This window comes from Antedon mediterranea, chromosome 7 (genome assembly GCF_964355755.1).
Source record: "Antedon mediterranea chromosome 7, ecAntMedi1.1, whole genome shotgun sequence".
NCBI lineage: Eukaryota > Metazoa > Echinodermata > Crinoidea > Comatulida > Antedonidae > Antedon > Antedon mediterranea.
Genome location: NC_092676.1, coordinates 16,874,755 through 17,018,933, shown reverse-complemented (window position 1 = coordinate 17,018,933; position 144,179 = coordinate 16,874,755). Strand labels below are relative to the sequence as shown.

Here is a 144,179-nt window from a genome sequence, read left to right as displayed (position 1 = left end):
TGATCTAAACAATTGGTACGCAGTTGTCTGACGGTGTCCTTTCCTTTGTACGAATCGTTCGTCCCCCAGCTCGCTGTGAGACGCGTCAATATCATGTTGAATGCAGGGTCCAAACATTTATTTTTCAGGTTAAAATCGGCAATTCATTTGCAACTCTTAGAAATTTACAGACTATATCGCTCGAAGTACGCTCATACAGGGAAGAAGGTACTGTATGAGTTATTCCGAACGAGTTTACGAATTTTTTAATTTACGAACAACTTTTTGTACTGTGGGGCACGTATTTGGACGATTTTCGGAGATGAGAGTGAGGTATTGGGCATGTCGGGGATGGGGGTTCGAAGTCGGTTAAGGGGGTTCGCTGTAAAGGGGGTTCGCCCGAACCATAAAAACCCCCCCTGGCTACGGGCCTGGATTTGTACACAATAAATGGTATGGTAACGGCAATCAACAATTTGTTGTCTTTCTGTTGGTCTTGATATTGCATTCATTTGAGCCAATCCTCGCACGCTTGATACCCGGGAAGAAAACTTCCAAATTAATCCGGGCATGGTCTCACGTACCACGACAAATTGGCGTCACGGACAGGATCGCAATTCAAGAATGACGTTTAGCGGCAGATGATGGTGATTAGCGAGTATATTCTTTGGAGTGACCAGTGATTGGAAAGCCCTGGATCAACTGTCGGTGAATCCGAGATACAGATAAGATGTATACATATTGAACTATCATTAATTGATGTATTTTCTTTATGTTAATTATATAGATTTCTATATACTGTATTGGATTTATTGATCACTGTAGATTGATGTATTGTATTTACGCAATTATTGATTTATAATAATAATTTACATTGATATAACGTAAGTGGTATTGTACTTTGAATGCAGTAGCCGATTATTTAGAGGATTTGCCTAGTGATGTTATGGTGAACTTGTGTTATAAATAACGTGTAATAATATTGTTAAACGATAGTCTGTTTAAACCACATTGCGATAATTAAATGTTGATATATGCTACTTTACTATTGTAATTATAATTACAGAACGTTAGTGAGATTGTTATATGCTGTTTAAAATCCATAGAGAAATATTGATATCCAATATATTATATGCTACCTTCGTAAATAATTCATTAGTGAAAGTCACATTTTCTCGTTATGGCGACTGGTGGTGGTCAAAGCGCGGCCCCGCCTAAAAAACAGACTGCGCAAGGGGGTGGTAGTGCTGCGAAGACAACTGATGTTAGTGAAATGATATCCGCTCTTACCAATGCTTTCAAGGGTTTGTCCACTCAAAAATCTCCTCCACCTGTTAAATTATCCAAGTTTTTTGGTACACCTAAACTTCCTGGGCAGAGTTCTTTAAGGCTTATTGATTTCGAAGCTTATTGTGACCATTATTCTTTAACATATTGGAAAAAATATGATACTTTGATAAGTCATCTTGGTGGCAAGGCAAAGGATGAAGTCCGGTGTCAGATGATGGTGTCCGGTAACGGTAAAGATGCTAAGCGTGCTATTGGTATATTACAATTTATGTTTGGTCCAGAAGAAACTGTTTCAGGATATAGTTTTTTTTATTCTAGGCGTCAGTTAGAGGGAGAATCAATAGCTGATTATAGTCTAGAGTTACTCAAACTATACACACAGTTGGTTGAGGCATCAGATAGGAGTGAGCAGGCAGCCTTAAAACACCTCCAGGATACTACTTTGAAGCAGAGATTAGTAGAAGGGGTCAGAGACCATGGGGTTAAAAGAGAATTAAAGCGAATTGAGTTGGCGTTCAGAGGGAAGACCTTTCTTGGAATGAGGGAGGAGGTTGTAGAATTGTTTAAAGGGGAACGAGTAAATACTAAACCAAAAATTCACGGGGTAGAGTGTGTAGATTACGGTCTGACTGAGATGAAACAAGAATTGCAATCTTTTCTTAAGCAGCAAATCAATGAGACCATTGATAACAAATTCGGTGCATTATTGCAATCTCAACGTCCTGAATTCCGTTCAGATGTTCGTTCTAATATTTCTCGTAGATGGTTCAATTGTGGTAACGAAGGTCATAGTAGAAACCAATGTAGTGTCCCTCCTGGTTTGTGTTGGACTTGTAAAAATCCAGGTCATTTTGCGTATGCTTGTCCAAATAAGTATAGTAGAAACCAAAATGTCAATTATAACTCATCTATTAATCCTTCTCAACAGAGTGTTGTTCCGCAATCGTCATCAGGTATCCAGAGTAAGGATACACAGATATGTCACGACGTCCGTGCCCCTGTTGCAAGTGCAGATACAAATATTTCTAATGCTATACCTAATTCACATGTTCAAAATACCGTGTTATTCGAGAAATTAGTTGCTAGAAGTCCTTGTACTACTATGAGCGTTGGTTCCGCTGAACTTGGTTGTATTTTAGACACCGGAGCTGAGGCATCAATTATTCCATCATCCATATACCATAACATACTAAAGCCTGAATGTGGTGAACTGGGTAGTGTTGGTGGGTTGTTCATGAATGTTATTGGGGTCTGTGGGGTTGAGGTACCCATAGAAGGGTACATTGAAATTCCCGTTGTGATTGCTGATCAGCAACTTAATTAAGGGTAGTTTCCTGGTTGTCTCCGACATCGCCGTTAAGAATAAGCAAGTAAATTATCCGATTCTTATTGGATGTAATATTTTACGCCAGTTGCATGGTTTCAGTGGTCTACATGAGTTGAGACAACTGGTAGATGAGCATCCTTCTGCGCCCGAAATAAGTAGATCTGAAGGAATGTTGAGAATCGATGAAGACGAGTCCAACGTTCTTGTCTCATTAAAACACATAAATATAGTTGTTCCTTTCCAATCTTTAAATGAATCTATTAAACCTAATGTAAATGTTGGTTCTCATGCTAACTGTGACTCTTTTACTACTTTGAACAGGGAATCGTCGGATGTTGGAGCAGATAGAAGTATCAACTCTGAACCAGATATTGCTTTGGATTTACCTCCTGGGATAATGTTGAATGGTTTGAATCTTCGTGTGGAAAAGTTTGATTGTGATTTGGACGATGTTTTGCAACATGGTGTGGTTTCTCTGGACTGGATATATATGGTGAAGGGTCTGAGAGTGGTTTTAGTTCTGAATCGGATGATGATATACCCGGTGTTATTGTTAGTTGTGACCTGCCTCCAGTATTGAGCGATAGTGAGCCAATAGTTCCTCTTAGAAGGTCTACTCGTAGTACCCGAGGAACTCATAGTAACCCTTTTCGTTTACCTAAATCTGTTTTGGAACAATACCTGGTGTTATGTGCCTTGTTACATTTGCTGGTTAACTTCTCCTCTTGTCTATTTTCGTTTGTTTCTCCTTTTGGGGACAAAAGGATCTCAAGCGGGGAAGGTGTAGTGAATCTATATTTTTTTGTATTTGTTATGTTTCTTCTCTTTTATAGGTTCTCCTTTTGGGGACAAAATGATTTTAAGCGGGGAACATGTCATGGATCAGTTGTTGTTCGTGTGCGTTCTGCGTATTTGCATATAAGTGTCTTGCTGCTAGTTGTTTTGCGAGCATTGTGTTTGGCGCATTTGCATATAGGTGATGTTTTGGTTAACTACCTGGTTTTTCTGTCTGCGCGTCAGAAAAGCTTTTGTTGCAAACACAGGAAGATGTGATTTTTGGGGTGTCACGAAAGCTAAGACCACGAAAGCTAAGACCCCCTAAGACCTAAGATCACGAAAGCTAAGACCTAAGATTACAAATATTTATCTTTCGCACCTGCCTTGTATTTTAACTCCCAACATTTATTCTGAATACCACACCTTAGAATTGGCACTTTTATGAAAAAGAATCACATAAAAAGTAACGAATACAATTTTAAATTGATGATTTTACAGACGTTTTTCTCGCACACAAACTGTTTGCGAATTTCGCATGACTAGCCTACAGAGTACAGTAGGCCTATCCTTCTGTTCAATGTTTTTGTTTCTATGGAACGTCAAAAGAGCAAAAATTATATAGAGGGCTGAAAACTCTGTGGAGTCCATCTACAGTGTGGATGGAACAATGTAAAATTACAATTGTAATAATAATAGTATATCATGCAAGTACGAAGAAAGAAATACTGGCAAATAAATTTTAATTTAAAAATCATGATAATAAGTTTTTTTGTTTCGTTTTCTTTCTGTTTTTATACTTGTACTATATGTTGCTCTTTTGGCGCTTCATAGAAACAAAAACATTGAGCATGGGGGGAGCTCGAGGAGTTATCTCTATGAGTATACAAAGAAACATGTCTGTTAAAAATCATCAATTTAAAGGATTTATTTATTTGTTTTTATGTGTTTCTCCTTCTGAAAGTACTTATAAATCCTAATTTTAAAGTGTGGTATTCAGGATAAAGTTAGTCAACAAATTTGGAGTCAAAATACAAGAAAGGCAGGTGCGTAAGAAAAACATTCTCTGAACCAACACAATGGAGTAAATATATACCAACAAACAACCCGTCAAGTTTGTTTGTTGTAAAGAAAAACTATACATTTACTCAACGGGCGAAAATAATGTGAGTTTATCTATGTTTTGCGGTAGTATTTAATTATATTTATGGTAATAAATGAAACCTACTGTGTTTAAAATTATGTATGGATAAACAAGTATTGTTTTTAAGCTGTAGTATATTTTAGAATTTGTAATCTTAGGTCTTGGGTCTTAGCTTTCGTGATCTTAGGTCTTAGGGGTCTTAGCTTTCGTGGTCTTGGGTTTCGTGACACCCGTGATTTTTGTTACCGTGTTGTATATATATATTATTAAGCCGTTGTTGAAGTTACCATTTGTAAGTAGTAAAAAGAATTATATTACATGATAGACGGATCATTGCCTGTTAATTTATTATACTAAATTGCATGCATACAACTTAAATAAAGCAAATAATGTTCTCAAATCTTTACTTCAATTTATAGAGAAATGGTTGATTGCTGTACGATCTTTCGTTCTTAGTTAGTAAATACATCATTCAAGTTGATTCAGGTATTAATCATTTGTAATGACGTTTAATTGATTGTATTGTTCTTAATGATAACCAGTTTGTACACAGTGTGTTTGTTTAAGTACAGTGGTAATACAGTGGTAAAGTGAAGTTATAAACTGACTGTTATTGAAATTATGTAACGCTTGTTTGTATATTTGCAGGGTTTTCCTTTCTTCGTTCTCTTTATTTTCTGAGTGACGTTGATTTGTACACAATAAATGGTATGGTAACGGCAATCAACAATTTGTTGTCTTTCTGTTGGTCTTGATATTGCATTCATTTGAGCCAAGCCTCGCACGCTTGATACCCGGGGAGAAAACTTCCAAATTAATCCGGGCATGGTCTCACGTACCACGACAATATCAAGTTTCATCCAGGGACCAAAATGTGTAATGTAGTTATTTTCCAGGCGAAGTTTACCGACGGTTACCGAAGGAAACACGGGTACTTTTTGTCGGGGAATATAATATAATATACAGTAAAAAGCGTTCGCGTTCACTTCGTAGCTAGCTTCAGCGCCTAGAAAACCGCGACGTTTCATTGACCGTGAGAGTACGTCAGAGTGATATTATGCACTTTATATGCATTCATTATTGCCAGCGATCTAACTTACAACTAAACAATAGCTAGGTACGCACTTGTCTGGCGGTATCCCTTTGTACGAATCGTTCAACGTTGGGTCGAGACGCGTGATATAATGTTCCATCCAGGGACCAAAATGTGTACTGTAGTTATTTTCCAGGCGAAGTTTACCGACGGTTACGTCGTGTACTGCGTCGACGTACGCTACACTACAGCAAAAACGAATTATGTTAATTGTTCGTATGTTCACCAATTTTTTAATTTACAAGTAACCTTCTGTACCGTGGGGCACCTAAAATAAATTTTTCATCCATTACTAAACAAAAAAACATGCCATTTTCGCTTAGCCAACATCTTATTATAGCTACTGTAAGTTATTACATTTTCAATATCCTGTATGTCATGAATTTCTCACCACTCGGAAGTCCAGATGGTACGCACGCATACACCTGGGAAAGTTATTTCCCCGACTGAAAAAGGTCTACGCTTGCGTTTTTTAAGCCTCTAGGCCTGATGTTTCCAAAATATAAAATGCAATTTTTTGAAGGCCTGCAGCTCTAGTTTTAAACATTTTCTTAGCTCAGCCCCAACAATAAAGCTGGTCATATTTCGAAGAACAAGAAGTACATTTTCCGGGATCCTAACATCTCTATTTTTCAAACATTTCTTAGCTCAGTCACAACCATGATATGGACTTATATATTTTGTTTCATGTTTTGAAGTATAATAAGTCCAATTTCCGGGACCTCCAACTCTATTTTTCTAAATTTTCTTTGAACTTTTATTTTTTAAATTGAAAAATATGGATTGAAACAGTCATCGCGCATCGTTTTTTTGCACGCAGTATTTTATTTATGCATTATAAAAAATGGAAAAATGGCTACCCTAAATCTGATTAAAAAGACCTCAAATGACGCTAGAACGCGTTGCTTCCGGGGGCTTCGCCGGAAGCAACCAGGGGCCTCGCCGGGGGCCCTTGGCGGCCCCCTGGCCTCCAGCCTAGTGATGCTCGCATAGCCCCCTCGTCGGGGAATGTAGCCCCCGCGTCGGGAAGATCTTGGCGCCACCCCTGTTTAACTGCTGCATAATTTTGGAGAGTGCTGATAACCAAATTATTATTTGTGACACGTATCTGCAGATAATTGCTAGCGTTAATATACGAAATAATGATACTATCTCTGCTTTGCACTGAATTTTCATCTTTTAAACCATAAACCAATAGTGAAATTTATTAGGAAATCGCATGGCAAACTCATTGCTGTGTAGACTACGCTCTCGCCATCAAATCGGAGTGCATTTCCAACAACTCCTTTTGAGTAGGAGGTAGTGCCTTCATGGCCACTTATACTTAAACTAGCATTTCTGAGATGTATATTATTTCCGGACGTATCATTTAAATTATTTTCAAATCCATAGTGCACTATTAGGCCTAGGTGTTCCTTATTGAAACGAAAAACCGTCTTCTGTTTTTTAATTTTATTATAATTGACGTACTTTTTGACAAATTTTCCGCATGACTGCAGAGAAGAAGTCGCTTCTGTATCTTGAATACGACACAAATTACAATGGCCAACGTTAATAAAGTTGACCATTAACACAACCAACAATATACATTGGAACTTCATATTTTCCTATAAGATAAAAGTAGACTTAATACGTTAACATATACCAGTTGAGGCAATGTGAAAGAAACACCTACACTATATACTAGTAAAATGTAAAATAAAACGTTAAAAATGTTGCTATGAAGAACAAGCCAATACAGATTCAGTAATTTTAAATAATTAATAAGAATACACCATACCTCACCTGGTTGGGGCTGAGGTAAGAACATTTTATGAATATATGGACCTCAGGTCTTCGGAAATTGCATTGTAATTTAGTTTTTTAAAGGTATATCTTGTGCTAATGATCCTTCATTTATAACGAACACGAAATACTGTATGTCAGAATTTTACATCATTGCGGCAATCTAAACTTTAGCCACACATACCAGTCTGCTCCAGCCCCATCCACCATGGTTGGAGCTGAGATAAGGACATTTTTTTAGGAATATCAACCTGGCAATTGCAATTTATTTTTTGGGAGTACAAATTCCGCTGATCCACCGAAAATACACACACGACACAATTGTCGCGTCGTCAGAGTTTATTCAGTCATTCATATATCATTTATTTCCGGATAAAATTTTTTTTTACCAAACACAAACTTGATTTAGATGCGTTGAGATAATTTTTAAGTTTAAATCAATTACAGACGCTAATAAGTTTACAATTGAGAATGTTAAATAATGAATTAGTATTGCTATAAGAATAAACGATGTTGGTATCATCGGCAAAGAGGATGAAGTTTAAGATGTTGGAGGAGTAATGGGTGATTATTGACGTAAATCAAAAATAAAAAGAAGGCTAAGAATGGATCCTTGGGGAACACCACAGAGCATGCAAGACATTGTTGAATTAATTGTTAACGGTTCGATAAATAACTTGATATTAAAGAGGAAGTACATTAGTACATTAGTTCGATCGAATCGCACACATTTTCAACAACAATAAGCCATGTTAAAAAGCGCTTACGACGCTAAATTAGGTCTATAGTTTTTTTTTTCAATTTCTTAAGCCACTCCGCGGCCCTTAAAAATTTGGCCCGCGGCCAATAGTTTGCGGAACGTCGCACTAAATCATATTCACCAATTGTGTTACTTGATGAAAATGTATACAAATAAATTTCTGTATCAACTGGTATAGGCATATTTAGTTTCCCGTTTGATCATTGAAGAACATTTTCATCCAAACCTCGAATGGAAAAATGTGTGATTTTGAATTTACGTAATTGTCTGAACTTATAATGTCGTTACTCAGTTACCAATAACAATGATTTCTTAAGGAAACACGTCTTTAAATAAATACTTCTTTTAAGTAGAACTTCTTTTACACATTATACGTAATTAGTGTGTAATATCTGGTACCAAAGATAAAAACAACATTCTTTTTTTTACTACTGTCTATGAACATCCTGATAAATATTATTTAATATTTTCTTCTTACCTTTTTGATGTATAATTATATGAAAGTTATGACAAGAAAATCAAACTATTATTATGAATTATCACAACAACAACAACAACAACTGTGTAGTAACTTACTTCTTTCAAATCGACATGTATGTGTTTCGGAATATATTACTTTACTGATCACATACGTCTGTATTAAATGTATTCGGGAAATATATACCTCTACATCGTTCTGCCCATAGCAGTGATAAATTGATTTTAGAAAATTATTGTGATAAAGCAAAATGCTGATAAAGGTAAATTGATTATACAGAAACATCATCATCATCGTCATTAGTTTACGTTGAAATTAATTTAATAAAAAATAAGTTCTTCAATAAAGAATTGCTCATTAAATTTCTAAATTAAATAATAAAATTGTATTCTTCACAATCTCAACTAAAATTTAGGATGAAATTTTGTCCTATTAAAAGGCGTCGTGAAAGTAAAATCGACCCTTGAAACATCATCATCATCTTCATCGTCGTCATTATCACCATAATAATCATTATTATAACCGCCTTCGTCATCATCATCGTCGTCGTTTTCATCATCATCCTAATCATCGTTATCATCATCTTCATCGTCATTGTCATCGTCATCATCATAATCATCATCATCATAATCATCGTCATCATCATCACCATCATCATCGTCATTGCCATCATCATCATCAACATCAACATCATCGGCCTTATCGTCATCATCATCATCATTATCATCATAATCACCGTCGTCATCATCATCATCATCATCGTCATTATCGTTATCATAATTATCCTTATCATTACCGCCGTTATCATCTTCATAATCGTCACAGTCATTATTATTAGTAGTAGTAGTGTCCCTGTTCTGGAAGAAATATTTATTAAACCATATTGGATGACCGGCTCATTTTCCAGTAAAAGTGAGTGGATGTAGTCACTGTGCCTTGGAAACGTATTGTCAATGTTTCCAATAGACGAATTTGTTCGAATATATATATGTGAACTTTATTCAATCAATCGTACATTTGTTATAATGGTAACCACAATAAGGTATAATATTACAGTAGATTTTTACAAACAAAAAAAACAAGACCAATATAAATATAAATTATAAAATATATACAATGATTATTTACAGTAATGATAAAAATAAAAATTAATTGTTTATATTGACTATTATTGGAAACAGAAGTTGAATAATAAAATACTGGAAAGTTTAGTTAGAGGTTTACAATCAATGGAAAAGATGAAAACATATAATATTGTAAGTATTAAAAGTAGCATTGTTTAGGGAGATTACTGTATATTGGCAACGGCCTAAAGTTGAACATGGTTTTAAGCAAAAGTTATATATTGATTGATTGAATCGGGCATCACTATAAGCAAAGCTTTAAAATGTGATGTCCTATGTAAGAATTAAAAATTCGAAAAATTAAATAAATAAATAAATTACAATAAAAACAATAACAATTAGTAAATATAAATGTAAACAATAGAGACAATAAGCAATAATCATAAATGACAGTTGAATAAAAAAAATATATATATATATTATTATACATGTAATAACAATTTCAAAAATATGACCAGAACAGATCATTCATAAAAAAAAGAAAAAAAGAAATCGATAATGAAAAATATTTTGTTCATAATACGTTGTGATTTTAGGTATTAGAATATTTTTTGAGGAGATTAGTATGAATTGTTTTTTTAAATAGTCCTATACTCTTGATTTCTCTTACTGAGTTTTCAAGGCTATTCCATGTCTTGGCACCCCTATAGCATAAACTTTGTTGTCCTATTTTGGTTCTTTTTAGTACAGTGGTATAGTTTTTTTTATTCCTGGTATCATAATTATGTGTTGATTCAATTGTTTGAAAGTAAGTGTCAAACGTAATTGGGAGCTGTTTATTATAATATTGGAAGAGTAGTATTGCCATATGTTTTTCATAAAGATCGAATATATTTAATGTGTTGGTTTGTATAAATAGCGGTTGGGAAGGATGTTGATAGTGGACTTTGCATATAATTCGTAGTGCTTTTTTCTGGAGGATGTGAAGTCGGTTTAATTTACTTGGTCCGAAGGAGCCCCATACTACTATTGCATACGTTAAATGGGGAAGGATTATAGATTTATAAATTTGCAATAGAGTCATATATGGTAAAAAATACTTTAATTTATTCAGAATTCCTATTATCTTTGAAACTTTGTTTGCAATGCCATCAATATGGGTACAGAAGGACAAAAATTTGTCTAAGGTAACTCCTAAGAATTTGATATGGGTTACCTCTTCGAGTGTGGTGTTATTTACGTATAGTTGCATGTCTGTGAAGTCGGTTAAATTCTGGCGCCCTCTAAAGATTATATATTTAGTTTTATTTGTATTAATTGAGAGTTTGTTAGCTCTAAACCAAGTGGTTAGTCGTTGTAATTCGCAGTTTAGTATATTACATGCAACTATGGGGTCATTATGTTTGAGGAATATGTTTGTATCGTCCGCGAATATGATAAGTTTGACAACTTTGCTTACACAAAATACGTCATTTATAAATAACAAAAATAGCAATGGGCCAATGATAGATCCCTGTGGAACACCAACTTTTACTTCTCTTTTTATTGATTTGTGTGATTCAATAGTAACATACTGAGTTCTGTGGTTTAGGTAACTCCTGAACCAGTCTAACACAATACCACGTATGCCATAGCATTCCATTTTATTGATTAGAATTCTATGATCGATCGTATCGAAAGCTTTCGACAGATCTAGGAAAACACCTATAATGAATGAGTTGTTATCAATTGCTGATGTTATTTTTTCTAGTGTGTGTAGTAGAGCATGTGCAGTTGAATGTTTTTGTCGGAATCCATATTGAGATTGATTTATCATGTTGTATTTATTAAGGTATGAAATGGTTTGGTCGTAGACAACTCTTTCATATATTTTAGAAAGACATGGTAAGATTGATATGGGTCGATAATTATTAAGGTTTTGCCTATCGCCACTTTTAAAAACAGGTATAGTTTTGGCACATTTTAGTTCATCAGGGAATCGGCCAGTGGCGAGTGAAACGTTTATTAAGTGTGAAATAGGTTTTGTAAGGTAGACGGAATTGTACTTGATATAGTGAGCACTGATATCATCGTGACCTGGTGTTTTATCTGTTTCTAATTTATTAATGTATGTCATTATTTCGTATTCTGTTGTGGGTCTGAAATACATAGAATTAAGGTAGTTACCAGTCAAATATGACGTTGGATCAATGGCAGGGTTGTTATCATGGTTAATTTTGTCAGCTAATTGTTTCCCAATATTAATAAAGTAAGAATTGAATGCATCGGATTTTGTTTCTGGGTTAGTGTATGTCTCTGTCACATGTTTTAGGTTTGATGGCAGTTTGGATTTTTTCTTCCTACCTAAAAGTTGATTAATGGCATTCCACGTTTCTTTCATATTATTTTTATTTTTTTCAAATTTATTAAAATAGTATTCCTTTTTTCGTTTTCTAATAATATTGGTAAGTACGTTTCTATAGTTTGTATATTTAGATTTATTTATGTTTGTCGGTCTACGTTTGTATTTGCTATATAATTTGTTTCTAGTAACAATTGACTTAGCAATTGATTCCGTTATCCAAGGAGATTGAAGTTTATTAGCTTTGAGTTTTATCTTTTTTATTGGAAAGCATATATTAACTAATGATTGCAGAGTTGTGGAAAAATGTTGATATGCTTTGTTTGCGTCATTTGATTCTAGGACATCCTGCCATTGTTGATTTGCAAGTTCATGCTTAAAATGATCAATGTTGTACTGTTTGTTTTCGCGTTTATAACAGTATACGTTGTTATGATAATGGTGAGTTTCGGATGTGTTTATGCAGAATATTGGAAGGTGGTCGGATATATCCGAATATATGATACCAGTGTTTATGTTATTTGTTAGATGGGAATTGTAGAGAATATTATCTATTATGGAAGCAGAGTTTTCTGTTATTCTTGTGGGCTTATTAATAAGAAAAGTGAAGGACTGGGACTGGATATTGTCAAGGTGGGATTCGATGTTTTTGTCTCTCATGTGTTGGCTAATGTCTAAGTTCATATCACCAGTAATGTATGCTAGCTTATTTTCTTTGTTAATCATCTGCATGACTATTGACAACTGATTGTTGAAAGTTTGTACATTTGTATCAGGGGGCCTATATATTACTCCGCAAGATATTGTTTTATTTTCTATTTTAACATCAATAAATATAGATTCTCCTTCGGTCAGTATTGAAGCGAGGTCATTTCGCATCTCGTAACTAAGGGTTTCTGATAGATAGAGAGCAACTCCTCCTCCTCTTCGTCCTATCCTATCTTTATGAATAAATGTATATTTTGGTATTTCGTACAGTGATGTTGTAGAATTTGGAGAAATCCATGTTTCTTCTAGGGCAATAATTGAAAAGGAGTGATTTATTGAATTAATCAGATTCAAAATATCATCGAATTTGTTGACCATGCTACGGCAGTTCAGGCTTAGAATGGAGAAGTGATTGGCATGTATCGAGTTCTTAAAACTTAGATTAAAATCGTTTATCTGGTAATATTTAGTTTCTTCAATATTGATATCATCATTAGGGTTAATGTCATTTAAGTTAAATATCATAATGCAATTTTTAAGTTTAAAAAAGAATGGTCAGAGAAAAGATTTAAAAAAAACAACAACAAAAAACAGTATAATTAAGATAAATAATTTATCTATAATCAGGTCAACCGAACAATGTGGTTGCTCCGTCATATTATTAGTATACATATATTTCGCTAAGTAAAACAATTGAGTGCGAAATGTGTAAACACAGTGATAAATCTTAATTACAGCACTAATCCTATTTTCACCCACCTTCAACTCCACCATCCCCCAAAGACCCACCATCCCCCAACCCCTCCATCCCCCAACCCCTCCATCCCCAACCCCTCCATCCCCCAACCCCTCCCCACCCACCCACATCGTTCCAATTTTATCCCATTCTTAATCCAAATCATAATACTTAATAGTGTGTGAATGAAAGCAATAGGGAGTCGTGTGTTGTGTTAAGCAATTGAGTTTTTCACTACTTGATTCAAAAACAATAGGCAAAGTATGTGACACGCAACACAGCAACAGATTACGTAACATGGTATTTAAGTCAGTGTGCCAATTCTTTCACCTGTTAATGTTTAGGTTATGTAAACACATAATCGCGATCGTGTTGATGTTTCAATTCCGTACAGTTTGAATTCTCCTAGTGGATACAATAAGTGGTACCCATTTTCTGCATATGGTTTAATGCAGGCAGGATATAGTCACAAATTGAATTCAATTAAAAACAAACGAACGAAAATAAAGAAGTTATGTATACATTTTACCGTTAATGTAAAGGTTGCCATTTCTGAAGACAGTCATTTTACCTTCTTCATACGCTTTCTTCATAACTTCTCGCAGGCCTCGCTTTTTGATAATATCTGCTACTGGCATATCTTCTAGTACAAACATCTCGGAATTTTTCATTATCGACTTAGCTCTTCTGAGTACTTCAAATCTCTGTGGTTGATATATAAATTTAACAATGATATGTCTTGGCTTACCACTTATTGTTGATGGTTTTCCTGTGCGATGAGCCGTTTCAATGACGATGTCGTTTAGGTTGAGTGTTTTATTTAGTAATTCCTTAATCTTTTTTGTTGCATCTTCGTTTGGTTCCTCAGTTATCCCACCAAATCTCAGGTTAAAACTCCTTGAATACCGTTCAAGATTCAGAATATCATTTTGTATACTGGTAATTTTTTTCTTTTCTGTTTCAAGTGTTGTTGAAATATCTTTCATTTCGCTATCATACGTTGTTACTTTCTTTTCAAGATCGTTGATTGAATCGGAGGTAAAAGTAATGGATTTCTCCATATCTAATTGTTTTGCCTCCATTGAGTCAATTCTATTCATAATTGAGGTTTGATTTTTAAGTACGGAGTCTAGTTTTGTTTGCATTTCAGTTGTTAGCGTTTTAATCTCCCGCCTTAATAACTGGATTTCGCTGGTTTCTTCGGTGGGTGTCGCCTGGGTCGTTGAGGTGTCCGGAGGGGTACGTTCAGTTTGGTCCTTTTTTCTGACCATTTTCTTAGTTTTAGATCAAAAGACGATGACAGCATTAACCAAATTGTAATACTCACTTATTTAGCACAGTTGTCTTATGGCTATTTTTGTCAAAACCTTACTTTATTTTTAATGAAGACGGAGCACTGTTTATACGGTTGCTAACTCATGATGCGCCCTCAAACATAGAATACATTCTAAATAGGCTTCTGTAAGTCAGCAAACACTGTGAAGCATTTTCTGAGAACATTGTTGATGAAGTCTAACACTTGAAAATAATATTACAAAATCATACAAGTTATTTATTATTATGATAATGAAATTAAACATCCACTACAACATTTCTTTACTACCGTAGGCCTACTGTTGTTCACAATACAAACATGCATTGTTTATATACCTATTTACATGGCTATACTATATTTAACATTTAGAAAAGGTCTTTTACAATTTGTTCTCATATTTTAACAATAACAACAGTTTAATATATTTAAACAATGCAAACCTACAAAAACACATACAAGCAGCAACTGATCCCACTCTCAGCTACTTATATCTGCCACAGTCGGTATTATGCGGTAACATAGAAATACTTATTGGCCTTTTTAAAGTACAGCCGCTTAGTATAGTACCTGTACAAAGCTATATCAAAATATGGGTATAAATATTACTTAAGCTAGCTTGATAAAACAAAGTTTGATGTGCCCAAATATGGTAGTAAACATCATCATGTCCATAGACATCACATGATTTGACACATAACATGTTTTTGCTATTTTTAGACAGAGATTTAGTCAGTTATTTATTTATTATTTAATTATTTTCAATCTTTCGACAATCACAAACAAAAACTTTGGTTAATTACGACATATCATACTACGGATTAAATATTTAATATAAATCGGAACAATTCATATTGATATTACTACAGCTAATTTATTTTATTTTTGGACGCTTTTGTTTTTGCTCGTTGAAAGATACAATAATCTCGAGTGAGTTCACTTGATTCACTCGCTTACATAATATACTTATACGCATGGTTGTCAAAACTTTAGTAATGCCTTGGCCGTTAGTTACACTATGTCAAAGTACTAAGCAGTTATTTATATAGATTACAATCAATGTAATAGCTTTTACCTTCCTTTCTTATTTGGTAGTTTTTTTGTGGCACTTTTGCTACTCTTGGGTTGGCCTTTCTGAACATTAATTTTAAAAGGAGACCCCTTTAATTGCTTTTTACCGAAACAAACTTTCACACCGAACGTTCCGGTAACTTTTGGTATCCACGAATATTGATACGTTCCATTCTTGTGAGATTCTAGCGTTGGTGTTGCAACGGTTTTCTTTTCACTGCTAATGATCTCAACAGTAGGTACTGGGTCCGCGACAGTAGGCTCATCATCTTCGTTCCTTGTGGTCACTGTAAATGTCTTTATCTCACCCGTTTTGGCGTCAGTTATTCGACTGAATGATGAGTTCTCTACAGAAACATCACTGAGTTTGAAGGAACACAGGTTATTAGACACGATGCCATCAACTTTCTTTTGATCGACAACGACAGCCAATACATCTGTGACGTTTATAACTTTACTTGCTTGTCGAGTTTGCTTTAAAGTTTTTTCAAACGAGTTTGTGTGACTAGAGTTAACGTGTCGAAAAAGTTCACAGTTACGACTCCCTAGCAGACAGTCTATGTATCCAATTATTGATTTTGCCTGAAGTGAATTGCCATTCGTTTGCTTAAGAACAGCTTCCATACTTTCCGATTTTTGCTTGAACCTTTCGTTCAATTCTTCGGTTAATTCTTGCTCGCATTTATCAATTATTTCTCTTAAATCAGAACACAGTTTGCTGATATCATCCGAAGCTTGTTCTTTTTTAGGCTGCAAACTTTCCATCGCATTCTTAATTTTACTGACTGCTTCGTCACTGGCCTCATTTTGTTTCAGCAAATCATCAGAAATTTTCTTCAACTTAGGTGTCAGACGGTCTATGTAACCATCAACCGCTTCCATATAATGCTTTGTCCTTTGCTGGTCTACCACACTGCATGCCATACACATAAATACATCGCAGGATTTGCAGTATACTTCAGCTGCCCTATCTGCGTGTTCAGAACAATTAACTCTTTGTAACGCCATTCGGTCGTTAATGCTGAGATTTTTATACTCACTGATCTCGATACATTCGTGGTCTTTTGTGGCAGGAATGACTTTGTGTTGTTCGGCGTCTCTTGTGCAGAGGAAATGCTCACAAATGGTACATCTTTGTGTGGCATCAGAAGAGCACAAATTGCATTTTTCTTCACCATCGTTCAATTGACACTTGAGAACTATTTCAATAAGCGGGTCCAATGGAAGATCTTCCACGTTGCCGTCGGGTATACTCGACGAGCAAACAGGGCAGACAGGACTTTCTTCTTCTTCCTTTGCTTCCATGTGATCTTTCAGACATGCTATACAGAATGAGTGAACGCATGGTAGCGTTTTGGGATCATTTAACTGTTTCTTGCAAACGAAACAATCTTGGATGTCATTTACATCACTGCTGCCCGTATTGCTAGTGTCTTTCTGTTGATTGCTTTCTGAATCTGTTCTGTCATCGGAATGTTCTTTAACTCTGTCTTCGGTGTCTTCTTGTGTTTCAACTTCTCCATTGGCGTCTTCATTGGTTATTTTCTTAGATGGTTCTTCTGCCTCTTTCTCTTTGGACTGCTCTTGATCCATTTCATTTGTTGTCTCTTTTTCATCTGCCATTTTCTGTTAAGCAAGAATATCATGGAACTTAATAAGATTTAATAATTAATTAATTTAATAGGAAAGCATAATAAAATTCTAAATGAATGATACTGTATGTTATTTAAACATAATCAAGGACATCTATTAGTTATATACTGTATAGATTTATGAAATAATGATAGGAATGTTTTAGACTAAATGTTGGCCTCATTATATATCATCATATTTTAAAGAGTAAGGTAAGTCATATCTTTGATGTAAATACATTTATATTAGTTGTTATTATACTGCTAAATGTTATAGTATTACACATTAAATAACGTAGTCTGACAATATAAAACGAAATATCTAATGAATCTCAGGCCTATTCCAGTAAATCCAATCCAAATTACAGTATACGTTTTCCTATTTTGCTCTTAGTTAAGCAATTTCTATTACATAATCAGCGTATAAAATTAACATGTAATTAGCATCTTATAGTCAATGTTGATACTGTATGAAGACATGGCACACCTATTTTGAATGAAATTTCCTCTATCATAAAATCTCATGGCATTACATAGGCCTACTTACTCTATATGACAAAACAATGAAATTAGTACACAACAACTATGAAAATAATACAATTTATGTTTACCATTAAATACTGCTACAAATCCAACGTAGTATACGAACCGTACTCAAAAATACTATGTGAATGTATTGTACTGTAGTTGTATGGTTTCCTAGTCTACGGATCACCACGGTAACATATACAAAAAATTAATTATGATGAAAACCGATTCGATTACCATTGTTAGTACGTATCGATAGACGCGTGGATTCGTGCACTTCAAACAACAGAATATGTAGCTATGTGAAGTGTGTGATGGATTCAAAAACTACAACAAAACACGTGTTTCTTTTGTCAATAATACTCTAATATTATGATCAATACCAATATACACATCATTTGACATGTTGTTGAAAGGAATCTGTTTCCTAAATAAGATCAAAACGTTAAAGATATTGTCTTCCTGCAAAAAATAATTTTTTTTTTTATGTTTTTGTTGAATATGCAATTTTAATGTCACAATAGTTATTCACTTATCAGAATATTATTTACCTGAACAATCTGTAATTTAAAGCAAAAAATAACCGAATGGGTTTTTGGTTCAATTTAACCATTTATTTTGTTTAAATGAAAACGGTATTTATTTTATTTATATTTTCTACAGAAGTGAATAACTTGATTAAAACTGCGAAGCCAATTCTTCATTTTTTCATGTTTTAGGGAGACAATACATATTTAAGGATCACAAAAAAAGGAAAATAATCAGGCCTGTTACAACCGCTAATGTAAAAAACGCCAGCTAATGTCGAAACAAGACGGTAATGTAGAACAATCCACCTCTAATGTAGTAAAACCTCCAGCTAATGTAGCTTCTCTAGTAAATAAAAATCAACACCAGCTGATGTAGAACGGTCAACAGCTAATGTGGTAACATAAATTGCCTCACAGCTAAAGTAGTTACTATCGCCAGCTAATGTAGAAAATATTATATATTTTACAAACCTGTTTAAATGTGCAAATGAATCTCTACTTTCAAAACGATCACCTCCCTAAAACGACCACCTCCCTAAAAACGACCATACATCATAAGCAACCACCCTCGTTAGCGACCATCCATTTTAAAGGAACCCTCTATTGAACGACCACGTCTCTGTTATATATTAAGGGACCGCTTTTTATAATCTATACCACCTATCGTAAGGGATCATCTCCTCTCCTAAGACCACGCCCCTAGAAAGGTGGTCGGTAATGAGAATTGGTCCCTTATGAGAGGAGGTACTCACTTTCGAGAGGTATTTAACTATGAGAAGCGTTCCCTTGTGAGAGACGATGGTCGTTTAATAGTCACTTACGGGAGGAGGTTTGCTAAGGGAGTTATTTGGTTATGAAAGGCTGTCCCTTAAGACAGGCAGTGGATGGTCCTTAAAGAGGTCGTCACTTACGATATGGTCGTTATGAGAGGTGATCACTTACGAGAGGTGGATAATATGAAAGCGGTCCCTTACGAGAGGTGGTGGTCCTATAAAAAAAGTGTGGTCGATAAGAGAGGTGGGCTATTTTTAAATAGTTTGTAACAGCATGCCTATAGACCTATAGTGCCCTCTATAGTGTCCACTGCTTTGAAAGTAGCAAAAGTAATACCTCTATTTAAGAAAGGTAATACAGATAACTAATAATCTTAATCTTATTAATAATTTTCTTTATCAAGTTGATAATAATAAGTCTTCACTAGGTATATTTATTGATTTTTCTAAAGCCTTCGATATAATTAATCACCAAATTTTGTTATCCAAATTATATTATTATGGTATTAGAGGGCAACCGTTACTTTTGTTTACTGATTATTTAAAAAATAGAACCCAATTTGTTTTTTCGAACGGTCAAAGCTCCGATCAGTTATCAATTCAATGCGGTGTTCCACAAGGCTCGGTTCTTGGACCCACTCTTTTCTAATCTATATTAATGATTTACCAAATTCTTCCAGTTTTTTTGAATATCGTTTATTTGCTGACGACACTTCCTTATATCACAATTTTGCAGGCAGTAATATTGATTTGTCTATGGTAAATCATCATTTAAAAAAAATATCAAACTGGTGTGACGCTAATAAATTAACTGTTAATTTAGTTAAAACTAATTATATTATTTTTTGTAACCGATATAAAACTATTAATAAATCAAACAATACTTATTACAAACATGTTATGATTAAAGAAGTCAATGAAATTCAGTTTTTAGGTGTTAAATTAGATAAACACATCACATGGAAGAGCCATATAAACTTTATTAAAAATAGGATAAAAAAGAAATCTGAAATTCTGTTTAGTTTACGCCATATTGTACCCCGTAATATTTTACTTATGCTTTATAAATCATTTATTCAATCAAATATTACTTATGGTTTAGAAGTCTAGGGTAGCACGTATAAGTTGCATCTTTATTCTATTTTACTTGTCCAAAAAATGTGTCTTAGATGTATAACTTTCTCTGATTTTATGGCTCCATCTTCTCCATTATTTAAAGATCTGGGTATTTTAGACGTTTTTAAGTTGTTCGAGTATAAGTTAAGTATAGTTAAGTTTGTTCATGACCAAATTAACGGCAAAACACCATATCAAACAATGGAATACTTTTATTTAATTACACATAATGCTAGTACCAGATTTAGTAAAAGATATAATTTTGCAATTCCGAAAGCTCGCACAGATGCTGGTAAATTTAGAATTTCTTTTAATAGAGCTCAACTTTGGAATAACTTACCCTTAGTTATAAAATGTACCTCTTCTAGATTTAAATTCATAAATGAAGTTAAATGTTTAGTTTTACAAAAATATTAATGTTAGCCCTTGTTTACGTTATTTCTTTCATATAGTTGCTGTTTCTTTCTTATTGAATTATTGTTGATAGATGAAAATGTATGCATTATGACTAATTTATTTTTTTGTGACAGGAGTCAAACCTTGATTAGCGAAAGCTATTTTTTGACTCCTTTTCACACACACATACATATTTTATTGTATTGTACTATTGATGTATGATGATGTGAATAAAGTTCTATCTATCTATCTATCTATCATATTACGTCATAATTCTAATGAATTATTCATGATTTCTCCCTTAGTCTCATTGACTAAAAATGATACAGCCCGGAATGATTTAAAGTAACCAAAACAAAGTAAATGTACCGATAATAGATAAGTAGGCCTATAAATTTCCATTTCTATTCCTAACCTATCCTAGGATATTAGAAATACGCCGAGTAATAGATATTGCCAGTGGTAAGAGATACATATTGCTATCATTATATAAAAAAAAACAAAAAAAAAACTATGGTGAATATTTTCATCATCATGTTAATCTTACATATTTACATACACGGGTGCGCCCTCTCTACATTCTTAAGAATAAATAACGAGAAGAGAAAGAATTGTTCTTTTAAATATAAAAGATATGATTATTTTGTTTCCTTAACTTGATTTTAATAACAAAAAATGCATTATTTTTCCCCCGAGCACAATAGTAAATATTGATAATACCTGACTATAGCGAATATTACATTTAATTGGATAATTTCTTAGAGATGAATTCATAATTAAGGTTACAAACTACTCTTATAATTAACTTTTATTAGGACTAATTAATACTAATTATGTAGCACTTGCCATAGTCTTGCGTTAAAAATTACATTAAACTAAAACTCGGTATCAATATAATTTAAAATTACTATTCATCTCATTTATTAAAAAAATCAACTGCTAAAAACGCTAAAAACTGAGATTAATATAATAAAAATGTATGATATTAAAAACAAGGTATAGCACAATAATTATATAAATTAGGTAGCTACTGTAATGTTAAAATTTAAAACGGTATCAAAATGAACGTATCATCTCAAACCCTATTGACGCCGCTTATAGCAGATCAGGGAAGAGTTGTATTTAGACATTGTTTTTACACTTCAATTAATGGGTCTTCCTGGGCTAAATTTGGATCGGTATTCGTAAACCGGACTCGAATTTGTACTACCACAAGAATAGAGGTGTTCTGTTTTTCTTTACAGAGAGGACGTGTACAGCTTGTGCTATTATTGATCATCAATCAACGTGTGTTAAATATAAACCTTCAGGAACCGATTAAAGAATGGTTTGTGAACTTTAATTGCGACCATAATGGGTATGTGTGTTGAAGTGGGTGTTGAACGTGTTATTATACCACAACAGACACATTACTTCTTTTTTTTTTATAAACAACTAATACCAGAATCTAAGGCCAAGGACAGGATGGGTAATTAGCAGGTGAATGCCCTAGGGGTCATACATTTGACAGGCGAGTCATCCGCAACCATTTATAATTCAGTCAATTTTCAACATCTGTTTTCCTTGTTTAGCATAGAATAAGTTTGTTTTTTGTTGTTTTTTTTGTAAAGGGATAAAGATTATGATTGCTAATTAGGCCTAATATGATTTAAAATGGTTCGCCGTAGTCTCACCACACAGTTTACCCCTAAAGTTGCTGCTATAGGGCCTACGATTTAACGATTTATTTAAGCCAACTGATGCTGACGTATTGAAATGCGCTTGCGTTGGTAGGCATACGTACATAATATAGCCTTGTATAAGTTCATATCATACGCTGGTATACGTCGATATTTGACTCGTAATGATTGTTCTTGTATGAATTCAAGATATTGTCTATCGTACCCAAACAACGTCCTTTAAACGTAATATGCGCAGTTGCTGCCCGACTTGACGGTATAGCCTACCAGCTTGTTTCAGCATGCGCTGAACTTATACAAAACTTTTTGTTGTCTTTTGTGGCGTGAACCACCACCTTTATTCTTTCATATCATAATTAAATACATTACAAATAAATCAGTAATATCTGTCTTCATATGTTCTTTCTTTAATTATATTGTTTTCCGTTAATATTCTACATTTTTCTTTATATTTTTCTGCTCAAAAAAAAATATCAGTAATTTTTGTAAATTTTAGTTTTTCACATATTTTTTCCAATATTATCCTCCTGTTTTCATATTTTTTTATATTTATTCACATTGTACACAGAGACACCCACAAATACATTAAATATATACATACACATACCGTATTGTTTCATACCCTGTTAATTCATACCATTTATATGCATCTTATAGACATTAGGCCTATATACAAAGACATAAAACAACGTTTAAAAAAAAAATAAAAAAAAAAATACATCAATCAAGATATATATAATTTTCATAAAAAAATTATTAGGTACCGGTAACTCTTTTAACATTATATGAGCGTTAGTTTGTTCAGATCCTTAACAATAGACTTAAATACAATCCAAGAGTTTTTACACACTAGTTTGTTTAATTCAGTTAAAATCTTAATGTTATATATTGAGAAGACAGCAATTGAATATAAGTCATTTTTTTATTCACAATCAGACCCTAAAAGAAGCTCTCTAAAAGAGCTTCTGCCATTTTCAATATTTTCAAAAATGTTATCTATATTTTTCCATAAAGTTTTATTTCGTATGCATTAAAAAAACATGTGTTTTTCGTCTTCAATTACCCCACATAAGTCACATACATTATTCATTTTCACATTCCACTTATGAAGCCTTTAATTAGTCGGAACAATTTTGTTCAACAGCTTGTAATTTAGTTGTGCATATTTTTTGTTTTTTCTTATACTTATACTTATTCTTATACAAAACTTACCCGTAACTTATTCGATACACCAGCGTATTTTGATACACTTCGGCACTCGACATACGTTTTTTCCACGTGAACAAAATAAGTCTTAACCGCACTTATGTTGGTCTCTCAACTAGACCTACTTACTTTGAACCGGTAAGGAGGAGTATATAGTTTATCAAGCGGCATCGACTGTTTAATGTTTTATAACATTATTACCTGCCATTAGATTTTATTGCTGTTCATTTAATTTGTTAGGAAATACTCTTAATTAATATAAAGATCAAGGAAAGACGAACGAATAAAATAAAATAAATAAAATATAAGGTCCTACATAAATGATGGATTGGCTTTGTCTGTGAATTAGCATTCATATAAAATACATGTAATACTTTTGGTTTATTTCCCCACGCGATTGTATGGCATTTTTCAAGAAAAAAAAAATAATGTATTATACCTTTGTACAGAATGTCGTGACTACACATAATGCTCCTCGAATTTATCTGTAATAAAAAATGCACTTTATTTCGAACACATTGTTTATTTTACATTCAAAATACTTTAAGCAGACTTAAGTATTTCTGGCTGGCGTGGAATGAATGTCAAATAGAAACTAGTAATTTATGTTAAACCACATTCTTGTTAAATGTTCAAGATAAGTCACATCGCGTCATTTTGAATAGTAACTCTGTATTCGCACTGACCCTGTTTAGCCATGCGGTTGACCTAAATCATAAACAAAAAGAATATAAGTAGTAAACCATTATATCGTCATCCGTTGGTCCCGACAATGACAGAAGGATCGCCATAAAGATTGTCTGTGCAGATAGACGGTCAAGTCTAATTGCAATATTCTTATTCATACGGCGGCTACCAAAGTGTTCACACATGGAATTACAGTCTTTTAATCAAAACTGATTTTGCGTTTTTTCCATCATCCGATTTATGGTGTGATGTACCTGGGGTTGTTTTCAATATACTATTACAGCAGGGTAAGTTGTTTTTTAAACACAAATAATGTTAATAATAGGCTAGTATACCCTAGGAGTTGATTACATTATATAATACAGTAATCTTCCTGAGTGCTGAACAAAGAAAGATTGGATCATCACAGTTGAGTATTATTTCGAATTACCTTGGACTTGTTTAAAACATGACCACAAAATCAATGGATATTATGGAATATAATTGTTGATTTGTTCTAGTGATGTCACATAGGCCTACGCATCATAAATCATTGTTTAAATTTGTTTTAACTTAGTTGTAAGCCTAACAATACCAGTATGAAACTTATTTCTAACTAAATATTAGTTACATAGCTAGGTAGCCTATATGTTCGGTATAAAAAAAAATAAAATTTTGTAATAAAATGCGAATTATTCAAAGATCATGTTAATGGATGATCAATAATTTTTTGACGGAAACTTATGTAAATCATATAATATGCGTAATGCTTTAAAATCGGTTTAAAAAAGGAAATTTGTGGGGGTGCAAAAGAAGCCGGTTTTCACAACTCCTTGAATCTTTGTTCTTAATCGTGGTTCCCACTAGCGACGCAACGCAAGGACGTAACGCAACGCAAGTGAATTGACCAATCACAAGCGATGGCTTATTCGCATGTGATTGTTAACTGCTGTCTATAACTTCGTTTGTCATTGGTAAAACGCTTGCGTTGCGTTTACGTCCTTGCGTTACGTTCTTGTGCGAACCAAGCTTAACTAGGACGCAACGCAACGACGTTTAGAGCAACGCAGGTGCTTTGACCAATCTATGGATTATTCCAACTGTCGTTTGTCATTGGTTAAGCTTGGTTTTCACTAGGACGCAACGCAGGGACGTAAACTCAACGCAAGCGGTGTTGACCAATGACAAGCGACAGTTCGAATAATCCATCGCTTGTGATTGGTCAACTCACTTACGTTGCGTTACATCCTTGTTGCTTCTCTAGTAGGAACCAAGCATTAATTAGTCGCTTGCGTTGCGTCTACGTCTATGCGTTGCATCCTAGTCGGAACCAAGCTTGCGAATATTCTACAATTTCATTCATGCAACCATTTATTTTTGTTTCATTGCTTTTTAAAAGATTTTTAGAGAGACAATTTAGAGATAGGAGGAACGAGGAAGACGGGCGACATTGCTTAATTTTATTTCTTCAGTCTTCAAAAAAGAATATCTGCTTTCCGCATCATGTAATCCTCATTGAACGTCAATTTTAAACATGTTACGCCAAGTACCAATTGAAACTAACACGATTTATTATACAAAATAAACAAAACCATTAAATGCTTTGTGTAAATCTAGTTGTATGATGTTTTTAGCTGTTATGGTTTTTGGTTTAGATTCACACTATATAGTGATGAAATTATATAAACTTTTAAAATATTTATTAAAGATGTATTGTCTCCCTGAAAAAAATGATTCTTACAATTTTTTTTTAATATGCCATTTTACTGTCATATGTATTCACTTTGACCAAAAATTGGATCGAAAAAATTATGTACATGACCGAAAAAGTAATTTAAAGCAAAAAATTTAAATAAATAAATTGTTTTTATTTATTTTGTCATTTTTAAGCGAAAACATTTTTTTGTTTTGTTTATTTAAGAAAGTGATTTACTTTATTAAAACTACAACATTTAATTAATTAAATTAATTAATTAATCTTCATATTTTTTAAATGTTTTTGGGGGACAATACAAATTTATAAAAGAAAATAAAACGAAGGATAGCAAACAGAAAGTAATGAAAGATGAAGAAGAAAACTAAATGATTGCAAGAACACTAGTGTTGAATTTGAACGTTTGTTTGCCCTATACTTTGTATTTATTTGTTTTATAGCATAGAATACAACACATAAAAAGAAACATTTTAGAAAAAAATACAAAACCACTGCATTCAAATTATTCCTTAACATAAAAAGGATGATAACAATTTAATATAACAAAGTTAAACTGTGTACATAATGCTAGCAGCATGGCCTAATTGTTTCATAAGCACGATTTTAAATTATAATCAAATATTTATGTCAACTAAGTCAAAAACACTAAGTATACGCCGGTGTATTAGTAGGCCTTATGTTAAATTCAAATCCGTTCTAATAATGATTGTAGTTATCAGGCATGTTATTATTAATGATATTGAAAAACGTAAAATTAGACAAATCCTGATAGAATTCGATTATGTTCCAACCAGAAATAATTACATTACGTTTGATTGGTATATATTCAAAACAATGTTAAATATTATAGATTTTAAAAATTGATTTATAATTGTGTAGGCCTATTATTAATTAATTATCGTTTGTTAGTAAATTATGACACGCAAATGTTGGCATAGTGCTTACATTCTCACTACAATAATTCACAACATCTTTCTTTTTTTGTTTCAAGTCTATCACACACATAATCAGTGAACATAAATAGTTTATTTGTGACGTAAGGCGTCTCAAAGAAGTGCTGAGATCAAAAGAGACACGACGGTCTCGACTATAACATTTATCATTCGTTTAGGTTACTTGTTAAACGGAATGCATTGACAATTAATGATAATGAGTTGCATTGAAAAAAAGAAGAAATTCAGATTGTATCTGTACCGTATGGTACCTATCAACTAAACCTAGCCCAGTGCAACGAACCGCAAGAGGCATAATTAGACAAAACGTGGTATAAATCGAAACTATGAATAACAGACGATGTGTATCTGGGTAATGACAAACCACAGTCGTTTTAAACCATCAAAATCATTGATGAGTACGACAAAACAGAAACTGAATAGTTGAATCAAATTAAATAAAGTTTGATTGGAAGAGCATGACGTTTAATTATTCCCAAGATGCAGGTGGTGTGGAACCGTAAAGACTAATGATGATAAATATCTCCATGTTCTCTCCCCATACTCAATAGAGCTCGAGCTAGGCCTAGATCTAGGTAGATCTTAACTGACTATTGAAAGTCAACTAGATACAAGTCTAGGTGTTATAATTAACTTAGTACTTTTATCCATGTTGTCGATCCGTTAGGACTATAGTTGTTTTAGGCCTAATACCCTAGTTTATATTTATAGACATCATCATATCACCATAGTAATACTAGTTATTTCATCAGCTGCGGGATGTAACCAATCTTGAGCATTTTCCATTTACTCTTAAGTCTTATCTGAACCTTGGACAGTCAGTTAGTACTGGATATCTTTTGATGTCATCTTTCAACCTTTTCTGTCTTCTTCCTGTTATTGATTGCCAGTCTACATTATATGTTATTCTTGTTATGTGTCCTGACCATCTACTTATCATTTCTTTATTATTTTTACTTGAATTATTTAAAAATTTTTTTGTATGTTTGATTTGGTTGCATTTCTTTTTATTTGCTCGTTAGGTTGTAAAATAAATAAAGTAAATTCTTATCTGGCGCGTTCTATAGATTCTCTGTATCAATCAATTCCAATTTCCCTTCTGTCTCATATCTGATCTCAAATATAAACATATGAATATATATGTATAAACATCACAGGCACAGAATAAATTTTAAATCACCCGGTGATAAATACATTTATAACATTCTCTGTAAATGATTATCTCCAAAAATGTATTCTATTGTCATATATTAATAATAGTTAATGGGTGATGACGTCATCATAAATGTGTAAAGTTCTGATTGGATGAAAGTGTCATCATAATTTTTGTCAGTGAAACTTAATAATTGAAACGATCGACGTAATCGATATGTCATCGATTAAATGATACAATTTTTACGTGTTTTAAATAAAAAACACATCAAATTTAACTACTATTTTCACAAAAGGTATAATGAAAATTAAAAATATCAATATTTATAATAAAATCGAATGGAATGGAATTGTAGTAGAACGTGAATAAAATTAAAATACGTTTAAATATTACGGTCATTTTTGGTGGATGCAGATTAAAAAATGTTGGTAAAAGTACAATTTGATTAAGTCAATTGCTTAAAGTTTATAAAAATAAACTAAACAAAAATAATAATGGTAACAATTCAGACAATAATGACCAGTGACGTAAATCGGTATGATGTACTTTAATGTCTCTTTAGGGTATTTACTGAGCCTACATGTATATCTTCACTTATTGGTTGAATTAAAACACTTTCGAATTTCATATTATCTTTTTAATAATACATGTTATTTTAATTTCATTCATGTTGATGTTTTTAAGCAACATCAATAAGCAATTACGATGCAAATAACGATTTGTGGTTTCAAACCGTTACAAGGACGGGAATCAGAAGCAAAAAACAAACATAAATAATTCTAGACCAAGTAATCGAGGCAACATGATTATTATTAGATTTCACAAATCAAAATTAAGTTTATTACTTCTCCATCTTACCTTCCATTTTTCCATGGAAACTATACGACCATTCAGCAAATGGATGGTTCATGCTATAATACAAGGATTATTGTTAATGTACCTCACAATATCTATTGAAGGTGAAGTTTCTATCCAATCTTAGGCCTAATAATTAATTTCAATATACAAATAACGTAAAATAAATGTATTAATAGTAATGTAAATTTTCATTCCAGGCAATGCTGCCTGCCTTTATTTTATCCATAGGTTCACAATAATTCACATTAACACGGAATATCTCTTATTTAACGATAAAATTAAATACAAACAAATACAAATAAATTAGACTGGTTAACGTACATGTACATTCTTGAAGAAATAATTATTCTGAATCGAAATTGATAGATATTTTAATTAATAAAAATGATTGTACTCATATTTATTTTTGTTATTTTTAGAAATGTTTTCGATTATATTTTCGTAATTTCGGTTTCTCTTGTAATTGCGATGAATCTTCCTATGCATTTCGGTTAGAGTGTGCCTGTAGGCCTATTGATGATTAATAACTTATGAGAGTGTACTCTACAATAATATTTTCATCTTCTACTTTCACAATTGGAATAATGTTATTTAGAATTGTAAACTGTTATTGTGGTATGTTCATTTCATTGCAGTGCATAACACTATTCTGAACGCATTTGCATTCGAATACGAAGTGACGGTCCACATGGTTAAAACATCTTTCCTTATTTTTTCATGTTGTTGTCCACCAGTCAACATTCGAGACTTTTAAGTTGGTATTTTTAATTAAAAATATTATACGTATGAAACGCCATGTGTGCCAAAATATTGATATTTTTATCAATACTAAGTTCCAAATGCCATCTAGAACTGTTAGTAACGGTTTAGTTAACGTAAATTGTTTTTTTTTTCGGCACAATATGTAGATGAACGCTATATCTAGGCCTATAGGCATATGCTACTGGGTGTTATACGCACTTTTTTTTTTAAATTGTGTATACTCTTCACACAGTAGGCCTTAGCCTAGCAATAGGCCTAACAATGCGCAAGTCAGCCTATACTTATCACCATCTTTAAATTGTACGTTGGTTACATAGTTATGCTAATAATTCCGAAATAATCGCTTTATCGAATATAAGTTACGGTATGTATAAAAAAAAAGATAACATTTTGAAATTTAAATATCCGCAGTAGTGAAAATAAGTCTCTTTTTATTTCACTCTCACAAATTGTCTTATCTTCACCGCCTCGTAAAGTAATTAAAGTATAGTATCGATAATTTGGCCGTTATTATTCAATTTAAGCATTATGGTATTCTTCATATTATATGATTATAAGCCTGTTCACGAACACTATAGACGTACTGTAAATGTAATTATAGTTCTCTAGAGTCACTTTAATAAATTTAGGAAATTATCCGTCATCTAAAGTTCCACCATCTCCACACACACCGTAATCTGTGATTGGGACTGGTCGAGAACCAGGGCGATGTACTTTAAAAACATAAATATAAACATTCATTCATCATAAGAAATATTAATGCAATACCGGAGATTAGAGAACTGAACTAATGTTGATATACAACATTCATTCTTTCATATGTTTGTTCAATATCAGAATACAATCAGTTCCGATTGAATTATTTACATCTGCTGTCTTGACTTGCCCCAAGTATTTTCTTTTTATATTGTCCACCGAGTCGCCGTTTCTATTTATGAAACGCTATGTGTGCCAACATATTTATCGTTTTACCAATACACAACTAAGTCGAATCACGGTCTAAAACCTAGAATATGGTCTGCCCTTTTTTAGTCGCGTGAAACTCGACTGTACAGCTTACTATGTCGGTCGGTTGGTCGATCGGTCGGTCGGTAAACACTAACTTGAGCACGCGACTGCAGCCATATATATGGCCTTATTTTTTCACTTTCCATCAATCATCACTGCGGACAAAATACGAACAATAAGATATTAATAAATGTAGGCCTGCATATGGTTTTTAAATTAAGTCATTTAAATTTGTATTTTTTTATAATCTAATTTATAATTCTGTAAATAATTCATCGTCATATAAAGTTAAAGAAATTCGTTCTGTGCTGCACGTACGCAATCTCTTTATCATTCGTTGTAAACTAAATCTAAACTATTAATTTCAAGTTGACACGTCTTAAAGTTTTGTACCATACAATTACTTTTTTAGAGTATTATTGTTGTTAATTAGCATTCAACATAAACAATCGGTTTGGACAAAATGAATATTATATTGAATAATACTACGTTAATAATACGTTAAGCTATGAATGTGAAATGAACGTTAAGATATGAATGTGAAATGAACGCTAAGATATGAATAATAATGTTAAGATATGAATGTGAAATGAACGTTAAGGTAGAAGGTATGAACACGTTAAGACATGAACATGAAATTAATATGTTAAGATATGAATACGTTAAGATATGAATGATGTTAAGATATGAATAAAAAAAAAATTATCATTAAGTTTTATTGTTTCAAGATAAATGTTAATATTTATTTTTTTATTGAATTTGTTTCAAGTAGATAACATTCTGTAAAGCATCTGTTATTATCCTACCGGAAAACCTCATTTTTTTAGTACTCTTGTTTGGGTCGGCTTCTTTTCGAAGTTTTACGTTATCTGTATGTCTGCATATCAAATTAACCTGTGTAATAATAAAATTGTTCGTTGCATAAATTTTGCAGTAGAGTGTTTTATACACGAGGAAAAAAATTGAAAAGGAGAAAAAAGGTATATCAATTTATATTGTATTAATACAATTAAAGTGAGTAAATATAAATTTTAAAAATGCCAACAATTATAAAAACTCTCCTTATAACAAAAAGGGTTAAATAATTAGTAAAAAGAAATTAATATTTTGAAATTGTTTAGGGAAACAGCAATGTAGACGCGTGCAGAGCGACTCTTACAGCTTACTATGTCGGTCGGTTAGCTTAGTCGGTCGGTTGGTCGGTAAACACTAACTCAAATTTGAGCACGCGACTAAAGCAGCCATGTATAATTATGGCCTTGTTTATTTAAATTTCGTTTTTATATTCTGTATTTGACTTTACTATACACGTCGTTTTAAAAGATATTATATGCCTAATCATAATATGAGGATTTCCTTTGAGTAAATTTATTTGATAGATAGGTTGAGGTTAAGTCCTTTAATACCTTTTCATGTCGTTCAATCAGATTAAAAGATTAGTTTTGTGTTATTGTTATTGTATGAAATAAATGATCTTCTTGATTTGTATTATTTCATGAAATAAAACCAACATTTATACTATTTTTTTTTAGTCAACGGTGAAGCAAATAAGCATCGAGACCCTTTATATTTAGTAATGTTTTATAATATTTTGATGAATTCCCTACCCATAAACATAAATAATGAAATCATGGACGTAGGAAAAATATAAAGTAGTTTGTAATAAGGTAAATCATTTTTAACCACGTTTTGGTTTCGCAACTGACGTGAAATAAATATATTATTTTGGTTGTTCCAGTAATTAATCTTCATTATCTCAATGAAAGAGTATCTTATACAAATATTGTATTATACTCTACTGTACTAATAATGATAATACATCATGCCATAATTAGTAAATATTAATCTGTACTTTTTAATAATGATCACCAAGCCATGTCAATCATATAGTACTACAAGAATAAGATACTATTTACAAAATCATTTTAATCTAAACGCATTCGAGCGCAAGATTATCGTTGTTATTTTATCGATCTCAGTCCAGCCCAAAGAAGCGGCAAATAAACAGCTAATAATATATATGGGTTAAAGCTTGTACGACAAACATTACTATCTGTACATGGTTAGAAAATTGACCGCTGATTCCATGGCCTATCGATTATGGTTGTTCGCCTGGAAATTTGATCAAGGAAGCATGAACAAAAGCGGTCGGTCAATAAAATCAAATCTAACACTTTGGCCAATTTCTATCTACCGGAAGAAAGTAACAGCCAGTGTGTGTTACAGTCGTGTAATAACTTAATTAAAGGTGTACTAACTTAATTTAAAGTATAATGAGGTCCTCGACATTAGTCGATGTATATTTTATGTACACACTGATGTCCAAACTATACATGAATGAAAGCAACAATAAATGTCTCATTATCTTTTTTTTTAAAGTTCAATCTTTAAATCTTTTTAAAATTTTATTTATTAAACTCTATCACTACACATAACATAAGTCAGCGAAAATAAAGGGATGAACAGGTGACAAGCACCTCTATCCACATCCCCCTTAAAATACACATATCAGGTGACAAGCACCTCTATCCACATCCCCCCTTAAAATACACACAACAGGTGACAAGCACCTCTATCCACATCCCCCTTAAAATACACACAACAGGTGACAAGCACCTCTATCCACATCCCCCTTAAAATATACATAACAGGTGACAAGCACCTCTATCCACATCCCCCTTAAAATATACATAACAGGTGACAAGCACCTCTATCCACATCCCCCTTAAAATACACATAACAGGTGACAAGCACCTCTATCCACATCCCCCTTAAAATATACATAACAGGTGACAAGCACCTCTATCCACACCCCCCTTAAAATATACATAACAGGTGACAAGCACCTCTATCCACATCCCCCCTTAAGATATACACAACAGGTGACAAGCACCTCTATCCACATCCCCCTTAAAATACACACAACAGGTGACAAGCACCTCTATCCACATCCCCCCTTAAGATATACACAACAGGTGACAAGCACCTCTATCCACATCCCCCCTTAAAATATACATAACAGGTGACAAGCACCTCTATCCACATCCCCCCTTAAGATATACACAACAGGTGACAAGCACCTCTATCCACATCCCCCCTTAAAATACACACAACAGGTGACAAGCACCTCTATCCACATCCTCTTAAAATACACACAACAGGTGACAAGCACCTCTATCCACATCCCCCTTAAAATATACATAACAGGTGACAAGCACCTCTATCCACATCCCCCTTAAAATATACATAACAGGTGACAAGCACCTCTATCCACATCCCCCTTAAAATACACATAACAGGTGACAAGCACCTCTATCCACATCCCCCTTAAAATATACATAACAGGTGACAAGCACCTCTATCCACACCCCCCTTAAAATATACATAACAGGTGACAAGCACCTCTATCCACATCCCCCCTTAAGATATACACAACAGGTGACAAGCACCTCTATCCACATCCCCCTTAAAATACACACAACAGGTGACAAGCACCTCTATCCACATCCCCCCTTAAGATATACACAACAGGTGACAAGCACCTCTATCCACATCCCCCCTTAAAATATACATAACAGGTGACAAGCACCTCTATCCACATCCCCCCTTAAGATATACACAACAGGTGACAAGCACCTCTATCCACATCCCCCCTTAAAATACACACAACAGGTGACAAGCACCTCTATCCACATCCTCTTAAAATACACACAACAGGTGACAAGCACCTCTATCCACATCCTCCCTTAAAATACACACAACAGGTGACAAGCACCTCTATCCACATCCCCCTTAACATACACATAACAGGTGACAAGCACCTCTATCCACATCCCCCTTAACATATAAATAACAGGTGACAAGCACCTCTATCCACATCCCCCTTAAAATACACACAACAGGTGACAAGCACCTCTATCCACATCCCCCTTAAAATACACATAACAGGTGACAAGCACCTCTATCCACATCCCCCTTAAAATACACACAACAGTAACAATAGAATATATAAATGCACAAGGTAAATATAAAAATGGCTAAAGTAAATTACTTACTTTTCAATACTATCCTGAATACAATTTGAGAACAAAATAAATAAAATACGGTATGACGTAAAAACTTTATATATGTAATATGATGCAAACATGCCTACTGAACTGTCAATGCTGTCTGGTGTATCGTTATTTAGGTCTAAAAATCTTATTTCATGCATACTCAACTAAATTTCCACATTAAAGGTAATAAAATGTGAATCTAATATTTAAACAATTTACGCCGTATAAAGTGAAACATTCAGGCGTCAGTTTTTATCATGACAGGCGTTCTATTAAATTGTTAATAAACGATTCATATTGCTCACTGGACATTTTACTTACATTTTAGTACCATGATAAATAATTACCATCCCAATAACTATTTCTCCGTACGCATGCGCAATCAGTTGCTACTGATCTCTTATTTCTCTCACCCGCTTATATCTAATAACAGACAATATTGCCTTGTTAGTTGGTGATTATATTATTATATTACTATGGTCTGTGAATGAATTCGGTGTAGGCCTACTATCATACACCAATTAAGCAGTGATCCATTTCAGTCTGTCCCTCAATGCTTTGGGATTGAATGAAAATAAATTGGTATTATCGAATAAGCAATGGTGCGTAACTAGAGAATGCTATTCATGTGATACCATGTATAGATTTGAAAAGTTGAAGAGCTGATAGAACTAACCACTCATCTACCCAGACATTGATTTGTGATTGGTCACCTTTTGTCAGTTTTGCAATAAATAATAAACGCCTCCTACGTTCATGTGAAAAAAATCCAATTAACGAAGAATTACATTTTAATTTTAAGATTAAAATGAAACATGTAATGCATTGACAATCGGATTATGTGCCTTCGGGTACATATATCATTCAACTAATCAAAACGACAACTAATTCTATATAATGCATTTTGCTGATAAACTGCTCTCATTTCTGTTCAATTTTCTGATATCGTTCTTTAAAAACATTTCAGTTTGGCTGGGTTTAAGTATATTAACAAGTACCTTTTTATTTTCAGACAACACAGAGATGGACGTGCGTACAAAATGAATAAAACGGAGCCCCCATCAAGTGTGTTTACGACGACAGTCGCTGCCATTATCATTGCGTTCTGTGTTATAGGACTAATAGGAAATATATTGGTTATCTTAGCGATTATCAGAAAGAAGCGTCTACGAACCTTATCAAACTCATTCATCGCTAGCCTCAGCGTTGCTGATATATTTTATATCGTATGTGGAGCAGCCCCGGGAGCGAGTGCGTTCGTAAACCGTGGCTGGAATGATGGTATGATGATTTGCACGATAAACCAATATGTTATTCTAGGTTTTTGCCAGATATCTTTACTGCACATGGTATGCATTGCGATTAGTAGATTTATCCACGTTGTACATTACACGTCAGCTTCACGTAAATTGAGCAAACGTAACGTGATTCTAGCGCTTTGTATTACGTGGTCGCTGTTGATCATCATCGTTATTACGTACCATTACATAGTTGCAGGTGATATTGTATATTTAGAAAAAGCTTTTCGCTGTGTTACTTTAACGAGTGATTCTCGTATTGGAATGACTGCTGTTCTGTATTTACTTTGCTTTGTTTTGCCTAGTCTTGTCGTTGTCGTTTGCTATGTTAAAATTAGAAGATTTGTTTCAAAAAGAAAACAACAACTGTCGTTACATTTAAGAAAAAACAATAAAAGGAAGGTTCCGCCGACGGCTACGGAAGTAACAATCAGTGAAGCAGAAAATAACAAGACAGGTACAAAAAACAATGGGAATACAGACGATCACATTAATTCAACTATGGATGAAAACGTACCAGTTGAAAATGTCACTGTTAATTCATTATCGATTTCAATTAAAACAGTTAATAAACCGACATCACTGGATAACCTACCAGTAGCATCATCTCAAGATTTTACCCATGTTTCTAATTCAAGACCAAATGATATTATAGAGGGTAAGCCTAACATCGAAAGAGAATCAAGACGATGTAATAATCAAAGCATAGAATGTACAAGTACGTCTCGTACCGGTAAACATGCCAACAAGGAACAATGTAAAACCGATAATAGCGTAACATTTACAGAGATATGTAATGGTGACGAACTGGACACAGATGGAAAAAGCAGTACAGTTAGCTCCAGAACAAGAGCAAAAATGTCCCGATCCATCAGATTAAAACGGCTTCGGTTTATACGAAGAAATCCTCACTTTAGAACAATAAGTGACGAAGAGTTACAACTAAACCGAATGATGGCCATTGTGTTTGTCATCATTTGGGTCGGTTACGTTCCATATCCTCTGGTACGTTTCTTTGATTACGATGACGTCACAATAAGCGGTAGCGTTTATATAACTATGACGATGGTACTGTACGTAGCGGGGTGTTTGAATCCAATTGTATACGGCGTAATGCATAAACGTTTTCGTGCGGCATTTGTTGAGATGCTAACGTTCAAATTGATAAAACTTAGTCGAATTGGTATCATGTTAAATGATAGTACAAACTCTGATAACGGCGTTGATCCTCATGGCAGTACTGTCTCAAAGGTACAGTGTCCATAAAATCCAACTGGATACTAATTCGGAAAAATTGGAACCATCACATTCCGGCTACGCTACGTTTTTAGCAGTTTTGTATCACGTAAAGATTCGACGTAAACATAGGCCTACTATCCTTAACACTGCTCTCTTTTTCTCAAACCACCACCGGCCTTGTCGTGAAATGAATTCCCCATGATGGGAACTTACCTTTTGCAATACTTCATAGGCCTACTGTTTTTAAATTTGATTTCTCTTCAAGTTACAAACTTATTAGGCCTACAAAGACACTTATGCAATTCGACTTCTTATGCAGACTCTGAGATTAATGTATTTAAATCATGGGGGTGTCTGAAAACTCAAATAGATCTGAGTTTTCTAGTTTGATTTTTTTATTAGAAACCTCAGACCTCTAATAAATGGACCATTTCATTATTAATAATAGGGATTAATACTGTATACAGTATACCTTTTTATAATATATTATAATATATTTCACTGTATATATTATTACTGTTATAAGCAGGGTTTGCATAATTTTGCTTTAAATTAAAAAATATTGATCATTATTTACAACATTATTTGATCGGTATTGTTGACAATTTTGGGCTTTTTTTTGGTGAATTCTCTTATTGGCAATTTTTATTTGTAGATCAAATAAATTCTAGATATTCTAAAACGGTAGGTCTAAAGTATTTTAAATAACTTCTCAGATATCCGAGTTGTCTAGGTCTGTTTACTATATAGACGCCTGAAATCGCTGTCCTATATTTAACTATACATAAAGTAGACTTGGTTATTATAGATCTATTGACGAAGTATGTTGATCAATCAACACAGATATGGTTATATAGGCCGCTAATTAAATAATCATAGAATCTATTATAGTATTGCGGCGCAGCATAATGAAAACTGTATAATACAGAATAATAAATGTCTCGTATTATTAAAGTGTTGGATTATACTTGTTGTGTAAGGAGAACGTCGTCGTAAGGAGAACGTCGTCGTAAAGAGAACGTCGTCGTAAGGAAACGAGGACATGTTGGACGTTGTAAAACGCTTTCATTCATTCAATCAATAAATCTTTTATTCCGGAATCTCTGGTCCATAGAAAGTAAAAATTAGGCTACATATAAATGAAATAAAATAAACAAGACCATCACTACTACTCATCTCAGGATGACATTCCACCTGAAGAGTATCTTCGACTTAACTAAGATGTTGCTTAATTAATTAATTGTTCTTATTAGTTTTCATGAATGTTTTTATTGTCATATCAGGACCGTAGCCAGGATATGTTGGGAGGGGGACGTTGGGAGGGGGACAAAAGGAACCTGAATGACACCTCCAGATTGTTGGAAAATACAATCTCGTGTAGCATGCTAGTACCAATGAGCAAAACAATCGTACTTTTTTCCGGCGGTAAACACGTGCCTATCCAAAGGACGATAACATTTTTTGTTGCCGTAGCCTATGCATGTTAGATGTGCGTTTTCTGGTTCAGGTTTACGAATTTTTCAATTTACGAATAAACTTTTGGTACCATGGGGAACGTATTTGAAGGATTGTCTGAGATGGGGTGAGGGTATTGTGCTTGTCGCGGATGTGGGTTCGCAATTGATTAAAGGGGATACAGAATGAACCATAACCCTCGCCCTCTCCGCCTCTCCCTGGCTACGGGCCTGCATATCGTTCATATAGTTCACAGAATATCTATGCAAAACGTTTTAAGAACACAAAGGTCGCCGGAGACAACATGCTTAAACGTCCAAAGAACCTCCAAGAAGTTATGGTTTTGGAAAATGTGTTACATAACATAACAGAGAGACATAACGTTTTAAAGCAAGTATTCAGCTGAATAGTATCCGGATTGTTCGTAGAGCCTATTAAGCACCGTCAAAGAATAACAAAAGTGAATGTTATCAGTATATCGTTTTATTTTAAATGGCATTCATATTTAAAGTACGATTAAGAACTCATAAAGCACTCATTAAAAATTAAATGGTATAGAAACTACCTTAATGAAGGCGTGACCTACAATGGTCTAAATAAGTTCACTTGCAAAATCCGATCTCGACACATTAAGAATTAATGTTTTATTTATTACATTATTATGATCAACAAATAGAAAACCATAATTTCGGTCTCACATTAGAATGATTCAGCAAATCGCAATTATTACTGAAACATCAACGTAAATCAAAAGAAGCGAGTATCATAATGTCGCACTGATTGTATGTAATAGTCATCCCATGGCTTGTCATCGGGTTTACATAGGCTCCTAACGTTTATGGATCCTTCACTAAAACCGTCGTAAATTCTAACAAGGCGCCGGCTATTTCAATAAAACTATTTCTTTCGGCCTACTGCTCAGCGTTTGGTCATGGAATACTCGCTAATCATATTTACCAAGTAATGAAGAAAACACACCGTTAAGTTGCTTATTTGCTTTACGCTATTTCTAGCTCTGTTATTTTATAGATATAGGCATACAGAGGGCTTTAAAACACTTTCAGCGTCCCATAAAACCGAAGAGATAGCTGAGTAGGTAAATACATTTGCTACAGGACAATGAGTAGGCTTATCAAACCTACAATAGCTCTTCTTGACACAACAATAGAACGATATAGGACATTTTTTTGCCTGGCAGCCAATTTGACTATTTTTTCCATCAATTTACAGTTTCTTCAGGTTAAAAATAATTAAGATAAGATATATATATATATATATATATATATATACAATATATGTTGTCCCCCTAACAACATTTTTCAAATTTTTTGACCAAACAAACACTGAATCGAAAAAAAAATTGATTTACATGAAAATATGTAATTCAAAGCAAAAATATTTAATTTGTCTATCAGACAATGTTTTTTTTTTAAATTAACCGTTTCGTTTGTCTTTTTTTAAGTGAAACAATTATTTTTTTTTTTTTTAACAGAAGTGAATGCCTTTATTAAAACTGCAAAATAGCCTATGTAAAGTCTAATTTTATTAATCTTCATTTTTCATGTTTTTTGGGGACAATACATCTTTAACCGTTTATTTACATTTTTATAAATTAAATCTTTATTTTTGTTCGTTATTCCTACAGAAGTGAATAACTTTATTGAAACTGTAATATGACCTATTAATAATATTCATCTTCATTTATCATGTTTTTGGGAACAATATATTTTAAAGATGTGTTTGTTTCATGCCTGGCAGCCAATTTGACTATGCTTAAATTCAAAGTTTCTTCAGGTTAAAAATAATTAAGATAGGATATATATACAATAATATTCATCTTCATTTATCTTCATTTTAAAGATGTGTTTGCTTCATGCCTGGCAGGCAATTTGGTTGAAAAGAGTAACTGATGAAACTGTAAGTTAAATGAAAAAGTCAGAGGTAGCATGTTGGGATAGGTTTCTGGTAAATTTTAACAAGTAAAGCAAAATCATTGTTTTTGCTCAAGTGAATTACCTTATTAAAACCAAAATGGTCTAATCAAAGTTTGATAATCATCTGTTTTGGGGGACAATACATCATAAAGCTACAAAAACAAACAATGACAAAGTAAATTTAAAGATTTTTTTTGACGTACAAAAAACGCCACTTTTTGACGTAACGGTTTTAATCGTTGTTCTTTCTTCATTAAATGGTTTCTTTTTAAAAATTTTTTTATTGTATTTAATAATTTAAGGAATTATGATTTATTATTTAGTTTAGTAGTACTGTTTTCTGTAACGTAAAATATATTCTGAAATGCTCTATTAATCATAAATCATGGTTTATTGGTTATTAAATACATTTACACTGTTTTGAGGATGTATATATTATTATGACTGGATTCAATTTTCCTTCTGTAATTGATTTAGTATATCAATTATTTAAATTAAATCCGCACTCAATCAGCTTTTATTTCCGAACCGTCCGTGGCCTACTGATGTACAGAAGAAAAATATAATCTTAAACTAAATTATGTTATTATTCCGGGGTAGATCTACTGTCTGCATACGTCTCATAGACTCGCTTCTTCAAGCATGCCCAATCATAGTTTACAAAATTGTTAAGCCGTAGTAAACTATTCGCGTGATACAGTTTCCTAATGCTTCCGTCCTCTATAACTGCCTAAATGCGCGGCGCGAAAAATATAACTATTTAAAAAATGTATATATTTTATATCCAAACTATTTATCTAAATCATAGAATAAGTTTAATATTTTAACCAGACAAAGTTTTAGTAATATTCTGAAACAAATTTGATTTTATTTAGTATTTATTTAGAAGAATAATCAACAAAACGATATATTGAAGCATAAGCATCAAATTAATGTGTGCAACTATTCTACGACTGGTAACATTATAAGGCCTAATAGGCCTTAGACAAAAAAACATTCCGTATTTATTCGAATAAACGCTCCTGGGCGTTTATTTTTCGGGAGGGGAGTTTATTCGAGGTACGCCTATATTCGGGTGAGGCGTAATATGATAATGTATAATTAAATAATTAAACTACCACCTAGATATGAAAAAATACAACAATTACACAACACAAGTGATAAAATACAGTAAAATTGCTTGGTAAAATATCAATCAATGAATTCTACTATAAATAGAAATGCGTTGTAATACAGTAGTGTGTATATGCATGTGGCGATCGGGCGTTCATTCGAGAAAATAAATTTATTCCAAATGATGTTTTAAGGTGGGGGTGGGCGCTTATTGCTAGCGGAGAGTTTATTCGAATAAATACGGTAATAAGCTATAACATACAGTACAAGAAATCCAATTAAAGATGTATTGTCCCCCTAAAAAAAAAATTCTTAAAAAAATTTTGTTGAATATTCCATTTTAATGTAACATAATAGTTATTTACTTTGAACTAAAATTGGATCAAAAACAAATCTATTTAACTGAAAAAATTGTAATTTAAAGCAAAAAAAAATGGTCTAATTGGCTGCCAGCAAATGGATTTTTGGTTGAATTTTAACATTTATTTTGTGAGTTTTTTTCTTTTTTTTTCTATTGAAGTGATTAAAACTACAAAATAACATATTCAAAGTCTGATTAAACTAATCTTCATTTTTCATGTTTTTGAGGGACAATACATCTTTAAACTAATAAAATAAAAATAGTTTGTATATACTCAAATAAATCTATAATTATTCACAATTCCCCAATTATACAGATAACGATATTTGTTAATTATATAAAATTTAACAAAGATAAATCAGAAATAATACAAATATGTAAAAAGAAATATTAACTATAGCCTTTATCTGTTAAAGTACTTATGCTTAATATACATATTGATTTGTTTTGATTAAAAATCTATATTGCTGGTGCAAACCTACATATCAATTTAATTGCATGAATAGAAAAAGAAAGAATTAAAAAACCACAAACCAAAATTGATTTATTAAATGCAACCTTAATGATATTAAAATTTCAATCGTTTCGAAAATATCATATTAAAACTGATTAGAAGGACCAGTTTTCTTTCTAATGTTTAAATCTGTCCAATCAGAAACAACCACTGATTATCAGTCAATCAGAAGTCAATAAAATGTCAATAAAATATTAACTTAATTTTAATCAATATAAATTTCTGTTACTTTTATCAGGAGTAGGCCTACTGTATGTTTCAAACAATGCAAGATTAAAAAGAATCTATTATTTAGACCTAGGCCTTCAAGAACCGGCCAAGAAGGCTTGTTACGAGGAGGGCTATGGAGTGCATATCATCGGGGAGACATAGATCAAATTATCATGTCTTTGGCATACGGCATATCATTGAATTAGCATACTCATTGTTACAGGTCTAACAAGACCTACATCCTGTGGGGCTGTGTGCTCCGATAAAGGAAATATTATGCGATATTACTAAATTAAAATTTCTTACTTATGAAAGAGTGGTAATTCAAGAAACATTCTTAACTTCAGTCTAACAATACCTACATTATCTAACATTTGAAATAAAAACTGCAGTATTAAATATCAAAAAGTTACTTTTGAATTTGTGTTTGTATCAAAATAAACCATGCAATGATTGTTGTTAATATATTATTCTTTTCTAGCTTACTATGCTATTAAGATACTAATAACAAAAACGACTTATTGTAATATGTATAATATAATTTCAATTGAAGTATTTATATAAATTTGTTCATACAAAAAGTCAATATTTATCTAAGGCGATTGAAAAGGAATACAAAATGCAAGCACCCATTTGTGAACCACTAACAATTTGCTTACAATATTCTACTGACCTAAATTGGAAGCTTCGTTAATTTGCATGTTGAATAAAAAAGAAACTAAAATGCGTGAAAAATATCTATTATAACAAATTTGCATAATGTATGTGGTTATTAAATATTTGTTAAACAACATTCACCACCAGGGATGAGTATAGCTTTTATCTATTTCAAATTACTGTACATTCTTTATCTCTGCTATAAGAGACATTATTGAACTGTGTAACAAGTAATACAGAGAGAAGGAAATACCATATCTATAACCCCAGAATAATGGAGTTGTTAAAAACCATATACTTCAATTGAAATTGTGGTTGTTTTCTGTATTTTTTGTTTAATGTATTAAAGATGTAACAAAGTTTCTGAAATGAGCATGTTAAAATTTATTCCGTTTTCTGCATATCAACTATCATGAGACAGGCGAAAACTGTCAAAACCATCTTAGGGTTGACCTCAACGATGTCTTCTGGGAGAGCATAGACACGGGCTCCGATCTTACGAGCCATAGAAATAGCATACTTTGCATTTTGCAAGTCCTAGAAAAAAAAGAATGTTTAGACAATTTAAATTCTTATTAAGCTTATATTGACCTGGAACTGAAAATCAAATTAAAGGAACTAGTTGCGCTAGAGCACTTACGTTGACTTCTATCAAGTAGACATGTTCCGACTTGACTCAACTGTGCTTCTGGCGACATACAGTATCTTGCATTACTTTCAGTTAGAGTCACTTATGTTCATTTGTTTGAAGCACTTAATCGACAAAGTTGAGTTAAGTATAAGCTCCCCTTTATACCCTTTTTGTTGTTGTAACCAAGTTTGAGCAGTGACAAACACATTAAGGTTTCTTTTTAACTAGACAAGAGGACCAGTAAAATTACATTTATACTGGTTCTCTACTTCTTTTACTGGTCATAGAATATGGACTTATTAGGGAGGCCTTCAATAAACAGCCAATCGTACCTGAACATTACACTTAAAAAAACTAAAAATGAAATACGGACAATCAATCTTAATATTTCGTAAGGAAATCATGAAGATGTGAATTGAGTAAAATTATTTATATTTCGTCAGATTTCATATAAATTCTAACTGGCAAGCACACTTGTTATTCAACTATTTAACTGGTCCTCCACGCATTTAACTAGCCATTAGCCGGTGGACCAGTGCTATTTTGAATTTTGAATGCTGCATTATTTTGTAAAAACATGATTTGGGTGCAATTTCAGGTCTGTGTTTAATATTAAGCAAAGTTAATTAACAAATTTCAACATTTGGAAAATAGTAATATTGTAATTAATAATTCCAAAGGTAATTTGTATGAAAACAATACAATTGTCATCCGAATTTTCAACAACTTTTTTGCTTTAGTCTAGATCCCTATGTCAAAAAAGTGCATTCGTGTGCAGATCATGGGGAAAGTGTAAACATTGTGTTTTATGAATATTTGAATCATGCTGGTTATAAAAACCCATGTTGTCAAATTTCTAAAATTCATCTTTGACCTCTGACCTCAATTTGAATGTTTTGACCCATTGAAAACAAAATGGTCATATCTTTGCAACGCTTAGACTAAATGAAATAATTTTAGTGTCAAATTATTTGGGAGATGCATATTAATATTCGTTCTAATGAAAAAGTTTGAAGAAAATGACCCAAAATATTGTTATTGACCTTTGACCTTGTATTAGTAGTACTATAATCTCAAAAACTATTTTTACGACCAATAGTTTTTGAGATTATAGAGTACCAGTCCAGCTCAAAGGTCAATAAAAATATTTTGGGTCATTTTCTTGAAAAAGTTCTTATTAGACTGAATAGAAACATATAACTTCAGATTAATTTGAGCCCTATTTGAAGTTTTTCCAACTGTTAGTTACGGATGATATGTAGGTCAAAGGTCAAATATGCCAAAAATCATAGTTCCAGTCATTTTTGGACAAACTTTTTCATTAGAACGAATAATAATATGCATCTCCCAAATAATTTTCCAATAAATTATTTCATTTAATCTAAGTGTTACAAAGATATGACCATTTTGTTTTCAATGGGCACAACATTCAAATTGAGGTCAGAGGTCAAAGATGATCATTATTTATACTCATATACTATTTATGTCTTACACAAAATATTAGTTGTTGTTTATTATTGCAATCTTTAATCTATATATAATGTATATATAGTATATACTATATACTATATATATACTGGAATTATAATTTATGTATACATATTTTTTTTTTCATTTACCAATATCGGTAGTTATTTCATTTATAATTATCATGAAACTATTGAAATATAATTTAAATAATTTTTATAAAGAAGATGTTAGTTATGTTATTATACTGTAATTTTTTATCCTAAATTATATAATTATATATTCTAGGTTATTTTTATTTTTTTAGTAATGTGTTTTGTTATGGGTCCCTACGAGACAAGTTTTTAACTTCTAGAAGGGATCCATGATAATAATGACTACCAATTACTGCTTTATCTATGTTCACTTTAATATCTTTTTTCTATTTTGTATATATTCATTCATTATTATCTAAATAAATATTATCTGAATAAAAAAAAAAAAAAAAAGAATGAATTTTAGAAATTCGACAACATGGGTTTTTATAACTAGCATGATTCAAATATTCATAAAACACAATGTTTACACTTTCCCCATGATCTGCACACGAAAAAAAGGATTTGGACTACTTTGAAAAAAGGGTATTAGGAATGAAAAACTTGTAAACATTGCTCATCAGGGCTTCATTAAATACCATTATTCAAGTTAATATCATATCACTGGCTTCTAAAAGAATTTGTTTAAGTTCACAATGTAACAGTTTTCAAAAAAATAAAAAAAATAATAATAACCTCTTTACTTACATCATTTTCGACGTTTGAGTAATTGATGGACTCAGGTTTAATGGCATCTATCAAGTCAATCACTGGCCGACTGTTACTAATTGCTGGATCTTTGAAATTCTTAATACTTGAAGTCCTACCAGCTGAACTCAGCTAAAAAACAAAATTGTTAACATTCAGATCTTAATACTTATCATATTTAAAAACCACCTAGTTGAAGTAAAACAAGGTTTTACAACAAAAAAAACCAATCAGGCTGGCAATCTTGAAGTTGGTGCAGGCCCGTATCTAGGGGGGTGCGTTGGGTGCAGACGCACCCCCCCAAGTCCCAAAAGGTCCACAATTTCCTCGGTTGGTATTTTTTCTTGTCTTGTTTAACTAAAGACAATATCATTATATATATACAAAATTTACATTATCAATGGTATACAAACAAAAATATGCTAATATAAAATGAAAAAATACCGGTAATTAAATTACGGAATCTGAACTGACTACAAACTCGATGTAAAACATGCGCAGTCGATCATGTGACGACAAGCAATAGCGTAGCGCTTCATGTACGCGGTAAATTGTTTGCTGGAGAAATACAGACAACTTAACCGGCGGTAAAGACATGTCTGGAAATACAGACACTATCGAATACGGCGCCTAAACAAGGGAAGGCCAACTACGGGGGCTCTAGCCCCCTCGTCGGGGAGCCGAGCCCCCCCCCCCCCCGTCGGGGAACACGGGTACTTTTTGTCGAGGAATATAATATACAGTAAAAAACGTTCGCGTTCACTTCATATAGCTTCAGCGCCTAGAAAACCACGACGTTCCATTGACCGTGAGAGTACGTCAGAGTGATATTATGCACTTTATATGCATTCATTATTGCCAGCGATCTAACTTACTACTAAACAATAGCTAGGTACGCACTTGTCTGGCGGTATCCAGGGACCAAAATGTGTAATGTGTTATTTTCCAGGCGAAGTTTACCGACGGTTACGTCGTGTACTGCGTCGACATACGCTACACTACAGCAAAAACGAATTATGTTAATTGTTCGTTTGTTCACCAATTTTTTAATTTACAAGTAACCTTCTGTACCGTGAAGCACCTAAAATAAATTTTTCATCCATTACTAAACAAAAAAACTGCCATTTTCGCTTAGCCAACATTATAGCTATAGTTATTACATTTTCAATATCCTGTATGTCATGAATTTCTCACCACTCGGAAGTCCAGATGGTACGCATGCATACACCTGGGAGGAATAAACTTTTTTCCCCGACTGAAAAAGGTCTACGCTTGCGTTTTTTAAGCCTCTAGGCCTGATGTTTCCAAAGTATAAAATGCAATTTTTTGAAGACCTGCAGCTCTAGTTTTAAACATTTTCTTAGCTCAGCCCCAACAATAAAGCTGGTCATATTTCGAAGAACAAGAAGTACATTTTCCGGGACCTAACATCTCTATTTTTCAAACATTTCTTAGCTCAGTCACAACCCATGATAGGGACTTATATATATTTTTTTTCATGTTTTGAAGTATAATAAGTCCAATTTCCGGGACCTCCAACTCTATTTTTCTAAATTTTCTTTGAACTTTTATTTTTTAAATTGAAAAATATAGATTGAAACAGTCATCGCGCATCGTTTTTTTGCACGCAGTATTTTATTTATGCATTATAAAAAATGGAAAAAATGGCTACCCTAAATCTGATTAAAAAGACCTCAAATGACGCTAGAACGCGTTGCTTCCGGGGGCTTCGCCCCCTGGACCCCCACCGGGGGCCCTTGGCGGCCCCTGGCCCTCAGCCTAGTGATGGATGCTCGCTTCGCTCGCATAGCCCCCTCGTCGGGGAATGTAGCCCCCGCGTCGGGATGATCCTGGCGCCACCCCTGCTGAGTTGGCCTCATCATGAAAGCGTTAAGTTCTGGTGTCCATCGTTCAACTAGCCCAAGCCACAACAGAGAGTCTTACATCAGTCTTTAGAACGTCTTGGCGGCCCCCTGGCCCCCAGCCATTGTTGCTCGCTTCGCTCGCACCCCCCCATTATAAATGCTGCATACGGGCCTGTGGTGGTGGATGTCAGTAATCTCTTGTTGTACCCTTTCACTGCACCTATGCGTAATATTTATGTGATTTTAATAAATTGCAAAAAATACTAAATGAGATAATTTTGTGTGATGGGCAAATAGTTGGTCTACGGTTGGGAGTAAATAAAAGCTAATTTGAATATTAATGTGACGCCATTAGAGCGATTTTGGATTTCCTGTTTTTTTGTAAATTCAATGATAAAAACTAATTTTTCTGTAAATAAAAAATTGTTTTTGCGCGTATTATGATGAACACGATATTGCCCAATTGAGGTGGATAAAATTTGGGTAACTGGTGGATGTTTTGCACCATTATAGCTAATAATACAACTTTGGTCGAAATGATTATAACATAATGATAAAGGGCACAAGTCGAAATAAAAATTTCCAGATGATATTTACACATATAGAGGGCGCATGTTGTGCTAAAAAATCGTTTTAATGAATTGCAAATATTTTCAAGTTGATCTAAAAGTTATAGAGGGTGCTATACATTATAGGCAAATACGATTAAATAATTGTTTACCTGCTTGTCAGCTTACCTTTTCATTCACCCACGAGACAATATCACAATCCTTGATAACATCAGATCCACCAGAAAGCTTTTGTAACAGAGACAAGGTGTATGCTCTCATTAACTGCCACACCATACCTGAAAATAAGTAGTATATATAGCATTGAAAGAATTTATTTATGCAAGCCGAAGACGAGGACTCAGGCGCCGACTCGGGCGCCCGTGACCGAGATGTTGTCGCGAATGTTAACCTTAACCTTGACAAGTTACGTAACACGCTAGTAAAGGAAATCACAACGCTACAAAGGAATTTCAATGACGCAATCGGGGATGTTAAGCATAGCGTTGAGGAGCTCACAGCCGAAAAGGATATTTTGAAAGAAAAAACTAAAAAGCTGGAAACTAAAGTAGCGACATTGGAGGATGAAGTTTTGAAACAGGCCGCCCTTATTAATAGACAGGAAAGATTTTCTAGAAGAAATAACATCAGAATAGTGGGTCTGAACCAACTGGAAAACGAAAATTGCATAGAGAGAAAAAAAGAAAATGGGGGTCAAAAGTCCAGGAGCTCTACCAAAAGGGCATTCGACTTCGCTTTTCCGGGGGCATCTGGAGAGGAAAAGGCGGGAAGCCTCACAAGTTCGACTAGTTTGAGTACACCTTTTTAATTACTGCTTGCAGATTGATTTTAACTTTTCGTTAACTTTTCTGCCCGCTATTTAACGCTGACCTTCCAGGAACACTTATTATCCCAATCAAGATGGGATCAGTCAGGGGTGAAACTGATGGTCTGTCTCCTGCGAGAGACCCACCTTCGGTAGCTTGGAGAAAAGCGCCACTCCTTCATTTATGTTGTATCGGCGAGAAATTAAAATCTTACAATACGCGGACGATACGACGTTTTTTTTAGATGTTAGTTGCAACTCGACGACCAGATTAATTGCTCTACTGAATGACTTTAACTTATCATCCGGCCTTAAAATGAACAACAGTAAATCGCAGTTCTTTCCATTGGGTCCATATGTGGCAGAGCATCCGCCTTACGTAAATGATACAGGTATCACGGTTACTGACGGTCCAGTTAAATGCTTAGGTATCAATTTTACACATGATGTTAATGACCTATTCCACCTTAATTATCTACAGAAATTATCTAGACTAAAGAGTCAGCTTAAGATTTGGAGTGGGAGAGATCTCTCACCGATAGGTAAAAATATTATTGTTAAAACATTTGCTATTAGTCAGCTTGTTTTCTTATTTCAAGTTCTCCCAAATCCTTTGGAAACATTTATTCAAAAAGTCCAGAATGCAATCTTTGATTTCATCTGGAATGGAAAACCGGATAAAGTTAGAAAGAATACAATGTACGCCAACATTATAAAGGGGGGACTAAAGGTTATGCATATTCAAAGTTTTGCATATGCTCTAAAAACGACCTGGATTAAACGATACAAAAATATGAATAACACTGGCTATTGGAAAATGTTCTTTGATCAAGTTCTTTCTCCATTTGGAAAAGAACTTTCTTTCGGTGTAATTTACATAATAAAGGATGTCATAAATGTTGGTAACAAATTTATTAAAGATATCTATATTGCTTGGAGTAAGGCAACATATGCTGAACCACAGGATAACTTTGGTAACCAAATTATCTGGAACAATACAAATATCAGAATCGACAATGCACCTGTTTATCATAAGAGGTTATACAAAGTGGGAATTACTTATATTAAAGATCTTTTTCTTCTTAATGGGGAAGTACTACCATATGACATGTTTCTGAATAGATTTAATCTTATTAATTTTCCTTTTATCACATGTTATGGAATATTAGCTGCTATACCCAATCATTGGAAGCAATTTGATCACAATATCCCTTTTAATGATTTCGATCATATCTTCTATAATGTAGCCCATACAATTAATTTGTCACGTTTAATTTACTCTTTGTTAATTACCGATATTATTAAACCTCCAATAGTATATGACAAATGGGGCTTAAGCTTCAATATCACGCCAGAAAATTGGGAAAACATATTTGAAACACCATTTCGTACTGATACTGAGGCCAAGATACAAACTTTCAATTTCGCTTCTGGCACAATAAATTGGGAACTAATAGGCTTCTCTTTTTAATGGGTATAGCAGATAGTCAACTCTGTACTTTCTGTCATTCAGAAATAGAGACAATAGAACACCTATTCTGGTCATGTAATGTAACCTCAAGATTTATTTTAGATTGTGAACAACTATTCTTTGGAAGACAGTTTGTCCTAACCAAGGAGGAGTTGTTCAAGATACTTACAACCCAGTAAAAAACCAGACTGTAATGTATTTTTTCAAAAAATGAAATTTACTTTAGAGGTTGAGAAACACATCTCATTAAAGAAGACTGCTTCCAAAACATGTAAAAATAAATACCAACTCATCAGTGATCTATTCGTAAGATATATGAACCAATGATAAACATCTGTTATCAAATTGAGTTATTATTTTGCTTACACTATGGTTAAGAGCTCTTTAACTTACGTATGTATGATTATGTAAGAGAAATTGAAATTGAATAAATGAGATGAAAAAAAAAAAAAAAAGTTTCTCCTTGTAAAAAAACGTTTTATATTACGTACGTCTGCATAATATGAATTAGTGAGCTTACCGAGAGTTAGTGTCTGAACACCATTATATATGTCTGAACCCCCAATTCCCACAAGAGAAAACTTTAACTGCTTCCCCAGATCTACAGCGTAGTTGCAGTTTTCCAGAGCTTTCATCTGCCCACCATGTTTTTTAAGAGAATCTAATGAGTTCACTTTGTTCCAATCAACTATTCCTGGCTTAATTTCATCAAATAGCTGAAAAAAAGGTTTATACAATCTGAATGGTTTGATGTAAAGTTTGTTGAAATTATTGTAGTCTCCGTCTACCCACTTATATTGTCCTATCAACATCTCCGACAAAAATATAACTATTAAAATTCAATTATATAACACCTAAATAGATTCCGGTCATTTGATTTGACGATTGTGGGTCACATGATAAAAAGTAAGTGCCCTGATGAGTGGAGATATAGATTAATAAATATTTGGCTTTATAATCCACCAGGCAATCTCTGCTCAAACTGGTTACCAATGGTTTTTGACAAATAAATAAGGATGTGTCATTTTAATTGTAATACATTTAAATGTCTAAATTGTTTTACCTTGAATAACACAAATCCGTTATTAAGATCTGTATAAAGATAGTTTACATATGGCCGCACACCAAGACTGTTCATCCAGTTTCGATAAGCTGAAAGAAAAATAGGCACAGGAAAAAATAAATTTCACTAGTGTTTGAAAAAAATGTATACATTCTTGTTTGGTATCAGCAATAAGGAATTCTAAAGCTTTGTCTACACTATCAAACAAATATGGTAGTGATATGCCCAAATATGGTATTGATATGACATCATCGTGTCCATATATGGGCACATCACATTTTGTTGTCACATAAAGTTTGATAGTGTAGACAGGCCTTAGGAAAAATGTGGTAAGCTAATATGGGTGAATATGTAATGTGTTTTTATTAGTCTTGCTTGTTACTTGTTTGCCTAGCTATCCCCATTATTGGGGACATTTCGCCATCATTGACATTATGTTGACATAGCACAACAATGAGAGACATTAATTTTGATGAGAAGGTCATGGAACACTAATTCATTTAGAAAAAAAAAACCAAACAAAACTAAAAACCTGAGACCTGTAACCCAAGGTAGGGACCCTGACGGGTACTCTCCCTCCGGGTCAAGGGGATCCCGAAACTCATCGGTGGGCACGCTCATCTCCCTGTTCAGGACTATTCCTGATGATTACCCAGCCTATATATAATAATTTATTATAGTATATATAAGACACAAGTCACTAAACTCACTTTTTTCCTCTCTAGTTTCTTCAATAACTACAGTATCTTCATCTGGTGGATCCAGGGCTGGGTAATTGTTGAAGAGGTTAGCAACGAATGCAGTGTTCAATTTAGAATTTCCATTGACAACATCCTGAAAATGGAATACCAAGTTTACAGACAATACCCTTTTACACAGTGTTCATCCGAGTTGTACCGGGGATGCAGAAATAGGGAAATGTAGGCCGGTGTAAACGATGTAAAAAGTAATGAGGAATGTATTTAGCGTCAATTCAACCTGTGACAAACCTGTGTACTTGTTTTTAATGTTTCGACATATTTTAATGCCCGGTTGTTTACACCTGAGCCCTGTAAGCTCCAGGGCTTCTGGGTTTATCCAGTGAGCACCCATAGCCTTTTATGCCATTGATACTAGGTTCATTAAAGTTCACACAAAAATTGTATTCTTTTTTTCTTGTTTTAATTTTATGGCTAAATAAGTTACAGTGCCAACATAATAAAAATAATTGTTCCCAAAAAAAAAAAAATTTTTAAATCAATATTTGTATGGATTAAATATGAGAGAAAAGGTGCATACCTTAGGAGTAATGAAAGCCCTGCATTTCATTTTGCTGGCATTTTGAAGCATTTTTTCAGCTCTTTGTTCCAAACTCTATGATGTAAGATAATTATAACATTATTTGATAATAATATAATACGTTGGTTATTTCAAAATATTACTTAGCTTCTTTATTCCATTTCTGTATTTTTGTCTAAATTGAGTTAGTGATATTTTAAATAACGGATACAAAATTGTACAAAAAGCAAAACTGCCTTTTAATTAACTAATGTGCTTGGTGATTATTACTATTTAATGGCAAAATTGTTGCAAGAAAATGTTATAACAGAAACATGTAGGTGTACAGTCCATGTTTAATTATTTAAATTATGTTTGTTTTAATGTAGGTCTATATATAAATAAACTACAAAAGAGAATTTCAAAAAGATATGAATTCATAATTGTTACTATCGTAGTTTATAAACTAAATTTTTAATTTGTCTCTGGAGAAGTATGAACCTGCCACCTTGTACTACTGAGGCATATTTCACTAATACCATGTCACTGAGACCTTTTATCAACAAGCTCTGTTTACACTATTAAATTAGTTTGACAAAAAAAGTGAGATATGCCCAAATATGGTAGTGATATGCCCAAGTATGCTAGTGATATAACATCATGTCCATATATGAGCACATCAAATTTTTTTTGTCACATACAATTTGATAGTGTAGACAGCTTTGTACAATCTGTGCCATAGTTTTAATATATTATGACTTACATTACTTAATGGTACTGGATTCAGATTAATATCATTGGGACAGATCTGCCGCAACAGGGTAATATAAACTTCAGAGTCTTTGATGTCTCCACTGAAGTTCGTGATACGTCTTGGATCACCTAAAAAAACCCTCAAGATTTTACTTTTTTTAAATATTATAAGCTGCATGAAAATAACATGTTGTTTCTAAAATGATGTGCATATACAATAAGCAGCTATTATACTATTATATTAAATAGCCTATGTAAATACGTGAACGTGAGTGGTTGAAACTGCATCACATGACTACTGCTGCAAGGATTGTAAATCGTATATTTTCTTGAGTACGATTATATTGACTGAGTAATTTTCGCATGATTATTGTGTCCCTGTCATTAAACACATAAAATCCAGTAAATTCTCGAGTATGATGATATTGACTGTGTAATTTTCATGTGGCAACACACCCTTTGGCGATAAATAAACAAAAGTCATCTACTGAGACTTGAACTCTCGAAGATTAGTCCACATCATCATGATACAACGTTTTACCCGCTGCGCCACGTAACTTGCTTGAAGAAATTAATCAACTAAACTATTTAAACTATGCATACATAGCGCCTCTATTTGTTATTCACCCTCTATAGATGTAACGAAAGACCATTTGTGATTGGTCAATACTTATGGTAATAACCTTGCATGCGCCGCGCGCTGAACGTTAAATTTATTATTTATTCGGCCTACCTGATAATAATATTATATATATCAGCGCCGCGCTTCGGGAAATGTATTTCCGAGAGCAAAATAGCATTCCCTCAGGGATGTTAAATCTTATATTTTACCTCTAAGCAGGCAATATCTGTATAATATTATTAAACTCAACATATTATTATACATTTTTATAAATAAGTTATTATATTAAAGCTGTTACTCTTAAGTGATGTACCTGCTTGTTCCATTTGATAGTTGACCCATCGGATAAGTAGCTGTTCTGGAGACAATGTCTTGAGTATTGATGGGTCTTCTCCCTCTCTCAACAACCTTACAAGTCCAGGAATCAAGTTCAAGTCAATTTTAGCAAACAATCCAATCTAAAGAGTGGTTAATATAATAATAAATATAAAACTAGAATTTAATTCGTCACTTTGACGAATTATAGGTGATCATTTTTATCATTTTAATAAAATTAACATTTTTTAAACATGCATGTACGTTAACATACGATCGTTAAAAGTTGATGTACGCCATCCTATGACATGATGCATATACACTTATATAGTGCCGAGTTCTACCAATTATGTGCCATACAATATGTACAGTATAATATACTGTATATCTATATACAGTGTAGCATAGGTGAAATTACGGGACTCATATCGTGTTCAAATTTTTTGGTATGATAGAATTTTCAAAATAAACTCGAAGATGACAATTTCGAAAGATAATGAATTGAGCAAATAAATATAAGGATTGGAAGAAAATTTGACACGTAGAAGCGCAATGCGCGGTATTTGAAATTTGTATAACTTTGACTAGTAAAGATATTTAAAAACTACTTTTTAACTTCAACTGGCCATATTATAACATCACAACATCCGATAGGCTTAATTTTAATATGAATTCATATCTACATTTCATCAGCTTTCATAATAAGTTATAATCTTCAAGGTCACCTTTAATTCTGAAGAGCTATAAGATATTCAAATGTATGGTGTAGCTGAAATTACACGACCTAGGTTATTCAAGTTTTTACGCGTGATGACGTCATCAAAATAAAAATGTTGACAACTCATTAGAAGAATAATTAATTGAGCAAGCACCTACTAAAAGTTGTGCGAAAATCGGGCTCAAATAACGGAGATGCGCTCTATTGAATGTGATAACCCACACAAAAAGATAAAAATTCCTAATTTTTAAATTGAAGTGGCCATTTGATGACGTCATACCATTTTGTACGTCTAATGTGTATATACATTTGTATCTACAACTTATTGGCTTCCATAATAAGTTAAAAAAATTGGGGGTCATCTGCCATTCTGAAGAGTTATATTCATTTTAAAAAGTCCTTATTTTTTACCATTTTTAGCACTTTTGTACAATTAGTGTGCGCATTTTGTCATTTTTTATTCTAAATGATCACCTAATAATATTTATAAGAATAACATGAAAAGTCATTAAGAGTCATCAACATTGTAAAGAAGCCAAATATTACTTACCCTAATAATCTGCCACAGCAGACCTAGCACCAAATGTTGTATACCATCAATCAGATCTTGAGCACCAATATTAACAATTGATATGCCAAGTGATAAGGCGGAGTTTAAAACAAGAATCAGATTCTCATGCCGTAAATACACATATCTGTACCCCTTCTTCATATTCTTATTTATTGCTCGTTCATCAATTGTACCCGGTGCTGAATTATTTATCATTTTACTGAAAAAGATGAGATTCATGATTTAATTATAGTCCTATTTGCATAAACATTTCACAGATATTATATAGCTCACATAACCACACAAAATGCACCTAAAGTTTTTACGTCTCTCAAAAGCAGGCATTGCAATACCCAAGTCAACAATTTTGGGGGTATACAGTACATACTGTATTGTAACGGATTATGTATTTCATCACAAAATACCTCACAAGCATCATTTTAATGTTCACCAGGTATGTTTAGCAGCTAATTGGATGTATTATGTATTAAATACATAGCTTTGAAATGTTTGGGAGATTAGATAAAAATTTTTTTTTTTGGGGGGGGGGGGCTCCAGGAGAAATCAGGGGCATTGGAATGTCTGCAAAATTTGTCATGTCCAAGCCATGTATATAGACACATGTTTTCTATCCACAGGGAGAGGAAATGTTATCTTTTCGCCTGAAAAAATATTTATTTGTTGAATATGCAATTTTAATGTCACATAATTATTCACTTTGACCAAAAATGGGGTTGTCCAAAACATGATTTACCTGAAAAAAGCAAAAAATAGTTAAATTATCAGTCAGACAATGGATTTTTGGTTAAATTTAACTGTTTTTGAAAGTTGTTGTTTCTTATGGAAGTGAATAACTTCATTTAAAACTACAAAATTGCCTATTCAAAGTCTGATTATATAAATCTTTATTTTTCATGATTTTTGGGGATATAGTACATCTTTAACAGTTACATTAGGTTTACCCTCTCTAATCCCATTTTTAACAAAAATAGTGTACAATGGACAAAAAAGATTAAAAAACTGAAACATGGAGAATTTTTAATGATATCCTTCTTTAGCAGCTCAGATTGGCTCACTTAATTATCATTGAAAACACATTATTGTTTTCAGTTTTCTGGTACTGTAACTAAACTGTAAGGACTAGTGGTTATAAAAATTACATAATAGTTACCAGAAAATAATTCCATCTTTAACTTTTTCAAATAAATCTTTATTTTTTTCTGAGATTGGTAAGTAACTGGCTACCTCCGGGTCACTCTTTAACTGACTATTGATGTAATCTGAAAAAAAAAAGAAGATTGAGTCCATTTATTTCCAAAAGCTTTCATTATTAATATACTAGAGCTCACCCTATAGGAAGTGCACACGATGGTTCCCGGAATGATAATGATTCGGGTAAAAAGGTTTTAGAAAGACGTTCTGGCCTAGACGTTTTTGGTCGGTTACCATTATTGAAATTCTTGATTCGTAAAACTAAACCTACTGTGTTTCACAGTATAGATGACTAATTAAACTATACTGTAAGTATAGTGTTTATTGTTTAGTAGGCCCTTATGGTGGGGGTGGGAAGGCGGAGTACATTTGAGGGAGGTGCTTATTCGAGGGATACGTTTCATTTTATAGTTTTAATAATATGGTAACATTTATAATCAAATAAAATCAAATAAAATAGTATGAAAAGTGGTAAAACACTCATGCCTCAGGTCAATCTTAAGCAGCTTGCAATGTAGTTTCTTAAATTAAATAAAACTCATTATTGATAAGCAAATCAGTTGGTAGGGTCAAAGTAGATATGCTTTCACAAGGTACCAATTTACCTGCATTTGTTACTCACTGCTAGACTTGTGCAGTTTAGCAATAATTATATACCTGTTATGTTTTAGCAGTTTGTTAATTATAAAAAGCTCAAGTGGGCTCTTGCCTTCTTAGATGAGTTATATTGTATGGGATTTAATAAAAATGTGATCCATATCACGTGAATTATATAATAATTTCATATCACGTGAATTATATCATGATAAAGTGGCGCTGTGCAACACGGCGACACAGCTCGTCTCATTGTCTCTATTGTTACTCATTTTTTGACGTTATTTTCGTATATTTGGACTGTATTGTATTGTGGAAGAAGTCATTTGATTTATACATTATGTTGTATGTGAAAGTTTTGAAATTTCTGTATTTTTTGCTGATATTTTGGCTGTTCTTACTGTGTGGATTGAGTAAGCCGGGCGGTGGAATTGCGTACACGTCATCTGATTTGCATTCCATGGGCGAGAGGTCGACCTCACCGCTACCGGCACACGTTGAATTACCATCTGAGATACAACGTCGCAGGCTTCGGAAAAGGGGCAAGGCTGGTGGGGTCAGAAAGCGACTACAACGAAGGAAATGTAAGCCTTTTATACCATCTTTAATATTTTGAAATGTAAGATCTTTGAATAACAAAGTCGATTTACTCAGAGCAAACGTCGAACACTTCAGCGATTTTAGGAATGCCAGCCTACTTGCATTCACGGAAACCCACCTGAGCGATAAGCATAGCGATCAACATATTCAAGTAGTTGGCTTTAAATCTGTTCGTGGGGATCATACAGCCGAAGCGAACAAAGATGGCGGTGGTGGTCTTTGCCTCTACATTAATGAGAAATACTGTCATCCAAATAACTCTACGCTTAAGCTTCATAAATGTTCGCCACACTCGGAAGTGCTGGTTGTTGGTATTCGCCCCTACTATCTTCCGAGAGAGTTCTCGCATGTTATCAATGTTATGGTATACATACCTAACAAAAAGCTTGAAAAGCCTGCTATAAATGAGATCGCAGAAATTATCGAAGGTATTGAGTGTAGTCACCCTGAGGCGCTTGTAATTATCAATGGCGATTTCAACAGATGCAAGCTCAAGAAAACAACGGCCACTTATTATCAGCATGTTACATGTAAAACGAGGGACAACGCGATTCTTGATTTATGCTACTCTAGTGTGAAGGATGCCTATATTTCGACCCCACTACCGAACTTGGGCAAATCTGATCATAATTTGATTTTACTCAGTCCTAAATATCGCCCGTTAAATAAGACATGCCAACCAAAAATTATTAATGTACGTAAATGGTCTCCTGAAGCCGAGGAAGCCCTGATAGCGGAATTTGAATCTACCGATTGGGATATTTTTACGGAGGATGAAGATTTGAATAGTATTACTTATGCAGTGAGCTCGTACATAAACTTTTGTATTGATAAATGCGTTCCAGTTAAAAAAGTGAAAATCTACCCTAACAACAAGCCATGGATCACGAAAGGCGTTAAATTACTGTTGTGTGAGAAACGTAAAGCCTTTAAGATGGGCGACTCTAATCGTATGAAAATATTGACTAGAGAGATTAAATCTGAAATAATGAAACAGAAGAACATTTATAGGAAAAAAGTTGAACATAACTTCAGGTCTAATAATATGAAACAAGTTTTGCAGGGTATGAAACTTATGAGTGGTTACACAAACGGTGGTAATACACCCACCTCGATTCCGAATGTTACTGTGCAATATGTTAATGAGTTAAATGAATTTTATAACCGTTTTAATGTTCATGATTTTAAAAAAGAAAGAGAGGCTCTATTTAGCTTGTGTCGGGTGACTGAAGATGATCCCAAATTTAGTATAAGCATTTCTGATGTACATAACGAATTCATGAAACTCAATTCATCGAAGGCTGCTGGGCCGGATAGAATCCCACCACGAGTACTTAAGGTCTGCTCTCCTCACCTTGATGGTATATTTACATTTATTTTCAATATGTGTCTTTCTTATCATGCGTTCCCGGATATTTGGAAACTTTCATGCATAATACCGGTACCTAAGAAACCTAAGATTAACTGCATGAATGATTTGAGACCCGTTGCACTCACGTCTGTCGCGATGAAAATATTGGAACGTATTATTTGAAAAATTATGCAACCTTATGCTGAAAAAGTGTTAGACCCGTTGCAATTTGCTTACCGATCACTCCGTAGTACCAGTGATGCGATTTATTTTAAATTACATAAATTGTATTCACATCTAGATAATGTAAAGAAAGGCCACTCGGCACGTATTATGTATTTTGATTTTCAATCTGCGTTTAATACCATACAACCCCATATCTTAGCTGACAAAATGTTGAATATGGAGTTTCCCCGTCCGATTGTTCGTTTAGTTTTAAATTTCATTTGTGATAGAAAACAATTTGTTAATATTAATGGTGTTAAGTCAGAAATCGTAACCTCTGACACCGGTGTTCCTCAGGGTACTGTCAACGCACCTAAATTATATTCCTTGTATACGGCGGATTACAGATCTTTAAATGATGAGCTTTGCCCCGTTGTTAAATTCGCTGATGACACTAGTACTATTGGTCTCATAGTTTCAAACAATGATGAAAATTATCGTAGCGAAATACAAAGATTTGTTAAATTTTGTGACGATAATTATCTCCAAATAAATGCATCAAAAACAAAGGAGATGATCATTGATTTTAGGACTAAACATAAATTTAATTTTCAACCAATCACTATCAAAGGTAAAGAAATTGAAATTGTTGACCAGTACAAGTATCTAGGAATTGTTTTCAATGATAAACTGAGTTGGGGAGACCATATAGACTTCATCAGCAAAAAATTAAGTCCCAGAATGTATTGTATGAGAACTTTATATAAATTTAACTCCTGTGATTTGATGTTACTTTCGTTCTATAGATCCGTTATATGTAGTGTTTGGACGTATTGCCTCTCCTGTTGGGCTGGTAATGTTACCGGAGGGAATAAAGGACGCCTTGAAACTTTCATCCGTCGGGCTGGTAAAATGATTGGTCTGGAACTGCCTTCCTTTACCGATGTGCACCTAGAACACCTCCAGAAAGATTTCGAACGCATTGAGTCGGATGCCTCTCATCCTCTCCACAAAGTGATCATAGACCAACTTAATCCAAGTGGTAGATTGAGGCTCCTCAGTGTGAAAACAAATCGATTTGCTAAATCCTTTATTCCCTCCGGTATCATCCAGTACAACAGGAAGTCAAGAAGATAATTTTATATTGTAATTTTTTAGATGTTTTTATATGAATGGTTTTATGCTATATTTGTTTTTATAGTGTTTTCTTTGTTATTATGACGAGCAATGAATTTCCTTTTTGAGGATCAATAAAAGTTATCTTATCTTATCTTATAGAATAATTTCTTTTTCTTCACATGATTCTTTAAACACAAATTCAGAGCAATAAACCACATAAACGGTGTCTTCCTGTGAATTGCACTTCACATATTCTCCAAGTACCAACTGGTGACTAAAGAGTGATTTTGATCACCTTCATGGAACCGTTTGTAGTGTGCCTGGTCATCATTTATTTAATCTATATAATATAACATTACATATTTATTTTATCTTTCACTTTTCAAATTATTTTTATCATTCTACCAACAAAAATTTATATTTGTAAACACATTTCTTGCATACAGTACATCACAAATAGAAAAACTCTCAATTATTCCATTTAATCCAACACTTGTTTGTATTTGATTATTGTGTGTTTTATTTCTTTGGATTTACTATAATTTGTTTATTTAATAAACAATAGAGTGCATGAATTCACACAAGCTGCCATTGTTTGTGCTAGTAGCCATTAATATTCTAGTTGCAAAATGTCATACTGCAAAACTCGCAAATCTTAACTTATAATCTAATTCTCTGTCTACTTTATGTAACAAAAAATGATATGTGCCAATATATTGAACAACGACATGATGATGTCATATTACTACCATATTTGGCAACATCACAATTATTTGTCAAATTAGTTTAATTGTGCAAAGAGTTGTTCAGTATAGTTTTTCAGCAGAGTTACGCCTTATTAAGCATTATCGCTATCCCCATTAAGTATTCCCAGCCTACAGTACTAATTCTTCCTATCTAACAAGAATCACATAATTAGTTTTTTATGATGGTAAATTATTCTAAATGTAAATTCTTCTAATTGAGCAATTGACAAAGGTGAAGACGGTTAGATGCCAGTATGAGGCATTTCTACCAATAAAGTAGTTACCTTATGCTCCTATCAAATTGGCCTACAGCCTAGCTAAACTACTGCATTTTCCGATTGAAAACAATACAATTTTTGCTTTGTTTAATTTTCAATTATAAAAAAAAAGTTTATACATTCCAGAATCAATATACAATTTTTGTTGTGCAACCTTTTTTTATTTAAAGTATTGCCATAAACCACTTGAAAGATTGAATTTGTGCAATATTTTGAAACAATTTCTACATATTGCCAATTATGGTATAAACTACTATCACAGTTGATATTATTTCTGACAGTAGAGCATACAGTATGACTGTATTTATAATAATAGACACATGAGACAAGTTTAAAGAGATTTGATTGGTGGCACTGTAATACCCAATCCTGATAACAATAGTAATTTTTTTTTCATTCAATGTCGACATCATAAAAAGGAATACTATAAAAGGCAATGGAGGAAGTTGAACAACTCCTTCAAATTTAATAGAAAATACGACTATTTCCTGATATAGGTAAAACTATAAAATTAAGTCAATTACCCTCCTAAAATCTCGGATGATTTTCTAATGTATTTTAAATTGAGAAAGGAAATATTTCAAGAAATCATAGTTCTAAAAGAATGTCTTGTTTTTGGGATCAGCCTAGAAATTGAAGATATTGCATGGAGTACAGCAGTACTATACATGTTAGCTCTATAAAGTGGATGGTCAAAGTCACTAAATACAAACACACATATAAGATTAAAATAACTGAATACTTTAAAAATGTCATTGTATATTTTTTTTTCTTAGATTTTAAAATCAGGATGTATTTAGTTAATAAATATCCTTGATCCAGGATTAGTACTTTCCTCTCTTGGAATTAAAGTGCATTGTATTTTATAATAAAACTAATACATATTCAGGGTTACAAATTAACATACTACTGAATTTAACTTTACAGAGGAAAGCTTCGTATTAGAATGAAAGTTACATGTCATAGTTTACAAAGCTACTATACACAGTGGTGTATACACTCACATAGAGGTCGATTTTTAGTTTTGACACCATAAAGCCTGTTTTCCAATTGACATTGCGTTACGGTGAGTTGCGTTGAAAAACAATGATTGAGCCGGACTGTTAATATTTACACATATTTATGCGATCGTTCTTGGTTTTGTTGCTGGGATATGCAAAAGTAAAGTCTTGCAATTTAACCAAAGCTGGTCACACGCAACCAAGCCCGCATACGGATTTGAAAAAGTAATGGGTTTTGATGCTTCAACCCAGCCTACGACATGTTTTCGTGATATATTAATCTAGGCTTACACTAAAGACAAACATTTTAATGTCTAAAAATTGTTTATATTATAATTTAGTTTGACTTGATTTTGTAATACAGTATCAGTCCTTAAAAGTGTAGAAAAAAAGGGGAAAAACATCAAATTGTAGGTGCATAGTACATATTTTTTTCACAAACTATGATGATCTAATTTGTGAAACAATTGATTGGTCAGTTTTAAAAATCATATTGTTTTTTTAACTCGGTTTCAGATTTTCACGATTGTTAGGTTATATAACCTCTTTTCCTATAATATTTTTGAATCGGGTAAACTCAACGCAACAGTATAGGTAGAGGTACAGTCTACGCTCGCGCTAACCGCTCGCCAATTCGCCAATGGCGACTGGAGTCTCCATTTGGCGAAAATAATTATTGCCTCGTTTGCCAAATTGGCGAAAATACATTTCCAAGCCTAGGCCTAGCCTGGTCGGCGTGACTTCTTATGGGAGCGAGAATTCGCCACACTTCGGTACTTTCTGACTCGGGTACACTTTTTACCACCACAGCATTTTATGTGACGACGTCACGTTCGCCGTGTTCATTTTTTTAGTTCTGTTTAAACATGCGTAGAGCGTGCCTCGATGACGTTTTAATGACACACAGTTAATGTGATTGGTTCGTGGCCGGTCGTCGTCGACGTGATGATGAGCGAATAAAAGGGGAAGTCCCTATTCTTCGACATAGAAAATGAACTTCGAGAAGAAAATGTAAACAGAAACATGTGGACGAATACTAACGTAAATGAGGCTGTTCTGTTATTAAAAAGGGGAATTTTAAATTTAACAAAGTAATTACCTCAATAGTATAATGTTAACATGTTTAATTTTATTTCCCTTTCGATTATTCTAACCGAAAGTTGCGCTTTAAATTGAATAGCTAAGAAACAACGTATATTACAACGGCAGCCCTGGCCAAAGCGCGTTTCGGCCGCCTACATAGAATGGGTTACGGCCGCTGCATAGCAAATTCAAAGCTTCTTAAATTTCTGTGGTACATTTCTTCCTAACGTACTTGTTTTATATAATAGATTGATAAATATTCCACTTATTAAATAATTTAATAAATCGGTAAAATTGACGTTTCGAAGCAAATATTCCATGATGAGAGTCGACATTTTTCGACATGCCTCGTGTGCGGCGAATACTAGTTCAGAAAATGGAACAGTCCACTGCGGGGGTTATCCAATCATTAATTAACGCGCTAATACCTAATGCCTGGGCGACGGTAATTTAGTAATAAGCGGAGAACTGAATCCCCCGTAAGGAAAATGGTAAACACTGATATTTATGGTAGGGATTATTTTTTTCAGTGGTTGGTCTTGTTGGCTTCTTCGCACCAGGTCCACGCAAAGTCAAATAAAACGATGTGGTTTATCAAACAGAAATATAAATTAGCTTTAATTCAATACTAAATTAGCCAGATTTTGATAATGAGAAAGACTAAAAAATTGTTATCGTTAAAATTGACATACAGGTATGAGGCGGATGTTAATAATAATAACCGATTTACATATCAAAATAAAGAGTATTTAAAGCCTGATAACATGCAACAAAAATTACTCCACCACCTATTATGGACCTCGTGCGATCGGGTGCGAAAATGGGTAGGTGTTTTCCAAAGTTATTTTTAGCGCACAGATTTCGGCTCGCCGGCTTTTGTACCTCATTTTTAACTCGCGTTTTCTATTAAAATATTTAATAAACATACAGTAGATTAAAAATATGGGTGTAGAAAGCGACGACCTCGAATTGGACGACCCCAACGACCCGGGCGACCTCGAATTGGACGACCTAGAATTGGACGACCCATAACACGAAACCGACGACCCTTATAGCCTAGCCTAGCCTAGGCGGCGCTACTGCAGTTTCGCACCACATCGTTATATCTTCGATTTCTCACCTAAACTTTCGTTTTTTACACTCACAACATAATATTATGTAACATGTTTATACGATTCGACCACTTACGAAGTAATTTTTTTTAAATAACAATACTTTTCAAAACATTTTAAACAATACTGAACTCGCTGTCAACAAACTGCGAAATGTTCGCCATCTTATATTTATCCCTTAATTGCCAGAATTTATGCTTCATTTTACCCCAAAAATTGTAGAACCTATAGAGGGCAGTGTTATAAATCCGATTACACATAATATAGCCTAGGCCTATTTAGTTTTGAAAAGCAAGAAATGTTTTCAGCTGGCGAAATAAAGGAAAAATACAGAAATATCGCCATTTGATACTGAATGTGTCAACACGAACAAACGAACAGATATGGAACGCCAAGAGTGCATCATTAAAACTGCATTCGACTCGATTAGCACACACGAAATATCATAAACATGGCAAACCAGGTCAAAACGGCCCCTTTTCAGCGGCGGGTAAGTAATTTGATTTGATTTGATTATTGGGTTAACGATGACCAATCCACTGAGCAAACCTTACCCGCCGCTGAAAAATATATATATTTTTTTTTTCCCGGAGAAATCTTACAGGGCTGCAAATTAACTTTTTTACTTGGTGTAACACTATCAAATTTGTATGATGGCTCATAATAATTTTTGGTAGCACCACCAACCACAACTAATCCCCTTCCCTCAAACCCCATCCGCGCAGATCCGTTTTTAGTTTAGTTGGGGGGGGGGGGGGGGTCTATAAAAATGAAATCCCCCTCCCCCGAAGCGCGGGGGGGGGGGGGCTGGGGGTGGAGGAATTTTTAAGTAATTATAGGTTGTTTCAATCGATTTCTGAGCACATAAATTGGGTTGTGCACATTTTAGGCACTGGTCCTGATGCGCCACTTATATTCACGCAAGATTTATTCTTTTTACGGTACGGAAAGAAATTACTGGTTTGTATACGCGTAACACATAACGTATCCTGCAATTTACAAAGTATTGTTCGTTGCCTACGATCTGTATTGTTTATGATAATATCTACGCGTCGATACACCAATGTCATCGCCTTTAGGAGCATGAACAATGGAAACAAACATGTCTTTGTTGGCTAATTAAAATCCTAGAAGACGTTAATTTTTGTAGCCGCCCTACACATCGGTTGTCCTAATTTGGCAGGACATCCGCCAACGAGACGACATCGGGCCCAAGGCCCTCAACTCACGCAGCAGAGAGAGTTTCGGCGGCCTACATGATTCAATCCGGCCATTCAATCCTACCTTGGTTTAGCGAATTATAAAAACAACAACACCTTGGCTAGGACGCAAACAAAATATATTCCATGTTAAGATTTAACATAGGCCCGTTTTGTAGCCACGTAGTAAAACAGAGTATCGCGTTTCATGACATGTGACCAAAAAACTAGGTCTGTATTAATTACGGTCTTCTGTTGGCAGTCTTTTTGAGCGACCGATTGAACGTTCTGATACTATATTTAGAATGAATTGTTTACGATCTTTTTGTTTGCATGTTTTTGGATCGACTGGACGTTCGCTATATTATTTTTATTAGTTGGCATAGTTCATTGTGTTGGATCGTGTTTCGTATACGTTTACATTGTAGGAAATTTATATTCGCCGTTGAGAGTAAAAAAACACACACGAATGAAAAATTTACGAATAAAAAATATTATATTATATATTTCTTAGTAATGTACAAATTGGTCCTCCTCCGCCAGTCAAAATTAACACATTAAATAATAATTTTCACACCTTGTTACTTACTATAGAACATCGTGAGGTTGTTTATTGAGGTTACTAACAAAGCCAAACAATGTAACCTACAAAGCCAACAACGTAGCCTGTTTTACTACGAAGCGACTTCGTAGGAAAAGCTGCGGTATTTTCTCTGATATATAATTTTCGATAATCAGAATCTGGAATAAAGTATTAAATCTACCGATAAACAATACTGCTGTTTAATCTATATAATGAATAGATATTATTATATATATCATTAATTACATTATTTAGTAATCATGATATAACCATATTATACTGCCTAAAAAATGCTGATGGCTGCGCGGCGACAATCCTTTGTATCTGCCGCGCCCGCCCGGGCTAACTTCTGTGTACGGCGGTACAAATGTTTTTTTATATTCCTTCTTTAAAACGGAGGTGATTTTCCACGAGGTTTGTGTCGTCCGCGCGTCACACTGTGCTGTGTGTTTGGTGTCCTTTTGTGTGATTGGGTAAGGCAGCATACAATAAATGGACGAACTTCCAATCACAACGAGTGTAAAATGTTTAGGGGCTTTGTACGCTTGAATGAACCTGACTCCTTTGCGGCGGCGGTGACTAGTGGAAACTCCTGAGCCTTCCGTAGAGTAGAGAGAGATTAAATTACAACACATAAATAACAGTTAAATAGGGAAAACACACCTGACTTCAATTTGAAACAACTCGCACAAGAAGACAATCTTGTCGCGCTATGCGCGACCTATTCTGTTGCTTTAGTCGCAAACAGAAAAATTAGGTCGCAAATGCGACCAAATACCCCTTAATTTGCAGCCCTGTCTTACAGTACAGATAAAAACTACTGCAACATTTGCCACGCGTAGGTAACGTAGTCAACGCGTGGCGGGTGCGTGGCGGTTGCGTGGCGTAGCATTCGTAGTGCGTAGGCTACGCGTAGCATTCGTAGCCTACGTTGTGATCAACTGTGTGTGGGAATTCCCCAAACTCAACTGTGTACAAGTACATCGTCGACGGCTAAGCAGGCTACGAAAAGTTCGAATAAATAGAAATGATACGATTGTTACAATAATATCATCATCATTATTAAACATACAATTAAAATTGCTCAAAGCCTAGTCTAGACGCGAAAAGTCTAATTAACTAGGCCTACTGCTGACTGCTGTACATTCACCATCGCCGGCCAGGCAGTAGTGTACAAAATGAATTGATGACGGGCCGTTATTATGACTACCTTTCATAGTAATAGTAACTATAGTAGTAGGCCTAAAATTGCAAGTTAATTTTTTATAAGTAATTAATACAGTACTCAGTATGTTTCATTTAAACAAAAAATATCCAGGTTTGAAACTTTCGTCGTAACTGTACATCAAACTCCATTAATATTAGCTATTGTAACAACCTGCAGCAGAGGATCGGTGTGGAGGGTCAAGTTACAGGTCATTTAGAACATCGTCATCAGCAGAGAGGAGGAGGATCGGAGGACACATAACATGTGCTTGCCTGATCTTGTTGTTTTGTTTTTTTTAGTCATGATGCGCGATAATAGTAGATAGTATTTAAATAAATGTTATTTTAGTTATAAATAAAAATAAATTATAATTAACATTTTAGGGTTAGGAAATATGCAAGACTTTATTTAATAAAAGTTGAACTTCACTAAATTGAAGGTTAAAATCAAAACATAAAAGTACAGTTCAGAGAGAGTATCCATCCGCGGATCATAAACACGTGGATATAAACACACTGGGCGAATGAATTACAAATGGAGTGATCCGTCTCGATTTCCGTTGGAACAAAAATAATATCGCATTGTATTCTATTATTTTGACATTTACAGTATTTAAACAATTCATATTATCCCATAGTACTAAATAAGCGTAATATTTCATTTAAACGCATTTTTAAAACGAAACATCGTTCATTATATAGCCTAGTAAACAAACATAGTTCAGACAGTAGAGAGTTGTACTGCGCGATACAAACACGTGGGTAAACAGCAGCTTCACGGCGAAAACTGTCGTATCGAGGAAATATCCTTCTGTCACCTAGGCTATACCACATTATTTCACATTTTCACGCCATGTACATCGTATTTAACGCTTGTACACAGTATGGATTATCATACAGTACTACTACTAAGTAGGCCTATAAGTACTATAGGCGTACCACATATTTTAAAATTAAACTGTCGGTAGGTACGCCGGTAACCCTACCTTTTTAGCTAGCTAGCTAGGCCTAGCCGGAGGCCATTTCACACAAACAGATGACGACCGCCGTCCACCGTACGTTGGCCGATCGGTGATAGATGTACACTTGTTCTTCTTTCATAAAAATAAATGTCCCATTTTAACACAACCAAGACACAGTAATTAATACTAATATATTAATACATTTATTATTACTTCACAGTAATTAACTCGCATTTTAAAATTGATGAAAACTAGTATTCAAATTCGTTAACAAATTCCGTGTGTGGTGCAGCAGCACAGTACACAATAATCTGAACATTGGAATTTCCCCTCCTAGCTCTCGCTTCGTAGGCTACGCGTAGACTACGCGTAGCATGTTAGCTTGCGTAGATTACGCCACGCGAAACCTACGAAGTTGCCACGCGTACGAAACGTAGTCTACGCGTCCAAATGTTGCAGTATTTATTATCTGTACTGTATGTAGGAGAATTTTACAGTAGGCGGAGGTATGCACTCTCGGAGTGGCTTTCTAGTTATTATATTGAAATAGAGAGAAGAGCTTGATGTACTTACCAACAAAAGCAACTGTTTCTTCATCTGTGTAGGAATGTTTTCCTCCTGCATCTGCTTTACCTTCATTGGACACAATTCCACTTTTGGGAGAAATGACTTTGCCAAATTGCGCTGAAACTTTACCACTTTTAAGACCTTTGAACATCTGTTGAGATATCATATTCAGATAAAAATGTCAATCCAATTCCAATCAAATAATCAATTACGATACAAAAAACAGGTTGAAAGTTACAGCGAAAAGTATAAAAAATGAAGGAAGGTTTTTGCAAATTAAAAATAAAATCTTGGGCTTTATGTCTCCTTACGAAGTTCACCTGGAAAATTCAAGATTCACAATGAGAGTAGTTTTTGGCAACATGAAGCTTTAAAGTTCCTAAAAATAAACAGAAATCATTGCTTTACAGGTGTGCTAAGTATTAAATTCATTGGTATGTTTGATACCATATCATATTTCTTAAATGGTAGGTAATTTTCAATTTAATTTACATTTTTAGTATTTATAGATTTGTTTTTATAATTCATTTAAGTGAATTATTCACAAGTATAGGTGAGAACAAACATCAAGATGCTGTGCTTATTTAGAACATTTCCCATAAGGTAGGATATCCCACAGAGTTGAGGGGTATGTCAGTTAGTGGTTCCACAGTACTACAGTTGTTTATTTTCATAAGTATTTAAGTACTCCATACAAACAACAAATATAAACTGTGTGTATTACTAGTTAAATAGGTAAAATGAAAACTGTTTAATTATGAAGGTATAAAATTTTATACCTCCATGGTTTAATTACATATTATGCGTCTTTTTGTAGTTCTACTGAACGGGAAAAATGATAATTAATGGTGATAACGATACTAATTTGACAGTTTTGACTAAATGAATACATACTTTATGTATCAACTTTATTTTTTGTTTTCCATTAAGCGAATTTGTTAGCGTGAATCAAAAGCATTAGCTTATACGCTATGTATGTATGTTTCCATCTTCCAAATCCTTTTCTGTGGCGAATTTTAAGTTATAAAAAATTTCAACGAATCACGGCTCAGGAAATAAGTCACACACGTTCACGAACATTCATTCATTGAAGAGCTCAGCAGACATGCAATGAAATTGTAGTGAAAAGGGTAGCAATTTTGTTTTCTGATGGATTCACGCAAACAAATTCGAAATATTGTATTACTGAATGGCACATAAATAACCAATCAAATGGCAAGGATAGACTTGCTATGTTATACATGAAACTACACCCACCTCAATAAACTCATTGAATTCGATGGTTCCATTTTTATTTGAGTCAATTTCTGCGACAAGTTCGCGAAGTTGATAGCCTGGGAGATCTTCACCGGCTGCTTTCAGAGCATTTCCAAGCTCTTTACTGGTAATGTGTCCATTTCCATCCACATCATGCTAAAAAGAAAATAAAGTAATAAGTATATAAAATACTGTAGTGTAATATAATAAATAGAAAATAATTATGAATAATAAAGTAGTATTAATAATAATAATAGTTAAATCATTGCAAGGCCGGAGTTAGGATTGAAAAAGGGATGGAAAGCAGGGTGGGGATGGATGTCAGGCTTTCGGGATGGAAATGGTCTTGGACCAAGTTTTTGAGGCACAGGTCCATGTGGCAAAGAAAATTAGTTATAAAGTAAATCACTAACTGGAAATGGTATTCTCACACAAAACAAATCATGATAAATGGCACTTCCAGTTGGCCGAAAATGACAGACAATGTATGATTGTTTTGTTGTAGAGGTTTTGAAGGTTCACTGTAAAAGTTGGTTTTATCTGATCATAAATCCACTTTCTCCGCACACCCTGCCTACGGGTCTGCATTGGACAATCATAACTTGGGTTTCTTACAAAACTTATTATTATTTTCTTATTTATCCAGTGTTCCTGTTATTTGAAGTTATCCAGTTACTGCTGTCAAGTAAAAAAAAATCAAGGATAACTTGTAAGACATTATTTAATCAGTAATTTCATTGAAGAATAGGCCTAGGCACTTAACTGCTAAATTTACATGGTTAGCTTGTGTTCAATATCTGTCACTTGGTTAAAGGGGTTGGTTTTTCCAGTACAGTGATTATTCAATCAAGCGAATACAAAATAAACATTACAGGTAGTAGTTTGTGTCTCTTTTCTTTCGGATAACAAAAGAACCTGTGGTGCAAACTAAACAGTATACTGTAGTAGATTATGCAAGCTACAGTAGTATGAATCTGGTCAACCAAAACATATTCAAGGTTTTAAGTTAAGTTAGGACTAGCTAATCAAATTCTAGAACACCAAAATTAATAATAATAATAATAATAGGGAGTTTTTGCAACCTTACGAATACGATAACGAAAACGGATACGTCACAAATTTGTGAAACTTTTGAGCTGATCTCCATTTCATATTCGTAAAGCGTATTTGTGTTGACGAATATCACCAGTCATATTCTTGACTTCAAAACGAGTATAATTTTTGATCTATTTTGCACATTTTGCATTTGAATCAGGAATGATTCAAGATTATAATATAATTATACTTTTATTGAAAGTAATTTACTAAAGTAATTTACTAAAATGCCAGGTTTTAAAGTCCTCACTCGCTTTGATGTTACGCTAGGCCTAGGTAGCCAAGCACCAAGCAACACGTACCTGCGCTTCGCTCAAATTTACTGCAGTCATATTTTGGACAGCACCCTCAATATTTCATTGCCATGCGAAACAGATTTTTACTGGCTTACGAAAAACGAATACATGTGCGTGACGTATCCGTTTTCGTTATCGTATCCGTTTTCGTTATCATATTCGTAAGATTGCGAAAACTCCCTAATAATGTATGTTTATATAGTCCTCTCAAATCTCAAATCAGCTTGTATTGTATGTGATTGCAGTGTACAAACAGCTCTACACACAGTATATAACCACGCCTTTGCAACAACCATGTTATAATCTTGTCAAGCACTATCAATATAAACAAATACTTCCCACACAAGTCCACAAATGCATTAGAATTTATTACCTTTAATGTGTATATGTCATAAATGGATGCGTATAGTAATAATTTTTCTAGCAATCTGAACATAGCACAGTCCAGTGTTGTGCGTTTGAGGCAATAAATATGGGCGTTTATACGAGGGGGGCCTTTATTCCAAATGATGTTCTACTGTATGGGAGGCGTTTATTCAAAGCGGTGCGTATATTCAAATAAATACTGTAATTGTACACAAAGTACAAAAAAGAAATATCTATTGATTAAAACTGATGTTTTACCCAAAAAATAAGTTGTTAACAGTAGAAATTTAATTTTTTTTTTACATGGATATACCCAGTAGGTTGTACACTACATGATTCAATCACTTTTATGTTGGTTCGATGGGGTTTGCTATGTTTTTTTGGAGGTTTGCGGGGGTTGCGGTGTTTAGCAATACCCCTTCAGTTTAGTATGAAGAGAAAGGGTACTGTAGGTAAACTACAGTAATTATGGTGATGTTTTGACTATGTAGCATAGAGACCTAGTTTCTGTGCTCTATGTGTATACAGTACACCAATCAATGAACTATGCTCACTAAGGACACTACTTTTAGTAAGTGCAGGGGTTTTTAAATATTTGCATACAGTAACTGCTGTTTACTGACTTATTTCAAACAACGACTATAAACATAGATCATTAGACTACGAAAACTGTTCTTCAATAAATGATGGACTTAACAGTAAAAGTGATCACATTATCTACTCTACTACTTATTGATTTTAAATCAGTGGCCGAGTACTGTATAGTAAGGCAGGGACGTCGAAAACCAGAAATGCACTTGGCACATTCATTTCTTCCTCGCAACAAGTCTTCTTGGATAAGGAATTAAAACTGGAGGACACATCATCTGCACCAGAGCATCTTTTAAAAGAGTAAGGGTACTCTTTAGTGTGTTGGAATTAGCGCTGTCAACAAAAGGGACAACACACTGTGCGCTATTCAGCCCAGTTTACACTGCAAGACACAATTATTCCCCCACATTTTGCTTTCATTTTCCACTTTCTGAGCGAGGACTTATTAATGAGATCATGCTATATAGCTAAGTGCTTTTCTTATAAAAGTAAATTATTAATGTACATAGCATATTGTGTTCATCATTTATTTATTATATCGTAAACTTCAGTAATTTTAACTTTCAACATTTTAAGACAAACATTCCCCAGTATTCCCCCTTTCAACAATCTAATAAACTTTTGGTTCTAATGCAATAATTATAATTACATTCATTAGCATTAATAATATGTTTTTTTTAAATTGTTATATTCCATACACAAAATTGCATAATGTGTGCACTTTTAATCTTTTTATATGAATATTTTTCAACAGAAAAATACATAACATCAGACTTCGATTTGTTGATAAACGATCTTGTGATATTTTTAGAAATATAGTTTTTTTAATTCACAATACATACTTCTGAATTAAGTAACTGACACTTTTTGAAAAAGAATCTAAATATGGAAAAGATTCATGATTTTATTCTTGCCTTCTTAATTCCCAAGATTTGTAAATTTTTAATATGGATTAGGTTGTTCTTGAACTGTACACTTTCAAGGGTCAAATATTATACATTTTTCTTTAGAATTTTCACGATTCTAATACTAAAATCTTTTCTAATGCTATCAGCACTCACACAAATTCTTTTTCTAATGACTCACTGTTATTTATGTTTTCACCTCACTTTCACCATATATGGTCAAATTATTCTTCTTGAATATGAAATGAAAGCAAACACAAACTATGGTAATTCACAACATTCAGTTAATAATTTATTTATACTGTGTTTAAAAAAAGTGTAAATCTCATTAGTAAAAATGATGTTATTATTGTAATCAAATATATTATATAAATGTATTATAGTTATACAGTCAACTCTCACAATTTACTCTAAAAACCGAAAACTATCTAAAAAAAAACCTGTTTTTTAGGTCCAAAAGGTCCCAAATCTTTTTAGACCATTAAAAACACATTTCGAATACCAGACGTTCTTGAAAAGTAGACATTTTACCAGCCCAAAGGTGTCAACAAATTAAACAACTTGATGTTTATTAAAAGAATGAGATATCCGAGAACATCTCGGAATTACAAATTGTGTAAATGCACCAAAATATGACTGCCTTTTCTGCAGCTATCAAGGGACCAATAACCTACTTTTATAGGCTTACCAAGCATCAATTCGAAAAGAAAATTACAATACTGTAGTATTACGCCCGTATTCTTAAACCGGACTTTAGTCGTAGTTCGAAGTTCGACTTGGAAAAGTCGTAGTTCGAGCTATTACTTCAAATTCGATTCAAAAACGAAGTAGTCGAAGTTTGCAGTTCGACTTAATGAAGTCGAGCTTTTAGTCGAGTTTCACACGTCTGGGTACTAAAGGCTATACATTGGCCAATGACAAGAGAGTATTTGTGGAGCAGACGAAATTTTGCGCATTGATATCACTTTCCATTTTCTTACAAAACTTTTTACGCATCAGGACTATACACAAGAAAAATAATTTTAATCGTTAATTATTAGAACAAGATCAGTATTAATTTAACAGTGAAGTACTTTTGGTTAATAACAACAAACAAAATCTACAAAATTTAGGATTTAGGAACCATGGCGGTACGGTAACTTTTATATTTTCTAGGCCCCCAACAAAGTATGATCGCGACGAACCACGCACTTCATAGCGTGACAAGAAAGCGCTAGGCCCCCTAAACCTTCCATCGCGTGGTGAATTGCCGCATCTCCCATTGTCGCTATGGCGTGACGTAGCTCAAGTCGGACTTGCGCGAAGAAAATAATGTAATTTGTATACAGTTGTAAATAAAGATGATTTTCATTATTATAATTTATACCAATGTATATTTAATTAAGCTAATATAAATATAGATATTTCATTCTTCAATATCTGGCCAATATAACAACTCAATGACTGTTACGTTTTTTATAAACATCGTTTAAAAACCATTTAGTCGACCATTTAGTCTGCCCCCTCCAGGACTAAAAAAATCGATCAAAATCCGTCTCGATTTAGTCGAGGTTGGCCTGATTTAGTCGGTGATTTAGTTGAAGTTCGGTTTATGAATTAAAATGACGTCATTTTTTTAGTTTTAGCTTCAACTACGACTAAAGTCCGGTTTAAGAATACGGGCGTTAGGCCTAAACAGTTCAAAAAAGGGAAATGAAGTTAGTAAAAGCGGTATCCTACCATTTAAGCTTAAATATTTGAAGGAGATCCCTGATCATTTCCTGTTTAACGGAATAACCTGGATCAAACAGAGGAAGCCAGGCACAATCTGAAGATCAGGTCCAACAATTTGGCTTATTGGACTAGGCATAGAGATATTATAGTGAATAATAATATCTATGGACTAGGCTTGCTAAAATTACTACAAAACATGTGCGTAATCAAGTTTTGTTGGGATACAAACCAGCTTACAGTACTTTACAGCTACTTACTATAGCCAAACAAAAAAGGCTTTTAAAAGACTAGTTATGTGTTTTCTTTTTTTTGAGTTGCAAAGAAATTGGTAATTTATGAGTACTGTATCAAAACTATTTGTGATCTATTTGATATCTTCACAAAAATTATGACAAATTAACAACCTGGTCTGTATGCTTTTTCACTTCACTTTTTCACTTCATTTACTTACTGCTACTTAGTAGCAGAAAGAGAACCTATCATTAAACGAGCAAAAATAAAAAAAAAGATCAAATAGATATTTTAATCAGTGAAACTGAAACCAGAAGCATAAATTTCATCTCAACATTAATCAAAAGTTTGAGACAAAGACAATATCAATCTGATGTTAAACCCTTTCCATTCATTGAGTACCAACACTTTCTTAAATTTTATTTATTACATGCCTGTGAGAAATGTAGGTATGAAGTTGGGAGTGAAAGGGGTGTTGTGGAAGTAGAAGGGGTATAGTGGGAAAAGAACGATGTCCTATTAGCTTTACACTCTACACTGTTGTACATGTGAATCCGGGACGATTCGGCCCTAAGACGATTCAGCCTGGAACGATTCGGCCCACTTTTGGTGGGACGATCCTGCCCAATTTTGGGGTGAAACATCTCACTTTGTGGGCCGAAACGTCTCACTTTAGACGTCAAGCGGCCAACAGAGGGCGTAACTTGTTTACACCATTCGCGTGACTAAAAAAATTATCATTTACGACAATGTTTTCAAAATGTTTGCTTTGTTGCATCTTTATCCCTAGTAGTACTAACCCATAGTCTCTCTGAAAATAAAGTTTGGGGAAAAAAGCTTATTTTATGCTCATAAAATGCATATCAAAGCCGATAAATTTAAGTCTGCCGAATTGTCTCTGGGCCGAATAGTCCCTGGCCGAATCGTCCCAGGCCGAATAGTCTCAGGTCCGAATCGTCCCGCCGTAGCTACAGTCAACTTTCCCAAACTAAAAACTCTCTTAATACAGACTTTTCTTGTTCAAAGTTCAAACAATCCTAAATTCATTTTTAGCATTAGAGAATTGAATGTACTTTAAGTGCTGTGCAAAAAATAATACAGGCACATACACACACCTGCACTGTATGCCAGTCAACAGTTTATACGTGATAAAATAACCAGACCTTCTAATAAAGTTTTTTTTTCCCAAAAAGTGGTAACTACTGTATACAGTAGGCTGCACAATAAATAACTAATCAACAGGCTTTAAATGGTTACAGTACTCAAAGTACAAAACAATTTTAGGATTGCTAAACTTTTTTAGGGATAAAATAAATATTATTATGATACGTGTTACTTCGTGATACGGTAACAATTTATACATTTTTAAGGCACCATTAAACTGTTTAATAGTAAATGGCTTATGCTAATATACTATGGGAAATGTTATCAAAGAAAGAAGTTCACATAGAAAAGGAAATCACTGTAGGCTTGCAAGGTCCCTTGGTACAGTACAGTATGTATTTAAATTAATTTTCATTGTTGTCATTCTATATACGGTAGGCATTGTATTGTTATTAAATACTGAATCAAACTACTGTATCTCAAGGAACTATAGTATATTTCAAATGTTTAACTCAACTTCCTGGTTTGGTTATTTAATATGGAACATTTTGATTTTCACTTTAGTTAGTGGCAATTTCACTCCTTAACTAATTTTAAGAACAAAAAAAAAAAAAACAGAAAGTGAAAGAACTGTTAACTTATCTCTATGCTTAGTAGTCCTGCCCATATTCTTTTTGCAGTCCTGAAGATAATTAATAAAAGTAAGCCATATAGACTGGAACATTAATCATTAACAATATTGAATCATTAATTTCTCCTAAATTATTGTTATTTAACCATGTGTAAAAAAATATTTTAATATACAGGGATATGTTTATGATAATTGTATGTTACCCTTACCACTGGGTAAAGATGAAAACCAAAATTTTTACAAAAGTTGATTTCAATTTCTAGTTTGACAACTATACTCCTAGGCTGTTATTTGTTTGTTGTTTAACACATATAATCACTTTTTAAATAACAAGCGGTAGGCCTAATTAATCACCCAGGATTGGATGTTTGAAACCCACTTTATTTTATCCACTGATAATAATATAAAACTACAGATGGAGGACTAGGTAAACACAATATCAAGGAAATATAATTTAATGATTTAAAACAAATCTGGACATCTCGAGGAAAATGCATAAAATAAAAGATTCAATTGCTGACACATTACACAACATGCCTTTGGTTCAATACTTTCAAATATATAATATGGGTCCACCAACATTTAACATTTTCACTCTACCCTTTGATGGATAGCTGGCTCCCTCTTCTGGCTGAACACCAACATACTAAATATAGCAAAGAAGGCTACAAATTATCAATAGATAGGGCCGGGCCAGGCATACTACAGTATACTGTACCAATAAAGCATTAAATCGATCTAAACGTCAATTTAGTAGAAACACAAATGTTACTCCATTAATAATGTCATAAATAATGCTAGGCCTAGGCTTATGCGTTCCTGTACATACAATAAGCACAGAGACTGAACAGCCTGACTCAGACAGACTGAACTCCTTACTTCCTCGTTGTCGAAACAAAAAGGCCAAGCCTGCATTAGTAGTTAAAAAGAAAATCAAAGAACACATACCTCTGCAAATGTTTCTTTTAATTCAGCTAAAGCTTCATCACTAATTTCAGCCATCTTAAAGCCTTGATTTGAGCTGACTAACAAAGTAAACAACTACAGTTTTTAAACCAGCGGGCTAAGTAACTCAACCACCTGTCTGATTCCTGTTAAATCTTGCTAAATATAGTCAGCAATTAGAGCTTCCTGAATCCTCCTTGCTTATATCTATTCACTTCCGCAAAGCGGCGCTATACATAAGGGATTCCCTACATAAGTACGGGTAGGACACTTCTGTCTCATCCCAACAGAGTGTAACGCCAGGAAAAAGGCCTATTGATTAAATTCTTTGGCATCAATGATTATAATTTCATCGATATACAACTTACAACTGATACGGTCACAGGAGATTATGTTATATAAATACAATGGAGCTAAAGAAAACTAATTAATTGATTGATTGATGATTGATAGGACTCAATTAAATAAATTACATCTTTTTGTTAGGCCTACATTTGAGTAAATAAGAATCATACGAAATCAATTTAGATGACAATGGCAAAGTTTTTATTTTCTTTGTAAATGTGAAAATAACAACGACAACAACAATAGGAATATTGATTTAAACAAAAAGCGGGGACAATTCTTGAAGCAAATCTTAAATATCACTTCATAAATAAACAAAAATCAGTCCTTAAAATAATAAATGCAAAATAAAAAAACACTATTTTAGACCTAATAAACAAATTGAAATGTTCATTCAAATGTTGTATCATCATTGACTTTTAAATACCTTACAAAAACATGGGTTTTAGGCTAGAATTGTTAAATATTGATACTACTTTTTATTGTAAGCTATAATTTTTGTATATTTTCCTAAATATTAAACATTTGTGAAGTCTTTAAATTGGCCTATAGACAGAATTTAGACTAGAGAGTTTATTCCATGATTCCTTGACTTTAAGTACATTGATTTTAACGTTGTTTTGCTTAAATATGTAATTTAAGTATTGTTAAAATTGTTTTTCTTGAATATGCCATTTTAATGTCAAATAAATGTTATCCACTTTGACAAAAAATTTGATCTAAAAAATGTATTTATCATCCTGAAAAAAACTATTTTCAGGTAATTTAAGATTAGTAATAGTAACCCACTACTCTAATAGTAACCCCCCCCCCCCCCTTTAATAGCAACCCACCCTAAAAAACAACCAAGGGTTACAATTAGAAGATTTACGGTATCTTTAGATTATTTATTTGCGCCCTATATATGATATAATTTCCAAATGTTGATAGCGCCGTCTATAGTTCGAAAATGCTTTCATAAAAATGCCCCAATATTCAATTTTGTCAGTCTACGAGAAACATTTTAGAAGGAAATGTAGTATTATAGTCCTATACCTTCCTAATCCCTTCCTAAATAAATAATTAACCAATGGCATATTCATTCATCATTTTCTTAAGCAGCATAATCATAGGTCGTTCTGTAAGTACACTTATTGTACACAGCCTACTTAAATCAAGTGTTAACACATATCCACTACCAAAATCACACACATTCATTGAGTTATTTTTGTTACAGTAATGTGCGTTTCTTTCTAGGGCGTCTCTCGTATATTTGTACACAAGTCTATTAGATGATTTTCTTTTTACTTCGGCAGCAACACATGTATTATATAGAAACGATGTCATGTTTCTGAACGCGGTTAAATCTGTTTCAAACGTTGGGCCATAAGTCCTAATCTGATCATCAAATCGCTTTTTGAAATAAGAATAGAGTTTCATATCTATTGCGTTCCACTTTGCTATCTTTTTTGAAAGATCAATATCTAATGATGCACGTTCAGATCTTTGATTGTGGGCCAAGTAAACAATATCTTCAAATCTCCAACACATTAATTTCTTTAATAGTCCATTGTCCAATCTTTTAATTTCTTTATCGACAAATTCGTCATGGATGTCCAGTTCTGGATTAACACCCAAATCCCAAATTTGATTGTTATGGGTAAATTTTTTAGAGTTTCTAGAAAAAAGCTTCTTCCAATTTAACATGGGATTTTTCATAAAGTTTTTTAATTTCTGAGTTTTACTGAGTTTTGTGTTATCTCCACCGTCAAAAAGTGAGTAATAATCAACGATTGACTCAAATTGAGTAACAGGTTGACGTAGTATAGTTATATATTTTGCGTTTTTCTCCATAAAGGATGCATAAACTGTCCGGTTATAGACAGCATGAGAAAAAAATAAATTATACTTATATGCAGTATAGTTCCCTCTTGCGACACCCATTGGAGGTAATAACTGTTTTACGGTATTAAAGTCCAATTCTTTGTTTTTATAGCCCAGGGTTCCACGTGATTTAACGAAGGTTTGCAATTTATTGTACAATGCATAACGTTGTAGTATAGATGATATTGTGGTTCCACCAGTTTTGTGCGTTTTTATAAACACAAGGTTCTTCTTTGGCTCACACCTACGTAGGCCGGCATAGTGAGACCTGAAAAAAAATCATACGAACTATTTCAACTTGAACAGTATTGTTAGGCAAGTGACAGAAAATAATTAGGATCTCAAATATAGTAAACAATTAAGAATAAATATCTTTCTGAATCAAGCAAAAGTTAATATGATGACGCGTTATATAATATCACGATGTTTTACTAATTATTATTACTAGATGGCACGCTCGCTTCGCTCGCGTACCATCTAGGGGTGCTCACAGATGGTTCTCGAATACAGTAGAATCCACGGACGGGGACTTTTTTGGGACACTAAACAAAAACGGAAGTGTCCCCCTAATTGGGGTATTCAGAAATAGAGACAACAAAACCAATACTGGATTCCATAAAGGACAATTAATTTATGTGGATTAAAGAAATTAGGGAGAAATGGAAATGTATGTACGGGAATTGGGCGGCGGCACGTGGTTGTGGTGATGGAACCGCAGTAATAAAGTTGATTGTATTTATATATTATAAGAACCAAACTAAATAAATAGACCTAGACATTCTGCGAAATGGAAATCGGAAATTCAAGCTCCTATTCAGTGAAAAATTAAACTGTAGTCTACCTAAATATTTAGGGCAAATCATCGGTTGTGGTGTTGAACTTCCTGTAAACATTTGTGTGAACCAAACTGGGTCGAATTTCTGTCATGAGTACTGATTTGTTGGCCTGTGATTTATGACGCCTAAGGGATCTATCTAGACTTATTTTTTAGAATAATGTACGTACCTGTCAGATACAATTGTCTTGTGTCGTATAATAAATAAGTACTGTAATAGTTACTGAAGTTACTATTACAATCTCGTCAATGAAAACACGAAAATGTATATGCACTTACTTATGAAAACGTATACAGTATTATACTCAGTTATTGAAACAGTAGGTTTAAAAAAGTTTCGTTTGTCTGTAAAATGATGTAATCAAGCTGTTTACATGAGTCTTAATTTATAAGCACATCAATAATAAAATAGTTTATCTATCCTGTAATTGGCGAGATTATGGTCGCTGTTGAATGAAATAAAGCCAATCGGTATCATATTTGTACAGAAACGTTTTCGCGGCCGAAGGGTGTAACCTAAATTCGTTGTATTATCGTCAAGAACTAACTGTAACTAAACTTACATAGAAAGTAGGGTATCATAAATTTGGCCTTAGCACTCGGGGGAGTGGCTAAGATGAAGTCCGTGGGACTACTAAATATAAATTGTAATGAACCTCGAGGGACATAAAAAGGAATATTTCATGTTTCATTATCAATGTATAATAAATGGAAACTGTTTACCGATTAAAATAATAGAAATTGGTTTTTTAACATTTTCCGAACCTATTGCAAGTTTATTCTCAAAGGGCCCATATATTTACCTACCGTATGTGTTAAACCAAGGGCTCATAAATTTACCTACAGTACTTGTGTTAAACCAAACTGGATGTTCCATTCATCGCAAATCAATACATTTGTATAATCGTATATTAAATCTATCAAAATAGTATTTTTTAAAGAAAATCGGCCTGTCTTCAACATTATGATGGTGTACTCTAGCTGTTCAACCGGTTTTCAGCTATTAAAAACAATTATCGTAGGAGGAGATAGGAAAATGCGAAGCCTCCTCGCTATGTAACATTAGGGTTGAGGGATGGGAAAGCGGATAGGTACAAAGAGGAACAATTTTTAAATATATTCTTTATCCACTGAGTAACGAAATATTTTGTTCATGTTTTATAGGCCTATAAATAATATACCTCTAAATACAGTAGGCCTAAAACATTTGCGATTTAATACTTTGTTAAAACTGTCACTGTCATAATCGATTGAAATATTAAAGTACATGTCATGATACACCACTACGACGTTTATATTTTTGGTAATTATTAATTAATACAAACGTTGAGAAGGAACTGTCAGTATAAAGTTTATTTGTATATCTAACAGTAGAGCCTATCCACAGTCTCAGTAATAAAGTTTATTTGTATATATTTTTATATTACATCTAACAGTACGAACATTCACAGTAAGAAATGTTCGATTCAAATGAAAAATAGTTAATAGGTATTTACAGTATTGTCAAAGTATTGCAAGTTTATTCTCAAAGGGCCCATATATTTACCTACCGTATGTGTTAAACCAAGGGCTCATAAATTTACCTACAGTACTTGTGTTAAAACTCTGGCAGACTGAGAGATTGGGATGTTCCATTCATCGCAAATCAATACATTTGTATAATCGTATATTAAATCTATCAAAATAGTATTTTTTAAAGAAAATCGGCCTGTCTTCAACATTATGATGGTGTACTCTAGCTGTTCAACCGGTTTTCAGCTATTAAAAACAATTATCGTAGGAGGAGATAGAAAAATGCGAAGCCTCCTCGCATTTTTTTGGCGGGTATTTTTCAAGATGGACATCCATTAGACAGTGTATACCACGATCGGAAAACACCCCTATTTGGGGCAAATCTTTGAACCTAAATTCGTTTTAATCGTCAATAACTAATTATCTAACTCAATTTAATTAGTAAACAGGGTTACATCAGGCGGTTAAAATCAGTACCGAAAGTACGAACCAACTTTACATACCATCGAGTGAAAATTCTAGAAGTAAGGCGCGATTTACCGAATTTTGCCCTTACGTAAATTTATATATAGATACTTACGGTTGAACCACTGGATAGAAAGTTTTTCGTTCTTGAAATGTAGGCTTAATTGATGCTTTCAAAATGAATTCTATTGTAAAAACTGCTATAACGATTATTACAAACACCGAGTGCTGAAATAGAATGCGTATAATAAAACCATTAAAAAAAATATAAATTAATGATAATTTGGAATCATAAATACTTGGCAGGAACGAATATCAGTCTATTCTATGCTTACACATTAAAAACTAGGCGTTTAATTTGTGTTTAATCATACAAGTTAAACATCATGCTGAGCGTTAATGTTACAACATAAGGGAATAGAATACTTCAAAGTGTATAAAAAAAATTTGAAATATATATATATATATTTTCCTCATTCTCACAGATTTCCTCATCTTTATCGTTTCAAATTAATTAATTAAATTTCAGTATATCACCGGGCGGTTTAAAATTAATGTTCTTTGCCTGATTTGTTTATATATATAAAAGTATAACAATGCTGTATATATATATATAATTAATAGTTGTAAAGTAAACCAAGGTATAAATAAGATAAGAGGAAAATAATTTACCTTTTTATCCATTGTGAATGTGAGTAAAAATTAATTCTTCTACACTAAAGGTATACAGAATATACGTATTGAGTTATATATCTACAAACAATTACTGCGATCTTGTAAACACTAATATACATTTAAACTTCAACGTATACATTATACAAGCACATTTTTGTGTAATATTAAAACTGTGGACAATGACAGTACTGTATCTCTACAACATGAAATCGATGTCTTTCAAGGAAAATTCCCAAAGATAATAATAGGTATAATGTGGCCGGAGAAAATAAAAAATTGAAAAAGAATTGTATAAAAAAAAGAAGGAGAGATTGAATGACGTAAAGAAGGTTGACATGGTATGGTCATATGCATAGATTAAATGAACACACACTAGCTAAAATTGGAGAGAGAGAGGCTAAGCGAAAGAACAAAGGGAACACATCACAACATGAATGGCAAACAATAAAAACGAAACTTTTCACATGCGGATCACCATACACATGCTTGCTAAAAAACGTAGGCACAAAGTACAGTGGCGAACACAAGTGAGACGCGCGGTGTATAGGCCTAAAGGATTTAGCTTTTAAGAAAAAGATTTGTCAACACTATTTTGATACCTAAATTCTCCCCTGCTTTATTTATTTACTTATTTATTCACTGCTTTTATGTTTATTGTAATTATTATTATTTTCTAAGGTTGCCTTATTAGCTTAAAGATCTAAGTCTATGCATCCTCCATGTACTTGGTTGTAGTAGTAGATGTAGTATGTGGAAAATAAATTAAATCGATTGAATCTTTTTATTTGATTTTGTTATATATTTATTTTTTTAAACTATTCAAAATTATATTTATTTGTATTTATGTAAAAGAAAAGTCGTTATACAGTGATCCAGTTCGCTGACAATATGTTTACTTTATAAATTAGGGTATATTGGTTTTTTTTTTCTGTATTTCTTTTGGTGCCGAAATTGAACAAAAATTCAAATCAATAGCATCAATATATAAGCCTGTCCGGATGTGTCTAGTTCTCAACAAAGACACAGCCTACGTTGTTTTCATCTTTTACAATGTGCCATTTATTAATAAATTTAAACATATTATTATTACTTACCAAACTCACGTTATGCTCAATTAATTATAAATATATAAAATAGGTAATGTTGTTGGGTTTACTGTGACAAACTCTTAGAGATGTTCTGCAAAAATGTCTTGAAATTGAATGCTCGGATTAACCAATAGCCCAAGTGAGAAACGATAAAAACCAGTGAACAAATAGACGCGTTGATGTTCAATTCAAACAAAATATTGAACTTGAGATAATTCTTTATCATTCATTATTGAGTTCGGTAGCATTCTATATATTCATACACTTTCGCAATACAAACACAGCCCACTTTTAGCTACTACGGACCCAATGTGTGGTATTGTAAAATGTAAATATTTTAGAGAATCAGGAGTATTATGGCTAAAAAATGTCAAAGTTACAAATCTGTAATTTGCTGAATAAAGTCGCTCATTATAATGTGACATAATAGCTTAGTAGATTAAAGTAAATTATTTAGGCCTACATACCTGAAAAGTTCAAGAAAAAAATAGTCAACCAGAAGACCATTCCGTATTTTTTACCTCTTGTTAGTTCTTTTCCGTCCTGACATGGTGTATCTGTAAGAAAATCTTTGTGCAATTAAGACGGAAAGAAAAATGTGTGTGGACAGATATCATCAAGTTGCAGGGGAAAAGGGCCCTGCAACCATGTTAATGTTATTTTACTTAGCCAAAAACTGGCGTGGTAATCTGTTTACAGCGTGAGTTGAAAAGGATGAGGTGCTCACGCTGTCAAAAGATGATTGCGAGGGCGCCCCGCAATCACATTAATTTTCTTCGAAAGTGAATAACTTTATTACAAACTACAAAATTACTTTCAAATTGTGGTCAAAGGTTATACCGTTGTTCATGTGTTGGGGACATTAAGCATAATTTAAATATAACTTAATGTTATGGATCAGGTACAAACAATTAAGAAATCGACACATAGTATTATGTACATCATGAGATTGCTATACACTGTAATCCAGCCTTTTCACAAAATTTTTCTTCTAGAAAACTACCAAGGTAGCCCACCATGAGTTCATACATTAAACACATCCAATGTGCTCCATAGTTCAAACAATCTAATGTGGTGCATGCTTAGACACATACAACATGGTCTATTAGACATATTCAATGTGGCTCATGCAATACATTTATGACACATCTAATGTAATCTATACTTAATAGGCACATGTAATATGGTACAGAGACGGAGAAGAGTTAAATTACTAAAGTTATATTAATTTATTATTAACTTTTCCATGCTTAGAAACATCCGATGTGGTGCATGCTTAGACACATATAATATGGTGCATGCTTAGGCATATCTATGGTGCATGCTTAGACAAATCTAATGTGGTGCATGCTTAGACAAATCTAATGTGGTGCATGCTTAGACACATCTAATGTGGTGCATGCTTAGACAAATCTAATGTGGTGCATGCTTAGACATATCTAATGTGGTGCATGCTTAGACAAATATAATGTGGTGCATGCTTAGACATATCTAATGTGGTGCATGCTTAGACAAATATAATGTGGTGCATGCTTAGACATATCTAATGTGGTACCATGCTTAGACCATGGAGATACCTCCATGCTTAGACACATCTAATGTGGTGCATGCTTAGACATATCTAATGTGGTGCATGCTTAGACACATCTAGTGTGGTGCATGCTTAGACAAATATAATGTGGTGCATTCTTAGACAAATATAATGTGGTGCATGCTTAGACATATCTAATGTGGTGCATGCTTAGACAATATAATGTGGTGCATGCTTAGACATATCTAATGTGGTACCATGCTTAGACCATGGAGATACCTCCATGCTTAGACAAATCTAATGTGGTGCATGCTTAGACATATCTAATGTGGTACCATGCTTAGACCATGGAGATACCTCCATGCTTAGACAAATCTAATGTGGTGCATGCTTAGACAAATCCAATGTGGTGCTATGCTTAGACAAATCTAATGTGGTGCCATGCTTAGACAAATCTAATGTGGTGCATGCTTAGACAAATATAATGTGGTGCATGCTTAGACATATCTAATGTGGTACCATGCTTAGACCATGGAGATACCTCCATGCTTAGACAAATCTAATGTGGTGCATGCTTAGACAAATCTAATGTGGTGCATGCTTAGACAAATCTAATGTGGTGCATGTTTAGACAAATCTAATATGGTGCATGCTTAGACCATGGAGATACCTCCATGCTTAGACAAATCTAATGTGGTACCATGCTTAGACCATGGAGATACCTCCATGCTTAGACAAATCGAATGTGGTGCCATGCTTAGACAAATCTAATGTAGTGCCATGCTTAGACAAATATAATGTGTTGCCATGCTTAGACATATCTAATGTAGTGCCATGCTTAGACATATCTAATGTGGTGCATGCTTAGACATATCTAATGTGGTGCATGCTTAGACATATCTAATGTGGTGCATGCTGAGACAAATCTAATGTGGTGCATGCTTAGACAAATCTAATATAGTGCATACTTAAACACATCCAAATTGGTCCAGACAAATTCGGCTTAATTAATCTTAGAGACACTGAATGCTGAAAATAATGCGTATAATAAACAATAAACGATAATTTGGAATCAACATGAATACTTGACAGAAACGATCTATCTCGAAGTTATTTTACAGTAGCTTTATTAAAAACGCACACTAGTCATGTAATTGGCTTTCCTTACTTAAGAGTTATTAATAATATTGAAAATATTAGAATACACTAAAACAAATTTGTATGTAGTGCAAACTACTCACCAAAATCGCTTCTGTCAAGAAATATGATCAATTATTATATCTGATTACGTAATATTCTGCAAACAAATTCTTGTATAGATGTGCTGCAAGAAGACCTATATTGTATTCCCTATTATTCACTTTCATTACTAAATCGATCTGTTTGATATGGTCGTTGTTTCATTTTCCGTGACTTTAGCTTTTAATATCTATTTTGTCATCATATTCACTCTATGCCCTGCAGCTGTACTTTTTTCTGTTCATAATTTTATTTACTGGTATTATATTCATTTTTTTATGTCTTTATTGTTAAAATAATTTATTAAGTTTATTTATATTTATTTTTTTCTAAATTTAAATTTGTAAAGGCAATCCCTTCACAAGATTCAAAGTAATGGCATAGCATTTGAACTGAATTCAAATTGAATCAAATATTAAAACCGAAATGTAGAGTAGAAATTACTCTATACATTGATATAAAAAATTAAATGTTTTACTACTGTACTTATGGCTATTTTTGATCAAACCCTAACCAAAATTGTTTAATAATCTAGAACTCAGTGTTTTGTTAACTTGTGTACATACGGTACATATTCATAGCTATAAACATGTGCATAACGATGCTTAAATGAATCAAAGTATAGGCCTATCATATATTATATACCGTATATATGAGAATTTTAGTAGTCATATCTTAAATCATTTTTATATGTTTTAGATACTAGTGGAGTTTGTTGGGGCTGAAATAAGGGTGTTTGGTTCAGTTTCTTCCAAAAGCATTTACATTAAAGCAAGATTGGTAGAAAAAGATTTCACAAAAACAATTTACAATTTCTTTTTCGTTTTACATAGGTGCCATATCTAAAGAAGGGAAAATTCACATGCGAAAATGGTAAAATTTGCGTTTTTTGTGGAGGAAAAATCACACACCTGTTACCCTGGCAAATCATTCATATTTTTTTCCAAAAAATATTTCAGTTTTGTTATATTTTTTGTTAAACAAAAGTATGAAGAAAATCCATTTTTTGGCTTTTGGCCACTTTTTAATGAAATAGGTTGATATTTGTAGTCTACTAACCGCTCTTAAATACTTTTATCGTTTTATACATTTTAATGTAAATACGCATTAACTCAGCTTCGGCTGAGACAGTGATATGAAAAAAGAAATTGAAATGGAGAAAAGGTCTATCGATTGCTACTATCTTACTATACTCATCCCATCTTCATCTTTTGTTTGTCTTTTTAACTAGCACCAAAACCGTTGTGATTTTTAATTGAAGAGACATTTGTCAAATCGACCCTTTAAAAGGATATTTTATTGTCCTCTATTATTTTTTAAAAACATTTTCTACGGAAGTGAAAACTTCACGCAATATCGCTGCATATGATTTCAGGTGGCGCATGCGCAGCAATCAAAAGCAAATACCGGAACATCATTTAAATTTGGTTATGTAATAAATAAAAAAAAAATCATGAAAGGTCATGTATCTATTGTCTGACACGTCAACTCGATCAAAAATAGATCAATAATATATATATATATATATATACGTCATCAATACGGTGATCAGGACAAAATCAATAAAAATCAATAAGGTTATGTAATAAATCCAAAAAAATCATGAAAGGTCATGTATCTATTGTCTGACACGTCAACTCGATCTAAAATAGATCAATAATATATATATATATATACGTCATCAATACGGTAACCAGGACAAAATCAATAAGGTTGACGTCATCTGTAACAATATGTGAAACCCATCGTGTGTTTATACTCCCGGTCCAATTCATTGAAATTGGTCGGATTAAAAGAAAGCATTCAAACACTTGCATTTATATAATCTCGTTATCAATTTATTACAACATTGTTTCAATAAAATTATTTAGTCTTTTATAATAAAGACATGTAAATAAATAGAAATTGTGATTGAAATTTTTTATCACAATTTATTTAATTTAACCTTGATTTATTTTAAAAAAACATAATTCAAATATAACTCTATATTGATAAGGCTCAGGTGCAAATAAGAGAAAATCGACAAATAATGTTCTGTACATCATGAGATTGATATACAGTACTGTAACCCTTTTCACAAAATCACATTATTTCTTCCAAGGTGGAACACATCAAGGTGGTCTCGACAGATCCACCAAAGTTGTTAAACACATTAAATGTGGTCCATAGTTCAGACCATGTGGCTCATGCTTCATTAGACACATCCAAAAGGGCCATGTTTAAACACACATTTAATGTGGTTCATGCTTAGAGACATCCTTTGGATTCCATTCTTAGATATGTCTAAGGTGGTGCATACTTAGACACATCTAATGTGGTGCATGCTTAGACACATCTAATGTGGTTGATGCTTAGACGCATCTAATGTGGTTTATGCTTAACCACATCTAATGTGGTGCATGCTTAGAGACAACCTTTGGAATTCATTCTTAGACATGTCTAATGTGGTTGATGCTTAGGCAAATCTAAGGTGGTGCATGCTTAGACACATCTAATGTGGTGCATGCTTAGACACATCTAATGTGGTGCATGCTTAGACATATCTAATGTGGTGCCATGCTTAGACATTCAATGTGGTCCACCTTGGATGCTTAGACAAATTTGGCTCAATCTTAAATACACCAAGGTGGTCCAGCCCATAATTTAAAACACATTCTACATGGTAAATAGGATTATGATTATTAATATTGTCATCATTTCAAATTAGCCTCAGCTCAAAAATACACCAAGTACTGAAGAATTTCATACAATAGTACAGTATATACAGAAATTAAAATAGTTTTGCCGCCACCAGAAATCCATAGACACGTAGTGTCAAAATTCTTATCTTGTAAAGATGTTGTAATATATTTTATTATTTTACTTATTATATTATTATTTGTTTTATTAATTTTACAATACAAACCAGAAACAGCAAAATTATACTTAACAGACTATTACCAATACAACTGAAACATTAATTAACACTAATCAGAAAAAAACTACAAAAGCATAACATTATTATTCAAATATGATTGATAATAAAGATAATTGATGTAACTTCAGGTCAATAACTGAATAAAGTAAATACAAGAAAAAAATACATAAATTTAACCTCTTTTAAACATTATACTGTACTAGCAAAAGCACACTAACAAGCAAAGAACTTATAACTAACAGATTAAACCATCAACTTAATTGAAATAATTAACATAAACAAGCAATATGGATGAGAATGTGATAGTATCTCGAAAATGTAATAGTCACCTTATTTTTGGTTAGAAACTATAATAAAATATTGCTACATTACACTATAAATAAATATTGGGGATATCAAACAAGAATGTTTGTTGATTTTTATCAGATGCTAAGCTTTTTTTTTAAATTTTAAAGAATGTGAAGGAAATGCAAATGGTACAGATAAGCAGACCTCAATGTCATGATTTGAGCATTGTTTTAGCTTGACTGTCACAGAAAATTGTTTCTGTTTAGATAGTGTTACCAGAGGCCATTTTGATATTTTTATTCCAGCTAAAGTAGAGTTATGACACGCCATATGTGCAAAAATGCTTTTCTTTTTACAAATAGTAAGCCGAATGGACATATTTGGGCCATTGGTCAAGGAAAGATTTAATACAGAGCTGTGCATTTTACAAATAATTACACTTTACCAAAGAATATAAATAGGTAAAGAATCAACAGTACGCGCTATTATATATAGAAGGATAGGAAACGCGGACGTGCTTTCATGGACGCGTAAGAATCCAGCAGCCGAACGACGGCGGGCTCTAGATATGGTTCCCGTCTAATTCCACGTTTGGATGGATCTGATGTGTTCTCGCGTCTGTGCTCTACTAATTTTGATATTATTAATATTTTGATAATCATTTTGATAAATAATCATCGTTTGCATTTTTATAGATAGTTTTACCTTACCCACGCCTGAAGGTGGCACACTTCTTCTATCGAAAAAGAAGTGCGCCACCTTCAGGCGTAGGCAAATAGTAACCCGGATGTGGTTTACGCCGCCAACGGAACTGTTGTATCTTCTCCTTTTATTATCTTTGACTTTACACACAAAACTTTATACTTTTTTGCTGGTTGAACAACAATTGCTTATGATAAAAGTGGCTTATATGAATTTCTTCTATACAAACAAATCATACTGCAAACTGACCTGAGAGGTTTGTATAAAAACGTCATAAAAATAGAAAAAAACATCAATTTGAATACAAAAGCACTCAAAGATTTGAGAAAATATGTAAAAAACTGGAATTAACAATAGTGGATTTTTGGTCGTCAATTAAATAAACTCATTGGTCGAAACATTCCAAATATTCGTAATCACTAAAATAAATTTATAGAAAAAAATGTGACAGAAAGGTATTATTATTATTATATTTGTATAAAGAAAACAAATAGTGGTTAATATTTGATATTCAATAATATATTAGTGAAGACTTACAGTATGTCTTGATACAAGACTTTTCAAACATAATTATAAATATATCTAAATAAGGCAATTAAAACTCTAAAGTGGAAACCCTACTAGAACATGTGAAGAACAAAAACTTTGTTTTCAAAATTTGCTTCTGTTATTTATAATCTTTCCTACAACAAGAAGTTGTCTATACAATTTTCAAACTGGGTTGATTGTGTTAAAACATATATTGCCCTGTATTTTTTGTTTCACAAGAAAGTGTCCCCTCAAAAGGATGTCCTCTGAATAGAATCATTTTAATTTAAAGGTGGTAAATTGTTCAAGTTTCCACTTTAGGTTTCTATGGAAGGAATTACAATAACTTCATTGGTACATCATTGGTGATAAGTAGAAGCCTTTGAAATAATCAGCTATTTAATCTGCATTTCTTTATCTTTAATATATTTCTCTGTGAGCAGCAAAGGTGACTGAAAGCGCTTGTTGCTTACCACTTCCTCTAAGCCCTGAAAGAAAAAAAACAAGAAAATATCACTTTACTGCAATAAGGGAATTTGCTTAATTTATGTGGAACTTTAGCCTAATCTATACTTTTGTTTGCTCTGTGTTTGCCACTGTTTGCGAACTTTTGCAAACTAGTTTTCGTCAGTTTGTCAACTGGTATACATTAATAGGGAACTTAGAGAACCTCTTGCCAAACTAAAACTAGCTAGTGACTAAGGGGAAAGTGTTCAAATGATATGTTAAAAATCCAAATGATCAGTGATGAAAAACTTCAATTACAAATTTTACAGTGGAAAATACAATATGATTATTATTATTAATTATTACTGTTGAATGTTGTTTAATGACTTTTAACAATACACATTTCTGATGTCAAATGTTTTCCTATTGGTCATCTACTTCCATCTATTTGATGATAACAAATACAGTAATTCAAATTCAGTTATCTTATACTGATTACTTTTTATATTTACATACATTTTCTAAACAATTTATCAAACGTTTTATATGGAATTAGTCTAGGCAACAAATTTGAAAAAAAAAATGAGTTAGGGGGAGTGGTATGTTAGAGGTTGTCAACATAGCCAGATATCCTAACAAATCCCTTCTGATCACTCTAGGCCATGTTGACTCACTTCAGTTTTTGCCTCGTATTGGCGGCCATTTTTAAAAATGACCGCCAATACGAGGCAAAAACTTTTTATATAAAATGTGCATAAAATCAGATCTAAATAAGGTAGATACACAAGCCTCTAACATTCCACTCCCCCTCCATTGATTTCTAAGCATCTTTACAGATTGTTGTCCTCTAGACTAAATAGCTACAGGTATAGGCTAACATTATAAGACTATTAAGAAAAGTAAGGTTTGTAGTACACCATGTGTTTCTAAAAATGATGAACCAGCGAAGCTATAGAAATTCACATAAAAAACAACTTAAATCAACTGTTTTTTCATTAGTGATATATGTGGCTGTCCATGTTTAACCTGGACTAGTATTATTCAACTAGACAACGATGATGAAGACATCATTGTTGTCTTGGCAGATTGAACCATACTGTACCTTATGTAATGTAAACACTGGCATTGGTTACACTCCACTGGAATGATGGGGTCAAAATCTACTGGTAGCATACATGAAATGTATTGACATTCCCAACTTTATTTCATATTTTAAATACATGATGTACATGGAAACCTTAAGTTTATAGTGCCTAATCACTATGCATTTATTTGTCATGCAAATCTTTACAAAAAAGTCTTATAATACACATACCTCTCCAGCATAAGAAACAAGAGGTGAGACTTCACATATGACTAGAGAATGATCAACATCATTGGCACTACGTCTGTAATGATAAAAATGTAAATTGTACTGATGGAGTTTATCTCTTTGACCTTAATAGGGAGCTTTCACAGGAGCATGTAACGCTATTTCCCAATATTGAACATGCAAGCTCCGTCCACTTTGTAAACAAATCTATCTCCGCATACGCAAGCATCACAAAAAACTTTAGTTACTTGCATCGAGAACCTTATTTCTGGAAAATAGCGTAAACCGAAGAGTATCAAATTAAGTATTTATGCTGCGAATGCTTCCTAATAGTTAACGGATATCTTATACAGCAGTAATAAGATTTTGTCTAGAATAATGCTGGTTCTCATCGGATGGGGTTAACAGCAGGCGAAAATGCATCAATTGCTTGGAGCAGAATTATACACTTCATTGATAAAGTACATACAGACTTAATGTTTCACATCCCACATGGTAATAAACGACTAAATAAAAACTATTGTATTATATAATTGATTGTGGTATACAACTTTCTCCATAAACTCTAGATTATTTTCCTCCACAAAAACAATGTTATTATGCACAAAAAAACCAACTAGGTTTATGTCATTTTACGCTGCAACCTCAAATTAAGTGCAATTTTGAGGCTGCCTTTGTAGTAACACCAGACTGTCATGACACTAATGACAACAATGTCAGTAAAGTGTAAAGATAATCTACACTAGCAATTTTAGTTTTGCCAACACCGAATTTACCATTGTTTGGAGAGGTTTGTGGTGCCTATAACTATACTAGTTTGTGGACACTGTCATTTTATTAATCTTTAGCATCACATGACTACTATACTGTTATTTGATTGGCTGAGTTACAATCTTCAGCAAACCAGTTTTTCAAGAAGGTGCATGATGGCCTAACTTCTGCAAAGCAGAAAACTGGTCTACACTGGCAAACCTTTTAAGTTTTAATGGCTTATTTCATTTGTTTGTGATTCTTTAACACTTTATATATTAAGGCTAAACTCAAGAATATGTTGGTTCTTTGCTTTTATGACATAAATATTAAACTCTATAATTGACATGGCAAGGAAAGGAGAATAAAAAATAAACTTAAATAAATTAAAATTCGGCACAAAAATGCACACTAGTTTCTCCCAGTCAAACATGTTGGTGAAATTGGAATCGGAGTGCTTTAATGATTATAATTCATTGTATATTTTAATTAAAAGAAAAACAAATAAAACAAAAGAATGTATGATTTTAAAATGTAATCTGAAGAATTTTATCCATGCAAAACAAGGGGAGGATTGGATGTAATGAAAGGATAAGGAGTCAAATAAAATAAAAATACTGAAAGTTTAAACATTTAGTAATGTATAGGAATTTATAAATAGTAAAATGTAAGGATGTAAGATTGATGATTGCTTTGATACAATTTTATAAGAATGATTTTCGCTTAATAAGATTTAAATAAATTGTTATATAACTAGCCCGTACCTAGTTTAACTCTATTCTTAAAGTACCCCTTTTCAAACAAATAGATCAACAGCAGATAAATGATGATAACTAGGTATTACCTATATACTAGCCACCTCATCATAATTTTTCCTCTCTATGGGTAAATAGAGCTCCCTATACAAACCCTGCCTATGGGCTAGTACAGGTATAAAATATGAATAATATATACTCTATTGAAAGAGGTAATTAAAGCCAACTTTGGGGCATGAGACCATAATAAATTGTAAGTCATTCAAAATGATATATGTGTATTTACAGTAAATGTTAATGATATATTATTCAAATATTGCAATAATATAGTGATAGAATAGCTAGCTGATCAGTGTTTTTGTATGAATATAGAAAAAGCTGAAATATTGTGTAGAAAATAATAGTTCTAGTGTATGGGAAGGAAATTTGTAGAAAGAAACGTTTCCAAAGTTTAAATGATAAATCGTCGCCATTCTTTCAAAACCTTTTGTCTTCAGAAAATATAAGGGCATATATGTTTAATATATTTTTTCGCTTGTAAATGTGTAATCTGTATAAACAAACAGATTTCACTAAAATAATACAAAATAATAAACAAAATTCTGTTTTTAATCAGTATTTTGAATTAATTCATTTGAAAACGTACATGGTTTTGCGTTTACCCGACATATGCTAGGAATTAATTTTGTAGTATCAAAAGCTGGTACTGTATTGAATATACAATACTTTGTATATAGTATATAAACAATTTTTTGCCTTTTTGATTGGCTGTTGCTACTACAAATGTCACCATTGTTTGAATCATACCTCTGACAACAAATTGGGTACAATAACTTAATTTAAACAATAGTACAATACAAGGTTTTGAAAGAATAGCAACGACATGTAAAATTCATGATGAATTAAATTTGATATATAAACTAAAAAATGTATTTAGATCTAAAAAAATATTTGTTTACTGCAAATTATACCTGTCATTTCCATTCTTGTCAGACGCCATTGTTTTCGGTTTCCTGTAGTTTAGCAGACAAAGATTTGTAAATAAAATAATATTTTTTTCTAGATTGTTTTTTTTCTTAAAATTATATTAATAATTGATAAATATGATTTCATAATTTTATATACTCATGCATGATAAACATAAATATGTTCATTAGTGTTGATAGGTGTGTGCTTGAATAAATAATATTAAAAAAATACATATTAAAATACTAATCCTGTGAATTGTAAAGAACTAGAAGATACTGTGTAACTAGTTATGATGATTCAGACAAAAGTTTATATATTTTTTTTATATATTTTATATAATTATTCTGTGTTTTAGTAAGAACAAAAACTTTGTGCTACTACTAACAACTAATCGGAACACGCAAAAAAAATCTGTTAAAGACATAATCAAGACTTTTTTTCTGTACATGTTCCTCAACTGGATGCACTTTTTGTAAAAAAAAATGGTAAAAATTGGCACATTATTAATTGTAAACGAGGAATTTTATTGACTGATTCAACTGACCATAGTTGTTGAACTGAGCATTGAGATTTGTTTTTTTGCATGAGGTTATATTCTAGAAACATGAATGTGTACAGCCAACTTTCTCAATACTGGACACCTTTGGGCCTAATTGTTTGGTTTTCTGAAAAGTCTGGTGTTCAGTATGTGGGAGCTTTGAACCTAAAAAATGTCTGGCTTTAGGAGAGTTTCTAGATTTCAGTCCGTTGTGAGAGTTGATTGTACAGTATAACATTTTCACTGAGTGCACCAGATGAACTGCGAAAATAACATACAGCAAAAAAATCTTGAATTTAGTGACTTGTCTTGTAGTTAATATATATAATAAATTTAGTACTTTAGAGTGAACTGTATATATAATTACATTGTAAACATATCCTAGATAAAAGATGATGTTAGTATTCAGTGTGCCCATATTTATTATTATAATGTACAGTACATAGACAAAAACTTTATTTGTATTTATAAATAGAATTGTATGTTAAAATTGTCATGTTCACCTTATTGTTGTGTCAAGTTTTAATCGTTTGCTGGAAGAAAAGTAGTGAGAGAGATTTTTAAAATAACTACTGTAATATAGCAAATACAGACATCAATCCTACAATCGAATTATGATCTTTTTGACAAAAATACTACATAAATATCTAGAAAATAATTTTTTCCTAGCTTTCCCTCAACCCCACTGAACATGTATGTCATTTAAGAGTATTAATGGTTTTATAATTGTTTAAAGTGGCAAATTTATCATGTGAACGTATCAGTTTTATTCTCTAAGACACTGACAAGATCTATGATATCTATGAAAATGATCAACCTCTTTTACAAAGTAATTCACAAGAATAGATATATAAAAAATGAACAAAAACTTATTTGAACTTATCAGGCCTTTTATCTGGATTATTATAAGACTGTTAGGGTAATGTCATATCCTTAAAACATTTCCACATGTTCCAAATGGGCTGACTGAGATATTTTAAATTGCTGCATATCCAAGATTTTGCTAATGTATCTTATAATTGTTATAATTATTATCAGTGATGTAGAGGCCCTGGTTTAGAGACCTAAGTGGCCCTCAAACGCTGGAGGACTTGGGCATTTTTAGCCTTTTTTGACTAGAGGCCTTTGGACATTTTGAGTAGATTGGTTATTATATAAAACGAAAAAGTATGACTATAAAAGTTGGGGTTGCAATATGTACCACTCCTTCAGTCTGGCAAGAAAAAGTTCAATTACTGTAAAATAGATAAGTTCAAGTTGGGAGAAAACAAATTACAGTATGAAATACCTTGGAATTGCTGGAATCAGGGAATCATTCTTGTCAACAAAGGATCCACCAGCATTCAATACCCATCTATGGTGTAGGGACATTAGTGCATGCTTAGCAGTTGTTGGGTTGTCTTTCTCAGCCTTATCACTATTCTTTAGTGGTGAAAATTCATCCTCTCGTAGGACCTCAAACACTACAAAATTACTATTAAAAAAGGAAAAAAGATATACTTAATTGTAAAATTGTCTATATTATATGTTCTTATTGTATTCAATATACAGTATTGTTCAGTACTACAAAGTGCATTCACTTTTCCTGTACAAGATATGTCAGTAAATGTTATTCAAACATTCTGGCAAAAAGAAAAGTTTTGATATATGACATGTGACATGGATGAAATATATTTCCTCCATGCATGTGACATATGAAAAAACACTTTCTTTTACATACATAACATATGGCAACTAAATCAGAAATACACTATCCGTTTGATATGTTGTAATGTCAGTAAAATTTGTTTGTAAATCTTGGCAAATTGATCACACTGAAATCAATCCATTGGATATGAGTACAATTGTATTATGTTTTTTTTTAAAGTACAATCAACTCTCACAATACCAAACTCACTGAAAACAAAAAGTTAAAAATTATTTTACACAGAAAACTATAAACTAAAGTTTTAAATGTTCAGTTATTTAGAAAAAAACTAGATAGAGCAGCTTACTTTGAAAACTCGAAGACATCAAAGACAAACTTCTCCATTTTTATGCCATTTGGTTTTTCTGGAGTTATTATATTGCCCTGTTCATTCACATACGGTATCTTCTTCTTGGCCACATGGTGTTTTAAGAAAGGTTCATTCTCACTGAAAAAAAAAACAACAATTCACAAATTAATATTATTTTTTGGCCCTAAAGCTATCTACACTATAAAACTTTATGTGACAAAAATATAATGTGCCCATATATGCATATGATGATTTCATATTACTACCATATGTGGGCACTCACACTTTTTTATCAAATTAGTTTGATAGTCTAGACTGTTTAATTTTAACCACATTGCTTAGAGATGAGGCGTTATCCTAACCCTGCACATGTGTGTACTGTAACTTGATGAGCAGAACAGTCAATCTTTCAACTGAATAGTCTACCACATTCAACCCATAAACACTTTTTAGTTTTATATAATAATTATTAAAATAAAAAATCTAACTATTCATACTTGACAACTTCTTTTAGAAAATCAAAGGTGAAGAAATGGTTGCAGATATTGCCAGCACTGAAAACTAAACGTCCATCTTCATTTCTCTTTTCGGCTGTTCGTAACGTTATCTCACTGTATTCCACAACCTGGTATTTCCCATCCACACGACATACAACACCCACTGGTTCTGTTGGATATGATTTTTCAACAACCTAGAAAAATAAGAAAAAAATGTGTTCAGATTAAAGCTTAAAATATTTAATGTAATAAAATTGTACTATAGATAATTTATTTGAAACTTAATTGTTTCATTGTAGTTTATTTAAAAAAATCACAGTTTCATGTTTGTCTAATCTATAGTTTGTATAAATGCCATCTACAAAATACAATTTAAACAACTATGGATCACCTCCAAATTCGTATCACTGGTTTTAAACCTTACATTTTCTACAATAACCTAGGTTCAAAGTTACAGTAACTCTTTAAGCGTGGTTCCCACTAGAAGGCAACGCAGCAATGCAAAGTGACATAATGCGTAATTACAAGTGGGAACCGATGACACAACAGTGCTGCCAACATCGCTACGGGAAATCAATTTGATTTCACGCAACAACGCAAGGAAAACATAGTACAGCGCGTACTCAAAAGTACGTCTACGGCATGCTAACCTTGACGCGAAATAAGCAGGTTTGATTTCACGCAGTCAGGGGCACAATTATTTGAAGGGAATTTGCTTATGTTGTGTAGGTTGGGTAACGTTGCGTCGATAGTGGGAACCAAGCTTCTCTTTGCAGAAACCTATTCATTTTTAAACCTTACCTTAGCTCCGCAGTTAGCTCCTTTACTTATGCAGAAACCTATAAATGTTGGATCAGCCATCTTCACAAGAATGTTATCGACACAGTAGACATGTATGTATTGAATTCCACGTCGTTCCATATCGCCAAGAACCTTTTCTCCAAGAGCTCGATACAATCCACCATTTCCATCTAAAGGAATAAAATAAAAACAATCAAAACAATTTCTTACTTGAATCTTACTTGAATCTTCGGGCTCTTGATTAAGGCAAATGCCTTTTAAACGCCCTCCATTTCTTCTGTATTTATCTAGAATTGGTAGCAAAATTTATCTCCCATTGCTCTGTCTTTGTTTAGTTGATCCTTGAATGCATTTATGTTTTCTGCTTGTACTGTAGTGTGGTATAGATTGTTCCATGTGTTGACGATTCTACATGAAAAGGAGTGGCTTCTGATTTTCAGTCGGGCTCTTGGCTTTCTTAATTTGAATTGATGGCCCCTTGTTCTACTGTCCTCTCTAAAGTCAAAAAAGGTTTCGGCTTCAATACCATCCAAGCCCTTGATAATTTTAAACACTTGTATAATGTCTGCTCTCCTTCTTCTGTAATTCAGTGTAGGTAATCCAAGCTCTTTTAATCTCTGATCGTAAGATTTATCTCTTAACTTTTTGACAATTTTAGTGGCCCTACGCTGCACTCTTTCAAGCTTATCCAAATCACCTTTTAGGAGAGGGTACCATATATAGCTTGCGTATTCCAGATGAGGTCGAATTATACTTTTATAAAGGGGCAGGAACATATCCTTATCCATGTAAGCAAAAGATCGCCTTACCAATCCAATGAGTCTATTTGCTTTATTTACAGCTTCATTCGTATGTAGTGAAAATTTTAAAGACTGATCAAAAGTAACTCCAAGGTCCTTTTCAGTATTGGCATTTGGCAGATCCTCGTCACCTTCCTCTGTTGGCATAGTGAATTGCATTTGTGGATTTGAATTTCCATAATGTATTACTTTACATTTATTAATGTTGAATTTCAGCTGCCATCTTTTAGACCAATCGGATAATGCCTTGAGATCATTTTGAACAGTATCATTTCTGTTTTCATACACAACATTAAACATCTTAGTGTCATCTGCAAACATCCATACTTTAGATTTAACTGCATCAGGTAGGTCGTTTATGAAAATTATAAATAATAAAGGGCCTAACACGCTGCCTTGAGGGACTCCGCTTTTAACCGTAGACTATTCAGAAAATGCTTCGGCCACTCTAACTCTTTGTCTCCTCCCTGTCAAAAATTGATGTATCCATCTCAGTAGGTTTCCTTTTATTCCGTACGCTTCCAATTTTGTTATTAATCTCTGGTGGGGGATAGAATCGAATGCCTTACTAAAATCCAAATATACAGCATCAAAGTTTTCCCCCGCATCCAGCAATTTCGTCCATTCTTCCATCACCTCCAGCAATTGTGTGACGCAAGATCTACCTTTCCGAAACCCATGCTGTGCTTTTATAATAAGGTTTCTATCATTTAGAAACTGTATAATTTTGTCTCTCACAATTGATTCCAAAAGTTTGCATACGACAGATGTCAAACTTACTGGCCTGTAGTTTCCGACCTCCGTCTTGTCCCCTTTCTTAAAAATTGGTACTACATTTGCACATTTCCAGCACTCCGGTAACTGTCCAGTCGATAGTGATTTGTTGTATATTGACGTCATTGGAGTTGCAACAATTTCTTTAAGTTCCTTCAGTACTCTTGGATGCACGTCATCTGGTCCAGCTGATTTATTTGAGTTCATCTACTGAAGGCATGTAAGCACTTCCTCCTTTGTCACTTCAATTGACTCCAAATGGTCATCCACGTCAACTCTTGGTGTAACTTCTGGCAATGACTCGAGGTCTTCATTCGTGAATACACTTGTGAAAAATGCGTTGAAAATTTCCGCTTTATGCTGATTGTCATCAGCCATATTACCCTTTCCATCCTTCACCAATCCAATAGATTGAGTTGTTTTGGTTTTCTCTCTTACATATTTCCAGAAACTTTTAGGATTTGTTTTTACTTCATTGCATATTTTCCGCTCCAGTGCAATCTTTGCTGCCCTTTTTTCACCTGTTACTATATTTCTTGCCTTTTTGTAACTGTCATAATCCTTCTGTTGTCGAGACCTTGTAAACTTTTTCCATGCATTATGTTTCATTTTAATTTTCCTCTGAACGTCACCAGTCATCCAGATAGGTTTATTTTCTTTTTTTATGTTTGACTTGGGAATACAGATCTGAACAGCATTTCTTATTGATTTATTTAAAGCTTCACAGGCCTCTTCAACATTTGTATTTTCAAATTGGTAGTCCACCTCAGTAATCAGTTCTTTCATTTTAATATAGTCACCCTTGTTGAAATTTAGCTTATATTCCATTTTCTCTTGTATTTTAGTTACACAGTCATATGAAAACAAGATTGTTACGTGGTCGCTTTTTCCTAATGGTGGACCTATCTCAATTTCACTTATTTTGGTTTCATCCATGGTGATTACTAAGTCGAGTATGTTAGGTGTTTGACCATCTCGAAATCGTGTTGGTTGCTGTATACACTGGCATAGAAAATTATCTCTAAGGCATTCTATAAACCGATTACTTTTATGTGTTTCATTTTTATTTGTACTCCAAGAAATCCAATCAATTTCAGGAAAATTGAAATCTCCTAACATGATGAAATCAGAAATACTATTTACAGTAGTTCACTTGCTTTGTTGATAGCAGATAGTAACGCTTGATTATTTTCGTCAATACTGTTAGGACTTCTGTAAATACATCCGCATAATAGTTGTTGCCTTTTATTTATTTCAATTTTGATCCATAGTGCTTCCACAAAATTTAAATTCAGTAATTCGTTACAGATACTGGCATTCAGCTCTTCCTTCGCAAAAATAACCACACCTCTACCACTTCTGCCAGAATCAAATTTTGTGTATCCCTTGATGCTTAACTCAACTTCCAATATGTCTGTACAAGTTTTGTTATTTACTTCAGTTATTGCAACCACATCAGGTTTCCTTTGATTTATAATATCACGTAACTCACCCATTTTATTTCTCAGGGCATCTGCGTTTGTGTAAAGAAATTTCAACGACTTCTCATGAAAATCAACAATATCATCGTTTCTTAATCTAGATTTCTTCTGCTTTAATCCTTCTATAAAAGTTTTAAATTTTTTCTTGTCCTCTGAACATTTTTTTTTCTTATAAATTTTTGTTTCACTTTTCTTTCTAAGTTAAAATAATTTTCTTCAAAACAAAAAGATTCTATATTTGAAAATTCTTTATGATGATGAACTAGGGCCTCGAAAACGATCAAACGCCAGTTCGCTATCCCGCTTCATAATTTTACCTCTTCTTATAACAAGATCAATCTCGCCGTTATCTTTCCTTGATCTTAGTTCCTGTCTTAACTCATAGTTCATTTGCCTCTCTTTTTTTGATCTATCAGGATTAATATATATGTTCTTTAGAAATGCGTGATCCGTGCTTCTAAGTTTTTTTGCATTTACCATCACTTCCCTTTTACTTTTCAGGCTATCCAAAGAAACTCTTGCCATTCTACACCCGTCTTCCGTGTATTTCCCAAGCCTGATCACTTCAGTTATTTCAACTCCCTCTATCTCTAGACACTCATTGAATAATTTCTCAATAGCAACCCTGTCTTCCTTCAGTCTCTGCTGAGAACTTTGGTTATCAGATTCAGGTAGATTTTCGATCACAATATTTAATTTACGAGATTCTCTATCTCTATATTCTTCAATGCCTTCCTGAACACTCTCTTTAATTTTCCCATCCATTAGATCGTAGCTCTCTTTTAATTCTATCAAATTATTTCTTGTGTCGACCTGGATTTTTTCAATGACTTCAATGTTTTTATTGGTTATTGATGCTCTAAGCGCCTGATCTTTTTGCGTTTTTTCCACAATATTTAATCTCGCATTCATATTTTCCTGCAATTCATTTATCTCCGCAATTTTCTTCAACAAAGGTAACTGTACAAGGCATGTATCACATGACCATAAAAAATTCTTTATTTCGCTGTCGGAGAGGAGAGCATACATTTTATTTGAGAGTTTTGAACATTTCAGGCAGAAACACCTCTTACAAATGTCACAATTTACGCCCTTATCCTTTTCGCCTATGATGGTTTTACAGATAGCACAAGCTCCCTCAACTGACTGTGGAGTTGCTTCCTGTTCAGGTTGGCTAGGCCTAGGCCTAGCATCTGCAGGCCTAAATCTAGGTTCCAGTTCCATATCCTTTCTATCCCTTGCCTTCCCTCTAGTAGTAGGCCTACCTTCAGCCATGGTTGTTAAGTTCAAGGAACACTAGGCCTAGCCCCTACACCCTGCTTCCAGGACTCTATGCTCCTCTGTATGGATACTGTAGGCTTCACATGGGTCCAGTTGACTTACCCCGACTTAGCAAAGACGCTTCCAGAATATCGAAAAATATATCCTTTTTGATACAAATTTCTTGGTACTAGTACTTATTATCAATTAATATATCATATCATCCACTTTGAAGAACAATTTAAATCCCGGTTTCAAAGATTTTAGCAGATTTAATTCATGAGGTTCAGAGCAAAATAAAACTACATGTTGCATTATCGAATAGCGCCACCACAATTTACCTAACTAAGCACTGCGTACATAGAAACCTATAAATTCATCAAAACAAACTGCATTATTTTACTATCTAAACATTATGACTCTCAAAAGTTATCATTGTAAACTTGAAAGGAAACATGTTACTAGCACTGCAGTGCTTATGTAAGCATAGCACCATTCTCATGAGTTGTTATATAGCACATCTCAAGTCTAGAGATTTAATAGTTTTAAAGTGTGGTTACACCATAACACACAATACAATAGTACACAGACCTAAACAAAATACATTTAACTGTCTGATCATTACATGTTTGCTGGTTACATGGAGGTATAAAATAATGTTGGTTATGGTTTTTTTTTGTAAATACTTGTTATATACAAAAGCTAACATTGGTTGCACATTTTGCCACTAGCAAAGGTTTGTGAGGTTTGTTAGTGAATGAAGGTAAGATTCTAGCCCTGAAGGCAAGATTCTAGCCCTGAAGGGTGCCATCGTCTTTCTTACCTGGAGCCCGTGCTATTTTGCCTTTGTTACTCATAATAATCTTGCCATCAAATGACATACATGGCAACATATTCTGTTCAAAGAACACAATATCTTCCTTCTGAAGGCCAAAGAAGTTACGCGATGCAAAGTATTCTTCTGTTGGTTCTTGAGTATGTTCACTCGTCATTATGTACCTATAAAATATCAAATATATATTAAAGAAAATGTTTAGAACACATAGAAGGCAAAAGAGAGGGGCAATTGCATATAAAATCAAGATATTAAATGAGAGAACAGGGTGTATAAAATGCCATCATAAATTGCTGCCAAAGCTTATGAAACAAATGGTTGTTGTTTCGTTTCGTTTATTTTTCCACTCACTTATATATATAATTTTAACAAACATGAGTATACATACAAATGTGGGTGTTGGTCTTGTCAAACTTCGCTCCATAGGGATAGGGAATTCAATAACCAAGCTCACCATAACCATGTTTTAAAAATTGTTTGGAGACAAATATTAGAGTTGCGAATAGTGAGCAGACATAAATCCATCTCTGATTGGTCTGTCAAAAATGTGCATGCTTTTTTGCAATATTTTACAGTTGTGCGGAGCAATGCAGATGATGCCCACTTTCTAATGGCATGTCAGTCAAACAGTTAACCAGGTAAATTGTTTTATTGCTATTTTGAACAAATTTAAGTAAAGTACAGGATTAAAAATAAAGTTGTTGATTGATGTTTCTTTACTTACCAAGGTATTGTTCCAGATAAGCCAGTTTCTTCCTTTGAGTACCGTTGTAGACGTAGGATTCTCTCTGCCTGTAGATGGTAGAGTGGCTTGCCTGATGGTAGGCCTACGTTATACATGCCTTTTGGATAGTTTACACCCAGCCTTGTTCCCTGTCCTCCTGCCAGCAGTAAGACACAGACTTTGGATTTTCCAACTGCTTCCAAACCTAACAAAGTAAAAGATTACATATAATATGAATTATATCTTTATCGTTTAAAAAATTAATTAAATAATTTTCAGTGTATCACCGGGCGGTTTGGAATTTATTTCTATGCCTGTTGTGTTTATATAATATGAATTAATGAACATATGATTACAGTATGAAGTAAATGACTTGGGCTTTTGCAAGATTTCTGAAAAGGGGGTTTGAGGTTCAGGGATCAAAATAGTAATTTCAGAATTACATGATTATGGTAGTGTACAGTACATACAGTATAATTGTACATAAAATGTACTCTACAAAATGGGTAGAAGAATGAAAAAAACAAACAAAAGAAACCAAGTGAAAGCTGGAGAAGGGGTGACTGCTTTAATTCATACAGACTCTGTATCTACTGTATGTATTGCAGTTCAATAGTTTCATTAGACCGACAGCTCAGGGTATGAAAACACCCTGGGAGAGCCCAAAAAACCTTGTTTAAATCTCTACTGTATGCTTTGAATACATGGTTTGACTACCATCACAAATCGAACTCTCTGAATATCAAATGTTATAAAATGTATACTGAACGCTGTTTAGAGCACATTGTATACAGAGGTGCATTTTTTACTGTTCTGATACTCACCAGTCTTTTCCCATTGCTTTAAGATTTTTCCGGATCTTGTAACAGAGCCAAACATTTCTGTTGGAATTGGTTCCATCTTATCGTCAACTTTTGTTTGTGTGTCCATGGATGCGGTGGCTGCATTGAAGAACCTAACGACTTCTGCAATATTTGTGTTTGTGATGTCATTGTACAATACTTGTTTGCTTTTTTCATCTAAATCATTTACAAAATCTAGCAAATGCTCCTGGTTGTGCTCTGCTAGTTTCTTGCGAAGACTTTCAAAATCCATAATTACTTTTTATCTATAATATTGATACATGAAAGAAATAAATTAAAAAAATTTTAATCAATAACTATTGTACGGTTTCAAATTTAAGGCTATATTAACATTATACAGTAATAAAAAATAAAAATAATTTAATCAATTCAAACTGAACAATGTTATTGTTCATTATTGATGACTATGACTATGACTATATTTTAAAAATAATATTTCATTAAAGACAGCTTAATTGGTTAATCCTATAGTTCCTAGAATGAAAAGTTTTCTAATTTCTTTTGATTAATGCAAGTCAGAACAATGTATGTTTATCTATTGATTGACGTTCATACTGTAGCATAAAACAGACCTTACAGTACACTACAGAAAGTGTTTCATTGCAAAAAAACAGAGTAATTCTGTCTGGAAGAATCAATCCTTTAGGAACAAATGGAATTCTAATCTAATCTTTATTGTATTATTGATGACTTTATCAATTTACAATAACAAAAACAGTCAATGATGATCTGAATAGGCTTATTGGTCAGCTTATTAAGGCTGGTTGCTGTTCTATTGTTAGTCAACTGAAGCCATTGTTAATTGAAAGGCTTGTTACATAACCATTACACCAAACTTGCATACACATGCTTGTAGTGAAATTAGCCTAAATCACAAACAGCATTTAAAGACACAAACAAATATATATATTTTTTTTACCGGAGAAATCTTATGTAGGAGAATTTTACAGTAGGCGGAGGTATGCACTCTCGGAGTGGCTTTCTAGTTGTCTTTGTAGTAAAACTATTGCCTCTTTTTATGCTCAAGATAACATCTAAACAAATTGGAATTCTATTATAATCTTAATTATATTATTGATGACTTTTCAATTCTTTTTTTGTAAGTACAGTAAATGATCTGAATAGATTTAGTTCAAAGCTTTTAGGCTGAGACAGTTTGTAAAGGTGTTGTGACTATCTGTAGTCCACTGTACTGTATTTCAATAGAATTAGAAGAAATAACATGGCATTGTTTTCCTAATAGTTAGTACAGTATTATTTTACAGTTATTAAAGATAATTTAAAAAAAAAATGTCTTGTTTTAACCACAAAATCAATATATTATTAATTTATTTTAATCAATATGATGGCACTATCAGTGTCATTGCACTGAAGCACTAAGTGGATCACAAATAACTTTGAGAATAAGACATGAAAAAAAAAATAATAAAAAAAATAAATTATACTTTAATAGTAAATTAATTAAGCAAAATCTAGACTGTACAAGAAAAAAAAGCACTGACTTAATTTTTTTTTTTAAGGGTCAGTATAGTGTAGTATTCTGTAACTATAGAAACAAGAATGTAATCAATGACATGTACTAATATTACTTAAAAGGCCCATGAGATCAAAAGATCAATTCTTGAGTGGACTTCATGAAATACTTGAGAGTTAAATTCAAGAGATTTTCCTTTGTATTGTAATTGTTTTTAATATTCAATGTATTTAGTATACAAAACTACAGTACTGTGTGTAAAGCACCACTGTACGGTATTGTACATACATAAATTTATAGTTACTCCGCCGACGTCATAACCAATAACGAAACTAAGACATATATTGGTATGACGGGTGGGCAGTTTAAAACTAGGTTTAACAATCACAAGAAATCTTTCAAAAAAGAAACGTACAGTAAAGAATCCGAGCTCTCAAAGTACGTATGGTCTTTGAAAAGTAATGACGTAATGTTTACAATTAAATGGAAAGTAATTAAATATTCCTCCACTAAGAACGCCGCTTATGGGCGTTGTAGTCTTTGTTTAGATGAAAAGTTATGTATTCTAAATGTAAACAAAACAAATTTGTTAAACAAAAGGTCTGAACTGATTTCAAAATGTTGTCATAACAAGAAAATTTACATACCACCTGACTAAAGCCTTATAACACCTTAAGATACGGTATTGTTCAGTCTATCTGAAGACCGTTTAACGTGAAACACCGTGTAATAGACACTTGTGTTCTATCTAATTCATAAATATATATTCGCTCTTGATTTCAATTGAGCATTTTTGCTGCCTCAACGCATCTATATAAATATAAATTTACAGTTATGTAGATTCATTTTTAATACATTGTCATACAGTATGTGTTTTATAATCTTGTAAATATCAACAACTTGTTATGAGTCCAAACAATTTGTTACATTTCTGTTATTACGTGTTAATTTATTGGGTTTTAAGCATAGTCCACTGCAATGAACTATAGTTAAATGTTAGGATTTAAAATCATTTTTAAATAACCATAACTCCTACAGTAATTTAGTCAACTCAACATGTATTTACAACTTACAAGGCATCAACAATAGAAAATAAATCAATAATTAATGGTTGCTAACTGCTTACTGTACAGTAACCGACTACTGTATAATTTAATTGTAAATTATTAGGTCCTGAGTGTAACATAACATCTGTCATTTCTATTATACGTATACAAAAATTAATACTACTGTACAATACATTTATGTACTTTCTCAGTAGTAAATTTAATCCTGGGTTTTTCCCAAAAATGTTTCATAGTTTACTGTATCATATTGTGTTTTAGCCTACATAATTTCAATTTGAGCAAGAGAGTGTCTATCTTGCGCAATTTGTACATTGAATAAGTACTGTAAAAACTGTTTCACAATATTCAGGATGCACTAGCAAAGAATATAGATCATTTTGGTCGTCATTGAGTCTGGCTTTTGCAATTTACCCTTTTTTTTTAGTTCAGATAACGTAAGACATGCATCGCAAACAACAGTATTTAAACTCACAACAACTGTTGATACACAGAGGGTGGTGGTCAAGTGGATGGAACAGAGTTAACTTAATTAAATACTTTAGAAAAAATCTAATTAAAGATGTATTGACTATTGTATAATTAAAACAAATTTTTTTTTTTAATATTCCATTTTAATGTAACATAATAGTTATCCACTTTGACCAAAAATTGGATCGAAAAAAAATATATTTGCCTGAAAAAAATGTAATTTAAAACAAAAAATGGTCAAATTGGCTGCCAGCCAGTGGATTTTTGGTTGAATTTAACCATTTATTTTATAAGTGATTGACTTTATTTAAACTACAAAATAAATATTCAAAGTCTGATTTAATTAATCTTTATTTTTCATGTTTTTGGGGACAATACATCTTTAACCTTTTTAATTAAAATCTTAATTACGCAAGAAAAGCACGTTTGACACTACAGTAGCACTAGGAATGAAAAATGATGAAATGTGGCGAGGAGGAGGAGGAGGCACATTATTTTATATAACACAAAACTATCGGGCCTAACGCTAAGACGATCGGGACCAACTGGTAAGACTATCGGGCTCAACGTGGTTCTGAAAACACTGGACGATCGGGCCTAATGGTATGACGATCGGGCCCAACGCTGAAGACTATCGGGACCACGTTTTCAGGGCCCGATCGTCTTGGGCCCGAACGTCCGTGGTCCCGATCGTCTGTTCCCCACCTAGCCTAGTAGTAGAGATAGCGCCTAGATAGAGAATGGGTTGGCGGTACTAGACTAGCCTAGGCCTAATTAATAAATTATCAATATTATAATTATTATTATTAATTATGGTCAAACTACAGCAATTTGCAAATAACATTAAGTCTAGGCCTAGGCCTAGTTCTAGAGTAAAACTTACCAGTACTAGGCCTAATACGGTAATACAAGCTAAGGCCCCTAGGTAGTACAAAGCCTTATAACACTCACTGTCCTTCCAGGCGCCTCACCAAACGCAACTGTGTTTTCTTTAGATATCTAGGTCTACCGGCGGTAACAACGCTACTATGGCTATGCGGCTTTTTTAGGAGGGCCTAGGCCTAGCGAATGTTCTCATGTAACGATCGAATACTCTAGTGCAAAATAAAACACTAGGCCTAGTCATAGACGGTTTATAAATATTTCTAGTTGGGATTTAATAAGGAATACATATAATTACCTGTCAAAATACCTCCTCCGCAAATTAATTAGGTTACGGTAAACAAAACCGCTGCCCAGTAGATCGCATCCACTTAAAACACTGCCACGAAAACCGGAAGTTAAAAAACGCGTCATAACTTTTTAAGGAGGCCTATTATTATATATTAAAACATTAATCAAACAATTTTTTTGTATTAATTAAAATTTTAAAATGGCCTATTCAAAATCTTATTTTATTAACTGATTTAAAAAACAAAAGCTATACATATACAAAAATAAGCAAAACAAAACAAAATAGCCTATACATTAGGCCTACAATTTTTTATTGTAGAGTAGGCCTATTATTGGTTAAATAATATGAACGCGTATTATTATTAAGGGGTAAAATAGATTCTCGTCAATTTGGTAGTAGGAAAAAGGCTTCCTCAACTCACTATATCTTGTTAGTCTTATTGACTCTACACTCAAAGAAGGGTAAATGATATGTTTAAACCTATATGTGCCACTGACTTTACTAAGCTTTTGATCTTGTTGATCGTGTTGATCATAATGAAATGGGAACTTAACACTAATAATATTGTGTCTAGAGCTTCTAGACGTTTATTTTCCTTGTGCATTTTGAAGAAAGCTGGAATCTTAATTAATGATCTGTTGACTGTTTATATGGCTTATATAAGACCTATTTTAGAATATGCTGCCCCTGTTTGGCATGGCGCTATCACTAAGGACATGAGGGTCCAAGCCTATTGAAAAGGTACAAAAGAGAGCTTTGCGAATCATGCTAGGTAACAACTATGTGTGCTATGATCCTGCATTGTCTGTTACTGGTTTACCGTACTCTTGTTGAGAGAAGAAACAAACTGGTGTTGTCTTTCGGGGAAGGCTTATTAAAATCCGAGCTCTTTAGAGAAATACTTTCCCCTCTTCATAAGCCAGCTCGGTCTCTCAGATTCAACCGCTTTCTAGAAGTACCTCATTGTAAAACCAGGGGTGGCGCCAGGATCTTCCCGACGCGGGGGCTACATTCTCCGACGAGGGGGCTATGCGAGCGAAGCGAGCATCACTAGGCTGGGGGCCAGGGGGCCGCCAAGGGCCCCCGGTGGGGGTCCAGGGGGCGAAGCCCCCGGAAGCAACGCGTTCTAGCGTCATTTGAGGTCATTTTAATCAGATTTAGGGTAGCCATTTTTTCCATTTTTTATAATGCATAAATAAAATACTGCGTGCAAAAAAACGATGCGCGATGACTGTTTCAATCCATATTTTTTCAATTTAAAAAATAAAAGTTCAAAGAAAATTTAGAAAAATAGAGTTGGAGGTCCCGGAAATTGGACTTATTATACTTCAAAACATGAAATAAAATATATAAGTCCCTATCAAGGTTGTGACTGAGCTAAGAAATGTTTGAAAAATAGAGATGTTAGGTCCCGGAAAATGCACTTCTTGTACTTCGAAATATGACCAGCTTTATTGTTGGGGCTGAGCTAAGAAACTGTTTAAAACTAGAGCTGCAGGTCTTCAAAAAATTGCATTTTATACTTCGGAAACATCAGGCATAGAGGCTTAAAAAACGCAAGCGTAGAACTTTTTCAGTCGGGGAAATAAGTTTATTCCTCCCAACAAGTGTATGCGTGCGTACCATCTGGACTTCCGAGTGGTGAGAAATTCATGACATACAGGACATTGAAAATGTAATAACTTAGCTATAATAAGATGTTGGCTAAGCGAAAATGGCATGTTTTTTTGTTTAGTAATGGATGAAAAATTTATTTTAGGTGCCCCACGGTACAGAATGTTACTTGTAAATTTAAAAAATTGGTGAACATACGAACAATTAACATAATTCGTTTTTGCTGTAGTGTAGCGTACGTCGACGCAGTACACGACGTAACCGTCAGTAAACTTAGCCTGGAAAATAACTACAGTACACATTTTGGTCCCTGGATGGAACATGATATCACGCGTCTCGACCCAACGTTGAACGATTCGTACAAAGGGATACCGCCAGACAAGTGCGAACCTAGCTATTGTTTAGTAGTAAGTTAGATCGCTGGCAATAATGAGTGCTTATAAAGTGCATAATATCACTCTGACGTACTCTCTCACGGTCAATGAAACGTCGCGGTTTTCTAGGCGCTGAAGCTTGCTACGAAGTGAACGCGAACGCTTTTTACTGTATATTATATTCCCCGACAAAAAGTACCCGTGTTTTCTTCGGTAACCGTCGGTAAACTTCGCCTGGAAAATAACTACATTACACATTTTGGTCCCTGGATGGAACTTGATATCACGCGTCTCAACCCAACGTTGAACGATTCGTACAAAGGGATACCGCCAGACAAGTGCGTACCTAGCTAATGTTTAGTAGTAAGTTAGATCGCTGGCAATAAATGAATGCATAAAAGTGCATAATAGCACTCTGACGTACTCTCACGGTCAATGGAACGTCGTGGTTTTCTAGGCGCTGAAGCTATATGAAGTGAACGCGAACGTTTTTTACTGTATATTATATTCCCCGACAAAAAGTACCCGTGTTCCCCGACGGGGGGGCTAGGCTCCCCGACGAGGGGGCTAGAGCCCCCGTAGCCCCCCCGCTGGCGCCACCACTGTGTAAAACCAGCAGACTTAGGTCGTCTTCAGTTCCCACCATGGTGGATATAATTAATAGGTACCACTAGCTCTTTTTTTAGATATGTAATAAGTGAATGTTTTAAGGTTTTTTATTCATGTATGTTTTATAATTTTATGGTACGGTATCTAATTTTAATAAGATGTTTCTATTTTTATAGCAATTTTAACTAATTTTTAGTCGCATGGACGCGACTCTATAGCTCACTATGTCGGTCGGTCGGTCTGTCTGTCGGTCTGTCTGTCTGTCGGTCTGTCTGTCGGTCCGGTATCACTATGCGTTTTATCGCTTTTCTGTATTTTTTGAACTGTTTTGATGTCAACATGTGGGCATTTACGTGAAACCTCCTATTGTGAATGACGTTAGAGTTGCGCAACGTGATTTACGCGCGATTTAACGATTTTCTCGTATTTAACATAGGTCAAAAACCAAATAACATTTTAAATTGAAACTTTGCAAAAGTTTAATTTATATCAGGTGCTAACTTTCTGTTGAAAAAAAATGTGTGTTTTACACAAAGTTATGCGCGCACGCGCATTTACAATTTTAAAATGCGCAAAATTAATTTTTAATCAACTTTCTACGCGTTTCTGGTCATTTTGAGCATGTCAAAAATTCCCATACGCGCGCGGTGCGCATGTAGCGTTAAATACATACTTTTTTCGCGTGATTTATGTTTTTGCAGCCTTTTCTAATAATTTTACCAACTTTTAAACAATTTCGACTTAAAATTACGTCATACTGAGCACGTCGAATTGGATAATTTGCGCACGTTTTGATGAAAAAGTTCAAAAATTCGTCAAAATCATGCCTTTTTAGTCGCGTGGACGCGACTCTATAGTTCACTATGTCGGTCGGTCTGTCTGTCTGTCGGTCTGTCGGTCTGTCTGTCGGTCCGGTATCACTATGCATTGTAGCACGCGACTTAATGGCTGTTGGCCTTGTTAGTTATTTGTAATACAATTCATTTCAGTCCTTGACTGTCGTTTTGCAATATATTTTTATATACCGAATAAATAAATAAATAAAATTATCAATAAATATTTATCTGTACGGCATCAGTTTTATTATTGTTTTATTTTGTTTCTGATGTGTAATTAAAATGAATATTGAGCCATGTAGGTCTTACATTATCATAATCATTGTTATGACAAATGCCGTCCTTATGATTATTTGTTTATTGTTTACTATATTGTTAGTGTGTCACATTAACTGTTTAAAATAAGAACACATTATTTATTTCATGTTTTCAACTTCAAGAAAACCACATTACTATATCTTCCTGTATTCTGGCTATAATCGATTTTAGTCGTAAAAGAACAGAGGCGGCTCGAAAATGAGGAGAGGGTGAGTGACGCTTAACAAATATTTTTTTGGCCCTCATTAAATTAAAAAAAAATATCATAAGCATTGTAAATTTGTAAAAAAAATTTTAAATATAAACAAAAATATATTTTTTGTAAGCCGAAAGGCCTATATAAAATCTAGGCCTACACCTTGTTCTTGCCATATTTATTCGAATACGGAATAGATTTGAAACAATTGATTTGCGGTTTAATTATTATTATTATTGTTGTATTATTGTTAAGATCCTGCTTGACCACGTCACGCTCTTGTCTATCCTACTTAAAGAATAGTGTCATTTATAGACCTTGTGAATCCATTAGTCATCACTTTAATAAAGCGGGTCTCTAACGCCAACCGGTTGTTGTGAATACAGCATCACTTAATGAATGGCAAGAAGCACTGGGTTTCTGTTCGAAAAGAACTTTTGTTTTGCTAAAATAATCGATCTCGAAATGAAGTTCACTGGACTTTTTTACGAGACTATTTGAATATCACAAATGAATTTAATACAAGATAACTTGTGATGCAGATAAAATGTGTCATCAAGTTCATAATTGTACATTCATTTTAAAGTTTAAAAAGATATTTTTCATCAGAAATATGCGAACTGGGCAGATAATGTATAAAAATCCTATTATTGTAGTAACAATTCACAAAATTCACAGCATTCATTTTGAAAAGAAGCCCCACCTTTTTAGTTTGCAAAAGTAATCCTTAAAAAAAACTCATCTTGAAAAGGCCACCTAAAAATACTTTAAAAAGCAGAATCCCATAGTGCTTCTTTTCGAGGTTTTACGGTAGGACGTGATTCCACACAATAGATTAAATGAATGGGCCTATTAAAAATAAACGCCATATAGAAGAGTCAAGTAGGTATAGCATAGTCGAAAAAAGACGGATGCGTGTAGCTGTCATGGAAATGATAATTACTTAAATATAATTACTTAAGATACTTAAATAGGTCTATATTGGTACTTTGATCCACTTTTGCGTTTGCCAAACACCAACAACACAGTTTAAAAGAGAAAATCGTTACCCTTAATATAGAAACATTGAATAATAAAATACAACTAAAGATTCATTGAAAAACCTTGACACTTCTACAGCTATTGAAGAAACTCCTCGGGAACATTGACACTTTTACAACCAATGAAGACATTCTTCTGGAAACTTTGTAACTTCTACAACTAATGAAGAATCTCCTGGGAAACATTGAAACTTTTAAAACTAATAAAGACATTTCTAGGAAACATCGATACTCCTACAACTAATGACGAAACTCCTGGGAAACATTGACACTTCACAACTATTGAAGAAACTACTGGGAAACATAGACACTTCTAAAGCTATTTAAGAATCTCCTTTAGAAACCTTAACATTTTTACAACTACAGCTAATTGAGGAATCTTTTTTTAAGTAACAATAATACTTCTAAAATTAACAAAGAAACTTCTCGGAAACATTGACACGTCTATAACTAATGAAGAAACTCCTCGGCGGGGACATTGTCACTTCTATAACTGATGTAGAAACTCATAAGAAACATTAACACCTCTACAACTCATGAAGAAACTCATGGGAAACCTTGTCACTTCTACAACTAATGAAGAATCTTCTGGGAAACATTGACACTTCTATAACTGATAAAGAACTCATGGGAAACATTGAAACTTCTAAAACTAATAACATTGACAGTTTTATAACTATTGAAAAAGCTCCTTGGAAACATAGACACTTCTACAGTTATTGAAGAATCTCCTTTAGAAACATTGAAATTTCTACAACTACAATTGAGGAATATTTTTTAAGTAACAATGACGCTTCTACAATTAATGAAGAAACTTAACTTGGGAACATTGACACTTCTATAACTGATGTATAAGCTCCTGGGTAACATAGACACTTCTACAGCTAATGAAGAAACTCATGTGAAGCATTAAAAGTTCTACAACTAATGGATAAATTCCTTAGAGTCACTTAATCTACAACTAATGCAGAAAATCTTGGGAAACATCGACACTTATTAGACACATTGAAACTTCTACAACTTCTTTCTATAATTGATGAAAAAACCTCTTTGGTAAATTGAACTTCTAAAAAAAATGAAGAAATCGACACTTCTAATAAAGGAGCTCCTCAGAAACTGGATAACCATTATTCCATAAGAGAAACTCTTATAAACAATTAAAATATCTAAAAGAAATCTTCTCAGAAACATCTACACTACAACTAATGAAGAACCTCCTTTAGAAGCATTGCCATTTTCTCATTGTTGATGGAAAGCCAATTAAAATAATACAGGGTTTGAAGATATAGTAATAAGGCGAGACAGTTTACTTAACATTCAGTGATAGTTACCTGATATTTTTGGGTTTATTGTGTTTTGCGTTGATATCTTGGAGTGTATCTACTACAAAAGTATGCAATGGGTCATCATCATTTCATCTTCGATTTTAAGTCATTGTCTTGAATTATTAAATCAACAAACAACACAAGATAATTATGTACAACGTTGTTTTCTTTAATAAAAAGGTTATAGTACACCGTTCAATTATATTACCGTACACCTTTTAAAAGGAAATTCGAAATTGTTTTCTACTTTACAAAAACTAGCTAGTCCTATCATGTTACACGAATATTACGCGAATATGGCATACGGAAAGTATTTTAAAGTAGGCATACATACATTATTTAAGTTAATAAATATCACGTAATAAGCAATTAGCTATATAAATTTAGAAATTACACTATTGAACATTAGATATTTCCAGGAAGAATGAACAATGTTTAACTGAAGTATAACAATTAGACTAAGCACACAAGCTTCTACTGAATTTAAAATCATCTAATTAAACAATATTATGAAGACGTTAGCATGATATAAACTATGTTTATCAATATTGAGACATTACATTCATTTCACAACCGAGTATTAGCTGTCATTAGGTAAATTGTGATTGACTATTTGCAGTCATCTAGATACGAGTCTATAGGTATACATTCCGTACCTGTCTACATACGAACATATTGACAGCAGAATCGGGTTGATTACACATTGTTGTTTAAGATTATTATCATACAATGATTAAAACTAAACTAAATTTAATGTTCGAGTAATTCTATATTTTACTTTCGTCGGATCTACCTTTTATACAATAACGTTTGAACTAGGCCTATAGTAATTGTGAATTAAACATTGTATGACCGAATGAGTGACTGACTGTAAATGTATATATACAAAATAATAATAACAATAAGCATAAACAATGAATTCATTTAAAGCGAGTTACTTCTTTGAAAGTGTAAATCCTGGTTGAAGAGGTTCTTCACGAGTCATGGGAACGGTAAACGGACTTACAGACCTCGCTCTTGCCAAACAAGCTGCTATTCGTTTGCGCTTTTCCTCTTCTGCTTTGGTTTTCTCATCATCTTTGATGGGGGATTCTTCTGGATTTTTATCTTTTGTACAATCTGTTTTTTCATCTGGTTTGTCTTCTTGTTCTGTTTGTGGTTCATATTTTTTGTCGGGGTTTTGATCTTCGGGAATTACGTCCTTTTTCGGGTTTTGTGGTTTCTCAGTTTCATCTGGATTGCCCTTTTGGTTGTCCGTGTTTTCTACATCTGTTTTTGTTGACTCGTCTACATTTGAACTTTGATCTGTTACCGGGATTTCTTCTTGATTTGTGTCCTGTTTCGAGTCTGTTTTGTCTTCTGTCTTGTCGTTCTGTTCAGCTTGTGGTTCCTCAGTTTCGTCTGGATTGCTTTCTTCATTATCCGTGTTTTCAACATCTGTTTTTGTTGACTCGTCTTCATTTGAACTTTGATCTGTTACCGGGGGTTCTTCTTGATTTGTGTCCTGTTTCGAGTCTGTTTTGTCCTCAGTCTTGTCGTTCGGTTCAGCTTGTGGTTCCTCAGTTTTGTCTGGATTGCTTTCATCGTTATCCGTGTTTTCTTCTTCTGTTTTTGTTGACTTGTTTTCATTTGAACTTTGATCTGTTACCCTGGGTTCTTCTTGATTTGTGTCCTGTTTCGAGTCTGTTTTTTCCTCTGTCTTGTCGTTCGGTTCAGCTTGTGCATCCTCAGTTTCGTCTGGATTGCTTTCATCGTTATCCGTGTTTTCTACTTCTGTTTTTGTTGACTCATCTTCATTTGGACTTTGATCTTTGACCGGGATTTCCTCTTGATCTGTGTCCTGTTTCGGGTCTGTTTTGTCCTCTGTCTTGTGGTTCTGTTTAGCTTGTGGTTCTTGAGTTTCGTCTGGGTTGCTTTCTTCATTATCCGTGTTTTCTACTTCTGTTTTTGTTGACTCGTCTTCATTTGAACTTTGATCTTTGACCGGGGTTTCTTTTTCATTTTTATCCTGTTTCGAGTCCGTTTTGTTCTCTGTCTTTTCGTTCTGTTCAGCTTGTGGCTCTTCAGTTTCATCAGGATTGCTTTCGTCGTTGTCCGTGTTTTCTACTTCTGTTTTTATTGACTCATCTTCATTTGAACTTTGAACTTTGACCGGAGTTTCTTCCTGGACCTCAGGAATGTTATTGGGTTTAGTTTCTGTTGTGTTATCATTTTTAATTTCTTGTTGTGCGGGTGATTCGTCGTTTGTGTCTGTATTGTGGTCATCGTTGTCCATTTTTTCATCTTCTGTTTTTGCTGACTTATCCTCATCCGGCCTTTCAGCTGGATTTTTATCCTGTTTAGTTTCTACGGTGTTTTCCTCTGATTTGTTTGGAGGTTCGTTATTTCCATCGGTATTGTTATCGAAATTGTCTATATTTTTATTTTCTGGTTTTGTTGACATATCTTTTGGAATTTCATTGTTGGTTGTGGTTGGCCTTGAATTTGAGCTTTGTTCTGCTGAGTTGTCCTCTGATTCATTTTCGCTATCTATACTTTCATTTTCTGGTGTTGTTTCATCTTCTTTTGATGTTTCCTCAGATTTTTCCTCATCTTGTTTACTTTTTATTGTGTTATCTGTTTTGTTTTCTTCTTTTGCTTGTCTGTCAATTTTGTCGATATCACTATCTTCATTGTCTATAGTTTTATTTTCTGTTTTTGTTGACTCCTCTGAGTTCTGGCTTTCAATTTTGTCTGGAATTTCATCTGGATTTGTATCTTGTTTAAGTTCTACTATTTTGTCTTCTGACTTGTCATTGTCTTCCTCCGATTGGCCCTCCCTTTTATTTGGATTGTCATCGTCAATTTTCATATTTTCATCTTCGGGTTTTGTTAAGTCATCTGGATTTGGAATGTTTTCTTGTACCGGTTCTTCTTTTGGATTTGTATCGTGTTTATGCTCCTTACTGGGCTCTAACTTGTTTTGTTCTGCTGTTGGTTTGTCATTTTTATTCGTATTGTCATTGTCTAATTCTTTATCATTTTCTATAAGTGGTTTAATTACTTCTGTTTTTTCTGAAGTTGAGGAATCTTGTATTTCATCATTCTGTTCTAATTAATAATTTAATAAAAAAAAAATATTGTTAGAAATACTGCCAATGTATTAGTAGAAATTTTTCTTTCAAGAATACTATGGATTGTTGAAATGCAATCGTGTACAACGGACTAAGAATGTAATATTGGGATATCTTCACCTGTATCTTGCTTTGGTTGTTCTAAATTGGTATCTTTGTTTTCTTCAGGTAGTTGTTCAGGGGCTAATTTGTGAGGTTTATCATCTACCACTGGTTCTTTTACTTTAGTCACTGTGGCATTAGGAAGCTGCAGAAGTTGTGCACTTTCAGTTTCATTATTTGGGTCTGCAGGTTTTACGACATTGTCTTGCAGAGTGTCTTCTGGCAATTCTAGTATCGGTGGTGTATGTACCACCTTGGTTTTTTCTTGGTCCTCATGTACTGTATTTTCTTGCACTAGCCCTGGTAGATCCTGTTCGTTGTATTCTTGTCTTGGACTGGGAGACCGATCTAATTGAGGCTACAAGGAAAGTAATACAAATAAACATCGTTGATTTTAAATATTAATTAATAACTCGCAAATTTCGGGGTAGATAAATTACAATTGATATCGTCCTTATAAACTAAGTCTCAATTGAAGCTTATGGAGTGTGGAATAGAAACAATCGTGGGCTACTGTACTCTCCTGCCACTATAGGTAAAATATATTCAATACCCTTGAAACTACCAAGTACCATCTCAACCAGGCCTACTCCAATCAACTACCTTTTCCCGTTTATAAACAATATTAATACATTATGATATTTGTATTTAATCCATATCCATAACAGTATCAATAATTAATAGTAAATTTAGTTAAGTTAAAATATAATTGATGTAACTTACAGTCTTCAATCCATCCTCTGTATCAGACACATTGTATGGATCATTTTCAGTTTCTTGTATACGATTATGTAATGGTATACTTTCTAAATAAAATAATCATAATAATTGAAAGCTATTAGTATTCTGTGTTTAATCAGAATAAATGGCCTAGACTAGGCATAGCCTAATTCTATATAAAGAATTTTAATTTGAGCATTTATTAGACTTGAAACAGATTCCGAAAAACACGATATTAGCCAACCTAAATCAACCAATAATTATGCTGTTGTTACGCTGTGATTTTGGCAGCATAATCATGACATTATTAAGTTAAAACCTCGAATTGGATAAATTGTCATTGTCCAAATTGTACAAAATAAAACGTTAAATTTGAACCGCACATGACCGTAAAAGTGATTCTTTCTTACCCGTTGCATGAAAAAGAGCAGGAGACTGACGAGCTGGAGGTAAGATTCTCTGAAAGAAAAGATTACTTTTTCACAGTAGTTTTCTTTTATCAACGGTAAATGTTAAATTGTATGAATAAATCCTTATTTTGTTTTTTTAGTGAACTTGCTAGATAAACGTGTCATGTATAATATTTGGGGATGTTTTAATGTGCTGTTTGTGTTGATTATAATTTACTTACCAAATGTTGTTGATCTTGATTCTGTAAATTTGCAACTTTCGTGCGGGCATTTGATTCATTCATGTAGTACTCTTGAACCTACAATAGTGATAACATATAGGAATTTTAAAAACACTATTCTTGTTTAGTCGCGTGCAAACACGACTCTATAGCTCACTATGTCGGTCGGTTGTTGGTCGGTTGGTTGGTCTGTCGGTAAACACTAACTCAAATTTGCGCACGCTACTGCAGCCATGTAATATGGCCTTGTTTTATGGCCCTACATTTTATAGTATTATATATACGAAGTACACACACTTACATAGCCATATTCTCTTAATTACAATCTTAACAAAATAGACACAAACTTATTTATTTTAAACAGTACTATTCAATAGCTTTATACTCTCGTGTATATTTCAAGTGACATTTGGGACTAAAATCATTTCATCATATCCACGCACATTTCAATGTAACAATACTATTTTTAATTCTAAGCCCACATAAATTGTCACCTACTATATGATTTCGCATTCCAAAAAATATGAAGATGTAAATGGATAAAACGAGACCAAACATGGCAAAGAAAACTTGATAGCCTAGAGAGTTGATGTGCTTCGTCGTTAGACCTCCGAACAACCAAGTCAAACCAGTTAGAACAGCCACAACACAAATATCCCTCAGTGAGATCCTATCGAAGAAATATTAGTAATAATTGATAGTAAAACATTTAGGCCTAAATGTAATATTTACTTATATTTATGATATTTTGACATTGCCAATGATATTTTTGTCACAATGACCTATTATGAACATATAGTATTCATAATGTTTGATTATAGTGATATATTAATTGGTTTTAAACCGATCGGTTAGGTACATTACACTAGATATGGTTCCAGATGGTTGACATCCCTGTACACATTCTTGTTATTATTGTAGTTGATAAGTATTAAACAACTGATGCAACTCTGTAAAAAAAACACATGGATTTTAGTGTCGTAAGGATAATTCCAAAACATCTTAGTTTATTGATTGTAATAAAACCCTAGTTGTTAGTGTTTAAATAAAGCAAACTGTAACTAAAATGAACAAAATAAATAAGCCTAAATCAGTAAATAGGAAGTGAAATGGGAAAGACATCACTGGTGTAATGTGTTTAAAAAAAAATTAAATTTGCAGGTAGTATAAAAAGTGGACGGAATACCCGGTTAAAGTACTTCAATGTGTCACTCCAATACTCCTACCACATACACAAACATGTACAGTTAATTTAACATGATAATTAATGCATGTGAAACCTACGTTTTTAAAGCAAAAATCATTAATGACAGAATACAACTATGTCCACTTACTAGCATGATTAAAACTGCTGGGAGTATATACGCCGCCAAGAAACCTTTATCTGTGGTCATCCAACACCTATAGAAAGTACAAAGATTTAATGAATACTCAAAATGTTCCTTTTGTAACGAATACTGTAAATGCGTTCGTGGTGCATACGGTTACGCTAAACTAATACATTATCAACAAACTTGTTTTTTTTGTTTTTTTATGATAACATTAGCCAGTTAAAAAATAATGTTAAAATCAATAGCAGCAGCATTCGCTTTTAAGAGAAATAACGAGTGGTGATTTTTTATTTTTTATACGCGTTATGACATTTTTTAGGTTAAATAAACTTGTAAACAAAACTTGAATACACAATGAAACGATAACATTACACGTCATTCCTGCCGTATCCTTCATAATATGACGCCATTGTGAAGAAAGTTATTACCAAAGGTAAGCACCAACCAATCAAAATTTGAGAGATAAGCATCTTTCCATTTTGAGGGAATGGTGTTATCATGGTAAAATGAAGATAGACTCCTTCTAGCAAAACCCACATGAAGTGAACAAGCAGAAAGAAGTGGAGAAAAATTGCAGTCGCCCTACATCCACCCTGTAAAAAGAAAACAAAGTCCTTTCTTACGACGAAGGCCTACATTTAATTATATTCACATGCTGGATTGGTTTAAGGTCAGCGTGTACAGTATTAGTTAGATAGGCAAATGCTCTATTTTAATCATCAATACATTATATGAATTTATAAAGACATGATAAATTGTACCAAACTTACAATGGTGTTTGTATCTTCAATTCCCGCCAAAAATGTTATAAAACAGCATACTAATGATAGTACAAGATTACCATGTACTATAAGCCAATGTGCACGAGTAAAAGCACTACAAAGAACAAAAATATAAACAGTAATAATTGTTTTCGTACGGGAAAATTAAGTACTATCTTTCACGATCGATACATAGTTTGTACTATTGCACGTCATGTGACCCACATTAGTCCAATAAAATGACAGGAATTCCTGTAGTTGTTATATACATTGAATATTGATTAAGTTGAAATTAAACAGTACTTACTAGACGCATATCAGAATGAATAGTGTAAGGAAGAGCATTATCAGTCCAATAATAATAAAAATATAAACAATATGTGCCAGATCAATACTGCTGGAAACCTAGTAAATGAAATTTGAAGTTAGTGCTAAATATATGATTTTGACAATATAGGGGACACCTCCGGGATCCAACATTATCACTCTTTGTTCGTTTCACGGTAAAGTGTCCGCATAACGGGGTGGTTGTCCCTTGAATAGAAGTAGGTTTAACATTCTAGGCCTACTGTACTTTCCATTGTATGGTATCTGCGTGTGTTTGTAATGGAAATGCTTTTTTCAACACACGGTAAAGTTAGGGACTGAACATGACATACCAATCATAGTATCAGTAATTTGCAGTTATTTATGATAAATAACAATAATCAAAACAATCTGTGCTAGTTATAGAGATATCATTATAAAGAAGAATTTGCTCTACCAAATAATATCTGAGATGATTTTAAATTTTCATAATTAAGTAATTTTTATTTTCTTTAATTTTAGTTTATTTAATTTGCAATTTTTATATGTTGTGTGCCGTAGCCTATTTACTTTTTATTTAGACCCATAAAAATGAAATGGGCCAACCACACTACTATTTCGAATTCACTGGACTTATTAAACAAATTACCTCTTCAATTTCGACTACTATGCCAAAGTTGGTTGTATGAGAACATTCACATTGCATTTCAGTATTTATTTTCGATGTACTGGTACACCCTTCTGTAGACCAATCTCTACACAAAATTAAAAAATTAATTTAATTATAAAAGAATAAGTTTGTGGCGAATTTGTTGTAAACAAAATACCTAATTAAAAATAATGTAGCTCACAAATAAAACGCGTGTGGTATTAATCAACAAGTGTAAAAATCGTCTCAACCGGAGAAAAGTTATATAATATTTATTATTATTTTATTAATTTTATAAATAAAGTTTATAGCAGATATGTTATGTTATTATAATGAATAACTTTACAGTATCGGTGTATTGGTATGAAATTTAATATATTATCATTTTATTAAGAAACATACACAGACGGTGTATCCCAAAAGCGACAAGTTGTTGTTTTTTCTTCCTTGATTCCATCTTGATTTTCATTTTCGTCTGCAAGAATCTGAAACAAATACAAATATTATATAATGATGATGTCTAATGAAACAAATGATCTAAAACCTTACTAAAATAATCTATATTAAATACACTTACAGTGTCGTATTCCAGAGAAAATTCAACGGGAACAGAACGTATTTCCGAATCAACAAACACAGAGCATGAAATCACACCACTTGCTAATATTTTTGATTTACTGCAATTAAATAAATGTTAATTTTAAACTTAGTCGCCTAGCTTACCTGGATAAACCGAAAATAAATCGTGCTCTTCAGAGTGAGGGCTTAGAAATGAAAAGCGTAGGGACGTTTTATATTCTTTTACTTCTTTGTAGGATCGTAACGTCTTACAAACATAAACAATAACGGACGATGGGACGATATGGTGGCGAGTATAGAGTATAGAGAAGAAAGGTCTTGACTGGTAGAAAGTTATATTGTATTAATAGTAATACGGAGTTACAAGAAATAAAAGTTGATATAGTAGAATATACTTTTGTATGTGGAATCGCTTTTAGTCTGTGTACGGTCTCGTGGATTAATACGCCAGAGAAAGCATACGCTTGGAACAGACTCTAATACATTCTCTACACTCCCTCTAAAGAGCATTGGCTATAGTCAATTTAGCCAGGTAAGCGGCACTCAAAGACTACCAACTCAACTGTTGGTGTGTGTAAAGTATCTATGCGCACGTTGCATATCAAAATTAAGCAACTTATCAAGTTTTAAGTTCTATTTTTTACCGTACTACTTGTTGTTTACTTTTTTAGAAAATGTTTTCTTACCTTTTCAATTCTTCGTTATTGACTGCTTGAGATGATTTAAAAACATCTTTGTCATAATAAATTACAGACATCCCTATTGTACCTACGTTAAGAAAAAGCAACTTAATGTCAATGTGTTGACATCAATAACGAAGTGACTGTTTTTTTTTTAATTACAGATTAACAAGGCAACACATTTTAATGTATTAAAATAAGGTAACCAGGCTATTTTAAATTATTGCTACTTACTGTTCGTCCAATGTCAAGTGACCAGAGCGTGAAGTTTTGCTATTTACCTCTTAGATACAAATATCTAGTCTATTGGTGGATAGGCGAGTCGAGTAACTTGCTGGGAGTCTATACTTTATGTTACGAGGTAATTATTGGTATTATTACTAACATGTAACTTGATCCAAAGCTATATGTTAGAATTAGATTATATATTTTGATGTTAGTAAAGTCGTTACTTGACCAGGTGTGCTTTCTGTATTTCTATGCTACTAGCCTGGCTGATTATTGTCGTTATGTGACCAGGTGAGTTGATTGTTATACTTATATGTACATTGATCCATGGTTGATTATATAATCGTTACGTGATCAGGCGTGCTGACTGTATTTATACTAAACCTGTAACTTGATCCATGGCTGAATATATAGTCATTAGGTGACCAGGTTAACGGACTGTAGGCTACTAACCTGGCTGATTATATTTTCGTTACGTGACCAGGTGAGTTGACAGTATTTATACCAGCACTAACCTGTAAACTTGTTCCGAGGCTGATTCTAATCTTTAGTAGACTAGAGGATTGGGAAGTACTAAATCCATCTTTAAGTTTCTATATGGTGTTGAAATTACTGTATTGCACATTAGGCCTACCTGTAACTTTGTCCAAGGCTGAGTCTTTAAGCTTTAGGTGACCAAGTGAGTTGACATTAAATGTCTTCTTATCATCAATTGATGAGGAAATATTGGAGTCAATTTCGTGGTTGAAATTAAACACTAAAGATGCTGCCTCCTCAACAGAATCTGTATTGATAATATTTATGGCTGAAAGTAAACAATTACAGCGATATAAGTTTTAACACAATTAGTTATTGATTAATAAATATTCTTTTGAAATGTTTCATTACCATGACACTCCTGTGATTCAGGTAGTTGATTCCTTAAAATGGAAGAAACACGCAGTTTGAATAACATATCTAAAAGCCATTATTGGGCAAGTTTCTAATTTCATCGTGCAATATTAAGGGTTTTATGTTTATATTTTTATACTTCTGGGGTCTTGCTTTTTCTAACAAATGTATAACAAATAGCTCGAATATAATGTATATCATAACTATAAAATTTTATGTCGCTATATATCATATCCAATTTCAAACCTGTATTTTTAGACGACAAAGTAAAGTTGGTTCCTGTCGGTAGGTTTGCAGCTGACTTGACAAGAATAAGTTCCATTGAAACCGCAACTCCCAGTATATCATCTTCATCCTGGAAATGAACAATTGCAATACGGAATGTAACTGATATAAACACAGACACTATGTCAATTTAAGGTAATAATGACAACACATCTTTGACAATAATTTTTCGTCATGCTTTCAGAACTTTGAATGTGATTTATCTTAGCCATAATGGGTCTTTTAATGAAAAAAAAAACCAACAAAAACTGCAATATAAATTGCATGTAGGCCAACAATACTGCGTGGCTTAATGCAATATAGTACTACATTAAAATTATGGGATCTTTTAAAGCCGTTATGTTAATAATTAGTATTGATAGTTACCAATTTTTTAGCAGGATCAAACAGATTCTCTGCAACGTCTCTCAAATTCTATAAAATAATGAAAATAGTAATAATGTAAGTGGGAAATAGTTCAAGTGTTTATCATTAATTTTGGCAAGAATGCAAAAACATATTCAAAATAGACCAACCTCAGCTCTTGTTTTGATTTCATCTTCACTCCCTTCCTGATCAAAAGATGCAATTTCATCCAAAGTAGATAACAGTAGGTTTATATCACTTTCACTAAGTTGGTTATCGTCATTTTGATTCAAATACTGAGCGGAAACTGATAGTATGTTATCCTGTGTTTCATTCGATAAACTTGATATCTGTAAAAGAAGTTCAATTGTACTGAATAGTTATAGGTTGAATAACTTTCGGTATATAATATTCTATTGATGCCAGAAAAAATGTTATTTTAGTGAGTGACAGTTCGGTTAATACAGTAATCCATTCGAGGCGAGAGGGGTTTAACCCGATGTACAAGCTCACGCATCCACTGCAGTGGACAGACAAAATGAGCGCTAACAGTTTGTAGACATAAATTGACTCCTTTGGAGGGAAGCATGTTATAGAAAAGTGTAATATCTAAGACCATAGCGCCATGAGCAATGTTTGTTGGAATGGCGCTATATAAATGTAAAATATTATTATATTATTATTTATTATCTATTTATGAATTTGTCAGATCGAAGAAGAACCAAAATTCATGTTTCATAATATAATGGATGCTACAGACCTACAACCTCTATCAAATAATCAGATCAGGCAAGTCGAATCTAATAGAATACAGGTTGTTTACTACAAAAATTATTAGATAATTATTGCAAAACAACTCACAAGCTCTATAGTTTCGTCATCAAATATTGAAGGAATTTCAGTCGTCATTTTAACACTGGTTGTAGTCTGGACGTTGGTCGTAACTTCATCGTCGACTTTATCATCTGTAACGTTGATATTTTCGTTTTCGTAATGAATAATTGTTACATTATCGTTGTAAGCTTCATTTGTGGCACCACCGCTTGCATTGATCGTTTCGGTTGTTGCCACCTGATTTGAGGTGATGTTTTCGTTTGTAGAAATTGTATTGGGCGTAGTTTGAGCATTTTCATTGTTTGCTTGTGTTATAGATGCATTTGTTGCAGCACTGTTACCGTTTGTAGCGTGGGAATTAGTTGTAGTTGCTGTATTTTCATTGTTTGTTTGTGTTTGAGGTGCATTTGTTGTGGCACTGTTCCCGTTTGTAGCTTGGGCATTAGTAGTGACTGCTGTATTTTCATTGTTGGCTTGTGTTTGAGGTGCATTTGTTGTGGCACTGTTCCCATTTGTAGCTTGGGCATTAGTGATGGCTGCTGTATTGTCATTGTTGGCTTGTGTTTGAGGTGCATTTGTTGTGGCACTGTTCCCGTTTGTAGCTTGGGCATTAGTGATGGCTGCTGTATTGTCATTGTTGGCTTGTGTTTGAGGTGCATTTGTTGTAGCACTGTTGCCATTTGTAGCTTGGGCATTAGTAGTGACTGCTGTATTTTCATTGTTTGCTTGATTTTGAGGTAAATTTGTTGTGGGACTGTTCCCATTTGTAGCTTGGGCATTAGTAGTGACTGCTGTATTGTCATTGTTGACTTGTGTTTGAGGTACATTTGTTGTAGCACTGTTCCCATTTGTAGCTTGGGCATTAGTAGTGACTGCTGTATTATCATTGTTTGCTTGTGTTTGAGGTGCATTTGTTGTAGCACTGTTCCCATTTGTAGCTTGAGCATTAGTAGTGACTGCTGTATTTTCATTGTTTGCTTGTGTTTGAGGTGCATTTGTTGTGGCACTGTTTCCATTTGTAGCTTGGGCATTAGTAGTGACTGCTGTATTTGCATTGTTTGCTTGTGTTTGAGGTGCATTTGTTGTAGCACTGTTTCCATTTGTAGCTTGAGCATTAGTAGTGACTGCTGTATTGTCATTGTTTGCTTGAGTTTGAGGTGCATTTGTTGTGGCACTGTTCCCATTTATAGCTTGAGCATTAGTAGTGACTGCTGTATTTTCATTGTTTGCTTGTGTTTGAGGTGCATTTGTTGTGGCACTGTTTCCATTTGTAGCTTGAGAATTAGTAGTGACTGCAGTATTTTCATTGTTTGCTTGTGTTTGAGGTGCATTTGTTGTAGCACTGTTCCCATTTGTAGCTTGGGCATTAGTTATGGCTGCTGTATTGTCATTGTTTGCTTGTGTTTGAGGTGCATTTATTGTGGCACTGTTCCCATTTGTAGCGTGGGCATTAGTTGTGGCTGCTGTATTGTCATTGTTGACTTGTGTTTGAGGTACATTTGTTGTGGCACTGTTCCCATTTGTAGCGTGGGCATTAGTAGTGACTGCTGTATTATCATTGTTTGCTTGTGTTTGAGGTGCATTTGTTGTGGCACTGTTACCGTTTGTAGCTTGGGCATTAGTTGTGGCTGCTGTATTGTCATTGTTGACTTGTGTTTGAGGTACATTTGTTGTGGCACTGTTCCCATTTGTAGCGTGGGCATTAGTAGTGACTGCTGTATTATCATTGTTTGCTTGTGTTTGAGGTGCATTTGTTGTGGCACTGTTACCGTTTGTAGCCTGGGCATTAGTTGTGGCTGCTGTATTGTCATTGTTGGCTTGTGTTTGAGGTACATTTGTTGTGGCACTGTTTCCATTTGTAGCGTGGGGATTAGTAGTGGCTGCTGTATTTTCATTGTTTGCTTGTGTTTGAGGTGCATTTGTTGTGGCACTGTTCCCATTTGTAGCGTGGGCATTAGTAGTGGCTGCTGTATTTCCATTGTTTGCTTGTGTTTGAGGTGCATTTGTTGTGGCACTGTTCCCATTTGTAGCGTGGGCATTAGTAGTGACTGCTGTATTGTCATTGTTGGATTGTGTTTGAGGTGCATTTGTTGTGGCACTGTTCCCATTTGTAGCTTGGGCATTAGTAGTGGCTGCTGTATTTTCATTGTTTGTTTGTGTTTGATGTACATTTGTTGTGGCACTGTTCCCATTTGTAGCGTGGGCATTAGTAGTGGCTGCTGTATTTTCATTGTTTGCTTGTGTTTGAGGGGCATTTGTTGTGGCACTGTTCCCATTTGTAGCTTGGGCATTAGTAGTGGCTGCTGTATTTTCATTGTTTGCTTGTGTTTGAGGTGCATTTGTTGTGGCACTGTTCCCATTTGTAGCTTGGGCATTAGTACTGACTGCTGTATTGTCATTGTTGGCTTGTGTTTGATGTACATTCGTTGTGGCACTGTTCCCATTTGTAGCATGGGCATTAGTAGTGAATGCTGTATTTTCATTGTTTGCTTGTGTTTGAGGTGCATTTGTTGTGGCACTGTTCCCATTTGTAGCGTGGGCATTAGTAGTGGCTGCTGTGTTTTCATCGGTTGCTTGTGTTTGAGGCGTATTTGTGATGATTATTGATGAAATGGTTTGTGACGTGCTGATATCTGTGTCTGTGGTTGAAGTAATCCAATCTTCGGTAGTATTGTAAATAATTTCAACTATTTCAGTATACAAGATTTCTTCTGTCACATCATAGCCGGCACTACGCCGAAGTCGTATTACTTGCTGTTCTGGTAACTCTTTTGTATCTGACATTTTGAGGGGTATTTCAACAAACATTTCTTGTGAACTACCAACATTTTCATTCATATATTCTGTAGAGTATAAATGAACACATGAACTGTATTAAACGGATTAAGAGAATAAATCAAATCAAATAAACATAAGGTAAAGTTTAAAGAAGTTTGCACACAGGGAGAGAGAGAGAGGGAGCTTTTTAATATGTCTGCACAAGTACAGATAACTGTAGATTTTAATCATGTTTCGGGGTGGAACAAGCAAACAAACACACTGTTTTATAAGTAATACCCGCTTAGCCATTGTCACACTTAATTGTTTTATAAGAATACTTATCTTAGAAAAAACAACTTACTTGAGCAGACAATAATTTCTAGCCTCAATGCACATCTGTTATTGCAACTAATGACATTGAGTTTGATATATCGCCCTTTAACTGGAGATGAAAACATGTTTACCACGTAGTCATTTTCATTCCTAGGACTTGCAGAAAATATCTATGAAAAAATCACATACAAATCACTAAATATATTTGTGTTTATTATTGTAAATCCAAAGGCAAATTACTGAAAAAATGACAATGCTGTGGGTATCAGCGGCTGGATCTCAATGGAGATACAAAATAAAAGCGAAAAGCTAAATCAAAACGAGAAGTAAAACAGCCAGAAAAGTTAGCTTTCGGGCAACACTAGCCATTCATCAGTGCAAGTGAAGGAATTTGGATAACGGTATAGTATAAAGCTGGCAAGTGCTGCCTGGGTGGACAGGAACAAAAGAAATATAACAAAGGGAGACAGGGTGGAGTCTGAATAAGAGTAGAAAACAAAGAAGGTATTGGTATAGAGATATAAACAATTTTGGAATGAGACTAAAAAATAGCTTAAATGGTGGTTAATATTGAAACTTAAATGTCAATGGAATAATTTTACCGATCTGGGAGTATGTTAAGTCCAAAAGGTTTTGTGGTTTTAAGTTGTAATTCCCAGTGGTTTTCCTTGTCTTTGCGAGTTTTTTCGCTCCATTTGACATCGTGGTCTATTGCAATAACTCTGAAATTTGCAATCGAGTGACCAGCTGAATTACAATGTTCGGCTACAGGTTGATCAAGCTTGAATGTTTTGATAGCTGATCTGTGTTGTGTCATTCTCATACGGAGAGTGTTTTTGTTTCTCTGACGTACTGTTTGCCACAAATATTACAGTATATGAGATAAATGACGTTTTTGGTTAGACAATTAATTGATTGTCTTATCCGAAAAATGCGGCCAGTTTGGTTACTCTTAAAATTTTCAGTAGAATCAACCAATGAACAAGTTTTGCAAGATTTGCTGCAAAGGTGACTGCCCACATTTTGGCTGTCATGAGAGTTAATTTCACTCTTAAAGTTGGATCTGACTAATATATCACGAAGGTTGGGAGGTCTACGAAATGCAATAATGGGTGGTTCCGAAAAAACAGTCCCGAGACGTTCTGTGGACTTATTATTGTATTTACAACTACATTTTGCAATAGCAACTTGCATAATAAATACGGTAGACATGAAATATAATAGAAAGAAATATAATTATACTCTAAGGCGTAAATACAATTTACAAGTATTATGTCGCACAATCTTCCATTCTTCTCTATCGACAGGTACACAAAAGCAACAATCAGCTAAATTCATTCGTACTTTATTATTTAATAGTTAGAGTGAACACTTGTGCAAATTTACATTGAAATACAACAATAAAACAAGGCCAACAGCCATTAAGTCGCGTGCTACAATGCATAGTGATACCGGACCGACAGACAAACAGACCGACAGACAGACAGACCGACAGACAGACGGACCGACCGACATAGTGAACTATACTGACCGAAATTACTGAACATGTTTAAAAATGTTGAAATGTTTAAAAACGTTTATATTTTTTTAATTTACACGTGCGTAGCCTGTCACTTTTGACGTGCTCGTATAACGTAATTTCGAGTTGAAAAGTAAGTCAAGAAAACAGAAATCGGGCAAAAAGAGGGCGCAATAACATTTAACGCGCAGTGCGCGCGCAAAAATCTGCGCACTCATGGCAATTTTGTAAACGCTTAAAATTGCCTGAAACGTACTCTTATTTCATCGAAAATAAATTTTGAAAATTTTAGGCGCGCGTACGCATGCGTTACATGCGCTACGCACGTAATTGTATTGCCATATGATGATTTATGTCCTGAAATTTATGAGTACCAAATTTTATTTAATTGTGATTCATGGTTGTTAAGATATGATTACAAACGTGATTTCGTTAAATCGTGCGTAGACCGCGTACTTTTTTATTGCGCACCGTGAAATCATAACCACATCGATTCCTGGCCATAAGGAATATTCTGTGAAAAATTGATTTAGCTAGATTAAACTGATATCAAGATAAGGTCATAAAGCGATAAAACGCATAGTGATACCGGACCGACAGACAGACAGACCGACAGACAGACCGACAGACCGACAGACAGACAGACAGACCGACCGACCGACATAGTGAACTATAGAGTCGCTTCCACGCGACTAAAAACAACACGTTTCTAAGGTGTGGACATAATCGCCATGTTTATTTTTTTGTGCTTCTTGTCATTTCCTGTTACTTAACTTTACCAGCATTATTATTTTCTCAAAACAATGAATGTAACTTTAGTGTTTGTAAAAATCTCAATTTCGAAAATCATACTTATGACTGATTTCGTTTGAAGATGCCACACCTCTGGCTTGTTGCAATTGCATTGAGCACACCGGGATCTATCCTATTCACATATATTCTTTCATTTCAATTATGCCCACAACATGAAGTTTTTTTAAAAACTATATTTAATGAGAGTGATCCATCCACCCTTGGAGTGGTAGACAAGCATCATAACCACCAAGCCACAACTCCACTTAATTTTCTCAATTACACAATCATATGTATAATGTAATTATGTACTAAATACATACTATAGTTATATTCATATCATGAATGCACTGCTAACACATTTCATTATGCACTTATTTTGCTATGTATTAAAAAAACCAATATTATAATATTACCTTGTTACCGTTTGAGTCCTCTGCCTCTGTATCGGTTTCATCTTCTGCCAAACATCGTATACTAAATTTGTCAATCCACGAAGCTGGTGTCATACCACTACTTTGCGTAATAACACCAAATATAGATACATCTGATCCTAAATCTATCTGAATCCATCCGGATTCGTCGTCGTTTGCTTTCATCCAGTAGTTTGTTCCATCCAATATCACCTCGTCTGCCTTAGTTTGCTCTGATGCTTCAGATGATGAGCTAAATTTTAAATAACCTAGACTACTTTCTGCAATATAGCCAGCATATTCATTGCAAACAGCACCTGATGAAAAAGACAATGCTAAATTTGTAATAAACATTTTAGAACAAGAATCACAATAATTAATTAGTGGGAGGGTCAGGTCATTTGGCGATAGTTGCTCTTGACAGCTCATGTCTCATATCTCCTTTTTTTATGTGTCATTAAAATGAATAAATAATTCTAGAATACAAATACTCTTTCACCACTTTTTAATCTAATTATTATTGCAACAGCCGATCCTAAACTTTATAGCTTTTCCTGCTTTGTGTATCATTTTATATTTTACACCGAAATTGATAAATAAATACGTCTATTTTAGTTGTGTTTTAACTACCGTGGTAACTCTTGAATTGGTCGGATGTTTTGCCCTACTCTGACAAATCTCGGGAATTAATTTTTTCGCAAGTGTTATAAATGTACTTAGTATAAAGTACAAATTACGTCAGAGTAGGGCAAAACATCTGACCAAAAACGTGTATTATGATTTTTTTTAAATAATAGAATGAATATTTATGAATTACATAACGTCGTTATTTGTCAATATTGTGTTGCTAAGTTCCGCGGTGTTATTAAAAACATTACACAAAATCTATAAAACAGGTTTTACAACAAAATCGTGACCTAAAATACGAGAAGCATCATTGATTATTAATAAACAACGATTTTAAATTTACGTGTATGATATAATATTGACTTTTGTTACAAGGTTAAATTATTCGTATATGAGTTCACATGAAAAGAAGAATATGCAAGAGCGTGTTTGGAGTGTGTAGAATATATTTTTTGGTCTATTAGTTTTATAGTTATATTAACATTACTACGGGCCTATTAAAATTATATTATTGTTATGAATTTATGAATATAAATTTTACCTAAAATTACATTTTTTCCAACTTTTACTACAAAAATGACGGGTCTCTAAGTATTATGAGAAATGTGTGGCGTCAATGTAAACTATGAACGTCTTTGTTAATTAAAAACAACCTAAAACCTAATAAAACTCAATTCTATTCAACTTGATTATAGATTATTAAAACCCATGATCAACACAAAGGCTTCTTCTGGTAATGAAATAGGCTTACGAAAAGGAACTAGACAATACTCTTGTGTGATAATACAATATTTAAAATCATATATAATTCAGAATACAAAATATTATATAAACATTGAAAATGGATATTTCTTATATTTTATATTTTTGATTAACAAATATTGATTAGATTTAAACGCTAGATCAACACAAATGGTTGTTCTGGCAAAGAAATACGAAAATAATATAGACAATATTATTTTCAGAGTAATGCAATATTTACAATCGTTTAAAACCTATAATACAAAACATATGAACATTTAGAAACAATTAACTGTATTTTTGTTTGTACTAAGAAACCTTTTTCATAGTGAAATTATTATTATCTATATAATTATACTTTTAGAAATGTTTTCATGTTAGAAGTGTGATACCTTGGTAGTTTACTTTTTTTTTTAAAGATTTTAAAGCAAAAAAAGTTATTTAATAGAACACTATTTCCCTTCAAATGTAGCTTTTTCGTAGTATCATTATTTTTAAATAATGTTTAAAAGTTTACTTTTATAATTTTTTATGTGGCTTTAACGTTTTGCTTTGGACGCGTTAATGGTATTATCTATTAGATAAACTATATTATGTTTGAAAATAGAATTGCCATTTGAAAGTATCAAACGTTAATTTCAGGAAAATAATGTATTTATTAAATCTTCTGTTGAATAAAAAAAAAAAAAACATTTCTCATAATTTCCTTTTGCAGGCGTAAAATTGTTGACAATGTCCACTGATTAAACATAACCTTATATATAACAATGTAATTAGATGTGGGGATAAATCCTTTTATCGAATTCAGTAGGCCTAACTGCTACATATTGTAATACATTTTACATGTTTTAGAAGCTTTAAATGTAGTGTATACAAGCAGTATTTCTATAAGTCCCGCTTTGGTTATTAACAAAGTTAATCTAATCGACTTTAAATTATACGCTTGGCAAATGTATTTGTTTGTTGATGTGGAAACAAGGCGGTATGTACCTTAGGTTCATGGCTGGACAATTATAGACTCAATAATTGAAAAAAACGTTTTCTATTATCGTATTGAATTAATTTGACGTTGATATACTAATTGAATATTTATTTATTTAATTAATTGATAGTAAATAGTTATTTAATATAATTGTACCAACAGTTAATAATAAAATAATACATTTATAGATTTTTCAAATTATAGAAAAAAATGTGTCTTCCGTTTAAGCATCACGCCGCGCATTGAACAAAGCAGTTTGTATTTATATAATAATTTATTATTTTATTTCAAAAACCAAAACCAACTGGAGGGTTAACATAAAATACATTCAATGACTGTAAACAAATATAGATATAGACCCATCTAGATCTAGACTTTAACTAAAAAAGAATTATATAATGTATTTAATCCACAAAAAATCCCTTTTGATATTCACCCTCCCAAATGGAACATGATGGATTTGGATTTTAATCTACGAGAAGGTACACGGATAAAAATAAAGATATTATAATTATATAATTACAACCAAAATTACTATGTAAAGAATTAAAAAGAAACTTGAGATCAAGGTATAGGAAATAAACATTTAGCTAAAATTAATTGGCTCAGTTTGTTTAAATAAAGACAAAACGAATGTAATGATGATGGAATATTTCTGTACGATTGGCATGAACCAAGCTGAATTGAATTATAAATAACTAAACCAAAATCAAGAAAATGGTAAAACCAATTTCCAACTTGTGAATTTTTAATTTTTTAAATGCATGATGATAATCATCTGAAGAATATTTCCATTTCCAATGATCATCAGATATAACATAACCCTAATGAAATGAAACACACTAGAGTGTCTTAGGACAACGTTTTTTTTATCCAATTATCTAAATGTCATTTTACGCCATGTCATAAGAAGTATATTGTTAAAAAAGGACTTCTTGATATCTTAAAGATAGGTAATGTAAACGGAAAGTAGGCCTACTAGAGCAAATTTTAAATATTTATTTAATAATTTAAAACAAATACATTTTTTTAATAGACAGACCAACGGTAGATACAAACGATAATTAATTTGGTTGTTATCCCACATAAACACAAATATCAATCATGAAACTTATTTGTAAATATATTTACCTTCCGATAAAATTGTATGAATCATCAACAGTAATATTACCTAAAGTTGGTAAAAAATAATCATAAAGTTATACTAAAAATTATACCTATATTTTTGGTTAGATGTTTACCCTACTCATAATTTGTACTTTATACCATATTTTTATAAAGTACATTGATAATACTTGCAAGTAAGTAATTCTCAGACGGGACTCAACCACACGACCTCCTGATGACTAGCCTGGCGATTTTTTTTTTCTCGAAAGTATTGCCAATGTACTTGATATAAAGTACAAATTACGTCAGGGTTGGGCAAACATCTGACCAATTATCCTGACGCAAAACTATTTTACAGTAGTTACAATCACAATTCCATTACATTTTCACACAATTTTCTTGTCAAGCAATGTAAATTGAAATTCCATAGTTTAACTCTAGAAATAGTAGAGTATCTAGAGTATTTGATATAGTGCACATCTTACACACAGTAAGAGTCTTAGCAGCTGGCCATGTCTGTTCTTAATAAGGCTTAGTAACTTAGTTTATATTACCCTAAGAGCTAAAGAAATGAGCCTGCAACTATACAATGAAAACAACTTTTAGCGAAACAGATTGATGGTTGTGACGCCTTTCATATACATTGTGTAGCATCCAGTGATTTAGCGGTACCTTTTAACTTCCCAAAACTAATAAATTTACTTACTTACTTTATATTGGTGATTAATTTTTTCCCTTATTTATAATATTTCCTTACATAAATGTGTATTATATTACTTACAAAAAATCTACAACGCATCATCTCTCTTAATTGTTGGCACGCCGATCGTTAGAGGAATGTTTCTATCGTATTAACCAAATCAAACTTCCTTGTAATCTTAGTATATACTACAACGTCATGGTGCTACTTCTTTGTTGATTGTTAGAGAACCTGAAAGCTATTGACCAATGATATATTTTGTAAACCTAAGACATACTATGACGTCAAGGTGCTACCCTCTCTAAAAAATAATAACTAACTTTTACTAATGAAGTCGATATAACCATGGTGTTTAATATCTTCAATGAATACCAATCGACAATCATTTATTAGTGCTTATAGAGCAGATTAATTAAATTATGCCTCATTGAATGATTTCCCAGTCTTGTGTATTTTGACGTACACAGTGTGTAATCATTATTTGATGGTTTTAAGTAGTAAAAGAGATATTTGATAGTTTAAGGAAAATCATAAATCGCTGAGCTATAGTGAAATAATTTAATATTATAATTTATAGATGCCTACACATGAAAGAATTTTCAAAAAATAGTAGACTCGAACTCATAATTCTTTGCTACATATTAAGAAATCATGCCATTGATTTTAATAAGGTTACACTATTAGTTTGTAGATGTAGAACCGAACACAAACAAGATAGACACAGTTTAACAAGGAAGGTTTTAATCATTTTATTTTATTGCCATTTTTTATTTTTACATTGATTAACATCGTATCGAAAATTACAAATGAAAACAAATATGGTTATACTGAATTCAAGCTTCTCATTAGGTAAATATACACGTATATCAACTTGTCACAAATGTGTATACTGCATATGTTACACTATTAGTTTGTAGATGTAGAACCGAACACAAACAAGATAGACACAGTTTAACAAGAAAGGTTTTAATCATTTTATTTTATTGGCATTTTTCATTTTTACATTGATTAACATCGTATCGAAAATTACAAATGAAAACAAATATGGTTATACTGAATTCAAGCTTCTCATTAGGTAAATATACACGTTTATATAACACCTATATAAATTCCTGTCATTTGATTGGACGAATGTGGGTCACATGGCGTGCAATAGTACGCACTATTCAACGATCGTTAAATAGTACTTTTTGAAACATTTTTGTGTACGAAAAAAAAACGTCTAGATGTTATATAAAACAAATAATGAATGTTTTGTATTCGTGTAATGGTACAAATAATGGCACTTGGTGAATGATGAAAGTGCCATTATTTGTACCATTGCACTCATAAACATTCATTATTTGTATAATATTACATAGCCTATGTAAATACGCGAACGTGATTGGTTGAAACTGCATCACATGACTACCGCTGCGAGGATCGTAAATCGTATATATCCTCGAGAACGATGATATTGACTTTGTAATTTTCGCGTAATTATCGTGTCCCCTGTCATTAAACATATAGATTCTCGAGTTCGATGATATTGACTGTGTAATTTTCGTGTGCCAACACTCGCGTTGCCGATAAATAAACAAAAGTCATCAACTCGATCTTGAACTCGGGTGGAATTGTCACTCCATCGCAAGACAACGCTTCAACCGCTGCGCCACTGAACTTGCTTGAAGAAATTAATCTTCTTAACTATTTAAGCTATGCATACATAGCGCCCTCATTTGTTATTAGTCCACCCTAAATGTGATGAAACACCGTTTGTGATTGGTCAATACTCACGGTGTAGTAACCTAGTAACTAGTACGCGCTGAACATCCGGTGATTCGGCTCCTCGAAGAGAAGTTAAGAAGACGAATTTTTATTCGGCCTACCTGATTATAATATTATTATTAATAGGCTTATTGATGGAAATTCTTCTGTTAATTTAAACGACCTAGGCCTAAGTGAATATTTTATTGCCAAGGAATCATTAATTAGTAATTATCTGTATATTATTCTTCGCAAGGTAAGGTGTCTAGGCAGGCTTGTTTAAATACAATACAAATATAGGAGGCCTAGCCTAGCTTCACCCAACCCAGCAGACTTGTTCTTGGCTATATAATATAACAGATATTGCCTTTTATATCGGTTAAATATAAGATTTGACATCCCCTCGGGAATGATATTAAGTTCTCGGGGAATATATATTTCCCTCAGCTGGCGCTTCGGGAAATATATATTCCCTCGAACTCAATATCATTCCCTCAGGGATGTCAAATCTTATATGTAGCCTCTAAGCAGTCAATATCTGTATAATATCAACTTGTCACAAATGTACATACTGCATATGTACTTTTTACAATATATTCATAACTGAGAATTTAGGTATTCATTCATTAGGAATTTATACATATTATTATGAATTTCCACCATAAATTATATTGGTAGATGGAATAAGCAGTGAATATATCAGGAGTGGTTGCACCTGGAGTGATTACACCAACAGTGAATGTATCAGGAGTGGTTGCACATGGAGTTATTACACCAAGAGTGAATGTATCAGGAGTGGTTGCACCTGAAGATATTACACCAGAAGTGAATGTATCAGGAGTGGTTGCACATGGAGTGATTGCATCAGGAGTGAATGTATAAGGAGTGGTTGCCCCTGGAATGATTACACAAGGAGTGAATGTATAAGTGGTTGCATATGAAAAATTGAAAAGGTTGCATCTGGAGTGATTGCACCAGGAATGATTGTATCGGGAGTGATTGCATCGGGAGTGGCTGTATCTGGAGTGGTTGGATTAGGAATGATTGCATCAGGATTTATTGCACCAGGAGTAGTTGCATCATGAGTGATTGAATTACAATTGGTTGCATCTGGAGTGATTGCACCAAGAATCAGGAATGGTTGCTCCAGGACTGCTTGCATCATGGGTGATTGCACATAGAGTGGTTGCATAAGAAGTGGTTGCATCTGGAATGATTTGGCAGGATTGATTGCATCGGGAATGATTGCACCAGGAGTGGTTGCACAAGGAGTGGTTGCATAAGAAGTGGTTGCATTTGGAGTGACTGCACCAGGATTGATTGCATCGGGAGTGATCGCATCGAGAGTGGTTGCATCTGGAGTGGTTGCATCAGGAGTTGTTGCACCATGAGTTGTTGAACCAGGAGTGATTGCATCAAGAGTGGTTGCAAAAGAAGTGGCTGTATCAGAAGTGTTTGCATCATCAGGTTTGGTTTCATCAGAAGTGGTTGCATCAATAGTGATTTCATCAGAAGTGGTTGTATAAGAGTGATTGCTTCTGCATGTTTTTTTCAATTTAGGAATGAATAGGTTAGACTCTACATCAGGAATTTATACATTAGGTTTCCTAATGAATCGTTATATTTTTACAGTAATTGGTAAATAGGGCGTCAAGAATTGGTTAGTACATCGGAAATTTGAGGTGGCTTTTATAGGTTTTTGTAGATAAGTAAGTTTTAGGTGTTTTTCTGTAATTGGTAATAGTTTTTTTCAGTTATTGATAGGTTTTATTAATTGGTTGCTTCACGATTTAGAAAGCTACACGGGTATTAGTAGAATAATTTTAATCAGAAGAAACATTAACTTTCGATTTGTGACGACCTATGATTTTTTGATACCGAATTCAGTGTCGTAATCTCCAACGTATGCGTAACATATAATTATTAGCATGGGTCATAGGTCACAAGAAATGGTCGTAGATCGTCATAAATCGAAAGCTCCATTGCTTGCGTAAAACAGTATTGTGTGAGAACATAACAATATATTATGCAACCTAACATTATCCACGTTGTATTTCAGTCAATATCGTACTTAAAAGTTGAAACGAAGTGTTTCTATATATAAATTTACGTAAAGGTAAAAATTGGTAAATCGCGCATAACTTTTGGAATTTTTACACGATGGTATATAAATTTGGTACATAGTGTCAATACTGATTTTTAACACCTAATGAAAACCATAGCACTAATGAGATTAAGTTAAATAATTAGTTATTGACAATTAAAAC

The 144,179-nt window shown here is 33.4% G+C and overlaps 5 protein-coding genes across 10 annotated transcripts; all 5 read right to left on the bottom strand.

Annotated features, from left to right (window-relative positions):
- Positions 1-13,975: 13,975 nt before the first annotated feature.
- On the bottom strand, positions 13,976-18,200 carry LOC140054349 (E3 ubiquitin-protein ligase TRIM45-like). The gene is made up of 2 exons (XM_072099304.1): positions 18,105-18,200; positions 13,976-17,488 (listed from the first exon to the last, which is right to left on the bottom strand). Exons 1-2 carry the CDS (start codon positions 18,105-18,107, stop codon positions 15,863-15,865), a joined length of 1,629 nt encoding a protein of 542 aa, XP_071955405.1. The 5' UTR covers positions 18,108-18,200; the 3' UTR covers positions 13,976-15,862.
- A 23,476-nt stretch (positions 18,201-41,676) lies between these two features.
- LOC140054438 (plastin-2-like) lies at positions 41,677-79,628 on the bottom strand. The gene is made up of 14 exons (XM_072099421.1): positions 79,455-79,628; positions 71,575-71,730; positions 70,324-70,468; positions 57,711-57,819; positions 56,540-56,759; positions 55,270-55,414; positions 54,345-54,463; positions 53,603-53,677; positions 53,035-53,158; positions 52,325-52,413; positions 51,782-51,977; positions 49,154-49,263; positions 46,552-46,683; positions 41,677-44,208 (listed from the first exon to the last, which is right to left on the bottom strand). Exons 1-14 carry the CDS (start codon positions 79,506-79,508, stop codon positions 44,056-44,058), a joined length of 1,827 nt encoding a protein of 608 aa, XP_071955522.1. The 5' UTR covers positions 79,509-79,628; the 3' UTR covers positions 41,677-44,055.
- A 5,039-nt stretch (positions 79,629-84,667) lies between these two features.
- LOC140054374 (UDP-N-acetylhexosamine pyrophosphorylase-like) lies at positions 84,668-112,502 on the bottom strand. Of its 6 annotated transcripts, none has more exons than XM_072099347.1 (12): positions 112,432-112,502; positions 108,204-108,487; positions 107,380-107,584; positions 106,644-106,819; positions 101,506-101,675; positions 100,705-100,898; positions 100,205-100,345; positions 99,499-99,684; positions 98,714-98,743; positions 97,675-97,716; positions 95,202-95,274; positions 90,820-93,927 (listed from the first exon to the last, which is right to left on the bottom strand). In XM_072099347.1, the coding sequence occupies exons 2-12, from the start codon at positions 108,472-108,474 to the stop codon at positions 93,835-93,837; spliced, it is 1,581 nt and encodes a 526-aa protein (XP_071955448.1). In that variant the 5' UTR covers positions 108,475-108,487; positions 112,432-112,502; the 3' UTR covers positions 90,820-93,834. The 6 variants fall into 6 exon arrangements, 5 of the variants coding, with proteins under 5 accessions (XP_071955448.1, XP_071955449.1, XP_071955451.1 ...); XM_072099348.1 differs by lacking the exon at positions 112,432-112,502 and adding an exon at positions 112,135-112,216; XR_011846511.1 differs by lacking the exons at positions 90,820-93,927; positions 95,202-95,274; positions 97,675-97,716; positions 98,714-98,743 and adding exons at positions 84,668-84,699; positions 85,144-85,187; positions 86,702-86,791.
- A 6,402-nt stretch (positions 112,503-118,904) lies between these two features.
- LOC140054826 (uncharacterized) lies at positions 118,905-124,643 on the bottom strand. The gene is made up of 8 exons (XM_072099919.1): positions 124,638-124,643; positions 124,168-124,253; positions 123,802-123,973; positions 123,304-123,381; positions 123,083-123,131; positions 122,676-122,758; positions 121,971-122,310; positions 118,905-121,827 (listed from the first exon to the last, which is right to left on the bottom strand). The coding sequence occupies exons 1-8, from the start codon at positions 124,641-124,643 to the stop codon at positions 119,672-119,674; spliced, it is 2,970 nt and encodes a 989-aa protein (XP_071956020.1). The 3' UTR covers positions 118,905-119,671.
- A 40-nt stretch (positions 124,644-124,683) lies between these two features.
- Positions 124,684-136,438, bottom strand: LOC140054825 (uncharacterized). Its single transcript, XM_072099918.1, has 14 exons — positions 136,013-136,438; positions 133,314-133,455; positions 130,220-133,035; positions 129,529-129,708; positions 129,380-129,427; positions 128,975-129,083; positions 128,472-128,642; positions 127,616-127,697; positions 126,928-127,027; positions 126,753-126,835; positions 126,351-126,456; positions 125,703-125,800; positions 125,405-125,510; positions 124,684-124,704 (listed from the first exon to the last, which is right to left on the bottom strand). The coding sequence occupies exons 1-14, from the start codon at positions 136,436-136,438 to the stop codon at positions 124,684-124,686; spliced, it is 4,488 nt and encodes a 1,495-aa protein (XP_071956019.1).
- Positions 136,439-144,179: the final 7,741 nt, after the last annotated feature.

What these genes read in the sequence shown, in the direction of transcription:
- LOC140054438 (XM_072099421.1), bottom strand. Translation starts at nt 79,508, where the DNA reads ATGGCTGAAATTAGTGATGAAGCTTTAGCTGAATTAAAAGAAACATTT. An exon ending in TAAAAGAAACATTTGCAGAG is followed by an intron (nt 71,731 to 79,454) that starts GTATGTGTTCTT and finishes TTTTCTTTTTAG; the next exon opens with CATGATGTGGATGGAAATGG. An exon ending in TGCTGTGGCAGATTATTAGG is followed by an intron (nt 55,415 to 56,539) that starts GTAAGTAATATT and finishes ACCACTCTTTAG; the next exon opens with ATTGGATTGTTTGCTAAAAT.
- LOC140054374 (XM_072099347.1), bottom strand. Translation starts at nt 108,474, where the DNA reads ATGGATTTTGAAAGTCTTCGCAAGAAACTAGCAGAGCACAACCAGGAG. An exon ending in AAAGCAATGGGAAAAGACTG is followed by an intron (nt 107,585 to 108,203) that starts GTGAGTATCAGA and finishes TTACTTTGTTAG; the next exon opens with GTTTGGAAGCAGTTGGAAAA. An exon ending in GATGTCTTCGAGTTTTCAAA is followed by an intron (nt 99,685 to 100,204) that starts GTAAGCTGCTCT and finishes CTTTTTTAATAG; the next exon opens with TAATTTTGTAGTGTTTGAGG.
- LOC140054826 (XM_072099919.1), bottom strand. An exon ending in TGCTCTTTTTCATGCAACGG is followed by an intron (nt 122,759 to 123,082) that starts GTAAGAAAGAAT and finishes TATTTTATTTAG; the next exon opens with AAAGTATACCATTACATAAT. An exon ending in CAGAGGATGGATTGAAGACT is followed by an intron (nt 122,311 to 122,675) that starts GTAAGTTACATC and finishes CTTTCCTTGTAG; the next exon opens with CCTCAATTAGATCGGTCTCC.
- LOC140054825 (XM_072099918.1), bottom strand. Translation starts at nt 136,438, where the DNA reads ATGAGCTGTCAAGAGCAACTATCGCCAAATGACCTGACCCTCCCACTA. An exon ending in AGGACTCAAACGGTAACAAG is followed by an intron (nt 133,456 to 136,012) that starts GTAATATTATAA and finishes ATTTTTTCATAG; the next exon opens with ATATTTTCTGCAAGTCCTAG. An exon ending in AATAACGAAGAATTGAAAAG is followed by an intron (nt 127,028 to 127,615) that starts GTAAGAAAACAT and finishes ATTTAATTGCAG; the next exon opens with TAAATCAAAAATATTAGCAA.